Genomic DNA, 144,179 nt, shown 5'->3' with positions numbered 1-144,179 from the left:
CTTCTTTATAGCATATTGATCTCTCTATGTGTGTGTGAGTGCACACATGTGTGTGCATGCACATGTAGCACAACACTCTTCTTTATAGCATATTGATCTCTCTATGTGTGTGTGAGTGCACACATGTGTGTGCATGCACACATAGCACAACACTCTTCTTTATAGCATATTGATCTCTCTATGTGTGTGTGAGTGCACACATGTGTGTGCATGCACACATAGCACAACACTCTTCTTTATAGCATATTGATCTCTCTATGTGTGTGTGAGTGCACACATGTGTGTGCATGCACATGTAGCACAACACTCTTCTTTATAGCATATTGATCTCTCTATGTGTGTGTGAGTGCACACATGTGTGTGCATGCACACATAGCACAACACTCTTCTTTATAGCATATTGATCTCTCTATGTGTGTGTGAGTGCACACATGTGTGTGCGCGCATATAGCACAACACTCTTCTTTATAGCATATTGATCTCTCTATGTGTGTGTGAGTGCACACATGTGTGTGCATGCACACATAGCACAACACTCTTCTTTATAGCATATTGATCTCTCTATGTGTGTGTGAGTGCACACATGTGTGTGCATGCACACATAGCACAACACTCTTCTTTATAGCATATTGATCTCTCTATGTGTGTGTGAGTGCACACATGTGTGTGCATGCACATGTAGCACAACACTCCTCTTTATAGCATATTGATCTCTCTATGTGTGTGTGAGTGCACACATGTGTGTGCATGCACACATAGCACAACACTCTTCTTTATAGCATATTGATCTCTCTATGTGTGTGTGAGTGCACACATGTGTGTGCATGCACATGTAGCACAACACTCTATAGCATATTGATCTCTCTATGTGTGTGTGAGTGCACACATGTGTGTGCGCGCATATAGCACAACACTCTTCTTTATAGCATATTGATCTCTCTATGTGTGTGTGAGTGCACACGTGTGTGTGCATGCACATGTAGCACAACACTCTTCTTTATAGCATATTGATCTCTCTATGTGTGTGTGAGTGCACACGTGTGTGCGCACACACACATAGCACAACACTCTTCTTTATAGCATATTGATCTCTCTATGTGTGTGTGAGTGCACACATGTGTGTGCATGCACACATAGCACAACACTCTTCTTTATAGCATATTGATCTCTCTATGTGTGTGTGAGTGCACACATGTGTGTGCATGCACATGTAGCACAACACTCTTCTTTATAGCATATTGATCTCTCTATGTGTGTGTGAGTGCACACATGTGTGTGCATGCACATGTAGCACAACACTTTTCTTTATAGCATATTGATCTCTCTATGTGTGTGTGAGTGCACACATGTGTGTGCATGCACATGTAGCACAACACTCTTCTTTATAGCATATTGATCTCTCTATGTGTGTGTGAGTGCACACATGTGTGTGCATGCACATATAGCACAACACTCTTCTTTATAGCATATTGATCTCTCTATGTGTGTGTGAGTGCACACATGTGTGTGCGTGCACATGCAGCACAACACTTTTCTTTAGAGTGTACTGATCTATATTTTTATCTGTCTTTCACTCTCTCACTCCTTGTATATAAAATGTTTACGATGATTAGCAGTTATGAGTAACATTAAGCCAATCTATTGTGAATTCTGCAGACAGGTAGCTGAATGTCCAACAGTTAAATATGTAAGTAACATAAATACAGTAATGTCCCAAAATAAATAAATGCTGAAAGTCACACATATTTTTAAAATGCTATTTCTCATTGAGTATACTTGTCTGCTTTGGAAGGGGATTCACCCGTATAGAGCAGAAACAAAGCTAAAGGAAAGAAAGGGAAGTTGCTCTTAATTGCTAGGAAATTACAGAGATGTTTTTTATCCTGAGGGACCCACTTGCCTGATTTTCCTTAAAAAGTAGGAGCAGCTCTCCTGCACCCTGACCTTAGCATATTACCCACTCAACCATGACTCCTTGGAGAACTGACTCAAAGCTGTAAGCTCAAGAGAAATGGCTTAGTTTTAGTAAAGATCTTGCCTCTGTGAGCATGAAAACCATGTAAAAACTCAGGAGTGGTAGTATGCGGCTGTAATTCCAGCACTGAAGGAGTGAAGACAGAATGGTCTCTGAGGCTTGTGAGCCAGGTATTCTAACCAAATTAACAAGCCTCCATCCCAGTGAGAAACCTGTTAGATCGTGGGTGTGGTACATTAACATCATGTATGCCTCCCTCTCTGATCTGTGACTTCACGCAAAGAATAGGAACTAACAGGCCCCTACTTCTCTTGCCCCTATCTCCTATAGATATTTCGGGATTTTGTGGACAAATGTACTTCCTTATTTCTGCTTATCTCTCTCCTATCTCTGGTAACCCCTGGAGAAACTCTATGATGGTAAAAGATCTGTCTCTCCTCTTCCTCCCCCCTGCTACCTCCCCATCTCTCCTTCCCTGTTTCAATGTTTCTGTAATGGTCTCCCATGTCATAGCACATTGTGCTCTCTACTGTCCCTCCTAATACTTCCCTACTTTATGTCTGGACCATGGCCCCTTGTGGGTGCCTGGTTCTCTCTCTCTCCTAATAAAGCCCATCTTCTGAAGAGTAAATTCCTGTCAGCTCTTCTCCTAAACCCCTTTCTCCTTCACAGACCTTCTCAATAATAGCAGTAATAATAGTGACCAAGAAAGACACACATGCACATGCATGCGCGCACACACACTGTCTTAGTCACTGTGCTATTACTATGAGAAACACCATAGCCAAGACAACTCTTATAAAAGAGGGGATTTAATTGAGGGATTGCTCACAGTTTCAAAGTTGTGGCCTGTGATCATCATGGCAGCAGGCAGGAGTGGTACTGGAGAAGTAGCTGAGAGCTACATCGTGATCCACAAGCAGAGAGGAGAGGAGGGGAAGGGAGGGGAGGGGAGTGGAGGGGAGGGGAGAGGAGGGGAGGGGAGGGGAGGGGAGAGGAGAGGACAGGAGAGGAGAAGGGAGGGGAGTGGAGGGGAGGGGAGGGACAGAGACAGAGAGACAGAGGCAGAGAGACAGAGACAGAGAACTGGGCCTTACCACTTGAACTGAGTGTTTTGTGGTACAATCTCTTTGTTCCAGAATATTCTGTCATCTTTCTATTACTCAGTCAAAAAGATCCTGTCTCAAGATTTCCTGTCTTTTGTTCCTAGGTTTTACTTGTTTGTTGATTTTTAGCTTGCTATTTCCTTGTCACTTTCTGAAAGGACTGTGGGCTCTTCTACGGGAAGGCTATATGTGGCATCTTTGCTTCCTCAGAACAGGACTTCACATTTGGCCAGCAGGGAAATAATATTCATTCCATGTTGGTAAGATCCCAAACTCTTGGAAAGCTGCACTGACAGCTCCTGATACAGGAGTTATTAGGGCCAGAGCCTGGTTCCTGGCATTTCTAATGAGTCAGGCTCAGTCACTTGTTCTCAAAGGACCAATTAAAGGGATGGGTAGAGAGTGAAAAACAGAGAAAGGATATGCATTAAACGTGGTCACATTGGGAAGAACAAAGAGGCACAGTGACCCCGAAGTCTGTCTTCAGGGTATCATCATGAAGTTTAAGTTTGATTCAAGAGCAGAAGGTATGAAGAGCTTGACAGGTCTGGTCACCCATGGTACCTCCCATCACTGACCCATCAATGCCTTAGCTCCAGTCTCTCTTATACTGTGGTAGTCTGAGAAGCCGTCAGAACCAGAACCATGTGAAATCCCTTCCTGGGAGATGAGCTCCCTTCAAACTGGCACCAGGTTTCATCCTTTCCTTCTTCCAGCAAGAGTTCTTCCTGGCAGAGAACTCTCTGATCTGTCAGTTCAGGAGAGAGAGATATACACAGCTCTTTCCTCTGGGTTTATCTGATGTACAAGGTATGTCCCCAGACTTCCCTCCCTGTTCTCCATCCCCTTATGTAGTAAAGAAGATGGAGGCTTGGCACACTCTGATCATTTTATTTATGTGTTTATTTAACTTCTGACAGAATTAGCTGTCTGTCAACAAAGGCTTCTATAAATTGTTTTAATGCTTAAACCCCTTTCCACTACAAGGGGCTCGCAGAATCTGAAGCATGCTACCTGCCCTCCCTATATCCAACTGGAGCCTGTCCTTGCTGTGATCCTGTTTGTGTCAGAACTCCTCAGAGTTCAGCTGTCTCTGTTATCCTGGGATTCTGAATGTGTCAGAGCTCCTGGGAGGCAAGCTGCCTCTGGAACCCTGAGATCCTGCTGTGACCAAGCTCCTAGGATCCTGGGATCCTGTGGTCCTGGATGTGTTAGAGCTCCTGGAGATGGAGCTTCCTCTGGGTGTTATGGGACTGACTGCAGAGTTCATGCCCAAGGTCTGCTCAGGGCACCAGCCTAGACCAGAAGGAATTCATGCCACTGATCAGGAGGAGTTCCTGGGTCCCTGGGCCCTGCTGTTCCCAGTTACTTCCAATTTGGGGGCAGATGTTGTGCCCTCCTCACCTCAGATCCTATGATCCTGGGAGTGTTAAAGCGCCTGGGAGTGGATCTTCCTCTGGGTGTTGTGGGACTGGCTACAGAGTTCACACCCAAGTTCTGCTCTGCAAAAGTTGTTTCTTAAAGAATCATCTACAAAGAAGAAAGGGCAAATTGCTACTTGTTTTTTCCACTACTTAAAAAACATTTTTCTGTGTTGTTATGATGAAGCCACCAAAGGTAACTACTCAGACATAGTTTATAGCCAATTGAAAGTCTTTGTTCTTCAGCTAGAATAATTTTGGAAGAGAAAACCTCCACTGATAAAATTCTCCACACAAGGGAAGCCGATAATACATTTTCTTGGTTAATATTTGATGTAGGTAGTGCCATCCATGAGCTGGTGGTACTGGATGCTAAAAGACAGCCAGCTGAGCAAGCTAGGAGGAGTAAGCCAGTGAGCAGCACCCCTCCATGGCCTCTGCTTTAGTTCCTGCCCTCGGGTTCCTGCTCTGCTTGAGTCCCTCAGTGATGAACAGTCACCTCAAATGTAAGTAAAATAAACCCTTCCCTCTCCAAGTTGCCTTTTATCATGGCATTTTAGCACAGCAAGAGGAAAGCTGAGGCAGACATGTTCATCATGGCAGAGGAGGTGTGGCAGCAGATGCATGGGATGTCTCTTCAGAGTCCACAGTTAGGAAGCAGAAAGAAATTACTGACAGTGCAGACCAGTCCATGACATTTAGGGTGTGTCTCCCCATCTCAGTTAACCCAAACTACTAACTCTCTCATAGACAAGCCTAGAAATCCACCTCCAAGATGTTTCTAGATCCTGTCAAGTTGGTCATCAGTGTTAACTGCCATATCGAGACCAGGCCCAGGCCCAGGCCAAGGAGGCATGCTGATTTTAATGGAGTCCCATTCCCTTAGAGGACATGCTCAATTGTCATCACCAAACTATCCCTTCAAGATCTCTCCAAAGAAACCAAGACCACTTCCCTATGTGTATGTGCAACTGGGTAACAGGAACTAGGCACCCAGAAACTTTTGACATAGGCTCTGATCTCAGGAGGCCCCAAATCTCACTGTGTCTCTCTAGTCAGAGTGGGGCTTCTAGAGGAAGGTAGCATGCTCAATCTTAAGGGGATCCTATCAGTCCCCAGATCTATTATGCTGTGCTAGTGTGGTATATAATCTTGGCTGTCAATTTAGCTTCATCTGGAATGATCTAAAACTCAAGAATCTGGTCTTGTGGAGTCTTGTAGGGGATTCTCTTAGATTGTTTGAAGCAGGAAAACCCACACTAACTGTGGGCTGTAACTTCTGGAGACAGCCTACGTGAAAAGATACAGAAGAAGGAAGCTTTGCTCTTTTGCCTTCTTTCCCTCACTCTCACTGGTTCATCTCTGCTGGTAGTGCAGCCATATTAATTCCAACTCTTTCAGGATTCGAGGTACCCTCCTAGATTTCAGCACCAGATGGGACTAAACAACTACTGGATTCCTGGCCTTTGTGGGACCACCTGGACCACATCTTATAAGCCACTCTGATAAATTAGCTTACCGGCCTTCCCTTTTGAAGAGTGGCCTCAATGTACCCTAGACCCCATTAATTCTATCAGCTCTGTTCTTTTATATAACACTGATTAAAAGGTATAGAAGGTATAGAAGACATGATTAGATACTTATTTGACAACTAGCAAAGCACTCATCAGCTTTCTGACAGACACAGTGAGGACAAGTGTGTAGCAAGGTCAAGAGGAAGCCAGTGACTGTTTTAACCTTAAAAAAAAAATCACCCAACATCATTTTCTCACTCCTTGAGTGGAAATTTTGGAGAACCCAGGGCTGATGAGTCCCACCACAACCCCATTAAATGTATTCACCTTATACATGTAAGACGATAGATCTTGGAGAATGAACATGGATTATGGCCAACTTAACCAGGCGGTGTCTTCAACCATAGCTTCTGTGTCAGACATATTTCCACTGCTATGTAATGACCAAACAGTGAATACTTCCCCCTTTCCATCTTTACCCATGACCAATGGCCACCAGAAGAAGTTTGTTTCTAGCTATCAAAGCCAGCAATATGGCCTTTGTCTTCTCCCAAGCTTGCCTGAAAATGTCATACTTCGACCAGGAGACTTACAAGAAGAACAAATTGAGGAAGACTTGGATGAAGAAAGAGTGTGGTTTTAACACTGGTCCCATTTACTGAGGAGCCAACTATAGAATATCCTACAGAATCAAATGTTTCTTCAACCAGAGATCACAAACCACCAGCTGGTTCTCTGGTGAGGTATGATCCCAAACACCCAACAAGGACCATACCAAGCACCTCTCTTCTGCCCATCCTGCCTCCTTTTTTTTTTTTCTCGAGACAGGGCATCCTGCCTCCTATTAATGACGTGTCCTGGAACATTCTTCAGGAGTGGCATCATTATCATGACTTGAGTACTGATGGCAAGAAAGTTGAAGTTTATTTCAGACTTTGGAGACATTCGTGTTCTAAACAAGAATATTATATTCCCAACACATCTCGTGAGGCCAGAATGAAGCAGGGTCCCAAGAAACCCAAGATAGTCTTCAGAGGAACCGGGCCTCCAAGCAGCTGCCCAAGTTAGAAGCGGGAGAGTGGTATACTGGAAAATCTAGATTCACCTCAGGCAGGGGAAGAATTGCATTGAGAGCTGCCCAGCCAGTGTCTGTGAATCACTGTCCTCCTCCCTCTAATGTAAAGGCCTTTCTGGCCACAAACCATTGGATTTGGATGGTGTGTGGTCCATGGCAGGCAGCACCCTGCAGATAGGAAAGGCTGGGTTCACCTGCAATTTCATGATGGTCAGACCTAGGCTCCAGACACTCCCCAAAGCATGAACTTTCTCTTCCTGTTACCAACCTGGGTTATCCCAGAACCAGAAGTGGAAGATAATTTGCTATGTCCTGAATGCGTTCACAGCAACAAGAAGATCATGAGAAACTTTAAAATTAAGAGCCATACAAAGAAAAATGCCCTACCTCCAAATATGCTGGATTTACTCTGATCTGAAGGGAATGGAAGAAGCAAAGAAAAACAGTCTGTGATCCCTATAATGGCAAAAAAAAAAGAAAGAAAAGAAAAAAGAAAAAGAAAAAGAAAAAAGAAAAGAAAAGAAAAGAAAAAGAAAAAGAAAAAAGAAGAGAAGAGAAGAGAAGAGAAGAGAAGAGAAGAGAAGAGAAGAGAAGAGAAGAGAAAAGAAAAGAAAAGAAAAGAAAAGAAAAGAAAAGAAAAGAAAAGAAAAGAAAAGAAAAGAAAAAACTGGACATCAGTCTTCAGAAGCCCCTCCTCCTGTCTCCCAGCAGAGTGGAGAGTCTGCAGACAAACCAGCATCCATCGTTCTAATAACACCATGCTGAAGCTTTATTTAAAAAGAAAAAAAGCCAGCAATACACTTCATGTCCTTCCTGAAAGCAAACCAGCCTTAGCCCATGTGGTAATATACAGAAAATTTGGCCTCCCTTTCTCTTCCAAAGGGCTTCACTGGGTTAACTCCACCACATTGATGATATGCTAGTTCATAAGAAGCAATGATGGTTCTAGAAAAAAAATCATATATATAATTTAACTGGAGTCTCATATACCTGGAACTTGTTGGGTAGCCAGGGATCATGGGATGGGAATTGTGATCCTTTGCCTCTAATCCTCAAATACTAGAGTTCCATGCAAGTTCCACAACACCTGGTTGATTATTGCCTGACAACCTTGTCTGACTGAAAAACAAAAGCAAAACACATTCTGTATCTAAGAGCTCTGACCCTTGGCACGTTAAGGCCTGAGGGACATGATCTGTAAAACAGATGTTTCCACCTCAGGAAAGTTGACTTGGTCATTCCTAAGCTGTAGCATCTTGTTACGTTCCCATGTGGTTTTATGTCCATGCTTCCTTGCCTTTGTTCTCTGTGGTGATCTATTCAGCAGAAATTTCTCTTATAAACATGGTTTCATGACTGTATAGTGTCTTTGTATGTAACTGTTCCTAATAAAAGCTCAGGGCAGGAGGTTCTCTGAATCCTTACAGCTTCTCAAATGCTCTTTGGGTCCCCAGCCTCTTACGCTGAAAATTCACATTCCAGACTCATGAGCTTTGTCTCATGGACTGAGATTGTCTCTCTGTGGAAGTCGATGTGCTGCTGGAGACCAAACCCAGGAACTGGTGCACATGACAAAAGACTAAGCAAACAGTCTGCCAACTAAGACACATTCCCAGGCCACAAAGGAAACGTCTGCCCTGTAGAAAATCCTCAGTCACGTTGGCCATATGCCCAGCTTGTGACAGCCGTGGTGGTAGGGAGCCTTTAGCAGGCTGCTATATATGAATGTCATATAGTTTTGAAACAAAGCAATGGCAGCCTCTGTGGAAAGCTTACTATCTTTTGTGCATAAACTTGGAGTCTTAGAGGAAATTGAACTCTTAACTCTGGAGTTACCAAGTTACTATGGCAACTAAGCCACCCATCATGGGCTGCGTACTGTCTGACCCTTCAAACTTAACTTTGGTGTGCAACACATGCACCAGTGGGAAACAGTATTAATGGGTTGCCTCAGCCCAGCCAGAGACAATGATCACCAGCCTGAGTGTAAACAATGAGTTTTTAAGTCCTTGGTGGTACGAAAGAACAAAAGCCAGAGGTACCTTACTTCTTCCAAACCTACTTTCCTACAAAGAACAGCATCTCTTTCCTGCCCGGGCACATGTAATCTGATGATAGGACACTTATCATAGAGGCTTCTGGGTGAACAGCTATGTAAATGCCAATGGGACAATAGCCTGAATTCATGTTCAGCCAGTTATCATTGCTCACAGTCACCCATGCAGACACAGGGCTTGAGGACCATACTAATGATGTCTGATACAGACAAACTGAAATGCTTGAGCTTTGAGATCTTGCCCTATTCCACATGGCCTGCCCTGTGCCGTTGATTTATACTGTACCTGGAAGGCTGCCTGAATGGTATAATAATTTATTACCATTTAAATTTATGGACTGCAAGACACATAAGATCTCCCTTCCTGTCCTCAAGCCCATGAGACAGTTGAAGGATTTTTTTTCTGCAAATGTGGGATTGCTTTGTAATCAACTCAGTTGTGGGTGGCTGTTTCTGCTTCATTCGAGAGGAGTTGAGGATGCAGGAGCTACACTTTAAAGCCCTTATTCAAATTTCAGAGGCACTTTTCTGCCTTGCTCCATAAATTTGATATTTTAGTGGCATTTTAAAGATTATTTTGGAGGCATTGACAAGAAGAGAAGTTTAACCATAAGAGAGTAGTGGGGGGACGGGTAGGGAGCTCTGGTTTAATCTGCTGCCAGCAAAGGCATCTCGGAACATCTCAGCCTAACTCATAGTATCTCAGAAACGGATGAAAGCCACACATGCTAACCCACAGCCTAACAATAAGATTGTCAGGTGTAATCTACAGGGGGTGGGTGTCATGCTTTAGAGAGGGAGAGAGGGTTCCAGAGAGATGTGGCGATAGATGGATCATTCTGTAGACAAGAGCTTTCTTCACTCCACCAGTGTACAGTGTGGAGTCTGAGGGAAGAAGCTCCAGTCCTACTGAACAAAGTGAGCAGATCATTCTTAAAGGTTTCCAAGGGAGGTGGGGCCCTTGCATCTCGAGAAAGAGTTCAGTTAATAAGTGGTCTATTGGATGAGGATTGTCTTCAGAATAGTGAGAAAGGAGGAGGGAGGGAGGGAGGGAGGGAGGGAGGGAGGGAGGGAGGGAGGGAGAGAGGGAGGGAGGGAGGGAGAGAAGGGAGGAAAACTGGCTTTGGAGCAAATCTGTGACAGGGGAAGAGCCACAGGAGGTATAGCGTGCCAGCTCATCACAACAGTACCACAAGGGTCTAGGTTCTAGCTGTAGGTTCCAGGACCCCAAAATCTATAAATAAGCAAGTTCCTTGTTTTAAAAAAAATGGTACAGAAAATGGTACAGTGTGTGCAGATAACCTGTGAAGAGTCCCTTTTGTGCATTCATCATTTATAAGCTTACTCATGTTACAGTCTGCACATCACAGCTGTGTGCATTATTTAAGGAAATAATTAAATTAAGGAATAAATATGGTCATGATTTTGTTTTTAGTAAAAATTTTCTTTTCATTTGGCTGGGGTTTGTTGCATGTAATTTGGTCATTTTCTGGCCCTTGTTGTACCTGTCTCATTACCTCCGGCTTCTACTGAACTCCTTATTATCATCAAATCTCTGCTCTACTTTCTTGTCCTGTTTTGAACCACTGTGTGTGTGTGTGTGTGTGTGTGTGTGTGTGTGTGTGTGTGTGTGTGTTGCTATAGTTGATTAATCCACTCCGATATCCCTGATAGCAGTGGTGTGAGTTCCTCACTACCCACCCAACACTCTGAATTCTCAAATGAAAGACAAACACACACACACACACACACAGAGCCTTATATTTTTTTTATTAGGTATTTTCCTCATTTACATTTCCAATGCTATCCAAAAAGTCCCCAATACACTCCCCCCCGACTCCCCTACCCACCCACTCCCACTTTTTGGCCCTGGGGTTCCCCTGTACTGGGGCATATAAAGTTTGCAAGTCCAATGGGCCTCTCTTTCCAGTGATGGCCGACTAGGCCATCTTTTGATAAATATGCAGCTAGAGTCAAGAGCTCTGGGGTACTGGTTAGTTCATAATGTTGTTCCACCTATAGGGTTGCAGATCCCTTTAGCTCCTTGGGTACTTTCTCTAGCTCCTCCATTGGGGGCCCTGTGATCCATCCAATAGCTGACTGTGAGCATCCACTTCTGTGTTTGCTAGGCCCCGGCATTGTCTCACAAGAGACAGCTATATCTGGGTCCTTTCAGCAAAATCTTGCTAGTGTGTGCAATGGTGTCAGCGTTTGGAAGCTGAATATGGGATGGATCCCTGGATATGGCAGTCCAAAGCCTTATATTTAAATATGCTTTGATCAGCTCACACACACACACACACACACACACACACACACACACACACACACACAGAGCCTTATATTTAAATATGCTTTGATCAGCTCAATGATTGGGCCATTCCCATACCTCCACATTTCTAATGCCTCCCATCCGATACTCCTGAATTATTGCTAAAGTCTCTATTCCGTCTTTGCTACCCAGATCTGATGGGGGTTGGGGGGAACCCCTGGGGCTGCTCTTCCCTGGCTCTTATATGATTATATTCTTTTCCTTCTGCAGCTCTCAGGTCTGGATCTTATTCCTTCCCTGTCGTGGGGATTCTGCTCCTTCATGATCTCCTCCACCTCAAATCCTAATGTCCCACCTCTGTCTCCTGCCCCACCACCAGCAACTTTATTTACCAGTCAGAACCAACAGGGAACAGGGACTTCAGTGTCTCACATGCAGGATTCTTGTGCAAGTTGGGAATCCATAATGCAAGCATTGAACCAAATCTACAATGTGTGTGTGTGTGTGTGTGTGTGTCTGTGTCTGTGTGTGTCTGTGTGTGTGTGCGCGCGCATCATACCTAACACATGTCTGTGTGAATACATACAAGAGATTTTCCCTATCATTGTCTTTTTTATTGTCTTGAGACAATCTCTTCCTGAACAGGAAACTCACCATTTAGGCTTGTCTGGCTGGCCAGTGAGCTCTTGGGATCCACCTGCCCCTGCCTGTCCCTAGTGCTGGTGGGGTCACGGGCACATACAACCATGTGCCACATTTTGTGTGGGTGCTGGAATCAGGTCCTCATGATTTCAGAGCAAGCATTAGTAGCCACTTGAGCCCTCTTCCTGGCCCCTAAGTACTTACTATTTTCAATCCAAAGACACTTTTTAAGTCATGGTGCATATTCCTCGGTTATGGAGAGCCATCTATATAAAAATTTAACACTAACTTACCATTTAAAAAAGAAAAGGGCTAGCTAAAGTATAAATAATAAACCAAAGTCTCATTCTCATACAAAACTACTATTCTATCAATAACTACCGGAGTGAGTGACACGCAGGTTTTAGTGCTCTCCTGCCCCCTAAAGGGAACACCACCTAACCTGGTGCAAGCCAAAGACTAGTGGGAAGGGTACCATGTCCTAAGGACTTTCACCAGTGTTTAAATCTCTAGTGGGACAAACCAGGGCTAAAGTATTGGTTGGCACTGGGGTGTAAGCTAAGATCTGGGGCCCGTCATGACACAGAGACAGCCATGAGCATCCCTTGGCTTTAGTGTCTGTGTGTCAGTCCTCAAAAGAATACTGCAATGGGAGAGTGGATTGTATAGGAGTGGTTGGGAGGGAAAGAGAATGGATATAATGTAAATTCATTGAACTTGTGTGTGGAACTACTACAGAGAAACATTAAAAGAAGAAAGAAAACACTGCAGTCTCTGAGCAACTGTATCCTTCCATCCCCATCATGCCCTGGGGCTCCAATGAATGGAGAGACTCCGAAGGGCAAAGTGACTGGAAAAAAGTCATTTGAATATTGAGCAAAGCAGGTAATCAATACTGAACAGGAGCCGAGATGTGCATATTTCACCGCCATCCACACACGTACGGGGGGTGGGGGTCACTCAAGGAGTAGAAAGAAATGTTCTGCCATCACTTTGAAGGCAAGCATGAAAGAGTGAATCGTTCAGGACATGAACGAAGACACTGAACTACAAAGCAAATGGAAGTAAAAACAGAGATTACAAGAATATGGAAGCAGATGGAGAGCAAAACCATCGTGCTACACACGAGTTAGATGTCTCTCTAACTGCACATGAGAGACAGCAAGAAACAGAGCCAACACCATTGGAAGTACAAAAGGTTTGAGCAGATGTTTGTTTAACATGCAGCGCTCACTGCTTGCTCGCCAGCACTGTTCTAAGTGCTTTACTAATGCTAACTGTTCATCCATATAACAAGCATGAGCCAGGGGCATTTATTTTCTCCCTATTATAATGGAAGCAACAAGACAAGAGAGCTGACCCCATGTTCATGCTTGGAAACTGCAGGAGGCTAAACCCATAGTCTAAGCACACTTGTAAGCACCGCCTTTGTACAGCCCGTGCCGTGCTGTGGTGCTCGTCGAAGCAGGTGGCTCCTCTACGGCATTTCAATTTTGCTCAAGGGGCTGCAGGTGACACTCTAGGGAATGCTCATACTGCTGCCCTTCTACAGTGTACTTTTATACGCCAGGGCTCTCTGGAGAAACAGAACTGATAGAATGAAAAGTGTGTGTGTGTGTCTGTGTGTGTCTGTGTATGTCTGTGTCTGTGTGCAGTTATTAGAGTGGCTTGCAGGCTGTACTCCCACTATTCAAACAATGACTGTCTATGGACAGAGAGTCCCAATAGCCCTTTTGTCCACTAGGTTGTACATCTCAGCTGGTCCTCAGTGTATGCTGGAATCCTGAAGGCATAGGCTCTAACACCAGTGAAGGTGAGAGTGAAGGCAAGAAAAAGCTTCCTTCTGCATCTTTTAAATAGACTACCATCAGAAGGTATGGTTCAGATTTAGGGTGGATCTTCCAACCTCAGAAGATTTGGATTTAGGGTGTATTTTCCAACCTCAAATGATCCCATCAAGAAAAATTCCTCACAGGCGTGCCCAGCTGCTTGGGAGTTCATTAGTTCCAGATACACTCAAGCAACCATCACAGTACTCAAAAACTATTTTTCTTAAATACAGAAATTTTTCTCAGAGTCTAGAGCGACAATTCAACTAGAAAAGTACCTTTCTTGCAAGCATAATAACCCTGAGTTAGTTTCCCAAAAGCCACAGAAAAGAAGCCAGGCATGATGGAGTGCATTCGTAACCTGTCCCTTTGGCATGCACCTGTAACTTACAACCTGTCCCTGTGGAGTGCACCTATAGCCTGTCTCTGTGGAGTGCACCTGTAACCTGTCCATTCAAAAGACACAACTTTTATCTTAGCTGGAATAAAATGATAATTTTTCTGGATAAGTGTGATGGTTGCATATGCTTGGCCCAGAGAGTGGCACTATGAGAAGATATGGCCCTGTTGGAGTAGGTGTGTCACTGTGGGTGTGGGCTAGAAGACCCTCACCCTAGCTGCATGGAAGCAGTCTTCTGCTAGCAACCTTCAGATGAAGATGGAGAACTCTCAGCTCCTCCGGCACCATGCCTGTCTGGATGCTACCATGTTCCCACCTTGATGATAATGGACTGAACCTCTGAACCTGTAAGCCAGACCCAATTAAATGTTATCCTTTATGAGACTTGCCTTGGTCATGGTGTCTGTTCACAGCAGTAAAACCCTAACTAAGACAATAAGTGACTGTTTATTCTGGAGCCATTTTTAGTGACCATGTTCTAGGAACATAGATGTAGGTTATCCCAGATTCCATGTTCCAACATGAAAGCAGATAGATATGTGAAGTTTTAATAGTCTCACAGAACAAAGAAATCCATAAATCAATGAAAAATTTTACTTTTTTAAGCTTTACTATAGGCCCAAGATTACATTCTTAGCTTTTGGTTTGAGGGATGTGTTATGGGAAACATTTAAAAAGATTGGCAAGTTCCCACACTACACCCAGCTACTCTCTGCCCGGTGGTCTCACCACCTCTAGCTAGCCCCAGTTGGCAGTCTTCCCTTCTCTGGTTCACCTGTCTCCTAGCCACCTGTACCTTCTCAGTCATAAACCCCCTGTGGTCGGCAGTCCCAAATTCCAGTAACCCAGTAAATAAAATCTCTTGAAGCTTATAATTAACCAGTTAAATGTATAAATCAATAAATTCTCAATGCACAAGATGCCCACACAATAATTTCAGAGCCAATTGATAATGCTTCAAGCTACCCACCTAGATTAGACAAGTTATCCCAATTATTCTATCCTCTTACTATACTCACAGCTACCTGTGGCTATTTAAAGCCACACAGAATCTGGTTCATCTTCCTCCTGCTCCATTTTTCTTCCTTCTACCCTACCTGTCTCCTCTGTCTCTGACTATGCAACTCTTCCCTCTGCTTCCCTTTTGCCTGTCCAATCACAGGCTTCTTGTTGTATTAATATTTACAGTGATTAGACAGGGAAAATTCTGCTACAGGAAAGGAAGTGATCTGCTAAGTTAATAGATTCCAAAAGATTTCTATCTGTTGGTTACAAGATGTTAGTCCCAACAGAGAGGTGGCAAGGAATGGCTGTTCTTGAGGGCCACATATGGTCATTAGACTCTAGACCTATAGCAACCCAATCTCTCTACAACACTGAAGCTCTAATCAGTCAGTCAGTCTCTGTAGACCTAAACTCTTTCCTGGTGTTCTTATCCATAAACCCAATGCTAGGAAGACATGGACAAGCAGATCTAGGCTTTGCTGACTGGCCAGCCTAACCTATTTGGCTCGATTAAGGAAGGTCAGAGACCCGTCTTTAAAAAACAAGGTTGGGTTTAAAAAATAGCTAAGCTTGTCCTCTGGCCCTTATATGCTAAAGTTCGTACACAGACAAAGTCAATTTAAACTAAAATAACAAATAAAAGTCACCCAACACTGGGCGGGGAGAAAACACTTCCTGCTGAGCTGTGACTGTGCAGTTGCTGCAGGAACTGGTCATGCTTCATTTTGGTCCTTCTCCCAAACCCAAAGATGCCTTGGGAACATCCATCTCTGTAGCTGGTACCTTCTCTAGCCTTGATGCAATCCCAAGATGATGATTCTGCTCAGAGGATATCGGGACCAACCAAATGCACAGCTGGATTAAAAGTCAACTCTTTCCTCAGCAGTGCCTTTTGGTAATTGTCCCAGGGATCCCGGGCATTAAAATGGGGGCAGAGAGAGAATCAGGACACAGAGACATGCTGGAAATCTCAAGGCACCAGGAATGCTTAAGCTCATGGCAAAGGCTGGAAGCCTTGGACAGTGATGGTTTATTTTGCTAAGCGCTTAGACTCAGTCCTCCCAATAATATCCAGGCTTTCAAAAGAGAAGCAATAATCAGGCTTCTCTAGGGACCTTCAGTGCCTTTAAGTAAGGTAGAAAACTCTCTAATTGAGAATGGGCAAGTAGAGTTTTCAGGATGACTGGGGAGAGGCCAGTTAGGTAAGCAGGGATGAGACTCCCAAGGCAGGAGGCACCAAGGGATCCACAAAGATCAGGGTGGGAGGGGTGAGGAGAAGAGGAGCAGGAAGAGGGTTAGGAAGTAGTCAGGGGTTGCCAGCGGAGGAGGTGGAGAATGCGGAACTGTCTACTTCTATCTTAAGTAGTTACACAGGCTGGCATGAAGCTAGGCTCCTGCAGGAGCTTGGAAGGTAGGGGTAGTTTAAAGGTCTGTGTGCACATGCCCATGTTGTAGCCAGCTCATGATCACATGCCTCAGTGAGCTCTGGACCACACTGCAGACTCCAAAGAGACAGGAGGAAGCATAGTTGACTGTTCTAAAAAGTAAGCTTTTACGTGTTGGAATATGAGGGTTCAGGACCTAACAGTGGTCAGAACACAGAACAAAGAGACCAAGAGAGTGGCATTGTGGTAGCTGCCCTGGAGTGGGTCAGAGACAGGTGTTTTACAAGGTTTCTGTAGACATGAGCTCAGCTAAATACCAATCCTTGAGCCTGTTAAAAGACAAAATCACAATAAATCTAAAGTTACAGATTTAAAAAAAAAAAACATTACTTTTATTCATTTTGCTTGAGTGTGTGTGTGTGTGTGTGTGTGTGTGTGTATGTATGTATGTATGTATGTATGTATATGTCCCCACTTAGATGCCTGAAAAGGGTGTCAGGTTCACTGGAGGCGGAATTCAGGATAGCCGTGAGCAACTTGCTGTGGGTGCTGGGAACTGAAACTGGGTCAACTGCTTCTGACCTCTGAGCCATCCCTCTGGTGCCTGGCTTTGCAGGATCCTGATTGGCTTTCCTTGTGATTCCAGGACCATCTGGTAGCAATTGTCACCAAAGCAACAGCTCCCCACTACTTCCACATGCACTATTTATATATAACGTGAGAAAAGGGATAGAAGTAGAGGCTGGCTGATTGGTGACAGCTGTTGGGTTTGAACATGATTTCATGAACGTGTTTGGCTGAGGCATCCTATTTTCTGTGCAGTTTGTTTTCACATCCATTTTTTGTTTGTTTGTTTTTTTCAGTTCATTCTGTGTAAAAGAGAAAAAAAGAAAAAACCCTCTAGGCCAAACTCAGTACACACATGGGAGGCAGCATGCCTTTTTAAAATCGGGATCTCACATAGCCACTCTGTCTTCAAACTTCATCTAGCCAAGGAGGAACTTGAACTTCTGGTCATTGTGTCCCCACCTACTGAGTTGGAGTCATGGGTGAAATTCTTGTTTACCGTGATGCTGGGGATCAAACCCCAGGCTTTGTAAATGTAGCTCACTTTACTGACCAGCTACATTCCCAGCCTGGGCTAAACTGCATAAGCCTTTCAGCTTCCTAAGAGCCCCTGCCATGGGCTTCCACAGACAAGGAGCAGGAAGTTCACTAGAGGCCCCTGCTTCTTCTTCCTCCAAAGACCCTGTTCATTCTTTCTTCCTTCCTTCCTTCCTTTCTTCCTTCCTTTCTTTCTTTCTTTCTTCCTTCCTTTCTTCCTTCCTTCCTTTCTTTCTTTCTTTCTTTCTTTCTTTCTTTCTTTCTTTCTCCCTTTCTTCCTTTCTTTTTTTTCCCCAGTTTTGTATTTACCCTGTTTATTTAACCCACCTTTAAGAGAACAATTTCACAACCAACCTTGTCTATGACTTCCCAGGTAATTACTTTTTACCAGTCTAAGCTAATGTTAAGTTGTGCATTCATCTTAAATTATACATGCTTCTATGTCGCTGACCCAGAGGGTAATGCAGGTTGGAAATAGCAGATATGACAAAAAAGACTTTATATAATAAATATCCACAATAAATGCTGAAAAGAACATATGGATATTGGTCAATTATGCTGTGTTTGCAGTGCTGCTTGCTATTCTGAGTGCCTCTGGCCAGCTGGAGTCAGGTAATGTTTCCTCATGTGTAAAACTTGGTTAAAGACTTCCTCAGAGTATCTTATATTTCTTTCCCATGTGATGCTTTCTCCTCTGTCCAGTAGAGAGCAAAGCCCTTGGTTAGGGGCAGACAGGCCCCGGTGCAGACTCCTGCAGGCTGATTTTACAGTAACTCACAAGCTACAGATAGACGCTGCAGCGGATGAAACATGGTGAGAAAAGCTCCCGCTCACTCCTGGGTAAACCCTCCAAGGGGAAGGGCTTTCATTTCTTTCCTTTGTTTTTAATTGGATATCTTCTTAATTTACATTTCAAATGCTATCCTGAAAGTCCCCTATACCCTCCCCTCACCCTGCTCCCCAACTCACCCACTCCAGCTTCCTGGCCCTGGCATTCCCCTGTACTGGGGCACATGATCTTCACAATACCAAGGGCCTCTCATCCCACTGATAGCTAACTGGCCCATCCTCTGCTACATATGCAACTAGAGACACAAGCTCTGGGGGTTCTGGTTAGTTCATATTGTTGTTCCTCCTATACGGTTGCAGATCCCTTTAGCTCCTTGGGTACTTTCTCTAGCTCCTTCATTAGGGGCCCTGTGTTCCAATCAATAGATGACTGTGAGCATCCACTTCTGTATTTGCCAGGCACAGGCATAGCTTCACGAAAGACAGCTATATAAGGGTCCTTTCAGCAAAATCTTTCTGGCATATGCAATAGTGTCTGGGTTTGGTGGCTGATTATGGGATGGATCCCTGGGTGGGGCAGTGTCTAGATGGTCCTTCCTTCAGTCTCAGCTCTGAACTTTGTCTCTGTAACTCCCTCCATGGGTATTTTGTTCCCCATTCTAAGAAGGAACAAAGTATCCACACTTTGGTCTTCCTTCTTCTTGAGTTTCATGTGTTTTGCAAACTGTATCCTGGGTATTCTAAGTTTCTGGGTTAATATCTGCTTATCAGTGAGTGCATATCATGTGTGTTCTTTTGTGATTGGGTTACCTCACGTGGGGACTAATATCCAATATATATAAAGAACTCAAGAAGGTGGACTCCAGAAAATCAAATAACCCTATTAAAAAATGGGCTACAGAGCTAAACAAAGAATTCTCAACTGAGGAATACCGAATGGCTAAGAAGCACCTGAAAAAAAAAAAATGTTCAACATCCTTAATCATTAGGGAAATGCAAATCAAAACAACCCTGAGATTCCACTTCACACCAGTCAGAATGGCTAAGATCAAAACTTCAGGTGACAGCAGATGCGGATGAGGATGTGGAGAAAGAGGCATACTCCTCCATTGTTGGTGAGATTGCAAGCTTGTACAACCACTCTGGAAATCAGTCTGGCAGTTCCTCAGAAAATTGGACATAGAATCACCAGAATATCCAGCAATACCTCTCCTGGCATATACCCAGAAGATGCTCCAACTTGTAATAAGGACACATGCTCCACTATGTTCATAGCAGCCTTATTTATAATAGCCAGAAGCTGGAAAGAACACAGATGACCCTCAACAGAGGAATGGATACAGAAAATGTGGTACATTTACACAATGGAGTACTACTCAGCTATTAAAAACAATGAATTTATGAAATTCTTAGGCAAATGGATGGATCTGGAGGACCCTGTTCTTCCTTTGAAAAACAAATCAGAGGAGTAGGGCCACAAGCCTCTCCAGTCAGAAAAGTGCCAGGGTAGCTAGGGCGCAGGGTCGGCTAACACTCGCCAGCTAACCACAACACCCACCACAGGATCTTAAGACTTCTGGTGAGTGGTAGCTAGAGCTCAGGGTCGGCTGATACCCGCCAGCTACCCACGACCCCCGCCACAGGATTTTGAGACTGCTGGTGAGTGGAACACAGCTTCTGCTCCAATCTTTAAACAGTGACAACGACAACAACTAACCCCAGAGATTACCAGATGGCGAAAGGTAAACGTAATAATCTTACTAACAGAAACCAAGACCACTCACCATCATCAGAACCCAGCACTCCCACTTCGCCCAGTCCAGGGCACCCCACCACACCGGAAAAGCTAGACACGGATCTAAAAGCATATCTCATGATGATGGTAGAGGACTTCAAGAAGGACTTTAATAACACACTTAAAGAAATACAAAGGAACACTGGTAAACAGGTAGAAGACAGTAAAGAGGAAGCACAAAAATCCCTTAAAGAATTGCAGGAGAACACTACTAAAGAGTTACAAATCCTTAAAGAAAAACAGGATAACATAATCAAACCGGTAGAAGTCCTTACAGAAAAACAGGAAAACACATCCAAACAGATGATGGAAATGAACAAAACCATACTAGACCTAAAAAGGGAAGTAGACATAATAAAGAAAACCCAAAATGAGGCAACACTGGAGATAGAAACCCTAGGAAAGAAATCTGGAACCATAGATACGAGCATCAGCAACAGAATACAAGAGATGGAAGAGAGAATCTCAGGTGCAGAAGATTCCATAGAGAACATCGGCACAACAATCAAGGAAAATGTAAAATGCAAAAAGATCCTAACTCAAAACATCCAAGATATACAGGACACAATGAGAAGACCAAACCTACGGATAATAGGAGTGGATGAGAATGAAGATTTTCAACTCAAAGGACCAGCAAACATCTTCAACAAAATTATAGAAGAAAACTTCCCAAATCTAAAGAAAGAGATGCCCATGAACATACAAGAAGCCTACAGAACTCCAAATAGACTGGACCAGAAAAGAAATACCTCCCAACACATAATAATCAGAACAACAAATGCTCTAAATAAAGATAGAATACTAAAAGCAGTAAGAGAAAAAGGCCAAGTAACATATAAAGGCAAGCCTATCAGAATTACACCAGATTTCTCACCAGAGACTATGAAAGCCAGAAGATCCTGGACGGATGTTATACAGACACTAAAAGAACACAAATTCCAGCCCAGGCTACTATACCCAGCCAAACTCTCAATTAACATAGATGGAGAAACCAAAGTATTCCACGACAAAACCAAATTCACACATTATCTCTCCACGAATCCAGCCCTTCAAAGGATAATAACAGAAAAAAACCAATACAAGGACAGGAACCACGCCCTAGAAACAACAAGAAGGTAATCCCTCAACAAACCTAAAAGAAGACAGCCACAAGAACAGAATGCCAACTTTAACAACAAAAATAACAGGAAACAACAATTACTTTTCCTTAATATCTCTTAATATCAATGGACTCAACTCCCCGATAAAAAGACATAGACTAACAAACTGGCTACACAAACAAGACCCAACATTTTGCTGCTTACAGGAAACTCATCTCAGAGAAAAAGATAGACACTACCTCAGAATGAAAGGCTGGAAAACAATTTTCCAAGCAAATGGTATGAAGAAACAAGCTGGAGTAGCCATTCTAATATCTGATAAGATTGACTTCCAACCCAAAGTCATCAAAAAAGACAGGGAGGGGCACTTCATACTCATCAAAGGTAAAATCCTCCAAGACGAACTATCAATCCTGAATATCTATGCTCCAAATACAAAGGCAGCCACATTCATTAAAGAAACTTTAGTAAATCTCAAAGCACACATTGCACCTCATACAATAATAGTGGGAGACTTCAACACACCACTTTCACCAATGGACAGATCATGGAAACAGAAACTAAACAGGGACACAGTGAAACTAAGAGAAATTATGAATCAAATGGATCTGGCAGATATCTACAGAACATTCTATCCTAAAACAAAAGGATATACCTTCTTTTCAGCACCTCATGGTACCTTCTCCAAAATTGACCACATAATTGGTCACAAAACAGGCCTCAACAGATACAAAAATATTGAAATTGTCCCATGCATCCTATCAGATCACCATGGACTAAGGCTGATCTTCAATAACAAAATAAATAATAGAAAGCCAACCTTCACGTGGAAACTGAACAACACTCTTCTCAATGATACCTTGGTCAAGGAAGAAATAAAGAAAGAAATTAAGGACTTTTTAGAGTTCAATGAAAATGAAGCCACAACATACCCAAACTTATGGGACGCAATGAAAGCATTTCTAAGAGGAAAACTCATAGCTCTGAGTGCCTCCAAAAGGAAACTAGAGAGAGCACCCATTAGCAGCTTGACAACATACCTAAAAGCACTAGAACAAAAGGAAGCAAATTCACCCAAGAGGAGTAGATGGCAGGAAATAATCAAACTCAGGGGCAAAATCAACCAAGTGAAAACAAGAAGAACTATGCAAAGAATCAACCAATCAAGGAGCTGGTTCTTTGAGAAAATCAACAAGATAGATAAACCCTTAGCCAGACTCACTAGATGGCACAGGGAAAGCATCCTAATTAACAAAATCAGAAATGAAAAAGGAGACATAACAACAGATCCTGAAGACATCCAAAACACCATCAGATCCTTCTACCAAAGGCTATACTCAACAAAACTGGAGAACCTGGATGAAATGGAGAAGTTCCTAGACAAATACCAGGTACCAAAGTTAAATCAAGATCAGGTTAATGATCTAAACAGCCCTATATCCCCCAAAGAAATAGATGCAGTCATTAATAGTCTCCCAACTAAAAAAAGCCCAGGACCAGATGGGTTTAGTGCAGAGTTCTATCAGACCTTCAAAGAAGATCTAATCCCAGTTCTTCACAAACTATTCCACAAAATAGAAACAGAAGGTACTCTACCCAACTCATTCTATGAAGCCACAATTACTCTGATACCTAAACCACAAAAAGACCCAACAAAATAGAAAACTTCAGACCAATATCCCTTATGAATATTGATGCAAAAATCCTCAATAAAGTTCTTGCTAACCGAATCCAAGAACACATCAAAACAATCATCCATCCTGATCAAGTAGGTTTCATCCCAGGGATGCAGGGATGGTTCAATATACGGAAATCCATCAACGTAATCCAGTATATAAACAAACTCAAAGACAAAAACCACATGGTCATCTCGTTAGATGAGGAAAAAGCATTTGACAAGATCCAACACCCATTCATGATAAAAGTCTTGGAAAGATCAGGAATTCAAGGCCCATACCTAAACATGATAAAAGCAATCTACAGCAAACCAGTAGCCAACATCAAAGTAAATGGTGAGAAGCTTGAAGCAATCCCTCTAAAATCAGGGACTAGACAAGGCTGTCCACTTTCTCCATACCTATTCAACATTGTACTTGAAGTCCTAGCCAGAGCAATTCGACAACAAAAGGAGATCAAAGGGATACAAATTGGAAAAGATGAAGTCAAAATATCACTTTTTGCAGATGATATGATAGTATATATAAGGGACCCTAAAAATTCCACCAGAGAACTCCTAAGCCTGATAAACAGCTTCGGTGAAGTAGCTGGATATAAAATTAACTCAAACAAATCAATGGCCTTTCTCTACACAAAGAATAAACAGGCTGAGAAAGAAATTAGGGAAACAACACCCTTCTCAATAGTCACAAATAATATAAAATATCTTGGCGTGACTCTAACTAAGGAAGTGAAAGATCTGTATAATAAAAACTTCAAGTCTCTGAAGAAAGAAATTATAGAAGATCTCAGAAGATGGAAAGATCTCCCATGCTCATGGATTGGCAGGATCAACATTGTAAAAATGGCTATCTTGCCAAAAGCAATCTACAGATTCAATGCAATCCCCATCAAAATTCCAAATCAATTCTTCAACGAATTAGAAAGTGCAATCTGCAAATTCATCTGGAATAACAAAAAACCTAGGATAGCAAAAACTCTTCTCAAGGATAAAAGAACCTCTGGTGGAATCACCATGCCGGACCTAAAGCTCTACTACAGAGCAATTGTGATAAAAACTGCATGGTACTGGTATAGTGACAGACAAATAGACCAATGGAATAGAATTGAAGACCCAGAAATGAACCCACACACCTATGGTCACTTGATCTTCGACAAGGGAGCTAAAAACATCCAGTGGAAGAAAGACAGAATTTTCAACAAATGGTGCTGGCACAACTGGTTGTTAACATGTAGAAGAATGCGAATCGATCCATTCCTATCTCCTTGTACTAAGGTCAAGTCTAAGTGGATCAAGGAACTTCACATAAAACCAGAGACACTGAAACTTATAGAGGAGAAAGTGGGGAAAAGCCTTGAAGATATGGACACAGGGGAAAAATTCCTGAATAGAACAGTAATGGCTTGTGCTGTAAGATCGAGAATTGACAAGTGGGACCTCATGAAACTACAAAGCTTCTGCAAGGCTAAAGACACCATCAATAAGACAAAAAAACCACCAACAGATTGGGAAAGGATCTTCACCTATCCTAAATCAGATAAGGGACTAATATCCAATATATATAAAGAACTCAAGAAGGTGGACTCCAGAAAGTCAAATAACCCCATTAAAAAATGGGGCTCAGAACTGAACAAAGAATTCTCGCCTGAGGAATACCGAATGGCAGAGAAACACCTGAAAAAATGTTCAACATCCTTAATCATCAGGGAAATGCAAATCAAAACAACCCTGAGATTCCACCTCACACCAGTCAGAATGGCTAAGATCAAAAATTCAGGTGACAGCAGTTGCTGGCGAGGATGTGGAGAAAGAGGAACACTCCTCCATTGTTGGTGGGATTGCAAGCTTGTACAACCACTCTGGAAATCAGTCTGGCGGTTCCTCAGAAAATTGGACATAGTACTACCGGAGGATCCAGCAATACCTCTCCTGGGCATATATCCAGAAGATGTCCCAACCGGTAAAAAGGACACATGTTCCACTATGTTCATAGCAGCCCTATTTATAATAGCCAGAAGCTGGAAAGAACCCAGATGTCCCTCAACAGAGGAATGGATACAGAAATTATGGTACATTTACACAATGGAGTACTACTCAGCTATTAAAAAGAATGAATTTATGAAATTCCTAGCCAAATGGATGGACCTGGAGGGCATCATCTTGAGTGAAGTAACACAATCACAAAAGAACTCACACAATATGTATTCACTGATAAGTGGATATTAGCCCAAAACTTAGGATACCCAAGATTTAAGATACAATTTGCTAAACGCATGAAACTCAAGAAGAATGAAGACCAAAGTGTGGACACTGTGCACCTTCTCAGAATTGGGAACAAAACACCCAGGGAAGGAGTTACAGAGACAAAGTTCATAGTGGTGATGAAAGGATGGACCATTTAGAGACTGCCGTACCCAGGGATCCATCCCATAATCAACTTCTAAACGCTGACACCATTGCATACACTAGCAAGATTTTGCTGAAAGGACCCAAATATAGCTGTCTCTTGTGAGACGATGCTGGGGCCTAGCAAACACAGGAGTGGATGTTCACAGTCAGCTATTGGATGTATCACAGGGCTCCCAATGGAGAAGCTAGAGAAAGTACCCAAGGAGCTAAAGGGATCTGCAACCCTATTGTTGGAACAACATGATGTACTAACTAGAACCCCGGAGCTCTTGTCTCTAGCTGCATATGTATCGAAAGATGGCCTAGTCGGCCATCAATGGAAAGAGAGGCCCATTGGACTTGCAAACTTTATATGCCCCAATATAGGGGAATGCCAGGGCCAAAAGAATGGGAATGGGTGGATAGGGAAGTGGGGGGGGCGCTATGGGGGACTTTTGGGATAGCATTGGAAACGTAATTGAGGAAAATATGTAATAAAAATATAAAAAAAAAAAAAAAAAAAGATCCAGCAAATGTTGTTTGGGTTCCAGGAACCCGAAATAGATGGTACAATAGCAAAAAAAAAAAAAAAAAAAAAAAAAAAAAAAGAAATTAGGGAAACAACACCCTTCTCAATAGTCACAAATAATATAAAATATCTTGGCGTGACTCTAACTAAGGAAGTGAAAGATCTGTATAATAAAAACTTCAAGTCTCTGAAGAAAGAAATTATAGAAGATCTCAGAAGATGGAAAGATCTCCCATGCTCATGGATTGGCAGGATCAACATTGTAAAAATGGCTATCTTGCCAAAAGCAATCTACAGATTCAATGCAATCCCCATCAAAATTCCAAATCAATTCTTCAACGAATTAGAAAGTGCAATCTGCAAATTCATCTGGAATAACAAAAAACCTAGGATAGCAAAAACTCTTCTCAAGGATAAAAGAACCTCTGGTGGAATCACCATGCCGGACCTAAAGCTTTACTACAGAGCAATTGTGATAAAAACTGCATGGTACTGGTATAGTGACAGACAAATAGACCAATGGAATAGAATTGAAGACCCAGAAATGAACCCACACACCTACGGTCACTTGATCTTCGACAAGAGAGCTAAAAACATCCAGTGGAAGAAAGACAGCATTTTCAACAAATGGTGCTGGCACAACTGGTTGTTAACATGTAGAAGAATGCGAATCGATCCATTCCTATCTCCTTGTACTAAGGTCAAGTCTAAGTGGATCAAGGAACTTCACATAAAACCAGAGACACTGAAACTTATAGAGGAGAAAGTGGGGAAAAGCCTTGAAGATATGGGCACAGGGGAAAAATTCTTGAATAGAACAGTAATGGCTTGTGCTGTAAGGTCGAGAATTGACAAGTGGGACCTCATGAAACTGCAAAGCTTCTGCAAGGCTAAAGACACCATCAATAAGACAAAAAAAAACCACCAACAGATTGGGAAAGGATCTTCACCTATCCTAAATCAGATAAGGGACTAATATCCAATATATATAAGGAACTCAAGAAGGTGGACTCCAGAAAGTCAAATAAACCCATTAAAAAATGGGGCTCAGACCTGAACAAAGAATTCTCACCTGAGGAATACCGAATGGCAGAGAAGCACCTGAAAAAATGTTCAACATCCTTAGTCATCAGGGAAATGCAAATCAAAACAACCCTGAGATTCCACCTCACACCAGTCAGAATGGCTAAGATCAAAAATTCAGGTGACAGCAGATGCTGGCGAGGATGTGGAGAAAGAGGAACACTCCTCCATTGTTGGTGGGATTGCAAGCTTGTACAACCACTCTGGAAATCAGTCTGGCGGTTCCTCAGAAAATTGGACATAGTACTACAGGAGGATCCAGCAATACCTCTCCTGGGCATATATCCAGAAGATGTCCCAACCGGTAAAATGGACACATGCTCCACTATGTTCATAGCAGCCCTATTTATAATAGCCAGAAGCTGGAAAGAACCCAGATGTCCCTCCAGAGAGGAATGGATACAGAAATTATGGTACATTTACACAATGGAGTACTACTCAGCTATTAAAAAGAATGAATTTATGAAATTCCTAGCCAAATGGATGGACCTGGAGGGCATCATCTTGAGTGAAATAACACAATCACAAAAGAACTCACACAATATGTATTCACTGATAAGTGGATATTAGCCCAAAACTTAGGATACCCAAGATATAAGATACAATTTGCTAAACGCATGAAACTCAAGAAGAATGAAGACCAAAGTGTGGACACTGTGCCCCTTCTTAGAATTGGGAACAAAACACCCAGGGAAGGAGTTACAGAGACAAAGTTCGTAGCTGTGATGAAAGGATGGACCATTTAGAGACTGCCGTATCCAGGGATCCATCCCATAATCAGCTTCTAAACGCTGACACCATTGCATACACTAGCAAGATTTTGCTGAAAGGACCCAAATATAGCTGTCTCTTGTGAGACGATGCCGGGGCCTAGCAAACACAGGAGTGGATGTTCACAGTCAGCTATTGGATGTATCACAGGGCTCCCAATGGAGAAGCTAGAGAAAGTACCCAAGGAGCTAAAGGGATCTGCAACCCTATTGTTGGAACAACATGATGTACTAACCAGAACCCCGGAGCTCTTGTCTCTAGCTGCATATGTATCGAAAGATGGCCTAGTCGGCCATCACTGGAAAGAGAGGCCCATTGGACTTGCAAAATTTATATGCCCCAATATAGGGGAATGCCAGGGCCAAAAGAATGGGAATGGGTGGGTAGGGAAGTAGGGGGCACTATGGGGGACTTTTGGGATAGCATTGGAAATGTAAAAATATTAAAAATTAAAAAAAAAGAAAAACAAATCAGAGACATCACCATTCAGCTTGAGCTTAGCCCAGCAGAAGTCAAGACTGAAGCTTCAGGGACCTTTGTTACATACATCTCCTCTGTAGGAGAGCCCCAAATGCCCAACTCCTAGTCCATCCGAGGATGCTCCATCCACAGCCTGCAGCACTCAGCTTCTATATAGTATTCATAGTGTTGGAGAGGGTTGCCTTGTGCTGGGGACAAGACTCAGCTGTTTAAAGGAGTTGCTGCACAGCATAAGGACCTGAGTTCGTATCCCCTGCATATATTAGAAATCTAGGGGCAGTGCATACCTGTAATCCCAGCACTTGGGAGACTGAGGCAGGAGGATTCCTGGGACTTGCTGGCCATCAGTGAGCTCCAAGGATCAGTGAGAGACCCTCCCCCAAAATACAGCAGTAAGCAACTGAGGAAGACCCCCAAAATTGACTTCTGTCTCCCCAAACACGGAATGGCTGCCCTATGTTGCTCGGGGAGCATGCCCAGGTGTGTGTTGTACAGGTCTGCCTGCCCTTTCCCAACTTGACTGACACTGATGTAGAGGTCCCAGGAATGCGTCCTGTGGCAACAGGCCACTCCCTCGGCTCTCCCAGCTCCACACCTCAACCTTAGGTATTCCTTGAAAGGAGGTCGATGAATCGGAGGTCCATCTCCAACTGCCCCTGCAGAAATTCTGTAGGCGTGGCTAGGAAGGTCCAAAAAGTTCAGAACCTTGCCATTTTCGTATTGGGCAGCCTCAGAACTGCCTCTATAAGTCTTCCTAGCTTGCACAGTTATGTGGGAACATTGTTCCCATGGTAGGCAGTAAGGGGCAGGGAGAACCCCCAGAACAGAGTTTCCCATAGAATCAGCTGATCTCCCCCAGTGAGGGCTGGCAGAGAGGTTTGATGGTGCCCAAGCTTCCCTCCTTCCTTCCCATTGACAGAAAGGTGGGCTCGCACCTGCTGGTGTGCTTGGTCAACCCCTATGGCATTCTCCAGCATATACACTCCCCTTATCCATTTCCTCTGTTCCTGTTCAGCCTGTTATTCTCCCTGGGTCAGCCATTCATATTGTCCTGGCCTCTGTTCCCCAACCTGGACTGGTAGAAACCAAAGGGCTGAGATGGATAGACACACTTAGCAAGGAACTTTCCAGTTCACCCCTGTGCCACAGATTCATGCCGTGCTGGGCTGGATGAGCGATACACGCGCTCCCTCTAGTGTCCAGTGCACGCCTTTGCATTGCCTTCTTGCCTGGGCTGAGAATTTTTTTTTTTTTTTTAAAGGAGCAAAGTGCTCTGTAAATTGACACTTTCAGGAGCCGATTATCAGAATCAAGAGGTAAAGGACTGGATAGTGAGCTTCAGAATGAAGGGAAGATATGTAAATATACTGAGTGTGCTAACACACGAACCACCACTGAAATGAATGCAATGCAGAGTGCAAGAACGGTAGAGAACAGTCAAAGGCCTTGTGGGTGACTATTTTCAAATAACTTGTTTGGAATCGTTTGAATCCGAACTGAAGACCACCTTGGTGTGATGCTAAGAGTCATGTACCTCAAATCCTTCCAGTTTCTAGTGCCTAAGCACATTTGTTTTATTTACGTGTGTGTGTGTGTGTGTGTGTGTGTGATGTGTGTTCGTGTGTGTGTGTGTGTGTGTGTGTGATGTGTGTTCATGTGTGTGTGTTTCTATATGCATTCAGGGTTGTGCATGTTTGTGTGCTGTGCATATACATCAGATGGCTAAAAGTCACCATTGAGTTTCTTCTTTAGTTGTGCTCAGCCTTTTTTTTTTTTTTTTTTTTGTGGTTTTGGTTTTTTTGTTTTTAGTAGTAGTAGTAGTAGTAGTAGGTATTTTCTTCATTTACATTTCCAATGCTATCCCAAAAGTCCTCCATACCCCCACCCACTCCCCTACCCACCCACTCCCACTTCTTGGCCCTGGCGTTCCCCTGTTCTGAGGCATATAAAGTTTGCAAGACCAATGGGCCTCTCTTTCCACTGATGGCTTTGAGAAAATCAACAAGATAGATAAACCCTTAGCCAGACTCACTAGAGGGCACAGGGACAGCATCCTAATTAACAAAATCAGAAATGAAAAGGGAGACATAACAACAGAGCCTGAAGAAATCCAAAACACCATCAGATCCTTGTACCAAAGGCTATACTCAACAAAACAGGAGAACCTGGATGAAATGGAGAAGTTCCTAGACAGATACCAGGTAACAAAGTTAAATCCGGATCAGGTTAATGATCTAAACAGTCCTATATCCCCTAAAGAAATAGAAGCAGTCATTAATAGTCTCCCAACCAAAAAAAGTCCAGGACCAGATGGGTTTAGTGCAGAGTTCTATCAGACCTTCAAAGAAGATCTAATTCCAGTTCTTCACAAACTATTCCACAAAATAGAAGCAGAAGGTACTCTACCCAATTCACTCCATGAAGCCACAATTACTCTGATACCTAAACCACAGAAAGACCCAACAAAGATAGAGAACTTCAGACCAATTTCCCTTATGAATATCAATGCAAAAATACTCAATAAAATTCTCGCTAACCGAATCCAAGAACACATCAAAACATTCATCCATCCTGACCAAGTAAGTTTCATTCCAGGGATGCAGGGATGTTTTAATATACAGCCTTACTTTTTTTGAGACAAGATTTCTCATGGAAACAGAAGCTCACCAAGTCTGTGAGGCCAGTTGATCAGAGTGATCTAAAGCTGTACTTGTCTGCCCACTTCCCCCAGCATAGGAATCACAGACACATCGCCATACTTAGCTTTTTGCCTGGAAGCTAGAGTTCTCAGCTCAGGTTCTCATATTTCCTTGGCAAGCACTTTCCAACCAGCTGTGTCCCCAAACCCTATTTTTCAATTAACATACAAAGTGTTATGCAACAATAGACTGCAGAGATTCCCCCATCTTGTATTCTTGCTGAGGCCATCTCATGTTTAACTAGAATTTGATCTCCCTGTGCTGTGGGGTATCTGCCAGAGAAAACTTCTTGGACGTAGGTTTAAGCCAATATAAAGTCTTTATTAACCAGCTGGGGACTGACTGGATATCCCTATCTAGGATCCCAATGTAGCCCCACGCCTTCCTCAGGATGAGCTTTTAAGCACAAGAACAGTTAGCCAAAAACAGAGCTACAGAGGTTTGAACAGTTAGAGGCGTTCTCAGGATTCTGGGCTTTGATAGATTAGGTCTTTTTTTTTTTTTTCATTTTTGTCAGGTTTTGTTTCATTTTTCATTTTGTCGAGTTTTATGATCTTCTGTCATGGAGTCAGTTGTGCTATGACCTGAGGATCTGTTACACTTGATGGAGAATCCCATGGAAGATTACTCAACTCTGTTTTAGAACCCTAGGACAAGACACCCAGCTAACTTAGTTTCTGACAAGGCTTGCTTGCACAGATCCCACCCCAATCCCCAGCTAACTGCTTATCTTAGATTCTGTTAGACTGCTTGCTTGTGCAAACTTCTTCCTGAAGCTGCTGAGTGAGATACCAGAATGTGGATTTTGCTTTTAAGAGCCCCTTTAAATGTTCATGGCTATACCTTAAGTCTGAATACTTGAGTGTGATTCCAGCCAGCTGGAATAAAGACTTCCAGTTGGCTATCAACTGTGTCTGAGTGCTCATCTCTGGCTTCTTCATGGTGTATAATTAACTTTGACCTTTCTTTGGCCTCTACTGCCCCGCCATGCCTACCCCACTGTCCCCTTCCACTTCCATGCCACAAGTTCTATATTATCCTCCCATGTTTTTCCCTTAAAGCCTTTCTCCCCCTCTCCTCAGTCCCTTTTCTGTTTCCTAGCCAAAATAAATGTACATTGATAATAATTATAAGCTAGGACCTGCAAAGGAGGAAAACTGGGCAGCGCTTGTCTTTCTGGGCCCAGATTGGATCACATATTGCAACACTGTTACTGCGGGGTCAGCAGAGAACCTTTGTGATGAAGAAAATGAAGTCTTTGGCCCATGTAGAGACCCAGTTGAACTGTCATTGACCTAGCCAATAGACAGGAAGGTAGATTCATCGTAAATCTAGCTAATAAGATAGGAGGATTAACTATAACTTTAAGGAAACAATGTGGTTTTACTCCCTAGACTCTCTGCCCTTAGTAAGGTGGGAGGAGTCACTTAGAAGTTAGCTGCATCCACCAGCTTTTGAGTCCTGACTTAGAAAGGCATAACTTTCCTTGTATTTTTCCTTCTGGCTTTTGCTTTCAAAAACTGATGGAGACTAAATTTGTTTGGTTTTTGGGTTTCTTTGTTCTTTCTCTGAAGCCACCACCCCATCCCACCCCACCCACAGTTGCTATGTGACTGGACTCCATGCAGGCTTAACTCAAATGGCATAGGTTTTCCCTTCTCTTCTCTATCTCCCGACCATGCCCCAGGGAGGTTCTTTTAAACTGTATTAAATTGTCCTTGAGGGCCTGTTTAAGTCTGTTCTTGAATTCTCTTCTTAATGGGAGTAAAAATCCTCTAAGGGGGTGACTCTAATTTCCATGTTATCATATGGCAACTCCACCAGGACTCCTCAAAACTTCTAACAATTATTTTTTTCCAGCTCCATCCATTTTCCTGAAAATTTTATAAATTCAATTTTCTTCACAGCTAAACAAAATGCCACTGTGCGTTTATACCACATTTTACTTGTTCATTCATCTGTTCATGAATATCCAGGCTGATTCCTTTGCTTTGCCATGAGGAAGGAGAACTCCTGGAAAGAAGCTAAGTCTGCTAAGGCTGATGGATAGAACTTAAATAATGTAGAGAGTCTACAATGTTGCAGGTCTAGAGCCTAAGTATACTTTATCTTGAGCTATCTTTAGCCTCCAGAATTCCTGCCCACTTCTGTGTCAGACCTAACATCCTATGGCTACTAGGTAAAAACATTTTGGAATGTACTAACAAAACCATGGTTCCTACCTATCAAAGTGCTGAGAGTCATCACACAGTATCTGGGCTCTATAGGGAGATTTTTTTTTATTTTCTTGTAACGAGTTGCCTACTTACTGTATTTGAAAAGTTTCTTTGTTCTGTTACTAAAGAAACTTTGTGAAACTGCTTCCAGAATAGAACATGGCATTCATGATAACCTAAATCTGTATTCCCTGGCCAGAGCCAACATCACTTGTATTTGTGCCCAGAATAAGCTCTCTCTCCTCTCCCCTTGGAGGTGAGATGTGTTTTTGCATTGACATTCTTGTGAACAAAATAGTAATGCACAGAGTAAGTCTTGTGCCAGGGAAATGTTAGCGATCCCCAAAAACCAGACAGGAACCCATTCTGACTTCAACTCACAGCAGGGTCTTTATTCTGTTGGAGCTAGCTCGCCCCCTCCCTCTCAGTGCACCACCTTCACACAGGATGGTTTTAGTGGAGGAGGAGCCCTGAATGTCTATCAGGGCAAGGCTTTATAGTAAGCAGTAAGCTGGGAGTACACGTGCAAGCATCTAATTGGAAAGCTGCTATGGCCTTTAACATAGGCTGGGAGCCCTATCATAAATTTAACTTCTACTCCCCTCTGGATTTGTGGCCGTTAAGCAGGGTGTAGGCTTGTAACCTGGGATGCAGGTTTGTTGGGGGAATAACTTAGAGACACTGGTCTTGTTGAGGGTGTAACCTGGAAACCCTGGTCTTGTTAGGGATTAGCCTAGAGACTAGAGCTAGACTTGGGTTTTGTTCGGGACAACTTGCAAACTAATGCTAGGTACTACCCTGTTAGTTTACCTGAGTTCAGACTTAGGTCAGGTTCTCTAAAATGGAGTCTGAATTTAAAAGATATGGCACCTCATAAGCAAATGTCTCTAACTGTTCCTCCCCATCTTTGGTTTGCATACTGGACATACCCAAACCTCTGTGTCCAGCATCTTCTCCAGGGTCATCTGTCTCTTCTCCAGGCTCTATGTGTTGTGACTGCCAAGATGTAGCTGACAGGCACACTCACTGCATCTGAAATGTGCCTGGCACACAGTAAGTGCACAGGATGACACTAAGAGGAAATGAAGGGAGGACAGCTTGCCCCTTTCACCTGCTGGAGCTGAAGGAGCCCCCAAAGGATGGAGTAGAGGACAGATTCAAGCCCAATATCAGCCTGGGGCTCATCATAAAAGCTTTACACACTTCAGTGCTGACAGGGGGGACTGAAAGAGGTTGAGAGTTGTTAAGCCAACCTACTTCTTCATGGTCCTCAGCCAGGACACTGATTCAAGGAGCTGTGTTAATTAGTTCTGGCAATGCTTACAGTTGAAGTGCTGGGGTAGCTGTATATGTCTTTATTGTGTTTAGGTATGTGCCCTGTACCCCTAATCTCTCCAAGACTTTTATTATGAAGAAGTGTTGGATTATGTGGAAGGTTTTATCAGTATCTAACAAGATTATCACCACGTGGGTTTTTTTTTAACCTCTCAGTTTGATATGGTGGATCACATTGATGGATTTTCATATACTGAAGCATCCCTGCATCCCTGTGATGAAGCCTACTTGATCGTGATGGATGATGTTTTGATGTGTTCTTGGATTCAGTTTGAGAATATTTTATTGGGTATTTTTGTATCAACGTTCCTATGGGAAATTGGCCTGAAATTCTCTCTTTGTTGAGTCTGTGTGTGGTTTAGATATCAGGATGACTGTGGCCTCACAAAAAGATATGGTAATGTTCCTTCTGTTTCTATTTTGTGGAATAGTTTAAGGAGTATTAATATTATCTCTTCTTTGAAAGTCTGGAAGAATTATGTGTGAAAACCGTCTGGACCTGGGCTTTATTTAGTTGAGAGACTTTTAATGACTGCTTTTATTTCCTAAAGGGATATTTAAATTGTTTATCTGATCTTGATTTAACTTTGGTAAGTGGTATCTATCAAGATAGTCATCTTTTTGTTCCGTTTTCTGAGTTTGTAGAGTGCAGTTTTTTGAAGTAAGACCTAGTAATTCTCTGGATTTCCTCATTATCTGTTGTTATGCCTCTCTTTTCATTGCTGATTTTATTAATTTGGGTATAATCTCTCTGTCTATATAGTTTGGCTAAGGGTTTGTCTATGTTGTTGACTTTCTCAAAGAACCAGCTCTTGGTTTTGCTGATTTTTTGTATTTTTCTCTTTGTTTCTAATTGATTGATTTCAGCCCTTGAGTTTGATTACTTTCTCCTGTCTACTCCTCTTGGATCTGTTTGCTGCTTTTTGTTCTACAGCTTCCAAGTATACTTTTAAATTGCTAGTATAATAACTCTCCAATCTCTTATTTTTCCTCCAGTCTCCTTATGAAGGCACTTAGTGCTATGAACTTTGCTCTTAACCCTGCTTTTAGCGTGTCCCTTAAGTTGTGCCTTCATTCTCACAGAACTCTAGAAAGTCTTTATTTATTCCTTGAGCCAGTGGCCATTGAATAGTTCAGTTTCCATGAGTTTATAGTCTTTCTGTTGTTCTGTTGTTGGTGAAGTCCAACTTAAATCCATGGTGGTCTGATTAAGATACAAGGGTTATTTCAATTTTCTTGTATCTGCTGAGACTTGCTTTGTTGTGGCTGATTCTATGGTCAGTTTTGGAGAAGGTTCCATGAGGTTCTGGGAAGAGGTATGTTCTTTTGTGTTTTGGTGAAATGTTCTGTGGATATCTGTTAAGTCCATTTGATTTATAACATCTGTTAGCTTCATAATTTCTGTTTAGTTTCTGTCTGAATGACCTGGCCATTGGTGAGAGTGGGGTATTAGTGTATGCGGTTCAATATGTGATTTAAGCTTTAGTAATGTTTCTTTGATGGATGTGGGTATCCTTTCATTCAGGGCATAGATGTTCAGAATTGAGATTTCATCTTGGTGGACATTTCCCTTGGTGAATATGAAGTGTCCTCCATCTCTTTTGATTAATTTTGGTTGAAAGTCTATTTTATTAGATACTAGAATGGTTATCTCAGCTTGCTTCTTGGGTCTTTTTGTTTGGAAAATCTTTTTAAAGCCTTTACTCTGAGGTAATATATACCTTTGTTGCTGAGGTATATTTCTTGTATGCTGCAGAATGATGGATTCTGTTTTTGCATCCATTCTGCTAACCTGTGTCTTTTTATTTGGAAATTGAGTCCATTGATGTTGAGAGCTATTAATGACCAGTGTTAGTGTTAGTACCTGTTATTTTCATATTGGTAGGTGGTGTGTGTGTGTGTGTGTGTGTGTGTGTGTGTGTGTGTGCTTGTGCCTCCCTTTTTTGGTTTTGCTGGTGTGGAATTATTTATTTCCTGTGTTTTCATGGGTGTAGTTAACCTCCTTGGGTTGCAGTTTTCCTTCTAGTCTCTTCTGTAGGGCTGGGTTAATGGATAGATATTGTTTAAATTTTGTTTTGTCATAGAATATCTTGTTTTCTCTGTCTGATAATGATTGAAAGTTTTACTAGAGATAGTTGTCTGAGCTGGCATTTGTAGTCTCTTAAAGACTCCAAGACATCTGTCCAGGCCCTTCTGGCTTATATAGTCTTTGTTGAGAAGTCAGGTGTAATTTTGATAGATTTGCCTTTATATGTAACTGGGTCTTTTTCCTTTGCAGTTTTTAATACTCTTTGTTCTGTACATGTAGTATTTTAATTATTATGTTGCGGGAGTTGGAAGATTTTCTTTTCTGGCCCAACCTATTTGGTGCTCTGTAAACTTCTTATATGTTTATAGTTATCTCTTGCTTTAGGTTGAGGAAATTTTCTCCTATGATTTTGTTGAAAATATTTTCTGGGCCTTTGAGCTGGGGATCTTCTTCTATTCCTGGATACTTTGTGTTAGAAACCTTTTATATTTGGTGGGTTTTTTTTGTTGTTTTTTTTTTTTTTTTTTTTTTGGTTTTTTTTTGGTTTTTCGAGACAGGGTTTCTCTGTGTAGCCCTGGCTGTCCTGGAACTCACTTTGTAGACCAGACTGGCCTCGAACTCAGAAATCCGCCTGCCTCTGCCTCCCAAGTGCTGGGATTAAAGGCGTGCACCACCACTGCCCGGCTGGTGTTTTCTTTTATTGATATATTGCTTTCTTCTATAGTATCTTCTATGCCTAAGATTATATGTTCCACCTCTTGTATTCTGTTAGTGATGTTTGTGTCTGCAGTTCCTGTTCCCTTACCTGGGTTTTCCATCTCCAGGATTCCCTCACTTTGTGTTTTCTTTATTGCTTCTATTCCCATTTTCAGGTCTTAGTTTTATTTATTTTTTTACCCATTTATTGTATTTCCCTGTATTTCTTTGAGAGATTTTATTATTTATTTCCTTTTTAAAGGCCTCTATCATCTTTATATGATGGGATTTAAGGTCATTTTCTTGTGCTTCAGCTGTGTTAGGCTAGTCAGGACTAGCTATAGTAGGATAGCCAGTGCCATATCGCCCTGGCTCTTACTGTGTTCTTATGGTGGCCTTTAACCATCTCATTGACCCTGGTGCCAGCAGGACTCCAGAAATGCAGGAAGAACTGTGGACTGCAAAATGGAGCACAAGGTAGTGGATATAGTTTACTGAGGTTAGGTTTGCTTTAAGGGAACTTGCAAGTCAAGGGATTAGGGGGAAGGGTTTATGTGGTTGTCCCTGGTGCTGATAGGACTCTAAGACTGCAGGCAGAGTTTGGCCAGAAAATAGAGTGCAGGGGTAGGGTGCAGTTCACTGATGCTGGATGTGCCCTAAGGGGACTGAGCAGGCAAGGAACTGAGGTGGAGTCCTACCTGGTTATCCCTGGTGCTAGCAGACCTCCAGGAATGTAGGCAGAACTGTGGGACAGAAAATGGATCTCAGAGGATAGGGAACTGGGCATGGCCCGGGGGGACCAGGCAGGCAGGGAATTGGGATGGGGAGGAATCTCACCTGGGTGTCCCCAGTGACAGCAGGCCTCAGGGAATGCAAGCAGAGCTGTGGACTAGAAAATGGAACACACAGGGAACCTAGTTTGTGTTTCTATTGCCATGATGAAAGTGCTTATTTGGCTTGCACTTCTCCATTATAGTCCATCATTGAAGGAAATCAGGACAGGAACTCAAACAAGGCAAGAATCTAGAGGCAGAAGCTGATGCAGAGGTCATGGAAGGATGCTGTTGATTGGGTGCTCCTCATGACTTGCTCTGCCTTCTTTTTTTATACAACCTAGGACCACCAACCCACAATAGGCTGGTCCTTGCCCCATCAATCACTAATTATCTTAAATCTGAAAAATGCCTTACATCTGGATCTTGTGGAAGCATTTCTTAACTGAGATTACCTTCTTTCAGATGACTCTAGCTTATGTCAAGTTGACATTAGATTAGCCAGGGCACATACATACATTGGACCATTCCTAGGTCTCTAGGATAAAGCCAACTTGGTCATGGTGGATGATCTTTTTGATATGCATCTGTATTCAGTTTTCAAGTTTTGTATTAAGAACATTTTGCATCTATCTTCATCAAGGATATTGGTCTGTGATGTTCTTTTTCTGTGATGTCTACCTGGTTTTAGTATGCAAGTAATACTGGCTTCAAAGAAAGAATTTAGAAGACTTCCTTCTGTTTGAATTATTTTCATAAATTAAGAAGTATTTGGCTGGGGATCTTCTTTGAACATTTGTTAGGATTCTTCTGTGAATCCATCTGGACCAGGGTTTTTTGTTTTGTTGGTTTAAAGGCTTTTATTATTATTTCAATATATTTGCTATGGGTCTGCTTAGGTTGTTTGATTTTGTCTTGGTTTAACTTTTGTGGTCTCAATGAATCTAGAAGCATGTACATTTCTGTTATATATTTCCAACTTAATGGATTATAGAAGCATTCCCCTAAAATATTCCATTTTTTTAAACAAGAAATGTGATTTTAGTTCTGGGAAATGAAAGCAATATAGAGGTCAAAGATCGAAAACAAACCAACTCATCTAATCCACCCCCTGCAAATTAATTCATTTGTATCATGTCTGAAATGTAGATCATTATTCTTTTTCTTTAAATACTAATAACACACATAACATTGGACCCCAGTGCTCTCAGACATGAGATGAGTCAGTACCACTATGACTCTTGAGGGGATCCCCAAGGAAAAGCCAGTGCAGACTATTGAACTATGACCAAGTTTATCTCAAAGTCACCTTAGACTCTGCTAATGTCTTTCTTCAGGTGCTGTTTCCCTTTGCCACATCTGTATAAACTGTTCTTCCTCAATTACAGGAGACATTTCACTTACATAATTAATCATCTGGCGATCAATAATGAAGGTTTCTTTGTTGAATTAGTTGATATCTCTGTATGAGTATCACCGGAAGCACCCATAAATGATAAATGATAAAAAGTTATATGAAGTAATTGTTAAGACATTTGCACATATGTGTACCATATGCATCAGTCACATACACTCCTCTGTTAGCCTCTCCTGGACCCTCCACTAAAGGGAAACTCTCGTGGAGGATTTTGCCCTGAGTCAATGAAAACCCACTAACACTGGGTTGCTAGCATGGAGCATACATTGCGGCATGCCTGCAGCAAACATAGCTTCATGCTAAAAGGGAGGCACAGTGTCCTAACATGGTGGTAGAGGAACTGCTGACATTGTTGCATGCCCAGAGAGTAAGTGTTTGGGAGTCAAAAGTCTGATTAACAGAATCCAGATAAGGTTTCAAGGCTCCTGACCTTACATATACAAATGCTGTATAATCTTCTTGAAGCTTTACGGGATACCTTAGCAACCCAGGACCTCCACTTACATTCAGTTTATACATAAAATCCTCTCCCAACAAAGCAACCAGTTCACTCTGTCCTAAAGTCTTTCTAAGCAACTCCCCTTCTGTGCTCAGACATAACAAAATCTGGAACCAGAGGCAGTGAGCTAATCCCGCCTGAGCTGGCTTTGAATACACATGCAGGTAGATAACTTGTGTCCCCAGAATGAACCTTGCAGCATAATGTTCTCTTTAACACCCTATGCCTTTGCATGAGTTGGAGTGCATACGACTAAGATCATATGCATTTCAGGAAAGATCATGAATAGTGAATATAGAGCTGAAGCCTATGAATGAGTTTATCAGAACAAAAACTCATATTGCCCCTAGCAACTGTCCTCCAGGTGCCATAAAGGAACTTAAGACTATCAAAAAAGCTTTGTCAATAAAGCTAACAAAGCTAATTGATAGCTTTTTAAAGGGGAACAGGTTAGGTAACCCAGGGCTTTTGCACAAGCCTCACTTAAGCCCCTAGCTCCCTTACTGCATATCCTCTCTGATCTTCCCTTTATTTCTAAACAAAACCCTTTGCTAATTTAAAACTTTTGTGCACTTCCTCGAATTCTTTGAACAAGAGAAGAATCTGGAAGCACCCCATACAGATAGGACCATCAGTAAACACTCTCTTCTCAGATATGAGGTCACATTGTGTGATGGATTTTTACCTGGGATTAAGTGTTATGCTATCTATATACAAAGATGAGGGATTCTGTGGACAGGACTAAGATCTAAAATCACTCTCACTTCTTAACCAAAGCTGAGCTTACCTGAGGCAGGCCTTTTTAAAAAGATGTAAGCCCTCCTGAGGGGATGAGTTCAAGAAATATAAAAGGCTGTAGAGGTAGCCATGGGCAAGGAACTGAAAAGCTCTCTAGTTTCTGAGAGCAGCCCGTGCTCCAGCCTCAGCCCTCTTTACCTACTGCCACAGTTGGGAAAGGCATTGTAGGGTATCCACCAGAGACAACTGCTCAGACATGGGTGTAAGCCAATAGAAAGTTTATATTAGCTGGCCAGCAACTACAATGGGTGTTTGAGATCCCAATGTAACCTCAAAACGTTCTCGGGGTGAACTTTTAAGCACAAAAATTATCTTTAGGGTTGGCATATTTCAGTTAACAAGAAGAGTTAGCCAGAAGTAAAACTGCAAAAGCCAAAAGACAAGGTTAATACATTTGGAGACTTCCCCCTAACTATGGACTTTGTTCTAGTTTTGCCACGTGGTGCTGTCTATATGCTTGCATTTTAGAGCTTGGATGGTGCTTCCACCATAGAGTTAGCTGTGCTAAGATCTCGGCCTACTAAGGTCTGTGACCTTGTCACAAATGATCTCACAGAAACCCAGTGTTGAAGTCTTGATCTTTCATCAATAGACAGTTTGGGAAGAGGAAGTGTTTTTAGAAACAGGGCCTAGTGGGAGGAAGTTGCATTACTGTGAATTTCCAGTAGAGGGATCTGGAACTCGCTTTCTCTTTTCCTCCTAGCCACCATGAGGTGAGGAGGCTGTTCCTTCACCATGCCATGTACCATGTATACCACCCTGCTGCTGCTGCCCTGCACAAAGACTCAAAGGAATACATCCAGTTAGTCATGGACAGAAGCCATGACAATAGAGTCAACGTTGTTTATCTGACATAATCTTGAGTCTTCCAGGTGACATGGTACAATTACCCTTTGAGCAGAGAGCTCAGCTCAACCAGACCCAAACTTTTAGACACCAGGAAGGAATAATAAATAAATGCAGTTGTGAACCACTAAGTTCTACTAAATGTTGCTCAACAATTGAAGACTCATACATGAGGGAGTCTGTACTTGGTGGGTGTGATGACTAATCTGGATTGTCAATCTGGTGGAATTTAGAGTTACCATGGAAACAAACTTTGAGCATGTCTGTCTCCATATCAGGTTCACGGAGGTGGGAAGACTTATCCTGAGCATGGTCAGCAGCATTCAATTAGCTGGTATCCTGGACTGACTGAAAAGAAGAGAGAGAGCTGAGCGCCAACAAGAGCTGAGCACCAACATTCTGCTTCCTGAATGCGGATGGGATGCAACAGCTGCCTCAAGCTCCTGCCTTCACGCCTTCCTTCCCCGCCCTGAGAGACTGTCCCCCAAACTCTGAGCCAACACAAACGTTTCCTCCCATATAAGTTGCATTTGTCAGGTGTTTTGCTTCCACACAGAGACAAGCGACTGGCACAGAGGGAACGAGGATTTCGAATGCCGGTATGAAAGGTGACACAACTGAAAATCTGACTTGCTTCAGCTGTTGACTGCTTTAACAGTTCTAGGAGACAGCACTCAGAATGCAAGCGACGTGGTCACATTGGGCATAAGCTGCCTGCTCCGGGTCTGCTTCTTGCCTTGGGTACCCAAGCACTTTGCATACCGGGCTGAAGGTCGTTTCTCCTGACTGAGATCCTGCCTAACCCCCACTCACCGGGCTGAACCCAGGATTCCCTCCCCTTATGCTGTGAAATCTCTCCTCCAGACACGCCATCTCCTGGGCCCGAGACTAGCCATACTATGTCTGCCTGACTGTATGTCAATGGCATTACCTCTTTTTCTTTTAACTTAATTTTATTTATTTAACTTTATTTTATTCCACCATAGAGTTAGCTGTGCTAAGATCTCGGCCTACTAAGGTCTGTGACCTTGTCACAAATGATCTCACAGAAACCCAGTGTTGAAGTCTTGATCTTTCATCAATAGACAGTTTGGGAAGAGGAAGTGTTTTTAGAAACAGGGCCTAGTGGGAGGAAGTTGCATTACTGTGAATTTCCAGTAGAGGGATCTGGAACTCGCTTTCTCTTTTCCTCCTAGCCACCATGAGGTGAGGAGGCTGTTCCTTCACCATGCCATGTACCATGTATACCACCCTGCTGCTGCTGCCCTGCACAAAGACTCAAAGGAATACATCCAGTTAGTCATGGACAGAAGCCATGACAATAGAGTCAACGTTGTTTATCTGACATAATCTTGAGTCTTCCAGGTGACATGGTACAATTACCCTTTGAGCAGAGAGCTCAGCTCAACCAGACCCAAACTTTTAGACACCAGGAAGGAATAATAAATAAATGCAGTTGTGAACCACTAAGTTCTACTAAATGTTGCTCAACAATTGAAGACTCATACATGAGGGAGTCTGTACTTGGTGGGTGTGATGACTAATCTGGATTGTCAATCTGGTGGAATTTAGAGTTACCATGGAAACAAACTTTGAGCATGTCTGTCTCCATATCAGGTTCACGGAGGTGGGAAGACTTATCCTGAGCATGGTCAGCAGCATTCAATTAGCTGGTATCCTGGACTGACTGAAAAGAAGAGAGAGAGCTGAGCGCCAACAAGAGCTGAGCACCAACATTCTGCTTCCTGAATGCGGATGGGATGCAACAGCTGCCTCAAGCTCCTGCCTTCACGCCTTCCTTCCCCGCCCTGAGAGACTGTCCCCCAAACTCTGAGCCAACACAAACGTTTCCTCCCATATAAGTTGCATTTGTCAGGTGTTTTGCTTCCACACAGAGACAAGCGACTGGCACAGAGGGAACGAGGATTTCGAATGCCGGTATGAAAGGTGACACAACTGAAAATCTGACTTGCTTCAGCTGTTGACTGCTTTAACAGTTCTAGGAGACAGCACTCAGAATGCAAGCGACGTGGTCACATTGGGCATAAGCTGCCTGCTCCGGGTCTGCTTCTTGCCTTGGGTACCCAAGCACTTTGCATACCGGGCTGAAGGTCGTTTCTCCTGACTGAGATCCTGCCTAACCCCCACTCACCGGGCTGAACCCGGTGAGTGGGGGTTAGGCAGGATCTCAGTCAGGAGAAACGACCTTCTCCAGAGACAGTTTTCAGTGAAACAGCTCTCCTTTATTGGTGGAGAACAAAGGCTATATAAACTTTGAGGGATGAGTAGCGGTTCCAAGGTGACTTTATGACACTGACTGGAGCTAAGGTACTGGGGAAAGCTTCATTTGCATGAAGATGAATTCCAGGTGTTTTGCTGAACATGTCCTTATAAGGAGAGAGGAAGTTTAACCTATACCCTGGCCACCAGGCCACGTGACTATCTCAAGGGTGATATAGATGGGGGTCTCCCCTGGGACACACAGGTCCAGAGCAGGGAGGAAGCCGTCCTACTCCTGATGATCTCATTCTCATAGGTGTTCTTTACACCTATGAGAATTTCTGTCTGAATTTCTGTCTCTTCATTCCATTTCTCAGACTGCGGCTGGTGAGGCATCTAAACATGTTCTACTGTAATTCTGTAGGGAACCTGTCTTATGGATTAATCTGATCATCATGTGCTTAAAAACTGACAGAAACAACCGTTTCCCTTTTGACTCAGGCTGCCCCATGGTAAAACTTACTCGTTGTCCTCAAACTGGTTATCCTTTACCAGCGGGTCTGCAGAACCCTTGATGAGATCCTATCCCTATTTGGGCACCACCTGTCGTGGGCTGGACCCAGTCGGTCCCTCAACCCAAGGGAGAAATCAGGGTCCCAGTACTCGGGTGGGCAAGGAGTCGGCAAGTGACATATACAAACACCAGAGAGTGTTGGATCTGAATGTAATTTCTCAAAGCGAGCATGAGACTTATATTACAGAAGAAAAACAAGGGAGTTAGGTGACACATCAGCCAAAGTACATTGAGGTTATCCAATGCATAATGACTCTTTACACAAAACAGAAAAATGCATACATAAAAACTGGCAGGAACCAGGCAGTGTAACAACTGGGACAAAGTCAGCCCTATCTAAGGTCAGCTTATTATTAGGAGCCAGGTGAAAGGGCTATATGCCCAGGTGCAATTCTAGTCTATTGTTTAACTCACCACTAGGGGTCCCTTAGTAAATACCTAATTGTGCTATTCCTCTGGGCCTAGTGAAAAACACGCACCAGGGGAGTTCTGTTCTACGAACCCTTTCATGAATAATACTTCAGTTCCTCCTAAAACCACAACCACCTTCTTTCTACTCTTATGTAACATAGTCTGCCATTCATGACTGTAGTAAGAATTCTAAGTTTACTTTGTTAAACTAGCCCTGAGATTTCTAGCTTCTATCCAGCAAACTGCAATGCCTGATTTCTTTCACCATCAACACTGGAGGCATTTCGTCTGAATGAGTAACAAAATTCCAATCTCATGGTAGGCTCAACGACTACCTAGGATATTGGTATACTGGTGAAGGTCAGGAAGCAATATTCAATCTAACTTAGCTATTTGTCTAATCATTCCTTGGAGGCACCTATAATAAAACAATACTGAAGGAAAGCATGCAGAACCTTTCACTGACTGTAGCAAGGACCAATCTGGAGCGTATCCACTTATGGGACACCAGAGACTCTCCAGAAGATCAGTTTCCATGAAACTTGGTGCCTCAGGAATGCAGCCACGCTTTTGGACTTGTCACGAAGACTCCACTGGAGTAGGTGTGGCATTTAATATGGCACCCTCCTTCTCTTGTGTATATATCACAAGTCTTTCCCAAGCACAGTACATGTAGCTCAGGTAGGGAAGGGTTTTGAGTCTTTCTCTTCCTGGCACACTTGAGCTCACAGGCTGATCAGTCTATGCTCGCCAGCAGCAGTCTTTTTCTTACAACCGCGGTAGAGAGGATGGGAGGCCCACTACTGTGAGCCTGCCTTAGAGTATATATACAGACTCCTCTAACACCCAGATTCCAGAATAATAGGAGCCATTCTCACTGTCCCAGGGAAGTTAACAAATCAGGTGTCTTTTCTCCAGGATCCCAGTGCAGAGACCGGGGACACCTGAGGCCACACATCCTACAGTACAATGGTTACACTTCACGGAAATATGACCCTCCTCTTCATCTTTTCTTGAATTTCACAGCCATACATTCTTAACCCAGGATTCCCTCCCCTTATGCTGTGAAATCTCTCCTCCAGACACGCCATCTCCTGGGCCCGAGACTAGCCATACTATGTCTGCCTGACTGTATGTCAATGGCATTACCTCTTTTTCTTTTAACTTAATTTTATTTGTAATTCATTTTTTACGCTCCATATTCCATTCCCTGCTCCTCCCCAACCACCCTCTGACTGCTCCACATCCCACACCTCCTCCCCACCCCACCCCATCTCCACATGGATGCCCCCACCTCCCACCCCACCTGACCTCTAAATTCCCTGGGGCCTCCAGTCTCTTGAGGGTTAGGTGCTTCATCTCTGAATGAACACAGACCTGGAAGTCCTCTACTGTATGTGTGTTAGGGACCTCATATCAGCTGTTGTATGCTGTCTGTTTGGTGGTCCAGTGTTTGAAAGATCTTGGGGGACCACATTAATTAAGACTGCTGGTCCTCCTACAGAATCTCCCTTCTCCTCAGCTTCTTTCAGCCTTTCTTAATTCAACAACAGGGGCTAGCTGCTTCTGTCCATTGGTTGAGTGCAAATAACTGCATTTCACTCTTTCAGCTGCTTGTTGGGTCTTTGGAGGGCAGGCATGCTTGGTCCCTTTTTGTGAGCACTCCATAGCCTCAGTAATAGCATCAGGCCTTGGGACCTCCCCTTGACCTGGATCTCACTTTGGGCCTGTTGCTGGACCTTCTTTTCCTCAGGCTCCTCTCCATTTCCATCCCTGTAATTCTTTCAGACAGAAACAATTATGGGTCAGAGGTATAACTGTGAAATGGCAACCCCATCCCTCACTTGATGCCCTGTCTTCCTGCTGGAGGTGGGCTCTATAAGTTCCCTCTCCCTACTGTCAGGCATTTCATCAAAGGTCCCTCCCTATGAGTCCTGGGAGTCTTTCACCTCCCAGGTCTCTGTGCATTCTGGGGGCATCATCCCAAGATCCTATTTCCTGAGGTTGCTTGTTTACATTCTTTCTGCTGGCCCTCAGGGCTTCAGTCCTTTTCCCTCACCCAATACCAGATCAGATTCTCCTCTACCCCACACTGCCCCCCACCCTGTCCACTTTCCCTCCCAAATCCCTCCCTCCCTCCCCATTTTTGATTGCTTTCTTCTCTCTCCCAAGTGGGACTGAGGCATCCTCACTTGGGCACTTCAGCTTCTTAAGCCTTTTGAATTCTGTGGACTGTATCTTGTGTACTCTTTATGGGTTTTTTTTTTCCTTTTTCCTTTTTAGCGAATATCCACTTATTAGTGACTACATACTATGCATGTCCTTTTGGGTCTCAGTTACCACACTCAGATGATATTTTCTAGTTCCATCCATTTGCCTGCAAAACTCAGGATGCCCTCATTCTTAAGAGCTGAGCAGTATTCCATTGTGTAAATGAACCACATTTTCTGTATCCATTCTTCTGTCATGGGACATCTAGGTTGTTTCCAGCTTCTGGCTATCACAAATAAGGCCGCTATAAACATAGTGGAACAGGTGCCCCTGTGGCATTGTGGGGGTATCTTTTGGGTATATTCCCAAGAGTGGTATAGCTGGGTCTATAGATCAGGTAGATCTATTTCTAAATTACTGAGGAACGTCCAGATTGATTCCCAGAGTGGTTGTACCAGTTTGCAATCCCACCAGCAATGGAGGAGTGTTCCCCTTTCTCCACATCCTCTCCAACATGTGTTGTCACCTGAGGTTTTGATCATAGCCATTCTGACTGGTGTAAGGTGGAATCTCAGGGTCATTTTGATTTGCATTTCTCTGATCACTAAGGACTTTGAACATTTCTTTAGGTGTTTCTCAGCCATTCAAGATTCCTCAGTTGTGAATTTTCAGTTTAGTTCTATACCCCATTTTTTAAATTGGGTTGTTTGGTTTTTTGGTGATTAACTTCTTGAGTTCTTTATATATTTTGGATATTAGCCCTCTATCAGATGTGGGGTTAGTGAAGTTTTTTTTTTTTTTTTCCTATCAGTATGTTGCCGATTTGTCTTCTTGACTATGCCCTTTGCCTTACAGAAGCTTTCCAGTTTTATGAGGTCCCATTTATCAATTATTGATTTTAGAGCATGAGACATTGGATTAATTATTTGTAATTTGTAATTATTTGCAATTATTTGTAATTATTTAATTACAAATAAAATTAAGTTAAAAGAAAAAGAGGTAATGCCATTGACATACAGTCAGGCAGACATAGTATGGCTAGTCTCGGGCCCAGGAGATGGCGTGTCTGGAGGAGAGATTTCACATCATAAGGGGAAGGAATCCTGGGCTAAGAATTCAGGAAATTTCCCCCTGTGCCAATGACGTCAAGGATCTTTCCCACTTTCTCTTCTATTAGATTCAGTGTATCTAATAGAAGTGTATTAGATTTGGTGTACTTAATATGTTAAGGTCTTTGATCCACTTGGACTTGTGCTTTGTACAAGGTCACAAATATAGGTCTATTTTGATTCTTCTACATCTAAACAGCCAGTTAGACAAACACCATTTATTGAAGATGCTTTCTTTTTTCCATTGTATATTTTTGGCATCTTTGTCAAAGATCAAGTGACAGTGGGTGTGTGGTTTTATTTCAGGGCCTTCAATTCTATTCCATTGATCAACATGTCTGTCTCTGTACCAATACCATGCAGTTTTTATCACTATTGCTCTGTACTAAAGCTTGAGGTCAGGAATAGTGATTTCCCCCAGCTGTTCTTTTATTGTTATGAATTGTTTTTCGTATTCTGGGTTTTTTGCCTTTTCAGATGAATCTAATTATTGCTATTTCCATGTCTTTGAAGATTTGTGTTAGGATTTTGATGGGGATTGCATTGAATCTATAGATTGCCTTCGGTTGGGTGGCCATTTTTACTATGTTAATTCTCCCAATCCATGACCATGGAAGATCTCTCCATTTTCTGAGATCTTTGATTTCTGTCTTGAGAGTCTTCAAGTTATTGTCATACAGGTCTTTCACTTGTTTGGTTAGAGTTATCCCAAGATATTTTATACTATTTGTGGCTATTGAGAAGGGAATTGTTTCCCTAATTTCTTTCTCAGCCTGTTTATCCTTTGTATAAGGGAAGGTTACTGATTTATTTGAGTTAATTTTATATCTGGCCATTTTGCTGAAGTTGTTTATCAGCTGGAGAATTTCTCTGGTAGAATTTTTGGGGTTGCTTATGTATACTATCTTATTATCTGCAAATAGTGATACCTTTATTTCTTCTTTACCAATTTGTATCCCCTTGATCTCTTTTTGTTGTCTTATTGTTCTAGCTAACACTTCAAGTACTATATTGATTAGGTATGGGGAGAGTTGGAATCATTGTCTTGTCCCCAATTTCAGTGGGTTTGCTTCAAGTATGTCCCCATTTAATTTTATATTGGCTGTTGGTTTGCAGTATATTGCTTTTATTATGTTTAGGTATGGGCCTTGAATTCTTGATCTCTCCAATACTTTTAACATGAAGGGGTGCTGTATTTTGTCAAATGCATTTTCAGCATCTAAGAAGATGATCATGTAATTTTTTTCTTTGAGTTTGTTTACGTAGTGGATTGCGATAATGAATTTTCATATATTGAACCAACCTTGCATCCCTGGGATGAAGCCTACTTGATTGTGGTGAATGATTGCTTTGATGTGTTCTTGGATTCGGTTTGCAAGAATTTTATTGAATATTTTTGCATCGATATTCATAAGCAAGATTGATCTGAAGTACTCTTTTTTGGTTGGGTCTTGTGTGGTTTAGGTATCAGTAATTGTGGCTTCATAGAACAAGTTAGGTTGTATTCCTTCTGTTTCTATTTTATGGAATAGTTTGAGGAAAATTGGTATCAGGTCTTCTTTGACAGTCTGGTAGAATTCTGCACTAAATCCATCTGGTCCTGGGCTTTTTTGGTTGGGAGGTTTTAATGACTTCTTCTATTTCCTTGTGTGATGTGGGCCTGTTTAGACAATTTACCTGCTCCTGATTTAACTTTGGCATTTGGCATCTGTCTAGAAAACCATCCGTTTCATCTGATTTCCCAGTATTATTGAGTATAAGGCTTTTATAGTAGGATATGATGATTTTTTAAAATTTCCTCCATTTCTGTTGTGATGTCTCCCTCTTTGTTTCTGATTTCATTAATTTGGACACTGCCTCTTGGTCCTTTAGTTAGTTTGGCTAGGAGCTTATCTATCTTGTTGATTCTCTCAAAGAACCAGCTTTTGGTTTTGCTGATTCTTTGTATTCTTTTCTTTGTTTCTATCAGGTTGATTTCTGCCCTGAGTTTGACTATTTCTTGCCTTCTACTCCTCTTGGGTGAGTTTTCTTCTTTTTGTTCTAGGGATCTCAGGTATGCTGTTTAAGTTGTTAGTGTAAGATCTCTCCCATTTCTTTACCAGGGCACTTAGTGCTATGAACTTTCCTCTTAGCACTGCTTTTATTGTGCCCCCATAGGTTTGGGTATGATGTGTCAACATTTTCATTAAATTCCAGGCAATCTTTAATTTCTTTCTTTATTTCTTCCCTGACCAAGTTATCACTGAGTAAAGAGTTGTTCAGTTTCCATGTGTATGTGGGCTTTCTGTAGTTTTTGCTGTTATTGGAGACCAGCCTTAGGCCATGGTGGTCTAATAGGATGCATAGTATTATTTCAATCTTCTTGTATCTGTTAAGGGTTGTTTTATGACCAATTATATGGTCGATTTTGGAGAAGGTACCATGAGGTGCTAAGAGGAAGGTGTATTATTTTCTTTTAGGGTGAAATGTTCTGTAGATATCTGTTAAATCCATTTGGTTCATAACCTCTCTTAGTTTCACCATATCTCTGTTTAGTTTCTGTTTCAATGACCTGTTCATTGGTGAGAGTGGAATATTAAAATCTCCCACTATTATTGTGTGGGGTTCAATGTGAGTTTTGAGTTTTAGTAAAGTTTCTTTAATGAATTTGGGTGCTCTTGCATTTGGGGCATAGATGTTCAGAATTGAGACTTTCTCTTGACAGATTTTCCTCTTGATGAATATGAAGTGCCCTTCTTCATCACACTTGATAACTTTTGGTTGAAAGTCTATTTTATTGGATATTAGGATGGCAACTCCTGCTTGTTTCCTTGGACCATTTCCTTGGAAGACCTATTTCCATACTTTTACTCTGAGATGGTGGCTGTCTTTGTTGTTGAAGTGTGTTTCTTGTATTCAGCAAAATTCTGGATCTTGTTTGTGTATTCAGTCTGTTAGCTTATGTCTTTTTATAGGTGAGTTGAGTCAATTAATATTGAGAGATATTAAAGAGAGATGACTTTTGGTTCCCAACATGTTTGTTTTGTTTTGTTTTGTTTTGTTTTGTTTTGTTTTTTGTAGGTGATTTTATGTGTTTGTGGCTTTCTGCTTTTGACTTTGTTGTGAGATGCTTAATATCTTGTCCTTTCTTTGGTGCAGGTACCTTCCTTGTGTTGGAGTTTTCCTTCCAGGATCCTCTGTAAGACTGGGTTGGTAGATAGTGTTTGAATTTGGTTTTGTTCTGGAATGTTTTGTTTTCTCCATCTATGTTGATTGAGAGTTTTGCCTGTTGGGCTGACATTTGTGTTCTCTTAGAGTCTGCATGACCTCTAACCAGGCTCTTCTGGCTTTCATAGTCTCTGTTGAGAAGTCTGGTCTAATTCTGATAGGTCTACCTTTGTATGTTACTTGGCCTTTTTCCCTTGCAGCTTTTTATATTCTTTCTTTGCTCTGTGCATTTAGTGTTTTGATAATTATGTGATGAGAAGATTTTTTTTTTCTGGTCCCATTTATTTGGTGTTCTATACACTTCTTGTACCTTTATGTCCATCTCTTTCTTTAGGTTGGGAAAATTTTCTTCCATGATCTTGTTGAAGACATCTTCAGGTCCTTTGAGCTGGGAATCTTTGTTCTCCTCTATTCTGACTATTCTTAGATTTGTTCTTTTCATTGTGTCCTGAATTTCCTGGGTGCTTTGGGTTAGGAGTTTTTTATGTTTTGAATTTTCTTTGACAGTTGTGTCAATCTCTTCTAGCATATCTTTTATACCTGAAATTCTCTCTTCCTTCTCTTGTATTCTGTTGGTAATACTTACATCTGTAATTTCAGACCTCTTTCCTAGGTTTTCCATTTGTGTTTTCTTTATTGTTTCTACTTATACTTTTAGGTCTTGGATCACTTTATTCAATTCCTTCACCTGTTTACCTGTGTTTTCCTATATTTCTTTCAGTGAGTTACTGATATCCTCCTTAAAGGGCTCTATTATCTTCATGAGATAGGATTTTAGAACAAATTCTTGATTTTCAGGTGTGTTGGAGTATTCAGGGCTTGCTGTAGTAGAAGAACTGGGTTCTGATGATGCCCACATATTTTGACTTCTGTTGCTTATGGTCTTGAGCTTGCCTTACACCATCTGGATATCCCTGGTTTTTGTTGACTGTATGGAGTCTGCCTCTGTTGTATCTGGGTTGTTTCAGGTCTCCTAGTAGGCTTACATCCCTGGCTGTATCAGACCACCTGTGGGGCCTTCCTACTGAGGGCTCTTCATGGGGCAGAGAAGCTGCTGATCTGTTGCCCTGGCTGCAGTAGATCTCCTGGGAGGGCTTCAGACTGTTGGGTCTTCCATGGAGCAGTCAAGCTGTTGTCCAACTGCACTGAGTGCAGCTGATCCTCAACTTCTCTGAGTGCAGAGGGTTCTCTACTGGTCTGACTACAGTGGGTCCTCTGGGATGTATTGGGATATGGAGTCTTCAAGGGAGCAGACCAATTAGGGGTCTGCCCCAGCAGCAAGGACCAGGAGAATGGAGTGGGAGGGATGGAAGGAATAAGAATAGTATTTGGGAGGGTGGGTGTTTTGGTGGGTGATGGGTCCTGAGTCCACCAGGCTCCCAGCAGCAACTCTGGGACTGGGGTCAGGGGTGGCGGAGGAGGGAGTGTTCTTACCAACTGCTCTGAGTGCAGCAGGTCCTCTGGGATGTATTAAGATATGGAGTCTTCAAGGGAGCAGACCAATTAGGGGTCTGCCCCAGTAGCAAGGACCAGGCAGAAGGGGTGGGAGGGATAGAAGGAAGGGGGGCATTAACTCTTTTAATAAAGTTTTTACCCAAATAGACAATGCATCCCAGTGTCCCATCCCCCAGCCCCTATGACCCTCAGACCTCTCAGTGCCTTACATTGCTGTTGATGTCACTTTCTCCAGTCTCTTTTCTCCCTCCATGTTGGCTGTGGTGCCTAAGCCTGGTTTTACTTCAGCCACCCTTGCTGTGTCTCTCGGAATTTACCTTTGTTCTGTCCAGAGAATGCCGTTTCCAGGGCAACAGCGTTCCAATTGAGACTGTGAGTACTTGGAAAGGACTCAGGAAGATGCATCTAGTCTTGCTGATCTGCCTGCTGGCAGGGACCACTGGGAAGAGCTGCCTCCGCTGCTGGCCAGAGCTGCTCACCATGATGGACTATGACCTGCAGGTGCTCTGGGGCAGCCCAGGTCCACCTACAGAACTCTCACAAAGCCTACACTCCTTTTTCCTGGAGAATAACACCATACTCTTGCCCTGGTACCTTGGTGAGGCACAGCTGGGCAGGGATGGGAGCACCCTTTTACCTGACCTGATCCCGTTCCCAACATCCCTCTGTCCCCTGTCCCATCCTCAGCTCGAGACAATTTGGATGAGGAAACAGCTACATTCTTCACCCAAGTAGACAACGCCATTAAAAAGCTGAGGGATGGTAAGGAAGACAATTGTCCAGGGGTTGAGTTGGATTACCAAGACCCATCCTACACAGCATTCCCCGGAGGTCACTTTGATGGTGGACAGGGAAGCTTCCTATGTTACTGTGCTGAGATGCACTCTATGGTGGTACAGCCCTGTAATTCTAGCACTTATAACGTGAAAGCAAACGGATCATAAGTTCTAGACCATCCTCAGCTACATAGTGATCAGTCTGGGGTACATGAGATCAAGTCTGGGGGCAGGAGGAGACTGGGAAAATGGTTCAGTAGAAAAATCACTTAACTGTATGAGTGTGAATATCTGAATTCAGATTCCACAGCCCACCCAGGTAAAGCTGGGCATAGTAGCACATGTCTGTAATCCCAGAGCTCCTAAAGGGTGATGGGAGGTGGAGACAGAATTTCCTAGAAGCTCCTGGGTCAGCTAGCTGCATATATACACATCTGCAAGCAACAAGAAACCCTGCCTCAAGAACTAAAATGGGAGGTGAGGACTGTCAGCCCAGGTCTTCCTCTGATATCCATATGTATGCTGTGACATGTGCACACCTGCATTCAAATAGAGGAACACAGAGACAGACACATACTCATATACCACCCCTGCTCTCTGTCTGTCTGTCTGTCTGTCTGTCTGTCTGTCTCTCTCTCTCTCTCTCTCTCACACACACACACACACACACACGTTTTTAAGTTAAGAAAAACTGTAGAGAAGACTCAGTAATTCAAAGATTTTCCCCTTTAAGCATAAAGACAGACCTGAGTTCAATCCCCAGAACCCACATTAAAAACAAACAAACAAAAAAAGCATGGCATTTGTGCCTGGCATCCCAGTGCTGAGGAAGCAGAGGCAGGAGGGTCCCTGTGGCTTGCTGGCAAGGCAGAACAGAGTTCCAGGCCAATAAAAGACCCTGTGTCAAAAATAAGATGGGTGATTCTTGAAGAATAGTACCCGAGGTTGACCTCCAGGTTCCACACTCACATGCATCTACATGCATGCTCACCTGTACACATATGTGCACATGCACACACACAAAAGAAAAGACGAACTTTATATCAGTGAGTCTCACTCCCTTCTGCTGCACACAGATAAGCCAGCACTGCTTAAAGAGATTCAGGTTCAGAAGAGTCTCCTGAACAAGAGACTGAAGGAGAAGTCCCAGGACCTGATGCAGAAGGGTAGGAAATGGGGCTGTCCCTGTTCTCCACTCCACCCATTACCTTTGCAACAGTGGCCTATAGAACCCAATGGGCAATCCCTCCTAAGGTCTCCCCAGGAGCTCTGGCCTACCCACAGCTTAGGTTCCTTCCATGAGCCCCTAGTCCCATGTCCTACCACCGCTCCCCGCTGCTCCCAGCTGTGTCTGCCTCTCTAGTGCCTCAGTTTCTCCACCATCTCACTTTCCCAGACAGTCTGCAATGAGTCATGTGGTATGTATGTCCATGGCTGAGCTGCAGGGAGGGACAGGAGACCCTGCCATGTCTGAGGCCCCTGCCCATTGCTCTGACAGACATCCTCTCCGAAATGGAAGTCACTGCATGTGCTGACTGCCGGAAGTTCTACCTGTCCTGCAATGACCCTACCTTGTGCACAGGTCAGGAGCCTCCACTGTACTCACCAAACCTCACTCCATTCACCCTCCCTTTCTGAAACCCTCCACCCCTGGGGTTGCCATCTCTGTCCATCATTCTTTTCTATCCAGACTAGAATGTTTCTGGATTTTTCCTGCTGGGTGGAGGACAGCAGAATCTTTGAGGTTTCCTGAAGTCCTTGTGTCTGGCTTCAAAGTCTGCGAGCCACTTGCTTCTGGGTCCTCAGATTCAGCATGTCTGAAACACTCTCATCCCATCTCTAGTCTTGACTGCTGTAGCTGCTTGTATTGCGAATGCTAATTATGTTCCCTCCAAAAACCAGCTTGCAGGGAGTGTCTGCACTAGTTTCTGGGAGCCTGCTCCTAGTTGGTTCTGGTTGGTAAATAAAGATGTCAACAGCCAATAGCTGGGGAGGACAGACAGAGACAGGGATTTTAGGATTCCTGGACTTGGCACCAGTGGAGGGAGAGAGATCTTCACACAGGGAGAGTGTGGAGGAGAAAGATCCACCATGCTTGAGAGTGTGGACAGAGAGAGAGAGAGAGTCCACTATGGAGTAGAAAAACAAGGAAAGTGCCCTAGCCTCTGGACCAAGAAACCGTGCGCCAGATGGCTGTCTAATTGGAGTTAAGAGCAGCCAAGATGGAACATAGAATTAGTAAGTAATAACTCAGGATTAACAGCGCGGAGGTTAGGCAGTGGCCCAGCTATTGTGCTGTTTAAGACATATTAAAATATAAAGGCTGTGGGTGTGTCTTTCATTGGGGAACGTAAACCATTGAGGCGGGTAGCAACCATGCCACTGGGTTTTATTAATATTAAATTCAGCAGGCTACACCTTCAGTAACTCGTGTCACTTAGACCCTCGCACCCTAAGCCAGGAGCCTTCCTCCCTGAACCTCAACTAAACCTGGTTGAATAGATTGCTGCACTTCATTCTCCCTTCCCCAGTCACCTACCTCTCTCTCTCTCTCTCTCTCTCTCTCTCTCTCTCTCTCTGTGTGTGTGTGTGTGTGTGTGTGTGTGTGTGTGTGTGTGTGTGTAGACAGAAATAGAGATAGGGAGAGACAGACAAACAGACACACATACATAAACACACACACATGAGAGAGAAAGGGGGAGGGGAGGGGAGGGGAAGAGGAGGAGGAGGGAGAGAGAGAGAAAGAGAGAGAGAGAGAGAGAGAGAGAGAGAGATTATTGCATCTTTTACCTGGGTACAAGATGCCCCAGCTCAGCCATTGGGCTTGCATGGCAAGCATTTTGCCTGGGAATTACCTCCCTTGTGCTCCATCTTCTTTTTGAAGTCTTCTCTCATTGGCCTAAAATTCACCAGATATATTAGGCCAGCTGGCAGTGAGATTCAGGAATCAGCCTGGGATCCTCCCAGGCTCTGGATCACAGGTGCATCCCACCAGGGATGGAACTCAGGTCCTCCTTGTTCAAGGAAAGCACTTGGCTGACTAATCTCGGGCATCTCTCTCGGGTCTCTCGACGGCAGCAGCCTTCCCTTGCTGCTTCCTACAACCTCAGCAGCTCCAGATTCGGTAAACATTTTGTTCAAGGGCACATCTGCACAGGACACACCTTTTGCAATCTCAAGTGCCCCGCCTGAGTCTCCCGACACATGCTTTCCCCTTTTCCACCCCAGCCAGGGTCACATGGAGCTACAAGTGGGTTGTGGTCCTTTTCACCATCCTGATGCTCCTGGCTGTTGCTGGCATTGGGTGAGTGACTTCTCTCAGCTTCAGTGTCCCTAAGGAAACACCCACTCCTTGACTGACCTGTCTTTCACCTTTTTCTTGCTCAGTGGATACTTTTTCTGGCTCCAGAAGAGGTCAGTGGAGGCTGATAAGGTACTGGAAAAATGCACTAATGTCTAGGGCTAATCAGGCCTTGAGGCCTGGCTCTTGCCCGCTTGGTCTGCTGTATGAAGCTGGGGTCCAGGACACAGATCGGCAAAGTTACTCAAGCCTCCTGTTCTCATCAGAGTGGCCCTGCAGAGCCACCTCCCCTCTCTGCCCTGCACACTGATCTGAACAGACCAGCACAGTAATAGCTTCATCATGGCTCCTGGGTGGCTTTGACCTGTGAGACTCCCAGTAGGGAGTTGAAGGGGTTGGGATTGTGTTGCATTGGAAAGTCCCATTTCTTTCCTCTTTGCAGAGAAGAGACAGCAAGTTACCTCCTTCAGGAAACGAGCAGCAACTAGGGCAGCAACCAGAGCAGCTGCCAGAGCCCATCCTGTCTGAAAGTTGTCTCTGGTCCTGGTGACTCTCTATTACACAAAGCACTCCTTCCTGGGGCCTGGAGAGCTCTGAGGCCCTGCAGCTCTGCAAACAAGACTGATTCTCTCTCTCTCTCTCTCTCTCTCTCTCTCTCTCTCTCTCTCTCTCTCTCTCTCTCTCTCTTTCTCTTTCCCTCCCTTCCTCCCTCTTAATACATACTACTTTGTAAATAGTTATTAAAAACGTTTTTTCTACATATATATTTTTTGAGAGATTTGGTTTAAGTGTATGGGATAGTCAGTTTTTGTCATCAACTTGACTGTATTTTAAATCACCTAGGCTGGTGTCCCCCTGCCTCCCTCCACTGGGACTCCTGCCTGGCTACAGGAGATGGTCACTTCTGGCTCTATATCCCTGCTGCTAGGAGTATCAACTATGATTATCCTCACATCCTCCCAGAATCCTCCCCTGTCCAGGCTTGTCCCAGAGCTAACACACACACATACACACACACACACACACATACACCGATTTCCCTTCTTTTTCCCAGCCCTCTCATCCCTCACCCCTGCTTCCCCACACCTAATCCTTACCCCTGTTCTCCCTCCCCATCGTCTCTGCCACCCAGTTCCCTCCCATCCACTTCTGACGTCTATTTTATTTACTGTTCTCAGTGAGATTCAAGCATCCTCCCTTGGGACCTCCTTGGTTCTTAGCTTCTTTGGGTCTGTGGATGATAGCATGGTTATCCTGTACTTTACAGCTATTATCCACTTATAAATGAGTATATACCATGTATGTGTTTCTTAGTCTGGGTTTTCTAGTTCCATCTATTTCATGATGTCCTTGTTTTTAATTTGGATCTCTTTCCCCTGGCTGGGATGCCTTGTCTGACCTCAGTGGGAGAAGATTCACTTAGTCTGCTGGAGCAGTTGTGGGGAGAAGGGGAGGGGTAAATGGAGTAAGGGGGTAAGAGGGTGGGACTGAGAGGAGAGGATGGAGGCCGGCTGTGATAGGGATGTAAAGTGAATAAATAAATAGATTCATTAAGTAACTAATTAGTTAAAAATAAAATAAAATCACCTAGGAATACTCTGTCAATAGCTACAGCCCTAGGCCTTGAAGTCCCTTTCTTTGTGTAGATGAAGGCAGGGGGACTTTTTAAAATCATGTTGTGCTGGCTAGTTTTTATATTAACTTGTAAACAAGCTAGAATCCTTCTAGAAGTAGAAGCCTCAATTGAGAAAACGTCCCAATTAGATTGCCCTGTGGGCAAGCCTGTGGTACCTTTTCTTGACTAATGTGATATGGGAAACCACAGCTCATTGTGGGCAGTGCCTACCACCCTGAGCTGGTGGTCCTGGCTGCTTATAATAAACAGACCAACAAATCCATGAGGATCAAAGCAGTGATCAGTGTTTTCCATGTCTCATCCTTCAGTTCCTGCCTTGCGTTCCTCCCCTGACTTCCTTCAGGGATGGACTGAGGTGAGAAAGTGTAATTCTCCTTCCCAAGTGGGTTTTTGTAATGGTGTGTTATCACAGTGCTGGAGACCTAAGAAGCACCATCAGCTTGAATTGACTTCCATTTCTATTGTTTGTCTTGAATTTCTTGTGTTTTTGAAAAGTATGTAAATGAACTCATAACTAACGCTTATCGGCATGGTACTGGCACAAGTCACACCAACCTGCTTTGGTGATCGGGACTATGGCGTTTAGTATAGAAGCTGAATCTAAAAGAGTATCTATCCACTGTGTTGTTTAACACCCTCTTAGTTAGCACAGGCTCTCCTGTTCTTATACCATTCGCCTCTCTGAACTACCAGAAATAGGCACCAGGAAAGCTAGCAACAGTATCTAAGCACCTAGACTCTGGCTCTCAGCTCCAAAAAACCTCAGGAGGTGCAGATGACCTAAGGAAGTGTATATGCAAATACAATCAGTATGTTGTAATGAAGAAAATGGGCTCTGAGAAATGCATCATGGGTTATCTCATCACTGTGTGCACAACACAAAGAATAACCAAGACTAAGGTGGTGCAGCATCACAGAGTAAGACAGGCTTACTTATCTGGTTCCCTGGTGTACACAAGCATCCTATCACTGACTAACATGCCAAATGATGCAGCACACCACTGTTGTGGTTTGAGAGTCCAGTATCTCTCACAGGCAGGTCCATGTGTTTAAAATACCAGGTTCCCAGCTGGTAGTGTTGTCTGGGAAGGTATAGAACCTTTAAGAGTTGGAGGATCGTAGGAAGAAGTAGGTCATTGGAAGCAGAACTTGAGGCTTTCTAGCCCTTTATTCTCAGCTTCTCACCAGTGACTGCAGTGTGACTAACCAGTGTGTGGCTTCTGCCTCCATGCATTCCCCACCTGCTGCCATGTCTTCCCTGCTATGCTGGAATGATCCTAAGTGTAAGCCATGGTAAACCTTCTTCATTTTAAATCATCTTTTCTCAGGTCTTTGGCCACAGTACCAAGAAAGTACTTAATGCAACCACTAACATTATAAAGCAATTTACTGTGTTTGAACTTTGAATGATATAAAGTGTCACCCTACTGTGTCTGACTTTCTCATGGTGTATTTGGAATGTTTCCCAGTGCCCATTGCATACACGAATGCCTTTGTTTCATGGTCATCAGTTTGGTATTATCCCATTGTCTACCTGTCTGCTTATAGTTTCTACTGATGATGGGCAATTAAGATTTCGATAGTTTGAGGTTGTTTTCACATTTCAATATGCATCCTACTATACACAAGCAAGTATTTTATATGGTCTGTAATCATGGGCTACATAATGAGATTTCTGGTCAACCAAAGAGCATTCAAGGATGGTCCCATAAGAATATATCACCGTGTGCTATGATAGCTATTGTAAAGTATGTAAATTCCCCCTGTGATGGTCACACAATGATGAAGTCACCCAAGATCTAGTTCTCATGTGAAGGTTCATGGGTTCCTAAAACCAAGCATTCATTGAAACTAAGGAATAAACATATACAGAGGCCAAGCAAAAATTAATTCCATTTTCATCTGTTTATATGTATATATGTGATATATTCAGATATATGAGGTAGGCTTGTTGAAGATGAATGTGCACACACATGTGTGCATATCAAGGACAGATGACAATATGGACAGTATTTCCTCAGGCACTGCCCACATTTAAAAAAAAATTTAAGTATTTTAAGTGTTCTTTGGGAATTTCTACACAGTGTGTTTTGGTCATATTTGCATTCCCACAACTCTTCTCAGATCCACCCCCACATTTCCTATCCAAATTACTACTGTATGTAAAAATGGTCTCCCAGTAGAGTATGGTTAACTTAGAGAAAACTGTTCTTCCTTTTCCCAGATAATAACTGCTAATTGCTCCATGGAGAAAGTGGTGTTGTGTGCCCAACTCCCCTCTCCATGCTGGGATTTGGTCTGTCTTGGGCTTGCACAGAGTTTGTGTGCACAGTCATACCCACTGTGAGTTCATGTGTGCAGCTGCTCTGTTGTGTCCAGATGTTTCCTTGTAACCATCTGCTACCTCTGACCCTCACATTCTTTCTGACCCTTTTCCACAATGATCTTTGAGCCTTGGGAAGGTGGCTCTGATATATGTGCTCCCTTTATTACTCAGCATTCTGTAGTCACTCCTTCTCTGCATCTGGGCCAGTGGTAAGTCAACAGGTGAGTCACCAGCTACTGCAAATAGAAGTTTCTTAGATGAGGACTGAGAGAAGCACTGACCTATTGGTAAAATGATAAAATCATTGGGAGACATTTTAATATTGTCCATTTGGCAGAGGAGTATTAGTAGGTTCCCCCTGGGACCTAGCCATAGGTTTGGAGACTGATAATAGTGCCATGTGTGGGTTTGTGTCTTGTAGAGTAGACTTAAATCCAATCAGAAAGTAGTTGTCTGCTCCTGTGATGTCCAAGCCACTCTTATTTCATTGGGCGTGTCTTCTTGCCAGACCAGTCATTGCTGTAGCTTACACAGCACCCATCTGGGTGTAATTAATAGTTACTCTTCTCCTCGGATAGCTTGCGTAGCATCTTTCAGTGCTATGAATGCCAGCTATTGAGAGGAAGCATCTAAGCCCATCGCAATTTAAATTCTCCGTGTTCTATGACACAAGTATGTGTATTGTCTCCATTTTTTTTCAGTGTCTTGAGATTTTCATTGTACAAGTCTTTTACCTCCTTGGTGGGATTTATTCTAAGATAAAAATAATAATAAATAAATAAATAAATAAATAAATAAATAAATAAATAAGCAAGCTTGACCAGCATTGCTTCCTTGATTTCTCTACACACACCAGGGCTAACAGAGTACCAATCCTCGTGAGGCAAGAAGGAAATCAAGTTCAATACAATTCAGTAGCTGGCAGTGATTCAAACTTCTAGAGTCTGACACTGGAAAGCCATATTTAAGCACAGCATACTTTTGGTAAAAGAGTTTTATGGTCATAATTAACTCAATCCTGTGTGTACAACAAAGCTTAAGACAAGTTTACACTGAAACTCTACAAAGTACATATAGCCTCTTCCATTAAGATGGGGTCTATTGACTGCAAAACAATGCTCAAGGTAAGGAAGGGTCTGGGGGAAATGGTTGAGATAAACATGAAAGTTTGTGAGAATCGGTAGCAGCCTGTCCTTACTGAAAGCACAGAGATGCTGTTGTAAAGTACATGGGACATTTCCCATGAGGATGGGTTCTGTTGATGGAGAATGCTCAAGATAAAGGCCTAGGGGAGAAGAGTCTGAGATAAACCTAACAGTCTGAGGGACTCATGTGAGGGCTGGTCCTACAGAGAGCACAGATCACCAGGCTATTAACTGCATCCATTCCCAGCTTCCCAGGTGGAAAACAGGTATACATCTCCTCCCATGAGGAGATGCCCAATAGGCATTTTCTCTCCCTCAGTGATGCAGCTATAGGCCAGATTAGACCAGACTAAAAATTGATAAGAGCAGGTTTATCATGAAGCAGCTCTTGCTTGGGTTTACTAATTTCACAGAGGTCAGTGAAGTCATACATCCAGGCTTAAGCAAGGGGGTTTCTTAGAGCTTAGGAGAGGAGTGATGACACACCAGCTAGGAGCTGGGTTTGTGTCCATACATGGTCAAAAACTGAGCCCCTAGGTGCATACTCTTGGGTAGATTGCTGAAAACTGGGATACAAGGAGTGATGATGTTAGCCCAGAGTTTTCTCTACGCAGATATGGGAGTTTTCTTTCTGTGGGTGGGATTGAGGGGAGGATGGCAAAGGGGTTTCCCAGTTTGTTCAGGGGATGAACAGAGGTTCCAGCCTAACCATGCCCCTGTGTGTTTAACATTCCTGGTTTTCCTAGTACTTATCTGTGACCACAAGGACTTTGTGCCCTGCAGAGTCCCTTCTCAATGCATTTGTCATTTATATATATGAAAGTTATGATTTTCTGTATGTGGATGCTGTATCCTGGATGTATTTATCAGCTGTAGGGACTGTCTGGTAGAGTCTTTAATACATAAAATCATATCTGCAAGGAAAGATACCAATCACTTCTTTCCCAATCTGTATTCCCTTTATCTCCTTTGCTTGTTTTATTGCTCTAGCTAAGTCTTCAAGTACTGTGTTGGACAGGAGCAAGGGGAGTAGACATCCTTGCCTTGCTCTTAATTTCAGTGGAAATGAATTCATTGGAAATTTATTTAGAATGATGTTGGCTCTGAGATTTCTACCTCTTGTCTTTTTATATTGAGATAAGTTCCCTGTGTACCTAGTCTTCCAGAACTTTTACCAGGAATGGGTATTGGACTTTACTAAAGGCCTTGCACTGGTTCATTTTGTGTCAACTGGAGAGAAGCTGGAATTATCAGAAAGCAAGGAGTATCGGTTGAGAAAATGCCTCCAGAAGATCTGGCTGCAAAGCATTTTCTAAATTAGTGGTAAATGGGGAAGGCCCACACCAAACTTATCTTATTGTTACTGTTGCTGTGATGAAACACTATGGTGAAAACAACTTGGGGAGAAACAGTATATTTTGTTCCATGTAACAACAGTTCATTATCAAAAGCAGTGAGGGCAGGAACTCATGCAGGGTAGGAACCTGGAAGTAAGAGCTGATGTTGAGGCCATTTAGGAATGCCGCTTTCTGACTTGCTCTCAATCGCTTGCTTAGCCCATATTTTTATAGATGCAGGACCACCAGCCCTGGGATGGCAATACCCACAAAAGGCTGCACATTCCACTATTAACCACTAATTTAGAAAAATGCCTATCAGTCAAATCTTATGGAGACATTTTCTCAACTGAGGCTCCCTCTATAATGACTTGAGTCAGAGACAGTAGAATTTTGGACTGAATCTATATGACTCTGGACATTTTTAGTTGGGAGATTTTTAACTATTTTATTTGGGTGTTTTAGATCTTTTAAAATTATTTATTTCATCTTAATTTTGGTGGACTGTATATTTTATATATATATATATATATATATATATATATTCATTTATTTCTTTTAGACTTTCAACTTTTATAAAATATACATTCTTTTGTAAACTATATCATTATGACTGAATTTCCTCACTGTCTATTGCAATATCTCCTTTTTTCATCTGTAATTTTGTTAATTTGAATCATTGCTTTTTGGTTAGTTTGGCTAAAGGCTTAATCTTTTCAAAGTATTAATTCTTTGTTTCATTGATAGTTTTGTGTTGGGCTTTTTTTTTTTCATTTCTATTTAATTTCAGCTCTGTTTCCAATTATCTCTTCCCACTGGCTTTTTTGGATGTTTTAGAGCCTTAGGTTGCACCATTAAGTTAATTTGAGATATCACATTTTTATGTAGACGCATAGTGCTATGAAATTTCTCTTATGACTGCTTTTATTGTTTCACTGAGGTTTTCATATGTTGTGTCTTAATTTTTATTCAATTCTAGGAATTTTTAATTTCCTTCTTATTTTCTTCCTTGCCCCAATTGTGGTCCAGTGGTGTGGTTTTAGTTTCCATGAATATGTATACTTTTTTCTTTTGTTGTAGCTATCCATCTTTAATGCATGATAATCAGACAGAATGAAGGATACTATTTTAATTTAATTGTTGGGACTTATTTTGTATCCTAATAAGTGGACTATTTTGAAGAATTTTCCATGGGCTGATAAGAATGTGTTTCTATAGTGTTTGGTGGGATATTCTGTAGATATCTATGTCCCTTTGATTTATAATGTCATTTAACTCCAGAGTTAATCTATTTAGTTTCTTTTTCACCTGATCTGTATGTTGGTAGGAATAGGGTATTGAAATCACCTGCTGTCTTAATCAATGTTCTGTTGCTGTGAAAAGACATCAAACACAGCAACTCTTATAAAGTAAAGCATTTAATTGGGACTGATGATTTCAGAGGTTTAGTTCACAGTCATGAGGATGGGAAGCATAGTAGATATGGTGCTGGAGACGTAGCTGCAAGTTCTGCATCCAGATTCACAAGCAACAGGAAGAGAGAAACTTTGGGCTTAGAATGGGCTTAGTGAAACCTCAAAGCCCACTCCCAATGACATACTTCCTCCAGCAAGGCCATGCCTCCTAATCTTTTCAGATGGTAACACTGCCTGGTGACCAAATATTCAAATCCATAGGCCTTTGAAGGCCAGTCTCATTTAAACCACCACATTCCACTCCCTGAGCCACAAAGGCTTATCTACATATCATAATGCAAAATGTTTTTTGTACAACTTCAAAAGTCCCCATAGTATGTCACAATCTCAACACTGTTTAAAAGTCCAAAGTTGAAAGTCTCTTCTGACACCTAAGACAATCTTTTCACTGTAACCCTAAGTAAAACTAAAATAAAAACGCCAGTCACACACTTACAACACACAATGGCATAGAATCTACTTTACTATTCCAAAAGGCAAGAAAGGGAGCATAATGAGGAAACACTGAACCAAGGCAAGACGGAAACCCAGCAGGACAATTTCAAATTTCAACTCTAAATTCTGAATTTAGAGTTGCCTGTTACCTTTGTTGACTGCAACACACTTCTCTCTCTTGGGCTAGTTCCACATCCTGTTAGAAGCTTTCCTTGTCAGGTATCTCATGACTCTGGCATCCCCAACATTTTGGAGTTCCCAAAGTAATTCAGGCTTGACCTTTGCAGCTTCACAAAATGGCCTCTCTGGACCTCCATGCATATAACACTCCTCACACACACACACACACACACACACACACACACACACACACACCTGGCCTCTGCAAATTTCTTTAGCCATGGAGGGAGATTCCACAACCCTTTCCTTGACTCTAAAGCCAGAACCATTTAGCTGAGGATTCCGAGTTCTGCTGTTTGCTGGGTGTGGAACATGCCCCCCCCCCCAGCCCCGTTCAATTATATATTCATCAAATTTCTATTGTTGATGGTTTCCTTTGCTTAAGACTTTATAAGTTAGAATAATTTATATAATATAATATAATAATTTATATAATATAAGTTAGAATAATTCCTTTATAAGTTAGAAGTTTAGCTGGGTGGGGTCTTGGCCTGAGCTTACCACTCACTTTATTCCATTTAGCCTAAGATATTTCCTTAAAACTTTTAATCTCTTTGAGCACTGTACTTAACTCTGTTACATTTTCTGATGCTCCTTTTCTTCTCACACTGTACATTCTGTATTTTCCTTGCTCAGCTTGTTCCTTTTATAGATCTGCATAGGAGTGCCCACTGATAACAACATGGCAGAGTCAATCCTAGACTGTCTTGAAATCTCTTCTGCCAATGACATTAATCAGAAACTCTTCAATTTAGCTTGAATCAGATATTTTGGACAATGGCAAAAGGAGCCACATTCTTCATCAAATATCCCAATAGTCTCTCTGCCACTTATTAATCTTATCCTTTTCTGAAATCTTTCAAACCAGGTACATAATCTACATTGCTCTTAGCACCACTGTTTCCATAATCCATGAGAATGCCCTGTTAAGCCCCACTTGAAGCATTCACCTGCTTTCCTAATCCAAAGTCCCAAAGTCCATATTCTGCCAACAAGCAGTATGGTCGGACCTGTCACAGCGATAACTCACTCCTGGTACCACCTTCTGTTTTAGTGTTCTATTGGTGTAAAGAAACACCATGACCACAGCAATCTTTATAGAAGAAAAGCATTCAAAACACCACACCTGCTATCATTATGTTAGTGTGGTTTTACGTCTAATAGTGTGTCTTTTGTGAAGTTGCCTGCTCCTATTTTGGGTACATATATACCTTTAGGATTGGACTATCCTTTTGGTATATTTTTCCATTTTGGTTTGATCTACTTTGTCGGATATTGGAATAACTATACCTGATTGTTCTGTTTGCTTGGAAGATCTTTTCCTATCCATTTACCTTACATGGTAACTCTCAGCTATGAGGTATCTTTCTTTGAGGCAACACAAAGATGGATCCTGTTTTCTGATATGATTTGTTAGAAAAAGGTCCCTTTATTATAAGATTGGCACAATTAATATTGAGAATTATGATTGAACAAGGTGGGCTAATTCCTGTCATTTTGTTCCTTTTTGTGGTTATTTTATTCAATGTCTTCTGATTCCGTGTTTGGCAACTACTTATTTGTTCCTTGTGTCTTCTTGAGTGTGTTTTGCCATTTTTTTTCATACTGAAGTTTTTTTTTCCAGTATCTTTTGTAGTGAGGAACACAGGCAATGGAAGAAACTCAGATTTACAAGCTGACTCCGTCTTGAGCCTGCTTGTTCCCAGTTTGAACTACGGTTAATAGAAATACCACAAACAATTCCAGGAAGAAACTGCCCTGGGCCTGAGCCAAACAGGAAATAGAGGGAAAGTGCCTAAAATTCCAGAGGTTATAGACAAATTGCTCAAGCCAGCTGAAGTCATCACTGAACAATCTCTGTACACCAAGATACCCCTTGCCGAATAAGGTGAATTCCAGGCTGGAGACCCCAGTTTCCTGCTCAACCCTTGCCAAACATGGCAACTGCTAGGTTAGAGACCCCTATTCCCTGCTCAAACTAGTATAAAAACCCTGCCTAATTGAGGCTTTGGGATCTCACCATGAGTCTGCTGCATCAGAGGAGTCTGATGTTCTTAGCTTAAGCTTGAATAAAGTCTCTTTGCTTTTGCATCCAGATTCATTTGGGGGACCCTGAAATCTGGACTCAACAGTAGAGCTGGTTTAGAATTCATAAATTCCTTTAATCTGTTTCTGTCATAATGTTTCCTTTCATTTTCAAATATGACTAACAGTTTTGCTGGGTTATAGTAGTCTGGGCTGACAACTGACCTTCTATAACTTGTAGACTATCAGTCCAGTTTCTGGCTTTCATGGTCTCCACTGAAAAATGTTATTCTTATAGATCTTCCTTTATATCTTACTTGATCTTTCTTGCTGTTTTCAGTACCCTTTCTTTGTTCTCTGCATTTACTCTTTTGACTTTTATAAAACATGGAGAATTTCATTACTAATCCTATTTGATGGTCTGTACTCCACTTTGATTTCTTTCTTTTTATGTCTTTTTTCTTTTTTATGGTTTTAGATCTTTATTGTAGAAAGGCAGGGAGAAAGGAGAGAAGGTAGAAAGAGAGAGAGAGAGAGGCCGGCCATGGTCGTGTGGAGAGAAGGGGGAAGAAAGAGAGAAGGAAGAAAGGCTAGGGAGTAAGAGAGGTAAAAGCTTTCCACTTTGATTTCTTACAAGCAACTCTTTCCTTAGATTAGAGAAGTTTTCTTCTATGATTTCATTGATATTTCTCTGCATTTGACCTGTATGCTGTTATCATTACCAGCTTTGTTTCATTTTGGTTTTTTCTTCTCTTTACCCAATTCTATTTTCATATCTTGAGCTGTTTCTGTTATTTCATTCATTTATATTTCCACAGTCTTCATTCTAGCATCTATTCATATTCTTATTGAGTTACGTTTGTTATTCCGCTTTTGAAATCATCTTGTAAGTTATCTTAGTGTGTTTGCTTGGGGACAACTAATGGGAACACAAATTTTTAGTGGAAACTTATAATTTTAATTATTCACCATTTGTGTATTTAGAATTGGACAAAGACAAAGAGATAGGTTGTTAATACTATTTCTTGGTATGGAAATCCTGCCTCTCTTTTGTTAAATAGGTATTTGGAACTGTTTCCTGATACCTTAATTTGTCAGGTGGTTGACCAACTATATGGGACTTAGGATTGATTTTTTGGGCACTTCAGTGTTGATGCTTAAATAGTCCTGGCTCAGTTTTCTAGTTTTCAGGTTTCTAGTATAGGAGCAAACCTTCTGTAGTTACAAAAGTGGTTATTCAGAGTCAATCTTCAGCAAACTGGGGGAGAGACTAAGAACCTAAGTAAGGAGTGTTGGTGGAGTTGATGTTATGAGTCTAATCATCTAAAAGAGGAGGGTCAGGGAAGAAGCAGAAGGCAAGTGTGGGGCAAGTAAGATTGGGGGTAAGTGGAATTACTGGTTTGGATTTAGTGCCCTTCGATGGAAAATTTTAATCCTCAAGTGTGTGTGTGTGTGTGTGTGTGTGTGTGTGCGTGCGTGCACATGAATACTCACATGCACATGGTTGAGTGTGAGAATCTAGTGTCTGCCTGTAGAAGGAACCAAGTGTGTACAACTGGAATAGGTGCAGTTGTCATGAGTGAATGGAGTCTCTATTCCCCACCTAGGCATGCGGAAAGGGCACTCCACTATGTGTATTAGTGGCATGGACTGAGCTCTCTATCTGATAGATGGACATGGAAAGGGACACAGAAGAGTAGATGGGATATGTGAGTGAGTAAATTACTGGTGTGAGTCTAATGAGCCTCCCTGGAGCTTCGAATCTATACTACCTTGATTTTTGAGTCAGGGTCTCTCACCAAACAGGAACTCACCAAATAGGCTAGACTGGCTGGCCACAGAATCTTGAAATCCATTTAACTCCACCTCTCTACCACTGTGATTGTGAGTTTGCACCACCACACCTGCCTTTTTTTTCACATGGGATCTGGGAATCTAACTCAGCTCCCCAAGCTTTCAAAGCAAACATTTTACCAGCTGAGACATCCACCACATCAATCAGGTTAGCAACACCAGGTATTAACCACAGCAGAGAAATAGCCTAGACTTCTGAGTGTTCTGCCTATTTCTCCATTACCCAGACTTACTACATGTGAGGAGCGGGTGTGGCAGCAGTCCCAAAATGGCGCCCGGGACTGCAGCCAAGTCTTATGACTTGCACCCTACTTCCTCATACACCTGAAAATAAGCCGCATCCATCGTGAGAACTGTGCAGGTGCACCATGATGCAGGATTGGATCATATAATGAGTGATGATTCTGGCCAATGGACTGCTGTTACATGGACTGGGCTAATGGGGCGTGGTTGAGGGGTTATATAAGGGATTGTGATTGGGGGCAGGATAGAATAAGGATTACAAGAGAGATTGATTTCTGGAGAAAGATTCCTGCATGCATGTTGAAAGGTTCCTGAATAAACTGCTTTGAGAAGAACGTAGTGTCGTCATTCCTTTCTGCTGGTCAGAATCGGAGGCGACAACTACATGTATGTTTCTGTGTGTATAGTTGTAGGCATGTTTGTATGGGGGCTAGTATACAGGTGTGTGCAGCAGGCACTTATGCACATGCGTGTGCATGAAGTTAACTGGATATCTTTTTATTCATCTTGGTTTTTTGAGATAAAGTCTCCCACTTTGCCTGGAACTTGTCCCTTTAGGTAGACTTGCTGGCCAACAAACCCTAGAGATCAGCAAGTCTCCCATGGGACCATAAGCACATGTCACCATGCCCAGTTTTATTTTCACATGGGCTCTGGGGGTGGAATTTGGGTCCCTGTGGTTGTTCATCAAGCAGTTTACTGAGGCATCTCCAAAGCCCCTGCACGTGTCTTCTGGTCACGCATATCACCCTAAATATGGCACCATTATTCACTACATTCTTCCCATCATTGAAGGCCTCAGCAGAGCATCCTTTCCTGTCATCCACTGTTGATCTCATGCATGAGGAGTGACTACAGGGCTCTTGGAACATGCGCAAGTCACAGAGAGTCATTTCTGGGGAAGGAACTGGCATGAAGTTGATAACTCACTCCACAGTGGAACCAATGGCAGTATTAAAACTTCTCCTTCTACTGAGTCTGAGCCAAGTCATCACTGGCCCAAAATGATTCAGTCAAGAGAAAGAATGAAGAACTCGTATACTGTGTGGCAACTGCTATTTCTGAGCCAGCATGGAAAACAGTAATTAGGAAACCCGATCCGTGGAAATGAATGTTTGTTATTCCTGTAATGGAAAAGGACAAGACACATCTGATTCATCTGATTCCAGCAATCATTAATAGTCACTGAAGTCTTTTTAAAAATATTTAGTGTGTGTGTTTGTGTTTGTGTGTGTGTGTGTGTGTGTGTGTGTGTGTGTGTGTGTGTGTGTGTGTGGTATGTATAAGGTGTGTGGTATGTATGTGATTTGTGTATATGTGTATGTGGGGTGTGTGTGTGTATGTGTGTGATGTGTGGTGTGTATGTGGTATGTATATGATTTGTGGATATGTGTATGTGGTGTGTGTGTGTGTGTGTGTGTGTGTGTGTGTGTGTGTGTGTGTGTAGGGGACAGTGTATACCTGAGTGCATGTGCCACAAAGGCCAGAAAAGAGTGGTGACATCCCCTGGAACCGGAGCTACTAGCTTGTGAGCTGCCAGACATGGGCTGGGCGTTAGAATCAAACTTGCACCCTCTGTAAGAGCAGTAATCTGAGCCCTCATCCAGTCCCATAGCATCTTCATAAAACAGTCCCATAGGATGTTTATGTAGATGCTGCTTTTTAAGGGGAACTTCAGTGTCTAGTAATCAGTCTTTGCTGTTGTTCTTTTGAGGCATGCCTTGCTCCTTGCTTTTGTGTTAGCATTGGAAGCACCCAACTCTGGACTCTACACACATACTTTACATTGTTCACAAGCTGGATATTTCTTTTCTTTATATTCCTTACTCGTGACAGAGGAAATAGAGCTGAGTCCACAAAGGCACAGAGGACTAAGGGACCTGGCAGCATGTTTTCAGACCAGCTCTACATGTGACTTCCATGTAAGCACGAAGTCCTCACACATCAGAGCTCTGAGATGTAATATGTACTGAGGATGAAGTCAAATCTTGCTAAACAAAGAAGGAAGGGAGAGAGAGGCAGGAGAGAGGAGAGTGAGGAATAGGAGAGAGGATAGGAAGGAGAAGAGAGGAGAGAGGGGAGGGAAAAAGAAAAGAGAGGAGAAAAGGAGGAAGAAGGGAGGGAGAGAGAGAAGAGGAGGAGAAGGGAGAGGGGAGAAGAGGAGAGGGAGAAGGGGAGAGAAGGAAAAAAGAGGGGGGCATGGGAAATGGACAAAATCCGTGCACAAACTTCTTAGATCTGAGACGGCTTTCAGTGTGAGTGTACATCTCCTTTGAAAAGAGCTATAGAGTTAGTGTTTTCTGAGTCTGGGTCACTTCAATAAATGGTTTTTCAGACCCATCCAGTTTCCTGAAAAGTCCATAGCTTAATTCCCAGCTTTCACATTTAAAAAGCGGTTGTACCTACTGAGGTTGCAGAGATGGGGTCCTGGGACCTGAATGGTAGCTTACCAGCTGAATAGTCAACATCAAGGTTGAGTGAGAGACTCTGTCAAAAAATAAAATGGAGAGCAGCTGAAGAAGACACCTGCCATCATTCTCTGGCCTCTACAGGCATATGCACCATCATATACATAGAAGAAACTGAGGAGAAAGGAGAGGTGGGGGAAGGGAATATCTAGATCCTTGAAAGTTTTCTGTGAAGGAAGAATAACCCATTGGTCTAACACAGCAAGGCTCCCAAGCCATGTAGAGCTTTCCCTGGGCCTGCAGTCTACTCACAAAAGCACTGTTCCTTTTAAACTTCTCTGGTACAGAAAATAATAATAATAAAAGCAAAAGAAAACAAAAAACAAACAAACAAAAGATGACAATTCCTGGCTTTCCAGAGAACAGCTAGGAAAAGGATCGATTCCAGGGAATATTCACTAAATCCTAAGAGAAGTTAGTGTGGACATAACTTCTTTTATGTAGAGAAGCAAAAGTGCGTTCCAGTGGCAGTCTCATAAGTCGGGGCCTGGTCTTTTGTTAATGACACTGACCACCCCTCCTCCAGGTAGCCAGCACTTCCCACACAGGGAAGTCACAAGTAAAACAGCATAAACTGGGCTCTCTGTAGAGGAATTTTAATCCAGCAACATAACTGCCCTGGCAGGGGATCATATCCAAAGATCTTCTAGGTCTATGTGAGCCAGCTGGAATACAGACATACCTTTAATCCTAGAAGACAGAGGCAAGCAGGTCTCTAAATTCAAGGCCAGCTTGGCATAAAGCAAGTTTCAGGTGAAGAAAAGCTATGGTCCAGTACAAGCCTTTAATCCCAGCACTCAGGAGACAGAGGCATGGAGATCTCTGAGTTCTAGCCAGTCAGCTCTAGTCAATCGGTTGAGTTCAGTGCAGTGGAGTTCAGTTCGGACAACTGGGAGTCAGTCAGTGAGTGCAGTGCAGTGGAGTCTGTTCATAAGTTCATGCAGGTCACTGTAGGTCAGTCGAGGCAGTCCAAGCCAGAGAACAAGAAGGAGTCAAAGGATTGAACCAGATCGCCAATTAGAGGCCAAGCAGAGCAATTCAGTAAGAAACTGAAAGAAGCCAGATCGAATCAGTCAGCTTGGAGAGGAGTTTGAGCCAGAACAGCTGAGTTGAACCAGCCAGCCACAGTTAGAAAGGAGAAGGGGTGAACTTATTCAGGGCTCTTTACTGAGTTCGCTGCGCTGCACTTTTTTCTAGGTCTAGCTGTGGTCACAACACCTTTTTCTTGTAATGGGACATCTCTTTCCCTATCCCCAGTAAAGAGGCAGTAGGGGAAAGAAAAGATTAAGGCTGTTGTCAGGCGGCAGCTGTCTGATACCCAAACACAAGTCAGCAGATGAAAAGAAACTCCTCAAACCCTGATCTCTGGGCAACTTCCAGCTCCCTTCATGCCTGATGCCAGCAGCAACAACAGTGAGGAGGTGAGATGACAGCTGGCGGCATCCTGGTGCTGTAGGACTTGGGTCTGCAGATCCTTTGGTCAACAGGTGTTAGCCTATGAACAGTGTATAAGCTTAGGAAGTCAAATGCTTTAGCCCTTGGCTACAGCTGGCTTTGCAACTTCCAGGCAAGCCTGGGTTTCAGAATTCCTAGGAAACCAGAGTTCCTTAGACCTTGTTTGAGGCTCACAGGCAAGCTTCAGTATCGAGATGCCTCAGCCCTTAGCACTAGGCTGTGTGACAGCCCAGAACCCAGGATGTATGAGACCTTTGGTCCTGAGGACTTCACCATTCTCTAGCCTCAAGTTTCTCTTCCCATTCTCCCCAGAACCATCCTGAAACACAACTCTCTGCCTCTTTTTGCCCCCAAGCCCCACCTCCCTGTCCTGGCCATGCTTGACCTGTCCAGATAGCAGCCTCTACTCAGCTGTCAGCAGGCAGCTGCCTTAGCGCTCACCACTGGACCAATGGCTCAGCTGCTGCTGACCAGGACTGGGCTGGGCTCCCTCCTGTTCTTTTCCTTCCCATTCCCCACTCAGCTCACTACTAAAAGTGGCGAAGGAGAAACTACCTAAGAGAGATAGAACTGTTGTAACCTCGGGGAAGTCACCACTGAGGGTTTCTCCCAGGGGACTCATTCATGGAGCCTCTGCAGCCTGATTTGTAGCCTGAGAAGTGGTGTTTGGATTCATCCCAGCCTTTTCTCTTAGCACCAGCCAAGGCCTCAGAAGCTTCTGTTTGATCCAGTTGTAGTAGTTCCTCATCTGGACCACAAGAGGGTGCATGTGAGAGTCCATCAACCCTTCCTGAGCCAGTGCTTGCAGGTCAACTGCCAGTGCTGACAGAAGGGTAGTCTGACGATCCTTTTACTCAGATCAGCAAGTGTACTGAGAGAGTTCAGTGGTGACTATTAGGGACTCAAATTACCATATCCCTTAATATCTTTGCTTGTTGACAGGAAAGTGAGCATCAGCCATGCTTAAAATACAACTCAATAAATCGAGCATAACCCTGATCTCTTTCATACATGTGTATATGTGCATGCATATTTCTGTGCACGCAGGTGCACTTTAGGTGTTATGTGTGTGCATGGAGGCCAGCAGTTGCCCTCAGTGTCGTTTCTCAGGAGCTAGCCAACTTGATTTTCTGAGACATGGGCTTTCATTTTTACATGCAGTTTGCCAATTGGATTAAACCAGCTAGCGAGCAAGCCCCAGGAATTCATCTGTCTTTACCTCCCTGTGCTGGGAGTACAGGAGTGTACCATACCTGACTTCTTTGTGTGTTTTCTGAATGCAGATCCTCATTATTGCACAGGAAGCACTGAATGGTGTCACCTAACAGTGAAAAGACTGTCAGAGTGCCCAAAAGCTGTCCAAAGCCCAGAGGCAGGGTCCCCCTGACCTGTGTCTGTTTATCTATCTCCGGGGCCCTTTCCTGTCTCTTCCTTCTTTTCTTCCTTCCTTCCTTCCTTCCTTCCTTCCTTCCTTCCTTCCTTCCTTCTTTCCTTTCTTTAGCATATGTATGTGCATGTGTTCATGTTCACTTGTGTGACAGCACACATGTAAGGTGAACATGCATGCTTATATACATGCATGTGGAAACCCAAGGTTGAACTGAGAATTTTTCATGATTCTTCACCACCTTATTGACTGAGTCAGTGTGCTGGACAGTTTTTGGTCAACTTGACACAGCTAAAGTCATCTGAGAAGAGGGAACCTCAATTAAGAAAATGCCTCTGTAAGATCAGGCTGTGGGTAAGCCTGTATGGCACTTTATTAATTAGTGGTTAATGGGGGAGGGTTCAGCCCACTGTGGGTGGGGCCATCCCTAGCCTGGTGGTCGTGGGTTCTATAAGAAAGCAGACTGAACAAGCCATTCAGAACAAGGTAGTAAACAGCACTCCTCCATGGCCTCTGCACTAGCTCCTGCCTCCAAGTTGATGTCCTGCTCGAGTTCCTGCCGTGACTTCCTTCAGTGATGAACAGCAATATGAAAGTGTAAGCCAAATAAATTCTATTCCTTCCCAACTTGCTTTTGGTCATGGTGTTTCATTGCAGCAATAGTAGGTGTTTCATTGCAACAAAGACAGGCAGGGTCTTAACAAACCCAGAGCACAACAATCCAGGACAGACTGCCTAGCCAGCAGCTGCCTCAAGGGATTCCTCTTGTCCCGCTTTCAATTACAGGCAGGGTGCCATGGTCACCTGGCATTACATGGGTCCTGGAGATCTCAACTCTGGGTCTCCAGTTTATGCAGCCATCTCCCAAGCAGACACTTGTAAAGGGATTTTACTCCAGCAATATGGTTACTCTGGCTGAAATACAGACACGTGCTTAATACACACTTGTAATCCCAAATGATGAAGGTGAAATTGGTTTGTAGAAGAAAGCATCCATGTTTGAAAGTGATGTGTACTTGAGCGGCAGACAAAGTGACAAGTCAGAGAAAGAATAGAATAGGATATGACCAACTCTCACTAACACACACACACTCAGAGAGAGAGAGAGAGAGAGAGAGAGAGAGAGAGAGAGAGAGAGAGAGAGAGAGAGGCTGTGCAGAGAGGGAGGAGAGAGGAAGCAATTTTACTGGGATAGTTGAACAGACATGGGTTGCAGAGAGAGAAAAAATTATAGACACAGATGAAGACAGAACAAGCCAAAGAAGGAGAAGGAGCCAGAAGGTTAGAACATATTGCTAGTGTTAGTTTGAGGCCAAGCAGAGCAATTCAGTCAGAAGCTGAAAGAAGCTAGTTTGACTCAGTCAGCATAGAGAGGAGTTTTGAGCAAAAACAGCCAGAAGCCAGAAAGAGCTAGAAAAGGTGAGCTTACTCAGCAGTAAGTCTCAGAGGCTGAAAACATTCTAGGCCAGGATAAGATGGTACGGAGGCTAGAAGCTTCAAGGACTAGGCCTAGGTTAGTAGATGAAGGCAGTAAGCTTTGGAGACAATTACTTCAAGCAAATAAAATTTACTTTTACCATCATTTCTATAATGTTTGTCATGGAACTATGTTGCTGCTTCATTGACTGCAAAGTGCTATTAGGACATCCACAGAAACAGGAGACAGGGCCACACTGAATACCTGCACACAGGTGGAAGGGTTTAAAGGATCTCCGCAAGTTTGCTAGAGACTCTAACAGACCTCAGCCACATCCTGTGCTCCATCAGTTAACCAACTGTTCATGCCGTCCAGACACCCAGGCTGGTTTTCTTCGGGATGCTCATGGTCAGAAACTATGTCTACATGTAGAACAGGAATCTTTGGTGCTGTGTGGGATATGGACACATATTAAGCCCTTCTTCTTGCTGCATGGGTTTCTTGGTTCTGGGATGGTTTGGGGTCAGCCTTCGCTCACTGTGTTTTTCTTTCTGGTTCGAGTCTGGGTTACCTTAGTCAATATACTTTGTAGGTCCATCCTATTTCCTGTATACTTTGTTATTTTAATTTTTTAACAGCTGAATAAAATTTCACCGTGTGCACATATAGTGAACTTTGATTACCTGTCCCTCTGTTGATGGATATCCAAGCTGCTTCTGTTTCCTATCCACTGTGAAGAGCCCAACATCAACCAGGGATGTTACACCCAGGCGGTACAGAAACAAATCACATATTTGTTAATTTTTTAAAAAGGAAATCTTTTTTAAGATTTATTTATTTATTTTATGTATCTGAATACGCTACAGCTATACAAATGGTTGTGAGCCATCATGTGATTGCTGGGAATTGAACTCAGGACCTTCAGAAGAGCAGTCATTGCTCTTACTCGCTGAGCCATCTCACCAGCCCAATTGATAATTTTTTGAGAAAGCTTCCCGCTGGTATCCATAATGGCCGCCCCAGTTCCCACACCCACGACAGGTGACTCAGACTACTTCCTCCCACGGCCCCTCACTAAGCGCTTGCTGTCGTCTGTTTTCTTGATCCTAATGGTCCTGACTAGGGTGCAGTGATGTATGAAGGTGGAGGGACATGTGCCACAGTGCATTCAGAGGTCAGAGGACAGTTCACAGGGTCTGGTTCTCCTTCTAGACGATCTAAACCCAAGTCTTCAGGCTCTGTGGCCTAAACCACGCAGCCATCCAACCCTCAGGCTCAGCGATGGAATATTAAAGAAGTTTCCGTTCCTGTTTCCGTAGTCGATAAGGATATTTCATACTTTGTAAAAGTCCACATTGGCCATTTGTTTTCTTTTAGGAACTGTCATTAGCACATATCCCGCCCCCTTTTAGGAACTGACAGTCATTAGCACATACCCCGCCCCCTTTTCGTTCCTCAGTGGCTTGGTTGGGTTGTCTTTATGTTTGTTTTTCTTCAGTGTTGGCTTTGTGGTTTTGATATTTAATTTTTACAGTTCTTTATACATTCCAGACATCATCCCCCTATCTGAGGTTTAGCTATCAGAGACATCTTCTTATAATATAGATTACTCTGTCAATAGTTCCACTTGACGAGTAGAAACTTTTTAAATTTTTTTATTTTATTTTTCACCTCTCTCTCTCTCTCTTTCTCTGTGTGTGTGTGTGTGTCTGTGAGTGTGTGTGTGTGTCTGTGAGTGTGTGTGTGTGTCTGTATGAGTGTGTGTGTCTGTGAGTGTGTGTCTGTGTGTGTGTGTGTCTATATGAGTGTGTGTGTGTGTATGTGTGTGTGTGTGTGTGTGTGAGTGTATTTAAGTGCAGACAGGGGCTGGAGTTACGGGCAGTTTGAGCTCCCTTATGTGTGCTCAGAACTCAGCTCAGATCCTCTCAAAGACTCTGAAGGGCGCTCAACCACCAAGCTGTCCCTCCAGCCCCGTAAGCAGAAACGCTTCGATTTCAGTAGCCCTGTTTCTTGCTTCTTCGGTGTCTTGAAGTATTTCCTATATTTTCCTCCAGCAGCTTCAGCATTCTGGGTTTTAAGTTAAGGTCTTTGGCCCACTTTTCTAGAGTAGATTAACCAAGTAGAAAGACTTGCCCCTATGGTGGTGGCTCCATTCCACAGGCTGGGGTCCCAGACTGAATAAAGCGATTCCAAGCTTGGCACCAGTGTCCCTCTTACTCAGCTCCCTGACTAGGGATGTAAGATGACCTGACACTTCCTACTTCTGCCGCCACGCCCTCCCTGCCGTGACAGGCTGTAACCCCTGGAACTGTGATTTCCATCAGGTAGTTTGTTGCAGAAGTGAGACGTATAATAGTCCTGCTCGCCTGACTCTGAATCCCCTGATTGACAGGCCCTGCAATGTCCAGCTCCGGGTACATGGCCACCATCAGGAATAGTGGGACAGGCCTATAATTTTAGGATCAGAAGGCTGAGGCAGGAGGATTACAGTCAGCCTGGGCTATATAAATAGATCTTGTTTATTTTGTTTTTTGTTTTTTGTTTTTTTAAAGATGAAGTGGGGGGTTGGGCAGGTGGGGGTAGTAAGGACAAGAAGCCCTTATGATGTATCTTTGAATCTTGAAGTACAGTAAAACCTAATGCAAACACTTTCTAATTGCACTAGTTTTCAGTGAAAATGACTGAAAATCTTCCACACTGAAGACCCTGGCTGCAAACCCCCATAGAGCAGAGGTACCCTGGATCCTCAGCTCAGATCTGGGCTCCAAACCCAAGTCCCCCAAGGGAAAGGACCAGGGGAAAGGAAGGAGAGGAAAGCTATAGCTTTCTAAGCAAGTGACTAGAAACGATGTTCTACAGCTGTGTCCAACCTTCTGACATCAGGGCAAGAAAGAAGTCTTCTATGACGTTCACACCTCCGAATCATGAATTGAATTACCACACAAGACTGCACAAGCAATCTTACACCACTTTAAATAAGCTGTATACTTTTGTATCAGGACATATTTATAGCTACCCTGGGGTTTTAGTAGCCCACAGGCTGCATGCTCCCACCTACACGGTGTCACTTTGATATAGCTGGTTCTATTTGTCACCCAAAGAAGGCTGGGGTTGGAGCCCACAGCAAAGCAGTCCAGTCACCCGTAGCAAGGCACGGGACTTCATGCTAAAGCCAAATGCCAAAGATGCCTATTCATCCTTCTCTAGAGGTCTGGATGTTTCTGCAGTCCTGGATACTGAACTCCTCCATTTAGTCATGAGGCAAACAGCAGTAGCTGTGTCCAGAGGGGCCACAGGGTGAGAGCAGAGAGAGGAAATCACATAGCTGGTTCACCTTCGGGTATAACCTGGCCCTTCCCCAGCAGGACTCAGGCTCCCCATGGGGTTTGAAGTTCCCTTCATAGCCCTTGCAGGTTCCTTCTATTCCTTAGTCCTTGGGGCTAGTGTTCACTGAGTGGTATCCATCTATCTGCCCATCCCACAAAGCTGACGTGTGTTAAATAAGTGACCTAGGACTGTACCCAGAGTATCCACTACTTGACCTCTAACCCACCACCAGTGGAAACCCCAGGGAGCTTGCGCCATGAGTCTAGGGGAGGCTATCCACACAAATTTCCCCAGCCCCAGTACCTCAGGGGCACCAGCAATCAAAAAGCCTCAGTTGGCCTAGATCCCACGCACACAATAGAAGCAAAGAAAGACACGCCTTGTTCTGGGTGGTTTTGTCAGGTTTTTCTTTTTTGTTTGTTTCGCTGCATTTTTGAACACTAGGGCTTATTTTCAAACAGCACACGGTTGGTCTGCAGAGCGGAACCAGGCTGGACCAGTGTGCAGGCCCTGCCCAGGGCAGCTGCCAGAAGAGGACCCAAGCCCTGCTCAGTGGCGCAGCCAAGCGTCAGGCAAGTGTGGCGGTGGCTCTGCACCCCCGGCCCACCCTGAACATGCGGGCATCGGGAACTCAACTAGGGGGGGACACAGCAGCTTCAGGAACACTGGAGAAGTCCACTGAACGGGGTCGGACGGCTCTTTGGAAAACCAACCATCTTTGGGAGGACACCTCTTGGCTTAGGTTTCCGCTCCCCAGTTTCCCGACACTTTTCAAGAATTTCAAAACAAAACAAAAAACAGAAAAGAGAGGAAGAAAAACAAAGAAAAGAAAAGCACACATCTTTGGGGGAAAGGTTCTTCACACACCGGAAGGCTCCTCCGTCACTGCACCCGCTCTGTGAAATTCTCCGGGAAGACACCGCGGCATTTCTCCAGTTCCTTGTGCTGATTCCAGTCGCTCTCCTTCACACCCATGAGCCAGCCTTCATCCTGGGGCCAACAGAGCATGGCTAACACAGGCCCACCACACAGCACTCACCAGTACACTAGGACCCAAGCAGACCTCAGAGGAGCCAGCCCACCAGCTATTCGGAATCCCCTGCACCTGAGCATTGCACTGCTCTAAGCCTGAACTGTGTCCCTCAGCCCTGGCCCACAACCATCTGCTGCGTCCCACTTAGAATCCAGACCCTCTAGATACTACAAACGACCAGGCCCTGCCACACGCAGCTGCCGCCACTGCTCACCAATACTCTCACAGCTCTGACAAGAGCCAAGTCTCTTTCACCTGTTCTGGGATGGAGTCCACAGTGAAGCCAGGCAGTGACAAGTGATAGCTGTCACAATAACTACTCCACTATTCTTCTAGACAGTCCTTGGGACCTAAAATACCTGCCTCAGTCAGAAATACAGGCTGAGCTAGCATCTCATAGTCTAGTTTGGTGGCAGATGATCCTGGACACATTCCCTTGTTCCAACATACCCTCCCCTCCCTCTTTTTGTCCCTGTGCCTACCCCATCACCCCCCATCTCCCTCCACCCCAACCCACTGCTGAATCTTCCTTCAGAGCCCATTGCTTTGTCAACTCTAAGAAATCTGGAGGGTCTTCTGACTCCTGTGTGTCTCTCTGCACGGGGTTTCCCAAATCCTAACAACTTTCAAGAGGACCCAACTGTCCCCCCTCAAGTCCTCAGACTTCTAGAAACATCTGGAAAGTTCCTTAAGTACTAGCAGTTAAGAACATCTAGTCAGACCTGTTAGCAGAGGCTTGCATTCCTAAGCTATCCTGAAGGATGATTGCAAATTCAAGGCCAGCCTGAACTAGAGTGAGTCCAAGGCCACTTCTGGACAATTTAGTGAGATTCTGACCCAAAATTAAAAATTAAAAGAGAAGGCCGAGGATATAGCATGGTGGTAGAGCCTGCATGTGGCCCTTGATTCAATTCAATACCCAGCACTGAAAAAAAAAAAAAAAAAAAGAAAAGAAAAGAAGAAAAGAAAAGAAAAGAAAAGGGAAAAAAGAAAGTGAGATGACCCCCCGTGGCTTGCTGTCAAGTCTAAAACCCTGAATTAGATCCCTGGATCCTATGTGGAGGAAAGATTGAAGATGCCTGTAAGTTATTCTCTGACTGCCACACATAGTCCATGTCACATGCACATACACGCATGCACACACACACACACACACACACAACGTGATAAAAATTTTAAAACCTCTAACAGACGCATTCAGACACTGTGACAGCTGCTGCTGCCAGCTACAAAGTTCTTGCTTGAGAACTGTGCAACCAAGTTGAAAAGATAAAGAACAAAAGCAAGCAAACAAACAAACCCCACCCCACTAGGGACTGGGATGTGGTTGGGTTGGCAGCATGCCAGCCTGACATGCACCAGGTTCAATCCCCGGCACCACAAGAACCACGTATGGTAGAGCACATCAGTGACCCCAGAACTCCGGAGGCAAAAGCAGGAAGAGCAGGATTCCAAGACAGTTCTCAGCTGCATGGTAAGTTCGAGGCTAGCCCTAGACACATGAGACCTTGTCTCAAAACGAACAAACAGAATCTCATAACTTTCTAAATAAGGTTGCTGTTTATGTTGGGTTTGCATTCATAGCTATCCCAGGACACATGAGGACCATGGGCTACAGGCCAGACATGCCTGCCACAAGGTCCTGGATCCATTCTAGTATGGCTTCCGATTCCATCCTACTCTCCCTGCTGACACTAACCCTCAGGGATTGTCTGTGTAGGCCCACACTGCTGGAGTCACGGTGACTGTCCCAAAGCTGCGCCATGCCTGGCACCTCCCTGGATCTTTGCAATTTTATTCTAACATTATCAGTGCTCTTAGAATTCTGTGCATTTTTATCAATCTCCTCTATATACTCTCTTTCAGCCCTCCAGTACCCATACACAATCACCCTGCTGGCTGGCGGCCAGGGTTTATGCTTCTCAAAATCTCATCCAGCTGGAAAAGACCAACCAAAGTGGCCAGTAGATACGCAGGGCTTTATGAGCAGCAGGAGATGGGGCTAGAGAATCGGCTCAGTTAGCAGTGTCCTTGCCACTTAAGCATGAGGATCTGAGTTCCAATCCCAAAACCCATGTAAAAAGCCAGACGTAGGGGGATGTATTAGAACCCAGCACTGAAGAAGTAGAGACAGGCTGACCCTATCTTTAAAAGTTTAAGGTAGATGGCTTCTAAGGAACAAAAACTAAGGTTGTCTTCTAGCCTACACACACACACACACACACACACACACACACACACACACACACTGCAACAGTAGATTCAAGCCTGGACACTCCGCATAGCTCAGCCCATACCTCCTTAGGGCAAGAGGTCAGCCATACAGAGTGGAGCCAGCCTAGAAGGCCAATGTGAGCCTAGTGCTCCGTCACTGCAGGCCTCATGGCCAAGAGCATGGCAAAGACAAGAAAGGAACTCAGATGCAAAATCTTGCAGGGCATCTGGAAGAGATGAAATGCACTAGCTCAGACGGTGACAGGGCGAGGAATATAAATAAGGTTAAAAGAAAAGTGATGCAGCTAATTGGCAACCTAGACATGCCCTGCGCCATTGGGCCTCTGCTGCCCCCTGCTGGCCGTGCTCACCATTGCATCAGCAGCCAGGGGATTCCCCATACCCTTGCTCACCTGCTCCTCTGGGTTCTGGAAAGGAATCACCAACACCACATCGCCAGCTTTGAGTTGCAGCTCATCAGTGTCAGTGGCCGTGTAATCATGCTGGGCTTGCACCTGTAGAAATTAGGAGCGCATGTCAGGGGGCTATGCCCCCCCTCCACCCATCTATCCAGCAAAAGACAGAGCCGCGCGCACGCGCGTACACCAGCTACAGCATAAAAGAGACTTAGAGGCTGCGTTCTGAGTGAGCCACAGGGCTCCTGGGCTAAGTGTCTTATTCTGTAAACAAGGGTGACCCCCCAAGGCACCTGAGACAAAGGCTACAGAGTTGGCTAGCCTACGCTCACCTTGAACATGAATCCCGGGGGCAGGTCCAAGCGTCCAGTCCCAGCGCTGCCCTCCACCGCCCCATTCACAGTTGCGGAGAAGGTCTCCACCACCACAGCCGGAAGAGAGCTCTGGGGGGATAGGGGATGAGTCAGCTGGACCAATGGCCGTGTGGGAAAAAGCCACAGGAAGGAAGGGGTTGTGTTCGTGTGTCTTGTGCCAAACTACCCTGCCCTGTGCTCTTCCAGAGAACAGTGCCCTGCACCAGCATGGGTGAGGAACACAGGGAAGCTGCAGACAGGCAGAAGACAGACAGCACTGGGCAGACAGACAACAGGGAAGAAAAAACAGGGCCCAGCCCCTGCTGTCTTACGGAGGTTGCTTCACTGGCTGCTGTCTCCCCTGGCTCCTGGGCTCCACCCACCACCTCGGAGGCCTCTGCTGGCTGCAACATAAAATGCCAGCAAGGGATCAGATACAGAGCAGGACGCACCCACAACACACCACAGGAGGGCAGCGTGCAAGTGGGAGGGCCACAGGTATTGACCCGGCTGGCCTAGAAACGTGTCTCACACAATCCTTGGAGCATCCGGCAGGACGAGCAGGTGTAGAGAAAATGCTGGCTGACACAGGGAGGGAGATGAGTGTGCAGTGAACAGGCTACACCTTAGTGAATAGCATACCCCTACCTTTGCCTTACAAGCCCTTTCCTCTAAATACCCCTCTTTGTCCTGCCCACTCTGCCAGCCCCTGGCAGGCTAGCCAGAGCCTGTTGGATAGCCTGGACCCACCAAACATGCTTAGGATATCAAGCAGGACCTCCAGTCCAGGATGCTGCCTTCTTCACAGAACACTACAGTGGACCATGACAAAGGCTCCACTGTGGGCTAACCTCTACCAACACCCAGACTCAGTCACTTCTGAGCACTGGACCCTAATTATTCAACCTTCCGGCCCTCCACTTCCTCAAATGTAGCAAAGACAAAAGTTATGATGAAGACAAGAAAATTCTGGGAAATGTCTAGAATAACCTGTTAGGTCATCTAAAATGTCCCCCCACTTTCCACCCTGCAGGGGTTACTTTGAGGTAAAAGAGTAGGAGAAAGATGTGACTTGAGCCACGATCACCCACCTTAGGGACCCCCTAGTGACACCATCCCAGGACCACCAGGCCCTGTCCATACTGTGCATTTCCTCTGGCTCTCTGACCATGCTACACCCGAGATGGGAAGCCGCCGGATGGGAATAGGAGGAGGGAGCACTTACTTGGGCAGGCCCTGGCTCGGCTGTCTGGCTGGGCCAGGCCACAGCAAAGCTGCCCTCAGCGGAACTGGGCTCCCCGGAAGGCAGGATGCCAGCTTGACTCTCTGTGGGCTAGTGACAGGCCACCAAAATGGGGTAGGGGTGGGGGTGAGAAGGCCAGGTGGGAAAGGTATATTGGACAAAGGCAGGAGACAAGAGAGGGTGGTCTTCAGTGCCCGGCATTAACAAGGGATGTGGCTTGAGGTAGCAGCGAGATCAGAATTTTGTGGGGTCAACTGCCTCCCATTCTTCTTGTCCTGCCACTACCAGGGAGTCAGGAAGGTGTGACATCACCACACAGCATAGCATCTACCAAAATGGCCAAAATGGCCCTGCCAGCCCACTCCAGTCTTATTTCTCTGGTGATAGCAGAAAAGATTCTATGTGTGTGTGTGTGTGTGTGTGTGTGTGTGTGTGTGTGTGTGTGTGTATCTGTACCACATGTGTGCAGCGGCTGTAGAGCCTAGAAGGAATTGAGATTATAGGCAATTGTGCACCACCTGATATGGGTTACTAGGACTAGAACCCAGACCTCTGTAAGAACAGTAAGTGCTTTTAACCACTGAGCCATCTTTCCAGCCCAATGCCTGGGATTTTTTTTTTTCAAACACAGTTAGCACTTTAGAGAACGAAGCTCTTTTATAGAAACTCTTGAGTCCCCAGAGTCCTGGCTGCGGTTGGCCCTTCCCAGATTATGTCCTAGAACCCTGATTTTGTTATCCCCAATCGTGAGCACATTCCAAGTGTGAGTCTCTGAATCTCCAGAGAACCCAGGGGTGGGTCCCCAGAAAAACAGCTTTCTAACCCCCCACTATAGTCAGGACTCCTTGACCAAATGGCCATGTTAGATGATCAGCTGGCTACTTGACGAGGTGAACACCAGCAAGTCCTGAAATCTAACCAATGTAAGTCCCAGGCATGAGCTACCAAGGAGCCCCATTACCAAGGTCCTGATAACGAGATGCAGTCTCCCTGCGCCCTGTGCATATGAGCACAGATAAGCAAGTGTGCCGTGGGGACACTGGGTAGAGGAGTTAGTAGGGCTTCGCACAAAGAGAGGCAGCCCCCAGGGGTGCAGGCAGTGGTGCAGAACAAGTGTGTGGCTTACCTCCCAGAGGTCCCATGGGATTGACTGAGGCAGCGGTAACAGCAAAAGGACAGAGTCAGTACACAGGTTAGAGACAGGCGAGCACACCAAGGGACCCCACTCACACCCCAACCCTGCAGGCTCCAAGCTTGGCTCCAAGGGCTTCAGACCCCAGCTCAGGGAGGCCCACAGGGTAGCTAACAAAGGGACAGGATGCTGGAATGGCCAGAGGTTGTGACACGTGCCCTGAGGAAGAGCAGCCCAGCTAGCCCACCTCTGTTCTACATCCAAAGGAAGTCAAGCAGGCTAAGGACTGGGATAAGGGCTAGGTCACTGGGCAAAAGGCCTCATCCCCCAAAGACTTGAGCCTATGTGGTTCATACAAGCACAAGGCTTAGTCCTGAGGCTGATGAGCCATGGGCATTGCTGGGCACAACCAACCTGACCAGAGGGTGTGGGTGCCTTCACGGGGCTCGCCACTGGTGGAAGGGGCTCGAAGTCCAGGTCTAGTAGACTGGCCTGCTCTGAGAAAGGCCCAGGGGCCTCAAACTTGGTGACAGCACAGCATAGGAAGGAAGCAGTTAGTAACGGATTGAGCCTATGCCTTGTGCACACAGAGGAAAACACACACACACACACACACACACAAGTACCGGCTACAACTACACAAACTAGTACAGGCCCTCACCTATGTGAAGCTATCTGATCGCCATTAGGACATCCAACTACTGCCTGGATTTGGTTTTGTTTTGCTTTTGCTGTTGTTTTTGGGTTTTGGGGGGTTGTTTTATTTTTTTTATTTTTTGTTCCTTCCAGCCAAGATGAGATCACCTCCATCTCTTCTCTGCCCTTTTCCTCACAAGCTCACCTGACCTTGCCCCCGGGTCAAGAACAGCACAAGACTGTGGCCTGGTCTGGACACGCCCACCTCAGTCTCCCAACCAAGAGACTCCCTGGCCAAGGGCCTGGTACCCAGCCAAGCCACCCTCAGGATGCCCCAACCTGTTATTCAGGTCTAGGGATGAGGAAAGAATTAGCAGCACACACGCCCCAAGGGCATCTTCAGTATGGGATCCCAGTGTCAGCGAGCCTTGGGGTGCCTGAATTACAGCTACAGACAACACCACAGCCACCTCCAGATTCCCTTTTAGGGAGCCCAGCTGCAGCTCAGCAGTATACGTGAAGCTAGTATCCCAGCAACAAGATAAAGCTCCAATGTACCTCAGACAAACACATCATGGGAGGTATCTCTTCCCAGGCCTGTGAGGGAGACCTCTGGGTAAGTCGATGGCAGCTGACTAGGGTAAGTGTTGGGAGGATGTTGGACAGCATCAGTGTGTGAGGACAGGCTGACTTAAAGAAGTTGCCATATTGCTTTGCTTGTGGGCTTTCTTCTCAGAACTATGGAAGACTTCACGCCAGTCTAAGCAGGAAGATGGTTCAGGGTGCCTCTTCTGACCTCCGCCTGCTTCCCATGGGAGCCCAACTCTCAGAGAGGGCATGCCAGGCCCGTGCCTATCCTGAGGCTCCCACCAAGAAAGGCTGGAAAGTTTGTAATGTGGCCTGTGGCTCTTCAGAGGAGCCTCTACAACCCTGAGGACACTAAGGGCCAGCCGGTGCACAACTGGGCCAGGCCAAGTGGTCTCAGGCCAACCTTAGAAGTTTTCCTGCTTTCCTTCTGGTCCAACCTCGTCCAAAAGCTGGGATGGAGATGTCGTGGCCTTAGGACTTTGAAGTGCATCCCATTCATGGGGGGCAGGCACCTCTGTCATTTAGCCACCGACTTTACCCCTTCCACACTTCTTAGAAGTCACCCAAGCCCAGACAGCAATACACCTGAAGTGCTGTAAGCAGAAGACCCCAATCTTCTCTCAAGCCTGCCTATGGTAAATGACTGTTTCTCACACAGGACCAAGAGACTGAAGGGATGCAGATTGCACACCACATCACACCAAGCAGCCTGTTGGCACCATGGACAGCATGAGCCCACCTCCCACTCATGCAATACCAACCCAACGTTCTCTTACAACCCCTAACAGACAGGTAGCCCCGGCTCCCTGCAGATGAACATAAAAATCAGCAAGCAAAGCATGCAATGACATGAAGGAAAGGGAACATGTGATGGAGCCTGGTGGGTCACTGCATGGCTCCCTCTTACACATGGCCATGGAACAAGCTGTAGATCAGGTCCCTCGACAGATAAATGGGTATGTCCCCTCACAGAAAGAGTTTGAAAATCAAACAAGACAGTATAAATACCATCTCCCCTCAGCATACTCTAGCTTCCATGGTATCCCATATCTCTCATCTTAAACACATGCTGGTCACCTGCCCAGGTACCCTCAAGCCACAGGCATGCACATAAAAAAAAAAGGGAAGGGTGCCAGCAACAACCTAACCTGAAGATTACCAGCTTCTGTTATTTGTGTGTTATTACCACACAGACTATTCCTACCTGCCTCTGTACCACCTTTCTGCACAGGGTCTGAAGGCCCACCCACTCTAGGTGCCTGTTGGAGTGGCCACTGTTCTCCCTTCCAAGTTGTTTCTTCCACACTCCCACCCTCAGCCTCTGTCCCCCTTCGCCAGGAACCTGGGGAAGTTAGAGTCTAGAGAGCCCTGGGAGAGAAGGGCTCTCACTAAGTCCCCTAGGGTCTGGGCTAGCCACCTCCATGAAAGGGAATCCCTACACATTGCAGGAGACTAGGAAGCTTAAGCAGGTCACCTTGAAGCAGGGAACTGATCGCCCTAGGCAGGTCTGACTGTGTGTCAGCCTACTCTGATCTTAACAAGATGCTCTTCCTCCACAAAAAGCATGTCTCTCTCTATCACCATTTGAGGGTGGGCATTTCATGACACAAACAGCCTCCTGACACGTCTCTGCATCTTGGTCATTATGGTATCCAACGGGGCTCCACTTGGTTCCTAGCATTGCCAGCCACCTGTACCAAGCAGTGAGCCTGTCTCTTAGCCCTTCTGGCCTAATCCAGCTATCTCTAGTCAAACCAATGTCTCTGTGAGTCCTTCTCAGGCAAATGTCACCTGCACAAGGAAACACCCCATGGCTGCCCAACCATTCTATGTTCCCCATTATAGCATCAATCACTGTGATTGATCAGCACCATCAAGAAACGGGAAGACCTGTCACAATCATGACCTCTTATCTAGTCACGGTGCATGCTTTGATGGGGGGGAGGGGTGATGGCAATGACAATGATGATGATGGTGGTGATGATGATGATAAAAGAATGATGGAAAGGGGAGATGGATGGATCAAAAATGGAGGCTCCAGCCTGTCTCTCCAGTCTTGGCTCTTGAGAGAAGCCCAGAGTTTCAGGGTGGAGGATGAAAGGCCATGCATGCTCTGAGAGAAAGAGTAATATCAGGGGAGAAGGCTGGGCCGCGGTGGACACGGCTGACCTGGGAGGGGGTGGTCACGCTGATCTCAGGGACAAATGCGTCATCAAAAAGGCTGAGAATCTGCTCCTGCTTCATCTCCTTGGATGGGGTGTGTTTGGGAGGCGGAGGGACAGGTGGGCCTTTCCGGAGCTGTGGGCCAGCAAGGGGGAAGCGCGGGAGGCAGGTCAGAGCGCGGCACAGGGAGACAGAGACAGAGACAAAGCCAAGGTTAAGTTAGTCACTTCTGGGCCACGGCCCCACCCAGGCCATTGGGGGAGAATAAATGAGTCACCGCTCCCCTTAACAGACATCAAGATGGTAGGGCACCCCCAGGGAGACCCCAAGACAGGCGGTCCAAAACCACTGTGCAAAAAAAGAAGGAGAAAGAGGAAGTGGATAGAAGCAGAGGAGGTAAACAGAGACAGAGCAAGACCTATCTGGTCCTGACCCTGACAAGCTCCCATAATCCACAGGAGAAAGTCTTCCCTGCCTATCTAGGGAAGAACTTTGAGTGAAAGGCCAACTCCCCTGCTAATCTCTGCCCTACCACAGACCTTCCTTCCACCTTCCTAGGCTGAGACTTCCCAAAAAGAGCCTAGAGAAGTCAGCCTGAGCTAGGTCCCCATGAGGACTACCCATAAGTAGACCAGGTGAAGGACTGCCTTAATCTTGGGTTCTATCCACTTGCCCCTGGGGCAGTTGAAAAGAGTCAGTGAGCAGAAGTGTGGCCAGCACTTCCTGGGATCCAACCTCAGCAATGGCAGCGCATTGCTCAGATTGGGCTCTTCCTGCTACTCTTGGCATCACTGGCCTCAATTCCCATGAACAGAAGTTAGAGGACTCATTCCTTTCAACCCCACCCAGCCGCCGGCTCCTGGGACCTCTGCAGGAGCTCAGAGGGCTTGGTGAAATGGAACAGGATGGAGAGGATTGAGGCTCTGTGAGACCACCTGATAGGGTTCCTCCCTCAGCCCCTGCCAGAGAAAGGGCTAGGGCTCCGGAGTCTGGAGAGAGACTGGATACTCAGGATCTGGACACCCAGAGCAACTATCTAGGGAGAAGAGGTGCCAAGTCAAGGAAACGGGGAGGCATGGAAGGGGAAGTCCTGCACTTCTGTGGATGGGAACGTTTACAAATACCATTGTGAAGTAGACCGGGGCCATAGGATCAGTGTAGCCTGCGCAGACTGAGGTCAGAACTGGTCCTCCCGGGAGAAGAGCCTCAGACTCAAAACCCATTCAGGCCCAGGTAGGGGATTATAGAGAAAGAGGGGAGGATAACAGCAAGGAAAGAAAATGAAAAGAAAACCAGGACATAGAGATAACAGTCGTGCCTACCTGAGATGGGGACTTGGGGATGGTGGCCCCGGGTGAGGCCCCACTGGCCGGCTCTGGCTCATGGTTCACTCTGATCTCAGGGGTAGCAGCAGGGGAGCCATCTGGAGGAGGTGATGGGCTCTTGTTCCCTTTCTCAGGGGCATTGTCACTGTAGAAGAAGGACAAACGGAGAGTGGTATCAACAGGACAAAGAGCCAGAAGGCACGATGGAGCAGTCTATGAGCACCTGGTGGGTGCCCACAGGGAGTTACATGTGTGTATGCATGAATCCACATGTAGAGCTCTGTATGCATGTATGAGCTCCATGGATCCACAAGAGGACATGTGTGTACCACATGTGTGAGGCCCAGGGATCCACATGTGAAGCTGTGTGCACATGTGAGCACAATGGCCCCATGTGTAAACCCATGCATGTGTGCATGTGTGAGCCCCACGGACCTACATGTGAAGAAAGTCGTATGCATTATGTCCAAGGAATACATGTAAATAAGTATATGTCTTATAAGTCCATATATAAAACCTAAGCTTGCATGTGAGCCCTTTATGGAATTCCATGTCCGTGTGCATGGATAGAGTAGAAGTGTGAGGACCAGAGCATGCCTCTGTGTGGTTCATAGGGGGCTTGTCTTGGAAGCAAGGGCGCACCAGCGAGAACCAATCTCCTCCCCACCTGGGCCTCATAGCACAAACAAGCCAGACATCCTAGAGGCAAAGTGAGTCTCTTACATCAGACAGCAGCCTCTTCACTCAGCCTACTCCCTAGCCTGCTCCGCAGACCTCTGTACCATCTCCCCACCTGTCCCTTCCCACCTGCACAGATGTGACCACAACCCAGGAGCCCGCCCACCCGCCCGCCCGCTACACTTTCCTTCCCATAGTTCCTCAGCTTAGTGCACACCCTGGAGAAACATCCAAACATAGCAAAGCTGGCATGGATGGACCGGTGGCTTCCCTGCAGAGAGGTGATAGTCGACAGAGCGCCAAGCCCTGAGCCGCAGGGTCTCCTTGGGAACACGCGGGTCAGGAATGTACACGTCCGCCACTGGATATGCAGGGGGAGGGGATTCATCCGTGCGGGCAAAAGGCAGCGACCAACAGTTATCATAGGCCTACTTAATTTAAATAAACTAGCATTGCCAGCTCAGCTTCCAGGATTGCAATGGACACATTTCAGCTGCTCAAGAGCTATATGAAGCAATCAGCTATGGTGTTGACATGTAAAGATCTACAACATTCTAGAAGGACCACTAGAACTGTTACCCCAAACTCCTGGTCTGGAGCAGTCTTGTTTTATGGGGGATATACTTGCCTCCCTAAAGAATACATAGCAATGTAAAATACAGTGTGAATGGGGAAGGTTTAAGCAGTGCGGTTCCGAGTCTCCGCTCAGTACCCTTTGCACCCGTGTAGTCACGGTCGGTCAGCAGCAGCCCAGGGCTGGCTTTAGCGTATGCAAAGGACAAGGCTAGACTAATCCTCAAACCACATGCCACCTTCTACCTCCCTAGTATCCCAAGTCCTCCATACCCTCCTGACACATGTCCCCAAGCAACAGGACACACGGGCAGGTTAGGGGTTAGTGGGCCCTTCAACAGGGCACAGTCACAAGGCGCATGCGCAGTCAGGGCGGGGCCCAGAGGCCCGTGGCACTGCACTCAAGGCGGTACCTGTTCTTCTTTCTGCGCAGCCGTGAGAACAGTTTAGTTTTCTTTCTGTAGGGATGGTGGGGTATGGATGCTTCATTTGGAGAAGCCAGGGGAACTAGGCCTTCCTCCGCCACCTTCTCCTTCCTTCCTGCTCAGGGGCCTCTAACAAATGGCCACTACCTGACCTGCCCTTAGTCTGCCCTTCAGCCTGTTTCTGACCTTTTCCACCCAGCCCATTCTGGACCTTCCCACACCTCAGCCTGCACATCTCTACCTGTTCTCAGCCCTCCTCCCACTGCTCCTCCCCGGGGATTTTTCCATCTACCCCCAGCCTGCCCTGATGTCTCCTGTCTGTCTTTTTTTTTTTTTTTTTTTTTTTTTTTGGTTTTTCGATCGAGACAGGGTTTCTCTGTATAGCCCTGGCTGTCCTGGAACTCACTCTGTAGACCAGGCTGGCCTCGAACTCAGAAATCCACCTTCCTCTGTCTTCTAGTCTCCCCTCCTAGGACCTGCCCTCAATCTGCACCGCATGTCCCTGTCTGCCCTGTGTCCCTGTCTGTCTGCAGGAGGCCAGGGTGGGGCACACACAGGTAACCTTAGTGGAGAGTATGGTGAAGAACCTGCTCATCCAGCCTGGGCCTGACAATCTTTCCAACTGGGCCAGGTCTTTCTAAGGTGACCACAGACTAGCCTCATTTCCCCTTCCCCTTCCCCATGCTCCCCAGAACACCTGCAGGCTCTGCCTCTGTCCATTCCACATTCCATTTTCAGAGGAGAGAAAGGAATAAGGCTGTTCATTGAAGCCTTCCAAAGTTCTGGCCAGCAGACCAGTTACCCAAGAAGCAGAGACTTTGCAGAGCAATGGAATGATGCTGACAGCACTGTCTACATGTGTGCACAGTGTGCACTCACTCACACTTACACAAACATACACAATACCACATACCCCAACTCTTACACACACACACACACACACACACACACACACACACACACACACGGTAAGAAAGGAGAGAGGGAGAGGGAGGGAGGGGGAAGGGGTGCAATCCCAGACTCCAGGTTGTTTCTATTCCTTCCCCTCATGACCTCCCTCAGGTGACAGGATCTCCTGGCAGCTGCCCAGGAAAGGCAGCAAAGGACAAAATACCAAGGCACTGCTGCCATTCTTGGACCTTACCTTGAACAAGAGACAGGAAGGCCTGCATGCCAGGAGCCACAGCCTTGTGTCAACAATGGAGCCCCGTCTCCATCTTGACCTCTACTCTACAAAGGCTCAGGGATCTGCAGGCTCCCTGGCCACAGAACAAGACTATAGGAGCTATTTCCCTGATGCCAGGAGGCAGAGTCTGGAAGATTTCCAGAGGCCCACCCGGGGGGGGGGGGCAACCCGCAGAGACCGAGAAGAACAAGGAAGGGTCTCCGGAAGAAGCTGCCTCTGTGGCGCTGACCACCATGCCACAGGGCCCCACTGACCTCACCCTCCCTGCCCTAACCTACCTGGGTTGGGCCTTGACTGTGAAGGTGTTGCTCCCGTGTTGCTTCTCTAGGCTGACCAGGACATCATTGAGGTTCTGATTGAGCTGCAGGAGGAAGAGTGAAGAGAAGCAGGCTTGGACGAGCATCTTCCCCTGCCTCTCCCAGGAGCAGCTTCCCCTGACTCCACCAACGGAAGATGATACCAGCACAATGAACCCAGAAAGCCAGCTGATGGCATAGAAACCAGGGAATGTGAGCTGTATTGCTCACAGCTACTGACTCTGGGGTCATCTTTTCTCTCTTGCTATTTAAAGGGATATCCTAAATGCCACACAAGAGTCTACTGTTTGGGGGGGAAAGTAGAATACCTATCTAACATATGCAAAGCCTTTGACTGAGCCAAAGGCTTTACATGTTAGGCAAGTACTCTACACTGGCCCACAGCCCTAGCTCTTTTTGTTTATTTTAGTTTGAGATAATCTCTCAGAAAGCTGCCCTGGCCTCAGACTCACAATTCTTTACCTTAGTCTTCCTACTTGCTGGATTTAAAGCATAAGGCACGTCGACATTTTATTTCTTAAACCTTGTTTTTGAAGATTGCAGGATTGCATGTTAATCCTGGTTATTAAGGTCATTTTGCCAAGACGCCTCCAAACCTAACTACGACTTCCAGAAATCCCTCCAAAAGCACAAGGCAACAGAAGAAAGAGGTTGTCCCATGCAAACGGCAGGGCTCATCACTGAAAATGTTCCTCTTTTTACTTCGGCCACTAGAAAGTACAGAGATTAATTTTTCTCCTACTTATACATAATTCTGTCTTTGGTGTCTTGAACAAATTTTGCATAAAGATTTCTTTCCCTGAAATACCTGTTTGATTTTTTTTTATTTACATATTTCTTATTGGGGGAACACAATATTGTAGAGTTATGTCTCTCCTTTCACCATTATTTAAGTTCCAGGAATTAAACCTGAATCCCTAACCAGGCTTGTGTGGCAAGCACCTTTACCTATCTCACCAGTCTTTATTTATTTATTTATTTGTTTGTTTGTTTGTTTGTTTAATGTATGAGTACACTGTAGCTGCATCAGATCCCATTACAGATGGTTGTGAGGCACCATGTGGTTGCTGGGATTTGAACTCAGGATCTCTGGAAGAGCAGGCAGTGCTCTTAACTGCTGAGCCATCTCACCAGCCCCATCTCATCAGTCTTAACTGTTGTATGATTTGCCTCAAATCTTCAAGAAGAGGAAACACAGGAAGAAAAGAGAGGCCTTAAACGGGAGTGTGGCGGTCAGGAAAAGGCCCCAAACCAGCTCTTTCTCTTCAGCCCCAAAACCTGGAATCATCATTCACTTCATTCCTCTGGGTCCAAGGGACAAAGTCAGAACAGCCACCATATGGAGCGGGAGAGCTGTCACACCAGGTATCTCCGACCGCCATGTTACACAGCTTCCATTCTAATACAACATAAAAGTGTGAGCTTATCGCGCCTCCTATACCAGATGCGGGAAGAGAAACATCCCATTTCCCTACCTTAAGAAACACGGGAGACTGTTTTTTAATTACAAAAATTCTGGTAACTTCTTTATTATTTATCTTTACTGAGGAAAATATCCATCACTATTTCTAGCCCTGAGCACTGAGGGGATGATCATAGTCTGAGAAGGGGCTGATCACATTTCCAAAATGTGGTCCAGGGAAGACGTACAGGACAGGGCACGGCAGGCTAGGGCTGGACTGGACCACTCACAGCTGCCCCAGGTCACCAGAGTACCCAAGCTCCCCCATCCCTGCCTCTGACTGATCCTCTGCACTGCCCAGTCCCCCTGGCCTACCTTACTCATCTCTTTATGGAAGTTTTCCTCCAGACCCGCGATGCTCTGGAACGTGTTGACATAGAAACCTACACGGCTGCCAGAGAGATAGGAGGTGACATGGTGAGAACCATATGCGACTGGATGCTGCATCCTCAGAGACACAGAGCCCTGAAGTCAGTAGATAGACACAGGGCCAGGCTGAACGCCAGGTACCTGGGCCCCTTCTGACTTTACCTGTTCCACAGGGATGGCAGCTCCTCCTGCAGATCCACGTTCATCTCCTCAAACACCTTCTGGGCTTTGATGAGCTCCTCTTCTGCCTGGGATGAAGAGGCAGTGGGGTATGTCAGAGTCTGTGTGGAACTCTACCCTGGGGAGATGAGCCAGACCTGCCCCCCACAGCTGGTACCCTCTCCAGTCTGGATGCGGGACCCAGGGCCTGAGCAGGATAGAGGCAAGACTGAATGTGGATACCCACCCCAGAACTTCCCATTAGAGCCCTAGGGGACACTCTGAGAATGAGAAGGTTGAGCTGCCATTACAAAGAGAGGGTTTGTCGAGATGGCCAGTAAGAAGGCTGGGGAGATGGTTCGGTTGATAAAGTGCTTTCAGGATGAGCAGGAGGACCTGAGTTTGCTCCCCAGCGACCCACGTGAGAAGCCAGATGTGGTGGAACACCCTAGAAATCCCAGTTCTGGGGAGATGTGCACAGGAAGATCCCCAGAGCTCACTGGGTAGCCTGCCAAACTAAACCAATGTGCCTCAGGTCCCAAAGAGAGATCCTGTCTCAAAATATTAATTCGGACAGCTTCCTAGGGACAATACCAGAGCTTGACTCTTAACCTAAACACACAGAGACACACACAGTGGGGGAGAGGAGCTTGAAAACAAACAACCTAGAGAGCTGGAGTGCAGAGGCAGGCCCCAGACTCAGGCAAACCCTTCCTATCCCCACATCAGCTCCCTTGTGCCAAGTGTCAGCCCTGAGATTCAGCTACTGGCTACTGCTTTCTATGGCCCTTCCTGGAGCTCCTGCTTGCTCTCTTGGGGCCAGAGCCTGCTTCACTTAGGTGTCCAGTTTCTCATTACTTTCATGGGAAAGTTTTTTTTTCCCCCACACATCCCTCTCCTATGATCTGTCCCAACCGAGGACCAGAGGCAGTGGGTCAGCACCTCTAAGATGAGGCTGAGAGGACCCAAGTGGCCTGAGATGCCCCTGCTCAGTGGCCATGGCTCTTCCTACATCTCTTACTCTACCAAGAGGTGGCACTAGACCCCAGCACCAAGCAGATCTGAGTTACACAGGCAGGGTTGGCTCATATTCAGTTCTGACTCACAACCCAGGCTCCCTGGGGCATCAAGCTCAGGGAAAATGTGAGGCCAGCAGCCTCCCGTTCTAAGGCTGACGTTGGGACCACAGCCGGCCAGAACACCACTTGACAGAAGCACACCTTTTTATTTCTCTCCCAGGCCAAGCTGGCCACTTCACCCAGCTTAAGGTACACCAGGACCAGTCCACCAAGCACCCAGCCCTAGTGCACCCTAAGCTGGAGCCTTGGATGGGATAAGAGAGCTCTGTGACATCTGACCATCATATACATCAGGCAACACATGGGCTCCTAAGCAGCCTTTTTAGTCTAATTTTAAAATGGGGGAACACACACACACACACAAAATAAAATAAAAATCAATAACAAGCAAAACCCTTTAAAGGTGAGGCTGGGAAAACAGCTCTATGTACAAGGACTTCCGTTTGATCCCCCCCAGAACCCCACTTTAAATTTGGGGTCTGGGGTCAAAGAGATGGCTTAGTAGTTAGGTTAAAGGGTGCTTCCTGCTCATCAAAGGACCAGATTCAGTTCTAGCACCCACATCAGGAAGGTCACAGCCCCTTTTAATTCCAGTTTCAGGTGACCTGACACCCTCTTCTAGCCTCTGAGGGTACCCTTCCAAAGGTGGCATACACATAGACAGACAGACAGACAGACAAACAGACATGCACACAGACACACACAAACACACACACACACACACACATACACAGCAGGACCTGGTGGTATGTGTTGTCCAGCAAAGAGTCAGATGAATTCCCTCCCCATCCCCACCCCCCAGCCAATCAGCCCAGCCCATTTGGTAAGTCTTGGGCCAGTGAGGAAGCCTGTCTCATGTGGTACAGAAACTCAACAAGAAAAAGCACTTGCTACGGGAGCCTGACAACCTGAATTCAATCCCTGAGGCCAATGTAAAGGTAGAAGAAAAAATGGCTCCACAAAACTTTGCATTTGAACTTTAAATCTAAAGTGGGCCCTGGGGGTCAAACAGAAGTCCTTCCACATGCGGAGTTAGGTTAAAGGTGCTTCCTGCCCATGTCTTCCCAGCCTTACCCTTAAACGCTTTTGTTGGATTCTTCTGTGTTTTAATTTGATTCTAAACTGACCTCCACATATGCATGCCCCACACACTAAATAATAATAGCATCAACAATACAATAATAAAGGTCAACAGTACCTGCCCTGGATAGTTTTATGTCAAACTGACACACGAACTAGAGTTATCTGGAGGGAGGGAACCTCAGCTGAGAAAAGTCCTCTAAGAGCTCGAGCTGTAGGCAAGCCCACTAGGCATTTTCTTATTAGCGATTGATAGGGAAGGGCTCAGCTCATTGTGAGTGGTTTTGTCCCTGGGCTGGCTATCCTGGATTCTATAAGAAAGCAAGCTGAGCAAACTGTGAAGAGCAAGCCAGTAAGCAGCACCCCCTCACGGCATCTGTCAGCTCCCGCCATCAGGTTCCTGCCCTGTTTGAGCTCCTGTTCTGGCTTTCTCCAACGATGGATAGCAATATGGAAGTGTAAAGCCAAATAAACCCTTTCTCTCCAACCTGCTGTTTCATCAAAGCAATAGAAATCCTAACTAAGACAGTATCCGAGGACCAACTCCTGTGGTCAGAGAACACGCGCGCGTGCACACACACACACACACACACACACTCACACATTCACCCGCACACAGTTAAAGGTGAATTGGGAGGGTGACCTAAAGACAAATGATTCCTTTTGGACAGGTCAGATCAAAGCTATGAGCCTCTCAGCACAGATAGGTCCAGGGTCCCAGCAACACAGCATAGAACAAGGGCATGTCCACTTTAAATTCCCCGAAGTCAGGGCCTGTGTCTTTTGATGCGGGCCTCATATCCCTGCCTTTTAGGAAGTGCTTGGAAGACAACTATGTACACCACACCACAAATACCACACCTTAGGAAGCACTCAGAAGTGACAGGGCAGGGGAGAGCTGTGGATAAAACAGACCTCCCAGCCCCCACACCACTCTCCAGTCTAAGAAAAAGAGCTGACTGGAGAGTCTGGACCTGTCTTGCAGGCAAACATAACAGGCTGGAGCAAGTCTGCAGAGCTCCCAGGACCAGCCAGGGCCATAGGAAAGCCAGTCAGGTCTACAAGCACAGCCAGCAGAGGATACACTGTCCCTTAAAGTCAAGTCTTCTTTCAGGGTGGATTAGGGTCCCAAGTTGAAGTTCACAGCTTGCTACTGGTGCCTACTCATGACAAGGGCAGCTGTAAACTTGCTCTAGTTTTCCAGTTAGGCATTAGGAGGGGAGGGACTAGAGGGAGGTGTCCCATGGGAAAGGTGAATTGGCCCAGTATCTGAAAGGTGACCCTGTGGCTCAGCCTCCCCTGCTGCTCCCTCACGGTGACCTAAGAGGCCCTAAAGCATCAGGCAGACCCTGTCCCAGGGCCTAAAGTGTCCCAGGGGCCGCTCCAATTCATTCAAAGTACTCCACTTTGAAGGGAAAGGAACGCCCAAATGCAAAATGCAAACGGGGCTCCAGCTCTAGCCCCTCCCACCATGCATCCGTCCTCATAGTTCTCCTGCTCTACCTCCCAAGGCTCAGTGGACGTTTCCAGAACTGTAAATCCACACCCACAGGCTCTGAAAAACCAATCACCTTAATCCTAACCTCAGTGCCTCCAAAGTTAGCCCCAAGCCTTGGTTTTCAAGAAATTAAGCAGTGGTTCATTACAGAAATTAGGCAGCTAGCCCTGTCAGGTCGGATCTCCTCCTTCTCCATCCTGCATATTTGATCCGTGCGGTTGGAGAAGATGAAATCAATCGGGAGGTGGCCCCAGAAAAATGGGGCACTGTCCAGGAGAAATCCGACCTCTTCCTGGGTCAAGTCTTGGCTACCTGCCTCGTCCCCTCTACAAAGGGTTTCCTGAGTCTCAAGCAAGGTTGGAAGAAAAATCAAACGAACAAACAAACAAAAATGTGGCCCGTTTCTCTTGATCTACCTGCCTCATCTCTAGCAGACCCCAGCCAGACTTTAGCCAGTTCCAGGTTCAGGACACCAAGATGACTGTAGGATCCCCTGGCAAGGTGGTGGTATAACCCAATGATTAGTAGAAAGTCCTTTTCAACCTTTGCCCTTCGTGTAATCTCCAAAGGATGACCTTCCCGGACCCAGGTCTCCCTGATTGGTCTTAGCATCCTGGCCACGATACAGAGGCTTCCTGGAGTCTCCTACAGTGGCCAGGCTCTGAGTCCTCTGTAGCAAGGACCATTTTGATGAAGCCCAGACCAAGGGCCAGGTTAACTACCCCAGGTTGACTCAGCTGCAGCCAGCTCTGGGATCCTGGGAGTAAGAGTGCCATTGGGAGCAGATAGGTTTCTTCGAAATAACGTTGGAGTTTCCAAACAGCTTGAGGAACAGGGCAGGAGCCCCCAGAGACACAGGAATGCTCAAAGGTGTTCCTGGTACAGGATGCCAGTCATCTGAAAAGTGCACAGACCTGGGTAGGTGCCCGGATCAGCCACAACTTCTAGACACTTGGTCAGGTGTCTCCTCTAAAATAGGAGTCTCAAAGGAATCTAAAAGACCCACCGAACCCCTCCCCGTGACACACGCCTTCAGTTCAGACACTGGCCCTGCCTGCCTCCAAACCCCAGGAAGAAGATGAGCCCTCCCTTATCCCAGAGAAACTTGTGGAGGCCAGGCAGATGGACACCCAGGAGAGGACAATAGACCGGAAGGCGCCAGCACGTGCAAGGTTAGAAGCCAGTATCACCTGATTTCGGAGCAGGTTAGTTTGAGCTACAAGATGAGCCTGTAGTTTGCCTTGGCACCACTGGGGGGCGGCTTTCTCAAGCAGCGAGACAGGCTGGGGGAAAGGAGGGGGGAGGGAAGGAGAGGTCAAGGCAAAGGAGAATGGAGAGACAGGAGGGAGGTGGGAGAAAAAAAAAACAGAGACATAGATAATTAAACACCAAGCCCACACTCCCATGCAGAGACAGACAAGCCAGCCCCCATCTGGAGGCAGGCCTGCAGCAGGTGTGGCCTCTCCCCTCCCCAACCCCCAAGGCTGAGAAAATAAGGGGACTCCCACCCAAGTGGGTGTGGCGAGGGGGTGTCGAACTGCACAACAGCTATGAGAAAAGTAAGCAGGATAGAGGTGTTTAGCACATAGGGCTCCGCCACCCACCCATACGCCGCCACAGGACTATGTGACCAGCCCACGGGCTTGTTCCAGCAAGACAGAGTCACATCGGATCCCATGACAGAATTCCGCTCAGTGCATTGAGCAAGATAGTGCCACACCAGGGAAACCCAAGCTGGGTCTATTCTCATTCTGGAAGACTGCCTCAGAGCAGGGCAAAAGGGTAGAAAGAGGCCAGCAACAGTCCCCACCCGCCTGCCTAGGCACCCATCACAGGGTCTTCTATCTGGCCCTGGGCTCAGCACCATCCCCACCCACAGCTGGGAACCTTGGAACTAACCTCTCTTGGATTCCCTGACCCTGTCGCAGCCCACCCTTACCTTGGCAATTTTGGCTTCATCCTTCTTTTTGGCAGTTTGAAGAGACTCATAGTGGTGCCGGGCACTGTCATAGTCCACCAGCTTCCGCCCCCGCTTGGCAATGCGCGACTAGAGAGCGGAGAGGAGGAGGGATCAGTGGGGCCTGGGGCCAAGATCCCCAGGCTGGGCCCAGAGAAAGGAACACAGCAAGCCTGAAGTAGCATATCTGGGTCCAGACTCCAATCTGGCCACAGAGCCTTCTGGAGGCAGGAAGTTCACCCCTTTCTGTATCACCTACTTCCCTGGCAACAGGGATTCACCTATCAGACGATCTAGCCAGGACCATCTGAGCTGAACCTCTTCCTCACCCAGGCCCCAGATTACTGAACCACACTTAGTGACTTTATATATCTGCACTGCCTGTAAGTGAGATAGCCCCTCCTAAGCACCCTAGGCTCCTGAACATCCATGGACACAGCACCTAGGGGCCCAGAGACATGAGTAGAAACCTTAGTATACAAGGCTTCAAGCACAGATTCAGTTCCAACAGAAGCAGCCGGGTTTCTGAACATTGGATAATATAAACATAACCCACACAGTTAACGGACAACACACACCCTACCAAACACACAGCACACATGAGGGGACCTTGGGCTTATATGTGCTTACACACCTCACACCTATGCCTCTGCCTGAGGTTGTGTTGGTAGTAACTATTACTGGAAAGGAAATGCTCTCACTTGCCACACTGCCCAAAAGCTGGGCAGGGGCACCAGGGATGCAGCTTTGTAAGTTGTCACTCAAGCTAGGGTAGGCATAACCCCCAAGAAACTATGAGTATACTTGGGTAAAATTATTTCTTTGGGGTATTATCAATGCCCTATATCTCCTCTAGGAGATATAGCCAGCTAGTGGCTGGTCACAGATAGACCAGTCCTGAAGAGACAAACTGCCAGGCTAAGCACATACCTGACCACAGGGCAGTCACCTCCTACCTGAGCCAGCCCTACATTGTAGGCTTCTCCCAGACTCCAGCTCCTTCCACAAGCTCCAAGCCCAAGCAAGACAATGGGCCCAGAGGTTTCTTACCTTGATATCAGGGAACTGGCCTAGGTAGGTGTCCATGGTCAGCAGAGCCTGGTCCACCAGCTTCTGGTGGTAGTCCATCCAGAGTAGGTCATTGTTCTGAAACACAGGAGCAGGAGCATTTGTAGAGCTAAGCCACACTGTCCACAGCTCTCATCACAGAGCCCACCACTTCAAAGCTCTATGGACTCTCAGTGCCTTGGTTTCCTGAGGTCGTGGTGTCCCTGGGATGACAGCGAGGTATGGATACAGTAAAGACTATTAGGGTCTGCAAGGGAGACTGTATGACTTTCTCAAAGGTCAGTGTGACAAGTACCAGAAGCACGGACTGCAGAAGAGAAAGGCAACTTGGCTCGGTCTACATTGTGTATGAGTGCCAGAGAATCAGTGTAGCTTGCATCAGAAGGTGAGACATTGCAGGGACAGGAGCTGAAGCCAAAAGGGCCCTGGGGGAAGAATCAAGGGCAGCCACCCATGCTTACCTCTGCAATCTTGTTTGCTTCATCCCTGCCAGGCCACTCCGGCTCATACACCTCCTGGAGACACTCACTCAGCTTCTTGGAGGCTTCGTGCATCGCTGTGGGGTAGGGAGAGGTGCATGAGCTCCACGTGCCATCCCCCACCCAGCCATTGCCACCACAGATGTGGCCCAGCTGACCCACACCTTGGCCCACCTCAGCTTGACAGCCCCCAAATCCTTACAGAGAGACGTACCCTACCTTTAACAGAAGCCAGATAGGTCCGAAGATCCTTCTGCAGCCGGGTACCCTCTGTCTGCCAGAAAAGCGAAGAACAAGGTCAGGTCCTGGGGACATTGGTCACCAACCCTCCCCTTCCTACTACCGATTGCATGACAAACCAGTCTTCACTCTTGCCAACAGCCACCAACCTGTGTTTTCCCTACAAGGTGGGACCTCAGAGAGTTAGCAGCTGTGGCCCTCTGGCCATTGTTCCTGTCATTGTTACTCTCTTCATTGGGAGCCCCACAGCCTCACTTGTCAGCCACCGCTCAGTAGTGTTAGAATGGCTAGAAGACAGACCCCTGCACAGTGATGCCACATTGTATGTATGTATGTATGTATGTATGTATGTATGTATGTGATACCATATAGAGTACACAAACACAGCAGTTCCGATCTCGGATGACAGTGAACATGTGACAAATGAGCACAGAAGCATGTCCAGGTGGGTTCAAGGCCCATCAGGCACCTTGTTCTGCAATTTTAGGTAGCACCTAGGAACAGAGACTCTCACAGTGCCAAAGTAAGGACACAGTGCTCCTGTGAGTCTTCACGGGGACTATGGTGCTGATGGATAGAAGGTGGCAGACTCCAAGAAGAAGAAAAGCCCAGAGTTAGCGGAGAACAGAAGTATAGAGATACTGCCAAGAACTCCAGGGGCCTCCAGCCCAGGTGAGAGAGATAGTGGGAAAGGCTGTAGAGGAGTTGGCCGACTAGAGGCTTTCTGAGCTAGCAGAGTAGCAGAACCCCAGAGGCAGCAGAGAGGATGGTACCATGGGCTAAACCTCACGTCCCTATGATATAGAAATGGACCAGGAATGCTGAGACCAGGGTACAGGGCGGGTTACAACAGGAGAGAGTCCTCAGACTATCCAAAGTGCGAAGCAGAAGGAAGGAACAAACAAGTTTGAGGGTCATGCAATAAGCAAGTCAGTATACTTCCCTGAGCCTCAAGAATACAAAACAAGTAATGACCCTGCTTGGAGTACCACAAGTGCTTGGGAACAGCTCAGATGAGACACCAGGCCCCAGAGCTGTGAAGTCAGGAGGTGGGTTTCATACTGGGAAGGGTTATGCAGCTGAGGCTGGTCTGTTTTGGCCCCTCCCACTCTGGAGGAGAGGGATGGAGATATGTATGGCACAGGAGACCTAGAGGGTGCAGCACTCCAGCCTGAAGATGATCTCTGCCCATACTGGTCCACCTCCAGGAAGGCCATTCAGGGACTGGCCGCTTTCCTGGCCCAACCCAGCATGCTCTTACCTCTACTGCCTATCCCTCTTCCTCGTCTGGGACCTGCATGTCTCCCTGGTGCCCACAGCCCTGTGTACCATCTTCTTACCATTACTACCACCACTTGACAAAGATGCTGTGAGATCAGCAACATACTGAGCATCATACAAAGCCTGGGAGATTCAGGGAACACCTCCAAGCAGAGGGAGGGCTCGGGCTAGTTGGGTAACTGCTAACAGTGTCTCTGGAGAAGCTCCTGAACTGTGCAGAACTATAAGCTCCCTCCCCAAGGTTATATAAACAGTAACAATTGCTGGGGGGCGGGGGGGAGATGCTCCAGCCAGCCACACTGCCTGCAAATCAGGAAATGCTAGGGGTTCAGCTTTGGTGAGTCATTACCCATGCTGGGTGGGCTTCTCAGTACACAGCTGCCTTTGACTCACCCGTGTGCGCTCCAACAAACTCACTAGTTCACTACGCTTGACTTGGGTGGAATCCAAGTTTTGTCGTCTGCACTCTGCTTCACAGCCGAGGACACTAGCCCCAGTGGTTTAAGAAAAACACGCAAAATAAACCAGAGAGGGTGAAAGGATCAAAATCTCTCTCTAAAACTCTCTCCGTCCCCCTAGAGAATAGCTGTGCTTTGAGAAACACTGGAGGCCCATCCTGGAGCCCTGTCAGACACCCACACCCACAGATGCACAAGCCCGTTATATGAAATGCCAAAGAATCCGCATGTGTCCTCCTGTGTAGTGTACGCCACCTATCTATACATTATTCATAATGCAAATGGCACGTGAACAGCACACTGCATTGCTTTTGTTTATATAATCTTGTTTGTTGTTGTTGTTTCTAGGAACATCTTCACTCTGCAGTTAGTTAGATCCGCAGATGAGCATCATGCAGATAAGGGAGGCTGACCACCTGGCATGTAGCCCTGGCCAGATATAATTCTGAAGACCCAAGTTCAAGGCTCACTGGGAACAAATTAAATGAGGAAACAAAAGCCTGACCTAGAAGTGTTCCAAGACAGGATGTGAGGCTTGCGGCACTGGACAGTTAGAATCCTGGTACTCCAAGTGTCCCCACTTTAACACCTTAAATCCTTCACTGTTAGGGATGAGGGTTAAAGTGTGCTCTTGAGGTGATGCTGTTCCATTACGCAGTGCCATAGAACCTTCCAGACCCAGCTTCTCTTTCTGTTAAGCATCCCTCACCCCAGCCATACCTTCAGCCCCCTTCCTATCTCTTCCAAAGCATGTGCCTACCCTGTACCAAAGCAAGAGTCTCCCCTTGGGCTATGCATTTACTCAACAGCTACAGGCTGTACCAAGGCTCCTTGTGCCTCCCAGACACTGAGCTGTGAGCAAGGGACTACCCAGAACGGCCTTCCTTGGTACCTAAATAGGATAGCTGGGCAGTAACTCTCTAGAAGTTCCTGCGTTCCAGTGCCATTAGAGTCCAGCTAGAGAAAATGTTCTAGGCCATTGCTCAGCTGGGCCCATGAGTGTTAGTAAGGGTCTAACACAGAGCCAGAGGAGGCCAAGTCCAGCCAGCCTCCACACACCCCTGTTAGGCATTCCTCTACTCAGGTCCACCCTAAGCCTGCAGACTCGGACTCCCAGCTCCTAGTGGTTCTAGGGACAGTTGACTTCAGCTCCAACTCTCGCTGCTAGCCATTCAGTGCCAGGGACAGGATTTTACTCTAAGTAGCCAAGAGTAGGGCTTTCACACCTCAGTGAGCCTTAGGACCCAGCAGTCTAGAGCAGCCCTATAAGTAAGAGCTCAACCAACCTGGAATCCCATGATAGTTTCTAGAGGGTTGAATGGGGTATGCAGTACTGGAGGCTGAAAGCACATAGTCTCCCTAGGATACATATTAGGACACACTTGAAACTATCTTGCGTAACTCTGAATAAAGTAATCCCTACAAGATCTTTTTTATTAATCATTCCATTCATTTACATCTCAAAGGATATCCTACTTCCCGGTTACCCCTCCACAACCCCCCCATCCCACATCCATCCTCTCTCCCCTCCCCTTTGCTTCCATGAGGGTGCTCCCCTACCCACCCACCCTCTCCTGCCCCACTGCTCCAGCATCCCTCTACACTGGGGCATCAAACCCCACAGGACCAAGGGCCTCCCTCCCCTCCCGTTGCTGTCAGGCAAGGCCATCCTCTGCTACCTATGTATCTGGAGCCATGGATCCCTCCCTGTACACTCCTTGGTTGGTGGTCTAGTCTCTGGGAGCACTGGGTGGTCTGGCCAGCTAATGTTGTTCTTCCTATGGGGTTGCAATCCCCCTCCACTCCTCCAGTCCTTCTGCCAGTTCTCCCACGGGGTCCCTGAGCTCAGTCTGATGGCTGGCTCTAAGCATCCACATCTGCACTGTCAGTTAAGGAGCCAACCACAAGTCAACTATGATATGAGCCAAGCCTAAGGCAGCGCCTCTATGTTAATGAAACAGCCCTAAGCTGAGAGCCCGGATGGCCCAGATCTCACACCCACTGAAACAATATGGAAAAGCTGAAATTTTGGAGGTGGCCCCAGGATTGTACTGCTGTGCTCCTGAGACGGCAACTTAAGCCTCTGCACTGATCCCAACAGGCAAGGGGACTTTAAGCTTGGCCACCGTGTGACTCTGGCTCCAGTTTCCTACACCTTTGCTGCACCCATCAGCGCTGATCATGGCTCTCAGAGACAATCTGGAACTTCCAACAGCACCACCCTCCCAATCTGACACAGCTGAAGGACCTAACGCCCATGGGTTAAACCTGCTCTAAAATGCCCTCCCTGGAGAGAAATCCCAGTAGAAGCCTGCATATTCTGCCCAACAGTTCACCCCTTGGTCTGTTTAAATGAGACTACCATAATCTCTGTATAGAATTGTAAAGAATCTTTGTGTGAACAAACCAAGCATATTTGGAAGGTAAACCTGAATCTCAACTGCCAAGTACCTCAGAGCCTACCAGCTCTGCCCATTGCGGTCACTCAGGACAAGGCAGAAGTCAAGGGTGAATGTGCTACCTGTGACTGGCACCAACTGGGCCAGAAGAGAGCCATCCACCTGGGTCACCTGAGGGTAAGTAACAGCAGGTCACCTCTGCCACCTCCAGAGGACACAGAAGGAGTCAGAGATCTACTGCCCTGAGACTGAATACATTGTCAGCCTTATACTAACAGAGTTGGGTTCACTACGCTGAAGACTCCATCCAGAGCCACAGGAGAAAGTGGGGCTTCCAATAGCCTGCTCTGATCTCAGCTCTGTAGGCTGGCAGAGGACCCTGCTCACTACAGCTCCTGGATTCTTTCCCTCAAACATAGAGAACAGCCCCCATACCCTTTCCACACCCCACCCCCAGCCCTTTGCCAAGTCATCCCTCATATACACCAGGCTGCTCCAAACCTGTATAACCTCCAAGTGATGCAAAGGACACCCCAAAACAGCAATCACAAAACTACCCCTCACTTAGAAGAGTTCTCTGTTTCTATCACTATCCGTGTGCTGGTGGTTCAATTCCCTGTTCTGGAATACGAGAACTTAGACATCCCAGCAGGCGCCCTCCAGGCCCAGAGCCACGCCTGTAAACACTATGGGAAGAATAGGAAGTGCCACTCTGCTGGCCCAGGCCACATGAACCTCAGCTCCTGTCTCTGTGCTTTCCTGTCCTCCCCCTACCAGCCCAGCCTGCCTTAAAGGGACATGAGCAGTCCCACTCCAAGCTCTCAGCATCCACTCAGGGCTGCGTGAACATAGAGGAAGTGAAACAGCCCAGAGTCCAAACTTCAATCTCCACGCCCCGCTAAACTAGCCATGTGGCTTTAACTGCTCCTCACCACAGGGCTTCCTCTGACAATAAAGAAAATACCAAAAGCTGAGGGTTTAGTTTAGCTCGGTTGGTAGTGTTTGCTATCAAACACAACACCATCCCAAGCACTACATAAACTGTGTGGTAGAACAAGCCTGTAAGGCAGACAAGGCTGCACATGGCCCACAGTGTGTACATAGGTAATAGCAGCCTCCAAAGGGGCCTCAAAGCTGCCCACAGCCTGAAGAAAACAGCTAAGGTGGGGACATGCCTTGCCTCACGAGAGACAGACTCGGAGGCTGAGGCCTCCTAGTTTGTTCAAGCTTCCATTTGGCAGACAAAGAAGCTAAGGCAGAAGATGCCCCCTGTCAGGGGACATACCCACCTCCCATTACTGGCCGAGGGACAAGTAGCCACAGTGGCTCCCACTGCTGCTATCTCTGGCAGGCCAGGTGCCATGTCCTTAAGCACTCTCCTGACATGCTTCCCCATTCTCCCCCGCTGCTCACCAACCGTCTCCCAGCATCCTCTTTGGCCTCCTCAGCATGCTCCAGCTTTCTCCGAGCATGCTGTCACTCCCAGATCCTAGGCCCAAGCTAATGAGACCCTTCCCCTGGGTTCCAGACCAGCTACAGAGGCTTCCATGGGCACCTTCAATGCTATCCAAGGCCCATCATAGACTAGGAGTAGCATGAAGCTGGAGTCTTACAGCCTGGTCCTACCCCATCCTACTTCTAGCAGAGCTCTAACCTCACCTCCCACTCCCTGCCCCTTTCTTTGTGGCCTCAGATTCTCAGGGGTCTATCCTGAAGAAGCCATAGGCTATGGCCTAGCTAGCTCAGCCTCCCTCAGCTGCCTTGCCTTTCACCAACCCTCAACCAGGGGATGGTGAAGGTCATTTGCATTTGGGATGTTCAGGGTTTTCCCTTCGGAAACGTCCTTCCTTGTATCTAACTGTTTCCTCCACACTGTCTACATAATTAAGCCTAGGATGTATCCTGGTAAGGATGCCCTAAGAGTGTTTCCGGGCTTTAAAGTCAGACAAGTTGGATCTGGATCTACTTCCAAAGCTGGATGGCCTTGAATAATTGGCCCTACATCTCTGAGATTTGCTGCTTGATCTATGAAAGGGTCCTCCACAACCTCGCCGACCCACACCATTCCCTCCTCTGAGCTTTCCTACTCCACAAAGATGGTCCTCACCATCTCCTACCTGGCAAACGCTGTTACACCTCCATAAACACTCACCAGCTGCTTATTGAAGTTCTGGACACACTGCTCAAACTGCTCGTCCTTCGTCTCGTCCGCCTTCCCCAGTTTCTGCAGGACCTGCCGCACAGAGAGAAGGGGCATCATCAGTTTGAGAAGCCAGGGGCCGGAACAAGGGTGCGCAGTCAGGAAAGACTGAGGCCCGAAGATCATGAGGACTAACAACACAGTGTGGGCAGAAGACCAAATGGAAGGTAACCAGGCCAAGAGGGCTTTTTCATCACAGGTGGAAAAATGGGTGCCATTATCAAGAGAATAGGTCAGTTCTTACAAGTGACTTACTTGGGCGGTGCCATTTCTTGTATAAAACTGAGTAGTATTCCATAGTGATGCACACACCCTCCCTTGTACATATTAACTTGGATAAGCATTTCTCCAACTATCTGCCAAAGGCCGATACAGTAAAGACCTGGTTACAAGACTTGGTGCCACTGGGATATGGAAGGACATGGGAGTGAGTTAAGTCATTGAGGACAGGCCCTTGAAGAGACTCCTGGGGCTCCATCCCCTTCTCCTTCTCTCATTCGCTTCCTGTCTGCTATAAGAGAAGGAACTTCTCCAACCGTGTGCACATCCCAGAAATGACAGGCTGGCTCACACTGAGCCCAAAGCAATGAGCAAAACCAACTGAAGATTTTAACTTCTAACTTGGGCACCAAACAGACCTATCCTCTTTTGTTCTGATTTGGTTTTGTGTTTTGTTCTGTTTTGTTTTTTTTAAGGGGCTGCCTTTTTTAAAATTGGAAAACAATATAATACAGTATATTATAATCAGTCTTTTTCCCTCTTCCAACTCCTCCCAGAACCTCCCACCTTCCTACCCACTCAATTTCACACATTCTTTTTCTGCCTTTCAAAAACAAACAAATAAAGCCAAGAAATACATATGCATACACACAAATCAGTAATCGAAATATACAATCAAAGACCAATAAGACAAAAAATTAAAAATCCAAACAAAACAATATGGGACAAAAGGACCACTGAGTTTGCTTTCTGTTGGCCACCTACGGCTGGGCATGGAGCCTGCCCTGAAGTATAGTTAGTATTCCCAGTGAGACGCCATTGGAGAAAAGGAACTTCTCCTTTGCAAATGGATACCAATTGCAGAGAGCTTCTTGTTGGGAGTGGGAGCCCCTGGCCAGCTCTCCTTCTCAGCACTGAGACCCCTTCTGGCTTAAACCTGTGCAAGGCCTTTGCATGCTGCCACAGTACTGAGGGGTTCCTCTGTGCATCAGACTTGTGGTGTCTAAGATCTCTATTTTGGTAGAGTCCTCCATCACCTCTGGCTCTTACAATCTCTCTGCCTCCTGTTCCCAAAAGATCCCTGAGCCCTGAGAGAGAGGTTGATGGAGACTTCCCATTGAGGGCTGAGTGCTCCAGAGTCTCTCCCTCTCTGCACACTGTTCAGCTGTGGGTCTCTGTGTTAGCTCCCATCTCTGATGATGGCTGAGCAAAGCAACTGACCTATGACTATTACAGAATGTCATTAGGCCTCATTTTATTGCTACATTCTTTTACTAGACTAGTAGTGATGGATTTATCCCCCTGGGCCCATGGTTCATAAGAGAAATTTGTTGGTAATTTTCTTTTTCTTTATTGAGTCTTTGGCTTAGGTATCAGGATAATTGTGATCTCATAAGAAGAATTAGGGAATGCTCCTTCTGTTTCTACATTGTGGAATGAATGGTTTGAGGTATACTGATGTTAATTCTTCTTTGGAGGTCTGATAGAATTCTATGCTGAGTCCATTCTTGCCCTGGGCTTCTTTTTCTTTTTTTTTTTTTTTTTTTTTTTGGTTTTTCGAGACAGGGTTTCTCTGTATAGCCCTGGCTGTCCTGGAACTCACTTTGTAGACCAGGCTGGCCTCGAACTCAGAAATCCGCCTGCCTCTGCCTCCCGAGTGCTGGGATTAAAGGCGTGCGCCACCACGCCCGGCTTCCTGGGCTTCTTTTTCATTGGGACTATTTTAATTACAACTTCTCTTTCACTGGGGCTGATGAGTCTATTTAAATTGCTTATCTGGTCTTCATTTAACTTCAGTGGGTCATATATATCAAGGAGTTTATTCATTTCCTTTAGGTTTTTCAGTTTGATGGGGTACAGATACTTGAAGTTTGTCCTTATGAGTCACTGTCTGGATTTCTTTGGTGTCTGTTGTTATGCTCCCTTCTCATCTCTAATTTGTCAGTCTTCTCTCTCCACCTTTTAGTTAATTTAAATAAGCATCTATCAATCTTATTGATGCTCTCGAAGAACCAACTCATTTCATTGATTCTTCATATTGATTTTATTTGTTTCCATTTTATTGATCTTTATCCCTGAGTTTGATTATTTCTTGCCATTTAATCCATTGAGAGGATAAGTTCTTCTTTTTGTTCTAGATCTTTCAGGTGTATTTTTAAGATGTTAATATGGGGTCTCTCTCATATGTGTGTGTGTGTGTGTGTGTGTGTGTGTGTGTCTGCTATAAACGTCATGCTATAAACCTGCCTCTTAGAACCTGCCTTCACTGTGTCCCATAGTTTTAGGGCATGTTCTATTTTCATGCTCATTTAATTCTAAAATATATTTTGATCTCCTCCTTAATTTCTGTCTTGACTCATTTTTTCATTTAGTAGAGTTGTTCAATGTCCATGAGTTTGTAAGCTTTCCATTGTTTTTCTTGTTACTGATACTCAGCTTTCTTTATTCTGCGGTGATTGAATAGAATGCCTGGTGCTTTTTAAATCTTCTTGTATCTGTTGAGACTTGCTTTGTGTCCAAGTATGTGGTCAATTTTGGACAAAGTTCCATGAGGTTCAGAGAAGAAAATTTTGGGGGGCTTGGGTGAAATGTTCTGTAAATATCTGTTAAGTCCCTTCAGTGTATAAGGTCTATTAGCTCCAGTATTTCTCTGTTTAGTGTCTGTCTGGTCGACCTGTCTATTGGTAAGAGTGGGATACTGAAGTCACTCACTATCACTGTGCGAGAGTCAATATTTGATTTTAGCTGTTGTAGTGTTTCTTTTAATGAGTTTGCATGCCCTTGTATTTGATGTACAAATGTTTAGGATTGCACTATCCTCTTGGTGGATGTTTTGTTTGATGAGTATGTAGTATCCTTCCCTATCTCCTCTGATCAGTTTTGGTTTAAAGTCTGATTTGTAAGATATTAAAATGGCTAGATATATTTGCTTCATAGACTCATTTGCTTGGAATAACATTTTTTTTCTTTTACCATGAGATAATGGTTACATGTATTTCTCAGATGCAGCAGAAAGGTGGATCTTCCTTTACTAATCCGATCTGTTAATCTGTGTCTTACTGGGGAATTTAATGGTTAATACTGAGAGTTACTGTATTAGTCAGGGTTCTCTTGACTCACAGAACTTATGAAATGAGTCTATATATAAAGAGAATTTATTGGAATGACTTACAGGCTGCAGTCCAACTAACTTAACAATGGCCAGCTGTGAATGGGAAGTCCAAGAGTCTAGTAGTTGCTCAGTCCCATGAGGCTGGGTGTTTCAGTTGGCCTTCTGTATAAGCTGGAACCCTGAAGAAGCCAGCTCCAACAGTTGTGCTGGCAAGTTAAGTGCAAGCAGAAAAGAAGAACAAACCCTTCCTTGTTCCATTGTCCTTATGTAGACCTCCAGCAGAAGGATTAGCCCAGACACAGATTAACAGATTGGATTAGAAAGCCAGATCCATCTTTCTGCTGCATTCGAGAAACATACCTCACGTTATCTCAAGGTAAAAGGATGGGAAAAGTTATTAAAGGTGTGCCTCGAGATCTAGATTAAAGGCATGTGGTTTCCAGTCTCAAGATCTGGGTCACATGTGTGTGTTCCATTTCTGGATTGTAGTTCATTCCAGATAGTCAAGTTAACAACCAAGAATAGCCATCACAGTTACCAGTGAACAGTGTTTAGTGATTCTGTTAGTTTGTTGTTATGGTATGGGTTTTTCTCCCTCTTGAATTGTTCTGGTACTATTTAGTCCCTGTAACTCCTTGGGTGTAGTTCGCCTCTTCAGACTGAAGTTTTTCTTCTAGTACCTTCTATAGAATTGGATTGGTAGATAGAAAATATATAAATAGGTTTTATCATGGAATGTTTTTCTTTCTCCATCAATTATAATCAATAGTTTTGCTGGGTATAATAGTCTGGGTTAGCATTTGTGGTCTCTCAGACTTTGTAGAACACCAGCCTGGTCATTCTGGCTTTCAGAGTCTCCACTGAGAGACCAGGTGTTATTCTAATGGGCCTTCCTTTATGTTATTTCATCTTCACTTGCAGCTTTTAATATCCTTTCTGTGTTCTATATGTTTAGTGTTTTGATTATTATGGGTAGGAATATTTTTTCTGGTCCTGTCTATTTGGTGTTCTGTATGCTTCTTGGGTCTTGATAAGTACTTCCTTCTTTAGGTTGAGGAAATTTTCCTCTATGATTTTGTTGGAAATATTTTCTGTGTCTCTGACCTGAGTTTCTTCTCCTTTCTATATCCCTATCATACTTAGATTTGATCTTTCCATAGTGTCCCTGGATGTTTTGTGCCTGGGAGATTTTTTACATTCAGCATTTTTTGACTTAAGTATCTATTTTTTTCCTACCTTGTCTTCAATGCCTGAGGTTGTCTTTTCCATCTCTTGTATTCTGTTGGTGAGGCTTACCTCTGAGGTTTTCGTTTGACATTATAAATTAATTTCCTATTTTGTTTCCATCTTGTTTTGTTGTTGGTGTTGGTGGTGGTGGTGGTAGTGGGTTTTTTAGTGATTCTATTTCTACATTCATGTCTTTAACTGTTTTTAATAGTTCTTTCAACTATTTCTTTATGTTCATGGGATTTATTCATAGCCTCTTTAATATCCTTGAACATATTCATAACTGCTGTTCTGGGGTCCTTGATTTGTGCTTTAACTATACTTGCATGTCTCAAGGCCCACTGTAATAGGCCCTTGGTTCTGGTGAAGGTATGCTGTCATGGCTATTCATGCTGTGTTTTTGCACTGGAGTCTAGGCATCTGAAGTTATGATGATAGGGGTGTTTCTAGGTGTCAATATATTTAGCCTTATCTTTGTTGGTTAGGTGTTTTGTTCTTTGGTTTCTGTTGCCCTCTCTAGATCCTAAGTAAATGTGGCTTCAGGGACCCTGGTAGTGGGTGGCAGAAAGAAATGGGGTGGACTAGGAGGAAAGGCTGGCCGGGGCTATGTGAAAGACCTAGGGAGATTTGGTCCACACCAAGAGGTGAGTCCCCAGGGAGTAGAGACTTGGTGAGAGGAAGTGCTCCTGCAAGTAAGCTATAGTAGAACAAAGAATAAGCCTGGTAAGACAGGGATAAAGGGGGATTCTGGATCAGTACCAAGAGATGGCATCTCCAGTGAACAGAGTTGGGATGGGAGGAGGGGCTCCTGAAAGCAGGCTGCTACAGGAAGGACTTAGAGTAAGTCTGGACAGAACACAGTGGAAGACCAGAAGGATAGTGAAAATGGCCTACCCACGTGCTCAGTGTGGCCACTATGGGGCCCTGGCAGCACTGAGGGTGTTTCTGGGTATCTGTGGCTGACACAAAGGAATGTAGATAGGCTAGAAGGGATGGCTGGGAGGGTTCAGGGGAAAGAGCTAACCAAGAGACAGAATCTCCAGGAAACGGAGGTAGGGTGGGGAAAAGGGTATTTGCAAGCAGGCAGTTACAGAACTAAGGGGACGACTCGTTTTCCTTATTTTTAGGTCATCTGAAGTATTTTTTACAGTGACAGCAAACTGCCTAAAATACTTTTCTTCCTCCCTTCTTTCTTTTATGTGGGTGCTGGGGATGTGAACTCAGACCCTTGTGGCTACACAGCATGCACTTCAGCAATTGTGCCCAACTCCAAAGCATTCTCTTTATAAATTATCCTGCCTGTATTATACCACCAAGAAATAGACGAAGACAGTGAGACCGGAGCAGCCAGGACTCCTCCTCACCTTCTATCCACAGCTCTATTAACAACCAAGAAGGGAGTTTCCAACGGGCTGTCATGATGTCACCAAGAAGAAAGCTTCAGAAACAGCCTCAGAGACCAAACACCCCTCCCCACTGATCTCACTGCACTGCTAGGAGCCCCACCCACTCAACGTGGGCTGAGCAGGAAAGGGGCCAAACAGGGTGTCCTCACATACTCAGAGGATTCTGCTGCCTCGGCCAAGGCCCGTGACACTGCAGGGAAGCCCAGAGTAAACACAGAACAGACCACAGACCGGAGAGGGTTAGCAAGGGCTGCTAGACCTGGCTGAAGTCACTTATCATCAGCTTCCTACTTGAGTAGACCATTAGAGTGACATAGGTATAGCCACTGTTTCTTCCTTCATAGCCTATATTCTCACACACACACACACACACACACACCTCTTCCCACAGACAGGGTCATCCCTCTCATTGGAGTCTCTTGTGCTGAGCTCACAGACACAGAGAAATGGGGAAGCAGGGGCCCTCAGTATCTGGAGCAGCCTGGACCAGGAGAAGCTGAAGAGCACAGACATTACACTAAGGTTTGAAGGATGAGAAGGGTGGAGTGATGGTGGCTGCAGTGGTACCCAGGTATCCCGAGTTATAGACAGAACTGGAAAGGCAGAGAGAAAGAGAGAGATCCCAGAAGCATCAGACTGACATGTGAGAGGCTGGGGAATTGACTCATTGGGTAAGCCATTTGCTCTGCAAGGCATATAGAGCTGACCTTATGCCACGTTTGGATGCCAGACTACCCCCTCAAGCTTCCATGGATTTTCCCCTATCTAACCATATCCCCTATCTAACCATAGATTAGTGGCATCACAGACACTGGGTTTTACATAGCTTCCAGAGGTCTGACCTCAGGTCACCTGCTTGAGTAGTGAGCCACCTCCCTAGCCCCATCTTTCTAGTCTTTCATGAGCTGTCTATTTGTATTGTCATGTGTTCCTGGTTCAACTCCTTGTTGTAGGACACACCTGGAAATCCCAGTGGATGTCATGTAGATTCTAATTCACACACATGACAAAAGGAAACCCCAGTCACTTACAGCTCCACACACTCACCCTGCATGTGGCACTTAGTAAGGAACAAAGAGGAGCTTTCACATGGGACAAAGGATAAGACTCAGACTGGCCACACCTCCACGTGTATGTGCTTGCCAGCACAGGAGGTCACTAAACAGGCCCAGAGCCAGCAGTCCAGGAAGCCTTATCAGTGCCACTCAATGTCACCTCCTATCAGGGTTTCCTCTCCTCACATCCTCAGCCCTTGGCCAGATGTGAGTGGAGCTGAAGTGTCTGTCAACGGCTGCCGGAACACCTCAGCGATGGCTCCAGGCCTCCTTCCACAAACATCCAGCTGTACCGCCCCTCTGCAGCAGCAAAAGGAGACGGCCCACTTTCCCTGGGAGGGCTGAGAGGAGCTGTTGGGCAAAGGCCAGTGACTGCTAGAGCCACCTGTGCCTCTGGGAAGGAAGGAAGTCCTCTCTAAGTCCCCCAGTGCCTAGTGTGGCTTTCCTCTTGGCCTAGAATAAGAACAGAGGCTCTGGGCTCAGCATTCTCCTTGAGTGTATGAGACACCCTGCCAAACCCTCCAGCAACTCCATAACAGCCTCTCTCTCTTCCTCTTATTCTTCCTCTCTCTCCCTCTGTGGGTGTGTGTGTGTGTCTGTCTGTCTGTCTGACTGTCTCTCTCTCTCCCTCCCTCTCTCCCTGTGTGCTTGTGTCTGTCTGTCTGTCTGTATGTATGTATGTATGTATGTATGTATGTATGTATGTATGTCTCTCTCCTTCCCTCCCTCACTTCCCCCCTCTCTCTCCTCTCCCTCTACCTCTGTGGGTGTGTGTCTGTCTGTCTGTCTGTCTGATTGTCTCCCTCTCCCTCCATCTCTCCTTGTGCACTTGTGTCTGTCTGTCTGTCTGTATGTCTCTCTCCCTCCCTCCCTCTCTCACTTCCTCTCCCCCCGCCATGGGTGTGTGTCTGTCTGTCTGCCTGCCTGACTATCTCTCTCTCTCCCTCCCTCTCTCCCTGTGTGCTTGTGTCTGTCTGTCTATCTGTATGTATGTATGTATGTATGTATGTATGTATGCATTATGTATGTGTGTCTCTGTGTGTGTGTGTCTGTCTGTCTGTCTGACTGTCTGACTGTCTCTCTCTCTTTCACACAAACACATACAGAGAGAGAGAGAGAGAGAGAGAGAATGAGAGTCTAGTGGTAGAAGATAGGCAGGAATAAGTACTTTTCCAGAACCCAGGGTCAAATCCAGGAGCCCAGGAGGAAAGCTAAAGTGAAACGGCAAACCCAAGCCAGGCAGGAAAGCTGATGGACTCTGTGTCCCACCTGCTGTAGGAAGCAGAGACTGAACTCCACCCACCACTCACTCCATTTTGCCAACACTGGCAAACCTACTCACAGACATGAGCGCATGCACTCGTCAGCCTCCCTTCCGGGACCCATTGCTGAAACCCTCAAAAGAGTCCCCAGGTCTTCACCTTCCTCATCATCTTCTCCCGGCGGCCCGCTGTAGCTTCAGCAAGACACTGTCTCCGAGTGAATTTCATCCAGGCAGTAGGGCGCCTCCCCCACCCTCCCCACTGAACTTCTTCACACAGCAGAGGCTGTGGTTGGGGACCTCAGAGACAGGATGCACGCTCTAACGCCCTCACAAACTCACACTGGGGCAGACAGGAAGGCAGGCAGAAGGCCCTGTGAGAAATCAGACAGGTTTCTCCCACGGGAAGCAAAAATGAGCAAAGGACTCCAGAATCAGGCCAAAGGTCTGTCCATCTGTCCAGGTACCCCTGAGTTTTACACTGATTCCCTGATTCTCCAGGGTATTCCTCTAATGGGTCCCTCCTCACCCTTACACCCCACTCATCCAGAGCTAGGATCAGCCAAGCTAGGTGCTCTGATTCAGAGCTAGGAAGGGCTGCCCCTGGATCCCCTGCTCCAGACTTAAACGGCCTCCCAGGTTGGCAAAGGCAGATTGGTCAGCTGCAAGCCTTATAGGGAAATACAGGGATATGAAAAGATAGACCAAGGGATGTGGGAGTGGCCAGAGGTGGGTACCTAGGAGGAGAAGCGGTGCAGGACCCTCCCACCTCTCCTATTCGGTCCCAAAGGGCTCTCTTGTGTCAAGCCCTCAGAGGGGATAGCAGTGACAAAGGGGAGCAGTGACAGTTTCCATGGGATTTATTCTCTATTCCAAGGACCCTCAGCGCCAAAGTTCCTTTCCAGCCTGTCTCTTACACCCATACCCTTCTGGCTCTGCACTAGAGATGAGGGGTTCGTCTCTCCATCTCTGCTAGGACACTGGAGCCACCTGTGCTGGCTCTCACAAGGACCGGGTGAAAATATGGGCAGCCACCAAGCATCCAGGCTCCTGAGAGTGAGAAGGCAGAACGTCTGAAGAGGGGAATCAAGGCCCCTGCTTCACACCAGCCTCCACAGGTCCCCCCTCAAAGTCTCATTCTGAAAGACTAGAGCTTGTAAAATGATGACCATGTAACACAACACTCCACTGTACGCTCTCCTCCTCCATACCCACTAGGCAACTCTTGCCATCTGCCACCTTTGACCTTTTTCTTGTGTTGTTTGTTGGCCTGTTTGTTTGTTGTTTGTTTTGAGACAGTGTCTCATGAAGCCCAGGCTAGCCTCAAACTCACTATGTAACCAAGAGTAATTTTGAACCTCTGATCTTCCTACCTCTACCTCCCAAGTGCTAAGATTACAGCTGTGGCCAATTCACCCCGTTTTATGGAAACAAACACAAGTTCAGATCCACAGCAACCACATAGAAAAGTAGAGTGTAAAAGAACATGTCTGTGATTCCAGCACTGGGGAGGCAGGGACAATGGATTCCTGGAGTTTGCTGGCCAGCTGGAGAGCTGGCATAGCAGAATCAGTGAGCCCCAGGTTCAGTGAGTAACCCTGACTAAGCAAATCAGATGGAAGGCAACTGAAAAAATATTGGTGTGGGCCTACATGCACATATGCACATACACCCAAACACATACATACACATGCATGTGGGTACGTGCGCGCACACACAAAGGTTTGCTAATCAAAGGGAAGTATCTCAGAGTTTTTAATGTTGCAATACAATACCATAACCAAAACCAACTTACAGTTGAACTTATTTCAACTATAGTTCCGCGTCACAATCCATCACTGAAGAAAGTCTGGGCAAGAACTCAAGGCAGGAACTAAAGCAGAAGCCATGAAGGAGTGCTGCTTATTGGCTTGTTCCTCGGGGCTTGCTCGGCCTGCTTTCTTATAGCATCTGGGACAACTTGCTCAGGGGTAATACCACCCACAGGGGGCTGGGACCTCCCACACCAATCACCAATCAGAAAATCCTACAGCGTTGCCAGTGTGGTGGGAGCATTTCCTCATTTGAGGTTCCCTCTTTCCAAATAACCCTATCTGGTGTCAGGCTGACATAAAACCAGTCAGCACAGGAAGTCTATGGACCAACTGCATAACTATTAGCCAAGAGCTTGGTGAAGAAAAGGAATTCCAGGCTCCAGCCTATCCTGCTGAATCAGGTGCCCCTCCTCCACGCAGCCCCTCCTCCACCCTGAGTCCTGAGTATCCACAGAAGCCTGTGAAGCCCTTGTACGTGTGGCCCAGCCTCCTCCGTGTGCCCTGGCCTTCTATGAAGAGCCTCCCTGCTTACCTTTGCACGTAGGAAGGCTACTGCCAGGAACTCATTCTTTCATTCTGCATTCACTGTGGCACAAATTTGTTCCTATCATTATTCTTTTTGATACTCAAATGTCCCAAATGTGACCAGTGGGAGCCTCCTGACTTATCCCCATTTATCGTCCTGACCTTCTTTTCTAGCTTTGCAAAATGTTCCAGACTCTTCCTATCCTGCCCTGCCTCCACCCTAGAATCAGTCCTTTCTTCCCAATTAGGTATCACTGCACTGGGAACCCTTGCTCCCAGGCATTTAGCCTTCACTTCATGTCTGAGGTTCCTGAGTATAGCCCTCTGTAGTAGTTAATCCTGTCAACCTGACCAGAGATAGAATAACCTGGAAGAAGAACCTCTGGGTGTGTCTGTGAGAGAGTTTCTAAACTGGGCTCACTGAGGCAGGAACACCCACCCTACATGTGGGCGGCACCATCCCCTAGGCTGGGGTGATGAACTTAAGAGAAAATAAGATAAGCACTGGCATTCATCTCTCCTTGCTTCCTGAGTGCAGATGCCATGGGACCTGCTGCCTCAGGCTCCTGCTATGATGAACGGTATCTCCTCAAACTATAAGGTGAAATAAACCTCTCCTTTCTTAAGCAGTGAAAGAAGAAACTAAACCAAAGATAAAAAAAAGCAAGATGGGGTGGACCAGATAACTTGATGGGGAAAAAACCTCTTGTAGCATTTGTCCATGAACTGGAAAACTGATCCCCAGACCCCATGGTAGAAGGAGAGAAAGACGCACATGCACATATACACACACATACACATGCACATGCACATACACATACACATACACATGCACACGCACACGTACACACACACACACGCACGCACATGCACATACACACACATACACATGCACACGTACACACATGCACATGCACATGCACATACACATACATGCACACACATGTACATACACACACATACACATGCACATACACATGCACATACACATGCACATACACACACATACACATGCACACACACATATACACACACACACATACACACACACACATACATACACATGCACATACACATGCACATACACACACATACACATACACACACACACATACACAAACACACACATACACACACACATGCACACACATGCACACACATACACATACACACACATACACACACACACACACACATACACACACCAATAATTTTTTTTTAAGCAAGAAAAGGGAACCAAAGCAAAAGACACTACTGGCCACATTGCTACACAGAACAGGGCCAGGAGACTGTGGTCTTGAAGCAGTCATGGGTCAGTGCAGCTCAGATCTGTCAATGTGGGAAGACAGACAGACTAGGACCAGCAGTTACTCAGCCCATCTCCTGTTGGGGCTGGGAACAAGCAGCCCCTTCTGCAGGCTTCTCTGGCCAGTGCTTAGTGTGGTTATATTCCAATAGAGATCATTTTCCTCCACACGGGGCTCTGGCTGAGGTATGCTCACAGGCCTGGCCAGACCTTTTTCTTGGTCTAAGCCGCCATCTGAGCCACCTTCAACCGTGGCTTCCACTCTTCTTTTCTAGAACAAGCAGGCTTATAGTAGCCATTTCGTGAGAGAGAAGGCAGAAGCACACCAAGCAGGGTGACCTAGGACTGCAGCTTCATCACCAGGTGGCCCCTGGAGGTGGCTCTTGCCTCATGCGCTGGTGACTGCTTGAGGGGCAGCTTATCATCTCACCAAGCTCTGCCAGTGTCTCCTCAGACCTTGAGTTCAGACACTGAGGTCTGAGCCTTCTGTGGTGATTTATAATGACTATCAAATTGACAGGCTCTAGCATCACCAGCAGCAAGCCTCTGGGTGCATCTGTGAAGGGTTTTCTAGACTGGGCCAATTAAGGTAGGAAGATCCACCTTGAATGCAGGCAGCGCCATTCCGTAAGCTGCAGTCCTGGGGGGACTAAACAGGCCAAGGAGAGCTAAGCTCCAGCATTCCCTTCTCTGCTTCCTGACCTCAGATGCAGCATGACCTGCTGCCTCATGCTATTGAAGTCCTGCCTTTCCCACAATGATGGACCACACAAGCCCTCCCTGCCTGCCTGCCTGCCTACCTTCCTTCCTTCCTTCCTCCCTTCCTTCCTTTCCCCCTTCCTTCCTTCCTTCCTTCAAGTTGCTTTTGTCAGTACATAACAAATGCATGCTCCATTACTTCAGTGTGGCCCCAGCGAAAGCAATTAAGCCTGTAACTGACAGCTTAGGCCTGAGGGGCCCATGCAAACAGAGCTGTTGCTGGGCCTAATCCCCACCTCCAGGAAGGGAGGGAAAGCAACCAAAGAGAAAGGCTTGGGCCCAGGGCCTTACACCTGCCCCAGCTGTGCTCTTAGTAGAGAGAATCAAGTTCCCATGTAGGAGGTCAGTGTCTGAAAGCACATCCAGGATGGAGAAGACCCTGGCCAGGAACAACCCTTGATGCTTCCTGCAGTGCAGTGCCGGCTGGCCAGCCACCAGCTCTGTTTTCCATCTTCAAAGTTAACACAAGTGTCTGTGATGCCAGTCTTAGGAAGAAGCCAGAGACAAAGTTCCATCCATAGAAGACTAGAATGTTCGCCAGCCCTCAGACATTCCCCACTCCCTCTGGATGGACCCAAAGTAATAGAAACCCACAGGGTAGAGTCCACATATTTTCCCCCAAGGTAAAGGGGTCTCCCCCACCCACAGGCTCAGGGATACCCTAAGGCATAGACCTGAACCCTCTCAGCTCAGCTCCTGAATCTCTTTAAGTCACCATCCTTGAGCCTCTGTTTCCCACTCTGTAGTGCTGGGATTACAGGTGTGTGCTGTCAGCCCTGGTTTGTGTGGTGCTAGGGAAAAAAAAAAAAAACCCAAGGGCCTTTGCACAGGCAAATACTCTACCAGCTGAGTCACATCCCCAGGCCTCCAGCAACATTTTCTGTTCTTACCAATGTTCACAAGTGGCAAATAACTAGGGAAGTGACAAGGAGCTTGCTAGTCCGGCAGTCTAGCGAAATCAATGAGCACTAAGTTCTAAAGGATGGAACTCAGGTCCCCAGGTCTGTATAGTAAACGCTGTACCAGCCTCCCACCCATCAAGCCTGGTGTTGACTGACTTCCATTCTATCAGGTTTTGCTACATGGGGATATCCTTCAAAAGGGGAGGTCAGGGAATCGATTCAGGTGAGATTACAGTGGCCAGAACATGGGCAGGCAATGGTGAGAATAGCCAAATGGGAAATGAAAAATGGGAAGGGGATTCCGGTTTGAACAATTAGAGAAAGGATGTCATTCCCCAAGATAGTGATACATGGGGCAGAGAGGTACCCAGTGTAGGGGGGGGCGTAAAGATCAGACCCCACCTTAGGAGTCACAGCTGAGTCTATTCCTGTCATCTCTGCTTTATGCTAACCTAAGTAGGATTGCTTTTTCCCAAGCCAGCCCACTCCACCTAGCCCTCCGCATGGACCCACACACGCCTCTGTGACTCTCTTGAGTTCGTGCTTGCTTAGCCTTCCCCAGGGATAGACAGCAGCTAAGCCTACAACTCATAGGCCAAGCTCCCCCAGCAGCAGACTTTTTGACTGCAATACTTCAGGGTCCTGTAAGAACCCTAACCTTTTGCCCCTTGCTTCTTGGTTAGAGAGGTAAAGAGGTTGGAGATACAGCTCAGTTAGTAAGCTGGTTTCCTTGTTAGCATGAGGATCCAAGTCTTAGACCCCACATAAAAAGACAAGCACGGTGGAGCACTTGTAATCCAAGCACTGGAAGGTCAGAATCAGCGTATCCCCAGTTAGCCTAGCCTATCAGGTCAATGAGAGACTCTCAAAAAGCAGGCATGGGCCAGTGCTTAAAGAGATAGTTATGAAAGCAAGAAGGCTGCAAATTCAGGGTCTCAGAACCCATGTATCTGTTGGGTGGCCATGGCAGCTTTCTGTAACTCCAGCCCTAGAAGGCAGACACAGGAGATCCCCCACAGCAAGTTGGCTAGTAAGATGGGTGAGCCCTGGGTTTAATTGAGACCCTGCCTTAGCAGAGTAAGGTGGAAGAGAGAGCAACATCAGCTTGAGGCCACCACACATGTGCCATACACAAGGATAAGACAGTACAGTCCCCAAAAATCAGTGAAAGGGAAACTCAAAGTCCCTACACGGACAGTCTCGCAGAACCAGTAGCAGCCACTATGTGGAGCCCTGTCTGGGCCTCAATAGTCTGGCCCTAGAGCTGGGCCAAAAGGCTGGCGACCAGGCATGGCCAGTGGAATGTGGACGGCACAGGGTGACCCCAGGGCTGTCATTGGGTGGGGCACAGTCCCCACGGGCACATGCCTTACCCCTGGCTGCAGTCCTGTACCCACCTCTCCAGATATGTCACCAGAGCCACCACTCCTTGCCCCAACATGAGTGTGGCGTTATTCTCAGCCCAGGCATGGGGGTGGATCTGCCTCTTCAGCCACCGTCTCCCACCCCCTCAACACCTGCTGCCTGGGCTGGGGAAGAAAACAAATGGCCCAGTGTACCAGCTGCCTTAGCAGGGAGAAGCCCTGGGTTCCACTCCCAGCATTACAAAGCAAAATCAGAAGCACTGAAAAACTACGTTATTCCATAAAAAATAAACTTGTTTATTTGTGTGTTTTGTTTTGTTTTTTATTCATGCTTTCTCTCTGAGGAACAAGAGTGGGTCATGGGAAGATGACTCAGTCAGTAAAGTGCTTTCCTTGCAAACATGAAGACCTGAGTTCAACCCCTTCCCCTAAAACTATACAGCATGCTAGGACATGCCAGGAGTTCTAGCATGGGGAGAGGGGCAGAAGAGGGGGCTCTGTGGAGTTTACTAATTAGCCAGCTTAGGTGAATCAGAAAGCTCCGAGGCAGTGAAAATCTCTGTCTCAAAAAAATAGGGCACCTGAGAAATGACACCTGAGGTTGACTTTTGACCAATACATGCATGCACACACATGTGAACTTACACAAATACACGGGAAAGGAAAAAAATCATGGGGATTCATACTTTCCTTACAACTTTCCATAATTTCTTCCTCTAAGGGGATAATCAATCAGTGGTGTAGGGGTGCATGTCTGTAGACCCAGCACTTGGAAGGCTCAGACAGGAGGACTATGAGTTCAAGACTAGCCTGGGCTGTATAACCAGACCCCTATTGTTCCTGTCTAGGCAAAGAAAGTGGCTTAGAAAGCACAGAAGGCAAAGAGAAAACTAAAGAGAGGGTGCAGAGGCCAGAGAAGCCACTGACCTCCTAAGTCTAGATGCAAGTCAAGGGCAGAGAGGTGGGGGCGTGGGGAGGAAAAGGCTCTGACCACTTGTGTGGTCTTCCCATGACCTCACACTCCAGGTCCTACTGAGCACAGCAGCAGTGTGCAAAGAAGCTCAGAGAGGTTGAGCATTGCCTGGCAAGTACTGCAAACTGAATGAATGCCTTAAATGATGTCTGCCTAGAGCCCTGAGCACCACTGAGATCAACACTTTAGGGGTCCACCAGTTCGGAGAAACTGAATGAGGAGCAACCAGGACGGTCACTGTACTGCAGCCTTGGGCAAGTCACCCTGGTCCCCTCTCCTCTGCAGCAGATACTTCCTTCTGTGATGTCAGAACTCTTGTAGAGCATTTGCCAAGAGCTGGGTTCCACCATCCGGTCTTCACTGCCTCCTGTGGGAGAAGGGCTTAGGTGCTGAACCCAGGGAGGGTGGCATGGAAACCCCAGCAGAAGAGAGGGCAGAGGTCCCAGAACCCAACCCAATTGTCACACAATTGTCTCATCAGACTGTCCCACTGGCCCCTAGCTGCCCCTGCCCACTGGGGCTGTGGCTTAAATGCAAGTTTCTAGTGTAAGAAGGAGCCCAAGCAGAAGGCAGAAGGAAGGGCTGAGGCTGGAAGTAGACCGCAACCCAGCAGATTCCACAGGCTGGCCCTTGGCCAACAGCTGATAGGGGCAGTGTGGCCTAGAGGTGGCTCCCTGCAAGAAGTGGCTTACTTCCTCCTTCCCCACTGAGCCTCAGGCCCCACCAGCTGGATCCCAAGCTGGGGCTACACTTAGCATGAAGGCCAAGAGAGGGTGGAGGCCAGAGAACAGCCTCACACACCCACACTGGTCTAAGGTGCCACCACACACCTTGTAAAAGGCTGCCTGACCTACAGTGTCCTGGACTGACAAACAATGACACCTCTGCTCTACCACAGAGGATATTGTCCTCCACAAGTAACCTTCCCAATGTCAAAGGGATTAGAAGGAGGGTCTGCCCCTCAGTTAGGGACAAGACTCAGTCTATACTGATGAAATTGATCCTTAAGTCTCCTGCCAGCCACTAATGGCTTCTAGTGTCCCCAACCTTTCTTTCATAGGAGATGGTAGGTATTTCTTGACCCAGCTGTTACCACCCCATCAGGGACCAGGTCAGCTTTATTCATATTTATCCCTGAACCTCTGGGGACCCTTATTCATAAGAATATCTCAGTTTATTCACCCTGGCACATTTCTGGAGTCGATAGGAGGTCCGGGGTCATGGAGAGATCCCTTACACAGTTCAGGATACGGTTCACTTTCTCTGGAGTTCTAGCCTTCAAGGTAGCAAGACCTTGATCACATCGAGGTTCCATCTAAAAACATAGAAGCTCTGCCATTTGCTCTAGGGTAGACATTTCCCCCTCGTCCATCCTCTCACTCCCTGTATTCAAGAGGAGGACAGCACAAGATGGGCAGACCCAGGACTGAGGGGATGGCTCAGTAGGAGACAACGTAAGGACCTGGGTTCCAATCCCTAACTCCAGCACTGGGTGGGTGGCTAGGGAGGACACAGCAGGACAGGCTGGCTGCCAACCCAGCTTCAAGTTCAGAGACCTTGTCTCAAGGGAATAATGCTGAGGACTCCCCCAATATCCTCCTGACCTCCATGTATATACTCCACTCCCAACTCTCTCTCTCTCTCTCTCTCTCTCTCTCTCTCTCTCTCTCTCTCTCTCTCTCTCTCCCTCCCTCCCTCCCTCCCTCCCTCCCTCCCTCCCTTCCTCCCTCCCTCCCTCCCTCCCTCTCTGGGCAAAGCCAACCTGGACTCAAAATGAGACTCAGGAAGACGGAAACCCCAGGGCTTCCCTACACAGTCCTAGCCTGGAGCCACATACAGCACAGGAGTTCGATTCCTAGAGACCTGCTACAACCACAGAGAAACACAAGGCTGCAGGGCTGCAGAGGTGGTTACCTGCAGACCATCGCAGCCTTCCCAGGATCTCTGTGAGGTGGAGCAGATTAATCCTGTCAGGAGAAGGGAGACAGGACGGGGTAGAGGATAGGTTCTCTCCTCTCCCTTTTTAAAGGAAAAGTGGACTCAGAGAACAAGTAAATCTGAAGGACAAATTCTCCTCCCTCTCTGAGAGTTAAATCTTCTCAACTCTCCCTAAGATGTCAATAAATTTTCTTCCTCCCTTTCATCCTATCAGCTGCAGCTGTCTCCCGGGCTCCCTGCCCGTGGTCCCATCTAAATCAGAACCCCATCTACTCCACCATGCATGTCTGATCACTGGGCCGGTCCCATGGACAATGGTACATAGAATAGCTGCACTGGAATAGCTCGTGCATTCTTGAACCTAAGAAATGGGGAAAACAAATTGATCCAGAAGCATGGAAATGGGGTCCACTGAAGACCCCTGGGTATCATTCAGCCCAGGGCCCAGGGCTCAGCGGTGAGGCCCAGGTTCGCCAGAGCCCAGGCATCTTGGCTGATGTCCCAGGGAGAGGCTGAACTTAGAAAAAGGTCCAAAGAAAGAAGCTGCAGCTGTTAGAAGGGGGCTGAGCCAGCTAAGGCCACCCTGTCACCCTATCCCCCTTCCGGCCCTGTGAAGCCCCAGCAAAGCTCCTCTAACCAAGGCAGCCATGAAATCTCCACCCCCTCCCCAGCCAACCATGTTATAGTCCTCCATACGACAGAATTCATTATTATCATCTCCCACCCTGGGATCTGCCCCTACAGCCAGGTATAGCCACAGCTGACAGGACCCAAGGGTGAGACAGCCCCATGCCTTTCTAGGACAGTGGCTTAAGAGGGTGAGTGGGTCCTGACATGGCTGCTCAGCAGATCCACTTGTGCCACCCCCTCTTAATTCACCCCCTGCCCCTACACCCTCATACCCCTCCAATGGGCCTTTAAGAAGGCATAAGCAGGGCCAAACATCACAGAGCCAATATAGGAGGTTGTCTACTAGCCTCATCTAACCCATGGCCCTTAGGCTTCTTAGAAATAGCTTGTTTCTAACTCTGGCCAGTTACTCCCCCTGAGAATAAAGAGCTCATGTCCTCCCCTTAACTCTCCTGAGATTCCCATGCCTGGAGTCAGACGCTGAATGTTTGGTTGAGCACAAGCTGGGGAGACAAAATGTTTCCAGATACATCTGAGGAAGAGAGCTACGGGGCTGGACCCTGGAGGCCAGGAACACAGGTCAATGGGTGAGGTGTTTGCCACAGGAGCAAAAGGACCTGAATTTGACCCTCAAAACCCATATAAAAGAGTCAGGAGGCAGTTGAACATACTGTCAACTCCAGTTCTGGGAGGCAGAGACTGGCAGTTCCCTGGGGCTCATTAGGCAGCCAGCATGGCTTACTTGGCCAGTTCCAAATTATGAGAGACCCTATCTCACAAAACCAAGGTGAGAGCAAGCCAGGAAGATGGGTCAGTGGGTAAAGGCGATAGCCACCTGAAACCCTTGGATAGATAGGTATAGATAGATAGGTATGGATAGATAGATAGATAGATAGATAGATAGATAGATAGATAGAGTTATAGTTTGATGATAGATAGATGATAAAGATAGCTATAGATAGATGATAGATAGATAGATAGAGTTATAGATAAATGATAGATGATAGGGATAGCAATAAATAGATGATAGATAGATAGATAGATAGATAGATAGATAGATAGATAGATAGATAGTAGATAGGCTGGTGTCGTAATGTGTATTTGTAATCCCACCATACCTACAGTGAGAGAGGAGAAAAGAAAGGAGAATTGTCTGGAAGGTCGTGGGCCAACTACCTGGAGGCCACTCAGGAGCAACAGAAACTAGAGATCCATCTTCAACAAAGTGGAAGGTGAGAACTAACTCCCAAAAGTTATCTTCAAATCTCCACACGCTCCATGACACAAACCTTCACTCACACAATATGCATTCTAGATTAATTCATTAATTTAAGAATTAATTAAAAAAAACAAAGATGAACAGAGTCCAGAAGTTGACCTCTGACCTCCTCACATGTGCACATACATGTAAACATTAGCTAGCCCTAGTCTGAGGCAAAGCCACAGTTAAATGCCCAACCTGGTCTCCATTTATCTTTTCTCAGCCTTAAGCCTTATCCTCGCAACTGCATCTCAAACAGGCCTTGAAAATTCTACTTCCCTGACTGTCTGAAACCTGCCACCTTGCCCTGGAGCTCAGCTCAGGTCTACCTCCTCTCCACAACCTCCTCAGATCATCCAGGCCTGTGGGGGCACCTGTGTGGGAGGTGGGCAGCTCCTCCCTCTCAGCCTCCTGACCCAGTATGGCCAGGTGTTCAGTGAGAGAAACAACCTCAGCCCAAGTGAGCTACATTCTCCCCAGAGTTTAGCTCAGGTTAGATGTGATGCACACAACGTGAGGAATCCGCAGGGGTTACCCTGACGTGGTGTCAAGTTATAAGGAATGGAGCCTGTGGTAGTAGGATCTGCAGCAGCTCTGACAGGGGAATACCTCCCTAGCTAGGCCAGCCCGTAGTAGCTGCTGTCTGTGGCCACCCACTCACTCCCATGATGACCTGGGGCTCAGCTTAGTGCAGAGCCCTCACGCTGCAGTGGGAAGATGATGCAGCTTAGGCACCCTTCCAAAGGACACTAGAGACACAAATGCCCTTTCCCCAGAAATCACCGGAGTCTGAGGCTCCCTCCAAACCCCATGTTGTGACCCCAATCCATCTGTTGTGAAACTTGGGATCTGGGGTAGAAAGTAAGACAAAAGTGCAGAGTCTGGAAGAAAAAAAAAGCCTAAGAACCACCTCTAAGGATGGAGACTCACCTGCGTAGCTGTGAGTGCCTAGCCATTCACACTGTCCCAGCCCTTGAGCCATACAGCCTGGTACTTCTGTCTCTTGGAAGTTCGCTCATATATGGCATTCCTCTGCTGAGGACCAAGGTCCTGCTTGTCATCTGACCTAAAAGCAAGCAGTGCCCCCACCCCAACACACATACACACACAGAGAGATATACACACACACACACACAAACACACACACACACACATGCACACACACACACACACACACTCACACACACACCGCCCTGACCAGCCACAAGAACCATCGGACCAGGCAGCCGATCTGCAGCCACTTGCTGAGATTTGACTCCACCACATACCTAAGATATTTACTCATCCATCTGACCATGGGGAAAGGGAGGCCTAGATTACCCTAATGTGGCAAAGTAGGGTGGGATAGCATCCTCTAGTCTAAATAACCCCAGTCCTGCAGCAAACATCCCTCCTCTCCACCGTGAAACACAGCCTCCAGGCCTGTGAGGCATCAGCTCTGTCTCCTAATGTCAGAAGTCATGCATCCCTTGGCAATAAGTACACTGGCTCTCTGATTCTACAGCCCCAGATTCAACAAATTGAACATCAAAAAAAAAAAAAAAAATTTAAAAGGCAAAATGGTGTCTGAACACATACAGATGGATTTTCTTGCTGTTGTATCCTGAATGATATACAGTGTGGTACCGAATTATATAGGGAGAGTTAGCAGCATATAGGATGATAATGCATCGTTAGTTTCTATGCAAGTATTACATTAATTTATGTAACACACTTGGCCGCCAGAAGACTTGGACATTTGCACCCTGGGTATCCTCAAATCCATTTTCTAAGGACCTTTAGGGATGATTTCATGCTTAAAATAACTGCTGTGTGCTGAGCTGGAGGTCTAGACACCACAGAGGCAGGAGACAATACTTTGCCCTTGAAAGTAGACACAGGACTAACTCTCCAGGCTGGGCCCAGGGCACAGGGGGCCCAGTGCCAGGCCCAGAGCAGGGGCTGCACACTAAGAAAGATTTTGTAGCTCACATAGGAGCCACAGCATAGCTATTTCCTCCCCAGAACATTTTTAAAAACCTAGTATCTCCGTGATTTTATAAAAGGAATGTTGTAGCAACAATAGGAACTAGAGTATATAGTATATAATTTAGAATAAAAAGAGTTTCTGAACTGGAGAAATGACTCTGTCAGCAATACAAACATAAGGACCAGAGTTCAAATCTCAAGCTCCCTCATAAATCCCAGGCACACCAGTAACTCCGACACTGGAGGAGGCAGATACAGGGGTCTCACTGACAGCAAGCTCCAGGTTTGAACAGGAGACATCTTGTTCCCAAAACTAAGGTCCTCTGGCCTCCAGCATCCACTGTGAGACTGAGCTGTCACCTTCAGTCTCACTCTGGAAACCCAGACCTCCCATCACCTAGTCTACCACACACAGTATAAACTTCTACCCCAAGTGGGATTAGGGGCACATCTTATTTAAGGGTCAAGTCTTTCAGGGGCCAAGTCCACATTACCTCAGGAGCGGTGGCAATCCATAAGTCTGCTTGGACCAGAGAGAGAATCTGAAATGTCAACCACAGAACCAAGCTTCTTTTTCTTTCTTTTCTTTTCTTTTTTTTTTTTATTTATTCACCATTGCTCTTTTCAGACACACCAAAAGAGGGCATCAGATCCCATTGCAGATGGTTGTGAGCCACCATGTGGTTGCAGAGAATTGAACTCAGGACCTCTGGAAGAGCTCTTAACCACTGAATCATCTCTCCAGCCCTTCTTTCTTTTCAAGATAAATTCTACTACATCCCTTTTTTTGTTCGATTGTTCGTTCATTCATTCATTCATGTGTGCCTACATGTGCATATGTACCATGGCACACATGTGGAAGTCAGCCCTCTTCTTCCATCACATGGAATCCCCAGGGATCTGGGGTAGAACGCTGGTGGTCAGTCTCGATGACAAGTGCCTTTTTATTTCCCAAGCCCCCTTGTGGCTCCTCAGTTCCTTCACTGAGACTCAGAACACTGCAGCAATGATGGCAAGACATAGGTTTTTATTATTCGTGGCTATTATTATTAATAATGATATTAGATGAAGCTTCTCTTGGGCAGGAAAAGCAGCCCTTCTCCTCTCCATTCCCTAGCCCTGACCCCTTGATAGCTTAATGGCATATGCAGTTTGGAGGTGGCAGCCTCTTACAGGGAGCTTTAGAGGCCGGGGTGCCACACTTTCCCTCCAGCAATCCCCACTTTTAAAACAATGAGAGATTAAATCGGTCCTACTGGTGCCTCTTGATCCTGGCCTGGCCTAGCAGCATCTGTGTAGATTTCCATTTCAAAGTTCCAACCAAGTACCTGAGAAAGCAGGTATCATTAATCCTGTTTCAGAAGGGGAGACTGAGGCTACAGAGACTAGCATGACTTGCCCAAGGACAGGAGATGACTCAGCCTGGGATCGTCCACTGCAGCATTGCTTGGGTGGAATCTTGCGAGTGGACCCCTGCAATCCAGGCCATCTTTGACACCTTTGGTAGCATTCGTGAGGTGCCTCTCCCATTCTTCCCAAAGTCTACTCTGAACAGGCACCCCCACCCACCTGGCCCTGCACAAACACCCAAGCCAAGATATACATCTGTCCCAGCCTGTCCCTCTGTGGTATAAGATTTTAGGATTAGTATTCTTTTCTTTGCACTTGTTAGACCTAGTGAAAACTTGCCAAAGAGGCAGCTTTAGGAAAACACAACACACCAGACATCCAACAGGAAGTCCCCAGGACTAGAGGTGGCCTCTCACCTGGAGACTAGAAGCTGCCCCCCCACCCCCAGTCTTCCCCATCTATCCAGCCACCCACATCTGCAGTGACATAAAGACCCAAGCTCAGCCATAGGTCTTCACAAATGGAACAGGCCCCTGCTGTGACCACTTGGGTGATGACCAGGTATGTCTCCAGCTAGGATATCAGCTCCACTTCCTCCGTGCTTAGCACACAGTGGGTGCTGCACACGTCCTGTAGAATAGATATGCAAATCCATCACCACCCCAACAGTGTCAAGAAACAAAAGAGCAGAGAAGGGGACCCAGGTTCGTTTATTTGTAGGAGCTGAGTTAACTCTAAAATAGTCTGACTCAAAGTCCAAGTCTTCTGCCATCAAGGCTGCCTCGATACACAACACTTATTCATAAACACACATAAACACAAAGTACACAGTATACGGGTACACACACACACACACACACACACACACACACAGAGGCTGTTATCCTAAGCCCTAACCGGCTAACGGCTCAGCAGGAATTAGCTGTCTACAGAAGCCTATAATGAACACTCCCAGGGAGCGTTCTGAGAAGTGGGCCTTGTAGGGAAAGAGGGTCCCCAAGGAGGTTCTGTGACATCAGTCTACCTACTTAGCTGATATGTAGTGAGCATGTAATATATAACATGCATCTGTCAAGGGCTTCCTGTTCTTCACAATCGTGCCTGTGAAGAGAACTATCATTATCTCCAGTTTATCCGTGGCCTGGTGGTAGGGAAGTCTGGAAGGACCTGCCACCTGACTAAGGTCCTGCAGCCAGTCAGGGGGACCTAGAGGCCCCATGTTCTCGGCTACCACCCAGGGTGATATACAGGATAGAAAATCGACCTCAGGGGACAAGCTCTATGAGGCACATCCCTCACTTGCAGCAGCGGAGGACTGAAGTTTTCTTGGTATTGTCCCAGCCTCACAACTTGGGACAAAATGGACCCAAAGCCATCCAGGGCAGAAGCCAGAGCAGGAAGGCCACAAGGGAACCTCAAAGGATGAACGGTGAGGAGGTTCAGCCTCCGTGGCTGGGAAACTCTCTGGGGTGCATAGATTCCCGCCCCAGCATGCAACACTTAATTAAATCTGGCCTGAGTCGTTCACCCAGCCACACCTTCCCTCTCATGGAACTGAAATTCTCACCATCCTCACTGCCCTTTATACCTCCCACTATCCCTGTACCCTAGGCATCCAGCAGCCTCTCCCTTTTCTACCATCCCCCAATATACTAGCAATAGCCTGGCTTCCACCTGCCACAGCCAGTATAGTACTGAGGCCACCAGGCCTAAGGGGGCAGGGCTCAGGGACACCCCCATGAACGTGCCTACAGCTCGTCTATACCTTCCTGAGCCCAGTGTCTCCAGAGCATCTCCCCTACCCCACGCCCAGGTACCCAACACCTCATACAGGATACAGAATCTTGCAGGGAATAGAAACCACTTGCATATAGAACTTTCAGGAAATCTGATCTAGGCTGGAAGGTTCAGCAGAACCTGTCCAAGCTCAAGGAGAGAGGCCCAGTGCAGAGAGTTTCAGAAAGAGAGGAAAAAGAGATGATGGTCCAGCCTGAGAGAGGGCCCTTGACAGAAACACAGAGATAGAAAGGGGATATAGAGGATGCCTTTCATGAAGGACAGCAGCTTTAGGCTGGATCCTCAGACTGGAGAGATGACTGTGTAAGTAAAACCAGGGGCCCAGACGACCTCAGTTGCAAGGGCTGTGTGTTTCCAGCAAGCAGTCAGCACCATGCAGCCAAAGCCCATTCTGTTAAAGGGGACATCCATATATGCTCCTCCATTCTGTTAAAGGGGACATCCATATATGCTCCTCCATTCTGTTAAAGGGGACATCCATATATGCTCCTCCATTCTGTTAAAGGGGACATCCATATATGCTCCTCCATTCTGTTAAAGGGGACATCCATATATGCTCCTCCATTCTGTTAAAGGGGACATCCATATATGCTCCTCCATTCTGTTAAAGGGGACATCCATATATGCTCCTCCATTCTGTTAAAGGGGACATCCATATATGCTCCTCCAGGTAGCCAAGCTACTCTTGGGGTCTCTACCAGAAGCTTTATATTCAAACCCAGCTCATACTAAGAAGTCTGATGTACCTCCCACATGGGAAGACCGTGACCATGCAGAGGAACACAGTGCAGTTCTCAGCCGTGTGTCAGGGTGGCATAACAGAGCATAATAATATGGCGCAGTTTACCTCCATGGGTCAAGGTCCTATAAATAACCGTGGCTGCCCCTTCCTTTGCTGAGCATCTGCTCCACATGCCAGAGTCGTGCGCTGTGCACTGACAGCCCAGGACTTCCCACTCCCACCGGTGTTCCAAACACTCTCATTTGCACCCCTCCAAGCATGCCCAGGGACAGCAACAGCCATCAAGGAAACATTCTCTCTTTGCCTATTCCCATCATAACCCAAGACCGTCTACCTATGTTCAACCACTAGCCCAATACTGTGAGGGCAAAGCCCAGCCTCCCTCATGCACTCTTCCCTGAGGACTCCTAGGCCTTGGACTAGGGAGGGCAAGATTCCACACCCCCACCCCAGCTGTCCTTTTCCCCAACCACCCCATCCCCCAAGGGCCCAGCTCGCCAACCTCTAATCCTCTTGTCATCTGACCCAGCCTCCACCCTGAACTGGCTTTGCCCAGCCACCCTTCTGAGGCCCAAAAATGGACACAGTCATTTATAGAGGGTCAGCTAAGCCAAATGCAATGGGAAGATGACCTCATGGAGTCCATGGGCCTAGGCTCCGGGCACACTCGCTCACCACAGGCACACAGCAGCAGAACAGGAATAAGCACCATGTAGGCCTGAATAATATGCTCTCTGCCTGAAGCAGCATGCAGGGACTGAACCTAGGACAAGGCACTTGGCATGTGTGCAACCAGGAACGTAGAAGAAAAGACAACCAGCTAACTCCCAGGTCTGGGCCAGCCAGGGCTCCAAGATCAAGCACCCAAGTCCCCACATTCATTCAAAAGCATCCACTAAACACCCACCAGAGCCAGACAGACACAAGAGGGGTACAAGCAAGCACAGATGAAGGAGGCAGATGAACTAAAGGTAGCAACCCAAGACCCATTAGGGAAGACTGCAGAAAGATGACTCTATGACCCACACAGGACTTCATGACACCAGAAGGCACACTGGCCTTTCTTGTCACTGAGTCTCCATAGGTGTCAGGGCTGAGAAGTTGGGGACAAAGGCCTTCTTCCTATGCAAATATACTGCAGGCTTCCTTTTATTGTTTGTGTGTACACACTTGTAAAGGCCAGCGCTCAGGGTCTCACACTGATCCTGGAGCTCGCTTACATCACTAACTTGTGATCCCAGACCTGGAATCAGCCGCTTACAACACTTCTGTCCCCAGCTTTACACATGGGTTCTGGGGGATGGAACTCAGACCTTCATATTGGTGTGGCAAACACTTCTCCACCTAAGCTATCTCCCCAACTTTCTCTTGCTTTCCACTATGGCAGATGCTATCCTTGCTCAGGAAATGCCCTTCTATGACAATAAAAATAAAAAGGTGAAAATCGCCCTGTGGCTAGTTTATTTGGCAAAGGAAGGTAGGTCCAGTGTCAGGACTGTTTGTAAGGCAATGGGATTGAGGTCCCATTAGCAGTGGGCATTGAAGAGGATACGAACCACCACTAGAAGATACTGGGGAGTCAGCCCAGTCAGTATACCCAAGCCGTGACAAATGTAGATTCCAAATGTCAGAAAGACAAATGGAAGAGGACAGTGTCTAGTAAGGCACAGGGCTTCCTGAAGCCAAGGAGAGAGAGGATGGGAAGCAGGCTGCTGTCTCAGGATGCCTGTCAGACTGTCTTGGCTTCCCTGGGCAAATGGTCCCTAACTAATGCCCATGAGACAGAGAGCAAATGTGGCTAAAGACGAGTGCAGGTCCACGAAGCCCAGGCTCAGCCAAGACCAGCTGTTGGCCATAGCCATGTTCCAAAGCCAACCAGCTGTCAGCCAACTGCCCAAAACCTCTGAGCAGGCACTGAGAAGAGAGATGGCTGCTCAGTTGCCCAGTGAATCAGGGCCATGTACAAGAAAGGAACATGGCCTATGCTTGAGGCCCCCAGAGTTGCATCAAGGAGGCTACTGCCAAAGAACAAATACACACACAAATGCACCTGGGAAGAGCTGCGGGCTGGCTATCGTGAGCAGCCATAATGAAGTTGCTCTTCATGCGGTGGGGGTAGGGAACTTGTCTCAGCTTACTCCCAATATTTCCATTCATTTCCTTTAGGAGTGAGAAGCAGGCTCCAGGCACCTTAGATGAATTACTAGGTCACTGGGAGCCAGGGTGGCTGTGTCTGCCTACTGTTCCAGCTGGGTCACCCAGGTCTCCTCAGCCACCCACAGACTACAGAGAGGGTCCTAATCTCTCTCTTCGCTTTCCTCCTGCATGGGGAAAGGAGAGCTGGCCAGATCAGGGGATTAGCAAGAGCCTCCCCAGGCACAGTAACCCTCTTCTTAGCTAGCAACCACAAGGATGAGGAGTAGGGCTCTAAGGAAGATCTACCCGCCCCCCATCACGTGGCTGCATCCTTGGGGAGCTCACAGATCTCAGCTGCAAAAGTCATTGTTTATAAACAGCCCAAGACGGACAGAAAAAGGCAAGCCTGTCCCTGTCCCCACCAGGCCCCAGCCCAGATAGAGCCATGAGGGGCTATCCCTGGCAGAAGCACAGATTGTACAATCTCAGATTTCATAGTCGGAATTGGCAGGGGAAGTGGCGTCAGCAGCTGGCGTGATCCAATTCAATAAGCCAGGGACGGCGTGGGGTAAAAGGCAGGCCAGCTAAGGACCCCCGCCCCCAATCCCTGCATTTCCTGCACAGTCAGGGTGTCCCAGGAAGCTCTGATCCCTTCCCCTGCAAAAACCCCAGAATACTCTCAAACAACAGGGATGGGGGTTCCTGTGGCGCCCTCCACACCCCCCTCTGGGTCACCGGATAGCCTTGAGCTCCCACCACCACTCTCTCCAGCGGCTGGAACCGCCAAAGCCCGGTGTAGCGAGGGGTGCAGAATCTGCTGCCTGGCGGGTCTGGGCGGGACCTTCTAGGCCGCAGGCACCTCTTGGAAAAAGGAAAGCGATCCCTCCTTCAGGGACTAAGGTAGAGAGGCGGTAGGAAAAGGAGGGCAGTGGGCGTACGCACTAGCCAGCTGGAAAGAAAGTGTAGCCTTAGAAGTCTGGGACGCGTTCGGCCCCAGGGTGGTAAGACAGGCTCCCTCCTCCACCCCATACAAGCCCCGCCTGGATTGCCCGCCTGGGTCTGGAGTACTGGGGGTCACCTCCCAGCCTCCTGACCCTTGGACTCCACGGTAGGGCGAGAGTGGACCCCGCGTCCTAGGACCAAACCGGAGCGTGGGCCTCCACTTCTCTGCAGAAGAGCCACCAAGGTACAAAACGATTGGGGGAGGGGGGTACAAGGTGGACAGCTGCGCTCTCCCCTGCTGGCGCCCAGGTAGGGAGAAGTGGGGCACCTTAGCTGCAAGAAGATCAAACCCGGGGATTCCTTGGCGGTGATCCTCCAGAAGTGACCAGCTAGATCCCGGGGATAGGGGCGAGAGGTGTGGCAGGTTTACCATTCACTCACCTTCTCTTGCGCTCGGGTCAGCTTCTTCTGTACGTTGCTGGCGATCTTCCCCGCCGTCACCCCCTTGCTCCCCATCTCTGCCATCCTGGCGCCGGCCTCGCCCGAAGCGAGCGCGGATAATGGCGCGGGGAGGCCGTGCGCGCCGCACTCCCAGCCTCCAGCCCCGGCCGCTCCACCAGCCTGAGCCCTGGCTCCACGCCGCGCACTAGAACAGCTCAGGGACTGACGGAGACGGAGCGTGCGCGGGGAGAGCGAGTGAGCAGCGCGGGGATCCAGGGAGGGAGGGAGCCAAAGGAGGAGGGAAGGGCGGGGAGAAGGGACCAGCCGCGGGCGGGTCAGTGGCCCCCAGCCCGCCCCCTCCGGACACGACACTGCCTTTTAAAGGGCCATTCTGGGATCTGGATCTCCGCCCAGGAGGAGGGATCCTGGAGGGCGGGCACTGGGGGCTGCAGGTCAGGGACTCCCCGGACGTGCTTACGACTTCGCCTGGGAATGGGAACTACCTATGCTGTCCCCAATTCAGTGTCACCGCGACCCTGAGGCTTAAGTTCTCCTCCCAAACAGATACCTCCTGCAACTCTAGAAAGGTAACCAGGTGAAGGAGTCTAGTGCTTTCTAAAAATCAAAGACAATGTGCAGGGATAGACGCGTGCGTGGCCCTGGACTCCCAGAGTCCCCGCGGGCTGGGAAAGTGCCCTACCAGGGATTTCCCTCCTGCTAGCAGTCCAGCGTCCGCCTCCTGCTGCACCCTACAGCCTACGGCGTGTTTCTCTGTCCCTTTCTTTTTGCCTAGCCCCATGCTGACTAAGCACTCGGTTTTTCCAGTTTGGCCTTTAACTATCATCCTAAGGATCACCTAACGTTAACTGCACGCTTAATGTGTGCCCGGCACTGAGCTGCGTGATTTGATAAGCGTTATTTCTCCCAGTCTCCAGCAGTCCAATGAGGGAGAGGCTCCAATTTATTAGCATTTTGCAAATGAAACAACCAAGAAGCCAACTACATCCTCGTCTTTCCACCAATGGGTGGGGGAGGGGAGGATTGCCTAATCCTGTAGTAGGAAGATGATTAAGGGTCATTCAGTATTCATGAAGATAAGGTTGTCCTATGACACATAGGATGTAATCACTAGAACGGGAAGGACTTGCTATGACCTCTATGGATACCAAAATTCAGTATACTCAAGTCTTTTATGCAAAAGACCCCTGGGAAAGCAGAAACAGGCAGTTATTTGAGGCTTGCTGTCTAGCCAGACTACTATAACTGGGAAGTTCCAGGCCAATCAGAGACCCTGTGTCAAAATGACAGCTCAGACTGTACTCTAGCCTTGAGTGGACACACGCACTCACACACACACACACACTATTATGCAAATATACACACATAGCAGAGTATTTACATGTAACCAACACCTGTGCCCCCCCATACTTTAAATCATTTCTTATGATTCATAACATCTAATGCATGCAAATATTGTATAAATAGCTGTTTACTGTATTGTTTAGAGACTAAGGACAAGGAGTAAAAGGGAGTTCGATGCAGATATTCAGTGCAGAGGAAAATTTTCTCTGAACATTATCAGCCCCACAATGCAGAACTGCAAATAGGGAGAGCCAACTGTATGTATTTGTGCAGTATGCTGGTATGCACATTCTCTACCCTAAGCCAGACCCAAAGGGGATGTGGCCAGTTCTGGGCTACTTTGGTACCCTGGAAGTTTTTCACGAGCTATAGGTAGAGCTGAACAGAAATGAGTGCTCCTGGAAGCTTAGATGTGCCCACCATATGGATGGGAACCAGCGTGTAAGGCGTATGGAACACTCACAGTAGAGAGCTGGGGACAGTGTCTCGGGACAGTGGGATTCAGGAAGTACTATTGCAAGCTCTCTACCAAGTCCTTCTACAAATGGAGAAGTGGAGACCTAAAAACAAAAAGCTCAGCCAGCCTTCACAATGGCCCATCTTGATCCCTGGAGCCCTCCTGGATGTCACCTGGTTCTCCCATCCTGGACTTCTTCCTGGCCCATTAGTCTTCCTATTGTGGCCAGAAGAAAGGCTCAGCAGCTGATCACCAACTAAATGACAAGCAAAGAACCAGCCCTCACAAGCACCAAACCCTGGGAATGGAAAGTATTATTGAAATTATCAATATGGGACCTATGTAGATCCCAGAATGCCCATAAAGCTTGGCCCACGTATGACTCATGCCAGGGTTTGAGAAGCACCAACAGGAGAATCCCTGGAGCTTGCTGGCCAGCCAGGCTGACCAAAGGTTGACCTTTGATCTCCATGGGCAAACACATGTATGTACACCAGACACTTAAATGCACAAACATATACACACAAGAACATGCGAATTATCATTATAAACCTAGACCCCATTTGTGAGCCCAGCAAATATAATCTACACAGCCTGGGTTTCTAGCATTCTCCTAAATACGTGTTTACCTCGGGTCTCTTTCCTAATTTCACAATTGTCTACTACCCTCCCACAGCAATTCTTTCTCTCTCTTCCCTCCCCTTCCTCCCCTCCTCCCAAATCTTATTTATCCCTTGACCTAAAACTTATTGTGTAGCTGAGGATGGCCTTGAACTTCTGGTCCTCCTGCCTCCGCCTCCCAAATGCTGGTGCTACAAGTTTATGCAATGATGCCCAAATGCTATATACAGAGCTTCATGCATACTGGGCATGTACCCTACCAACTGATCCACATCCCCAGGCCTGTCAGAGCAATTTCTTCCAACACTCCTTGAGGAAAGAAATGAGCAGAAGTCAAATTCGATTACCATCAGCCCCTGGGAATAGAAGATTCTGCTTCGTTGGGCTTTTGGTGTTTCAAAATATGACAGAAAAATACAAAGTACGAGTAATGTTCCTCCTTGGGAAAGGGTGGGCCATGCCCACACAGCAGCAAGAGAAGCCTTTGGAGAATCTCTCACAGTTGGGAAACAACAGGAAAGTGATGCTGCTGGTGTAATTGTAAATGGAAAGACAACCAAATATATACATGTGTTATCCTCAAATCTATGTAGGAATTAATTAGATGCCCAGGATGAAAGGCTCAGAACAACCATACATCAAGGAAGAATGCTGAGGCTCCAGTCCCATCGGCAGAACACAAATAAAGAAGCAGGCTCACCGGCCAGCCAGTCTAATTGACGGTGGAGCCCAGGCCCGTGAGAGACCTTGTCCCAAAAAAACAAGCTGAACAGCTCCTGAGGAATTATAGCCAAGGTTAGCCTCTCACCACCCTTTCACACACACATACACACACACACACACACACACGCACACACACACACACCACAGCAAGAAGCAGTGGTCACTGTGCAGGTTAGGGCAGCCATCCTAAGCAAATTAGCAAATTCCAGGTAAAAAAGAGCAATCCTGTCTCAAAAAACAAGGCAGACAGTATCTTGAGGAATGACATCCAATATTGTTGTCTGGTCTCCATGTGCAGTCATACATATGAACACACACATACAGAAATTTTGAACACAAAAATTACAAGGAAACTATTTTAAGGGTAATATTTGGGAAGCAATGAATATGGAGGGAGAGAGAGAGAGAGAGAGAACAAAGACTTGGGAACAGAACAGCTTCTTAAAGATTAATTTGTATTAAATTGTGTTCATGCATGCACTGGATATGTGCAAGTGATTGCAGGTGCCTACAGAGGCCAGAAGAGGGTTTCAGATCCCACGGAGCTAGAGTTACGGGCAGTTTTGATCCACCCAACATAGGAACTAGGAATAAAACACAGGTCCTCGGCCAGAGCAGAATACGATTAACTGTTGAACCATCTTTCCAGCTCCTTTTAGAACAGTTTTAGATTTACAATAAAACTGAGCCGAAGACACAGTCATTCCCCATATACCTGCCACTCACACTCAGGCATTGCATCCTGGTTTTGTTTCTGTTGCTGTGATAAATTACCCTGACAAAAACAAGTGTTGGGAGAAGGGATTTATTTTATCTCACAATTCCAAGTTGCAGTCCACCATAATGGGAACACCACAGTTTCAAAAGCTTAGGGGGACTAGTCACTTCAGAAGCAGAGAAAATGATGTCTACTTGGCACTCAGCTAGCTCTGTACACTCGCTCAGGACTCAACTGCAGGGAACGGTGCCACCCACATTCTCTTCACAGGTGATTCTAGGTTGTATCAGGTTGACAACACTAACCATGACATGTAGCCTTCCCCTCTATCAACATCTGCATCAGATTGGCCCTTCATTACAGTTGATTAGCCTGATAATCTTACTTTTCTACTAGGTTCACTCTTGGTGATGTACATTTTATGGGTTTGGACAAGTGTGCAGTAAGATGTTTACCATTATAGATAGCACCGTGCATACCATACATGGGGCAGTTCACTGTCTCCTGTGTTCCAGTTATTCACCCTTCTCATCCCCAATTCCCATCAACACATGACCTGTTCACACTCCGCACTGGTGTGCCTCTTCCTGAATGTTATAGAGCTGGAACTGCACAGTATATTGCCCTTATAGATTGGCGTCTTTCACTTAGTAATATGTATTTGGGATTCCTCCTTCACTTCTGTCACATAGCTAGGGAAATGGCTCGGTGGTTAAAGCGCTTGCCACGCAAGACAGGGAGTAAAAGTTTGGCAAAAGCAGAACCCATATAAATTCTGGGCAGGTGTGGCAGTCTTCCTGTAATTCCAGCCTTAAAAAGTAGAGACAGTGTCCCCAGAGCTAGTTGGCTAGTGAGCCCAGAGCTAGTTGGCTGGTGATATCACCAAGATCTGGATTTGACTGAGAGACCCTGCCTCAGTGACCAAGGTGCAAAAGCAATCAGGAGTGATTCCTGACGTCAACTTTAGCCCCCGACATGCACTGACTCTCATGCAAAAACATGCATAGTACACAGGTATAGCAGACACAGGGCATGGGGAAGGGTGAGGTTCCTGTATCTTTCCATGGCTTCCTAGCTCATGCCCTTCAGCACTGTATAACATCCTGTTACCTGAAACTCCACAGCTGTTCCTCTCACCTAGTAAGGGACATCTTTCTGGCTTCTAATTTTGGATAATTGTAAATAGGGTAGCTGAAAGTATCTGTTACTCAGGCATTTATAAATACAAGGTATAGACTCCTTTGGAGAAGTATTAAGACAGGCAATTGCTGGACCAAATGGCAAGAATAAATTCACTGTTAAAAGAATTTCCCAAGCTATCTTCTAAAGCAGCTGAATCATTTTGCATTCCTACCAGCAAGGGCTGGATGCTACCACTCTATCCACACCCCTACTAGCTTCTGGGTGCTGTCAGTGTTCTGGATTTGGTTGTTTTGATAGATGTAGTGATGCCCATTATATAGACATGCTAAAGATGGTA

General features: G+C 46.1%; 2 protein-coding genes and 1 pseudogene across 6 annotated transcripts; 2 read left to right on the top strand and 1 right to left on the bottom strand.

Moving 5' to 3' along the window:
* The first annotated feature begins 6,582 nt into the window (after positions 1-6,582).
* On the top strand, positions 6,583-7,504 carry LOC110285143 (developmental pluripotency-associated protein 2 pseudogene; annotated as a pseudogene).
* A 45,777-nt stretch (positions 7,505-53,281) lies between these two features.
* Tex51 (testis expressed 51) lies at positions 53,282-57,605 on the top strand. The gene is made up of 7 exons (XM_021151149.3): positions 53,282-53,490; positions 53,580-53,654; positions 54,745-54,834; positions 55,167-55,250; positions 56,897-56,972; positions 57,056-57,101; positions 57,412-57,605. Exons 1-7 carry the CDS (start codon positions 53,292-53,294, stop codon positions 57,517-57,519), a joined length of 678 nt encoding a protein of 225 aa, XP_021006808.1. The 5' UTR covers positions 53,282-53,291; the 3' UTR covers positions 57,520-57,605.
* Positions 57,606-80,062: 22,457 nt separating this feature from the next.
* On the bottom strand, positions 80,063-139,089 carry Bin1 (bridging integrator 1). 5 transcript variants are annotated; one of them, XM_021150348.3, is made up of 19 exons: positions 138,819-139,089; positions 109,643-109,723; positions 103,332-103,386; positions 103,095-103,189; positions 102,616-102,711; positions 101,548-101,655; positions 100,799-100,891; positions 95,955-96,040; positions 95,739-95,814; positions 93,923-94,005; positions 90,780-90,927; positions 89,464-89,592; positions 86,485-86,592; positions 86,065-86,088; positions 84,921-85,028; positions 84,028-84,099; positions 83,675-83,785; positions 83,340-83,441; positions 80,063-80,669 (listed from the first exon to the last, which is right to left on the bottom strand). In XM_021150348.3, the coding sequence occupies exons 1-19, from the start codon at positions 138,900-138,902 to the stop codon at positions 80,562-80,564; spliced, it is 1,767 nt and encodes a 588-aa protein (XP_021006007.1). In that variant the 5' UTR covers positions 138,903-139,089; the 3' UTR covers positions 80,063-80,561. The 5 variants fall into 5 exon arrangements, with proteins under 5 accessions (XP_021006007.1, XP_029327930.1, XP_029327929.1 ...); XM_029472070.2 differs by lacking the exon at positions 84,921-85,028; XM_029472069.2 differs by lacking the exon at positions 100,799-100,891.
* Between the last annotated feature and the right edge of the window lie 5,090 nt (positions 139,090-144,179).

The sequence above is a fragment of the Mus caroli genome, unplaced genomic scaffold (genome assembly GCF_978045245.1).
Source record: "Mus caroli unplaced genomic scaffold, Mus_caroli_1 scaffold_19, whole genome shotgun sequence".
NCBI classification, from domain to species: Eukaryota; Metazoa; Chordata; class Mammalia; order Rodentia; family Muridae; genus Mus; species Mus caroli.
This window is presented reverse-complemented; position numbering and strand designations above follow the sequence as displayed.

Bases quoted from the DNA above. Each gene is read 5' to 3' on its own strand.
- Tex51 (XM_021151149.3), top strand. From the start codon at position 53,292: ATGCATCTAGTCTTGCTGATCTGCCTGCTGGCAGGGACCACTGGGAAG. The intron at 53,655-54,744 runs GTAAGGAAGACA...TGCTGCACACAG, and splicing joins CATTAAAAAGCTGAGGGATG to ATAAGCCAGCACTGCTTAAA. The intron at 54,835-55,166 runs GTAGGAAATGGG...TTGCTCTGACAG, and splicing joins CCAGGACCTGATGCAGAAGG to ACATCCTCTCCGAAATGGAA.
- Bin1 (XM_021150348.3), bottom strand. From the start codon at position 138,902: ATGGCAGAGATGGGGAGCAAGGGGGTGACGGCGGGGAAGATCGCCAGC. The intron at 102,712-103,094 runs GTAAGCATGGGT...CCTGTGTTTCAG, and splicing joins AAGCAAACAAGATTGCAGAG to AACAATGACCTACTCTGGAT. The intron at 90,928-93,922 runs GTAGGTTAGGGC...CTTCTTCTACAG, and splicing joins ACAGTCAAGGCCCAACCCAG to TGACAATGCCCCTGAGAAAG.